This window comes from Salvelinus namaycush, chromosome 9 (genome assembly GCF_016432855.1).
Source record: "Salvelinus namaycush isolate Seneca chromosome 9, SaNama_1.0, whole genome shotgun sequence".
Taxonomy (NCBI): Eukaryota; Metazoa; Chordata; class Actinopteri; order Salmoniformes; family Salmonidae; genus Salvelinus; species Salvelinus namaycush.
This window is the reverse complement of record NC_052315.1, coordinates 35825704-35969882: the sequence shown is the minus strand read 5'-3', so window position 1 is coordinate 35969882 and position 144179 is coordinate 35825704. Positions and strand designations below refer to the sequence as shown.

At 43.5% G+C, this 144179-nt stretch overlaps 4 protein-coding genes across 4 annotated transcripts; 1 reads left to right on the top strand and 3 right to left on the bottom strand.

The window, feature by feature from the left end:
* Positions 1-43209: 43209 nt before the first annotated feature.
* LOC120053268 (achaete-scute homolog 1b-like) lies at positions 43210-43821 on the bottom strand. Its single transcript, XM_039000410.1, has one exon. The coding sequence runs from the start codon at positions 43819-43821 to the stop codon at positions 43210-43212; it is 612 nt and encodes a 203-aa protein (XP_038856338.1).
* Positions 43822-52802: 8981 nt separating this feature from the next.
* LOC120053484 (interferon regulatory factor 3-like) lies at positions 52803-65367 on the top strand. The gene is made up of 10 exons (XM_039000609.1): positions 52803-53045; positions 53381-53531; positions 53710-53878; positions 54031-54128; positions 54265-54325; positions 54449-54517; positions 54680-54885; positions 62120-62321; positions 64035-64150; positions 64486-65367. The coding sequence occupies exons 1-10, from the start codon at positions 53038-53040 to the stop codon at positions 64654-64656; spliced, it is 1251 nt and encodes a 416-aa protein (XP_038856537.1). The 5' UTR covers positions 52803-53037; the 3' UTR covers positions 64657-65367.
* Positions 65368-67076: 1709 nt separating this feature from the next.
* LOC120054022 (PHD and RING finger domain-containing protein 1-like) lies at positions 67077-86792 on the bottom strand. The gene is made up of 19 exons (XM_039001378.1): positions 86719-86792; positions 85583-85755; positions 85344-85463; positions 85012-85208; positions 84644-84727; positions 84222-84355; positions 83925-84016; positions 83604-83776; positions 83078-83213; positions 82864-82988; positions 82559-82752; positions 82210-82338; positions 81969-82114; positions 75644-77375; positions 74212-75506; positions 73823-73899; positions 71170-71358; positions 70626-70754; positions 67077-69548 (listed from the first exon to the last, which is right to left on the bottom strand). The coding sequence occupies exons 2-19, from the start codon at positions 85668-85670 to the stop codon at positions 69384-69386; spliced, it is 5205 nt and encodes a 1734-aa protein (XP_038857306.1). The 5' UTR covers positions 85671-85755; positions 86719-86792; the 3' UTR covers positions 67077-69383.
* Positions 86793-94756: 7964 nt separating this feature from the next.
* LOC120054021 (ras association domain-containing protein 8-like) lies at positions 94757-136735 on the bottom strand. Its single transcript, XM_039001376.1, has 6 exons — positions 136356-136735; positions 103029-103234; positions 101272-102275; positions 97072-97237; positions 96816-96923; positions 94757-95152 (listed from the first exon to the last, which is right to left on the bottom strand). The coding sequence occupies exons 2-6, from the start codon at positions 103129-103131 to the stop codon at positions 95121-95123; spliced, it is 1413 nt and encodes a 470-aa protein (XP_038857304.1). The 5' UTR covers positions 103132-103234; positions 136356-136735; the 3' UTR covers positions 94757-95120.
* Between the last annotated feature and the right edge of the window lie 7444 nt (positions 136736-144179).

The following is a 144179-nucleotide window of genomic DNA, read 5'->3' as shown; positions in this document are numbered from 1 at the left end:
ACCAGTTGGGATTGAAAGTGATTGATCTGGGAACAAGTCTGTCACATATTCTCCCTGCCCCCATTCACTGGACAGACTTCTGTCTGAAAGGCTAACTCAATTGGTTCCTGAGGCCCATTGCTCTGCCCCAGTTAACCTCTGATTGAGTGGATGGTAATAGTAGCAGTAGTAGTGGTGGTGGTGGTTCTCGTAATGGTGAGGCCTATCTGTACTGTGTCTGTAGATGTGTAGATCTATGGATGTGTGTCAGTGGTGTTTGAATGAAGAGGAGACCCCCCAGTAGAGAAGACAGCATTTCACACATTCCTCTGTCTACAACAAGATTAGATATCACTGCTGTGACTCTGTAAGGAGGACAGGGTTGCCCCACACTCACTTGCGCACACACAAGCACACACACGTGAACGCACACACACACACACACACACACACACACACACACACACACACCTATATCTACACCCCCTTACACCAAATAGAAACCAAAATATAAATGCAACATGCAACAATTTCAAAGATTTAATGAGTTACAGTTCACATTCACATGAGGAATTGAATTGATTCACATCAGTCAATTGAAACAAATGTATTAGTTATTCTATGGATTTCACATGACAGGGAATACAGATATGCATCTGTTGGTCACGATACCTTAACAAAAATGGGCCTCACAATGGGCCTCAGGATTTCATCACAGTATTTCTGTGCATTAAAATTGACATCGATAAAATGCAGTTGTGTTCGTTGTCCATAGCTTATGCTTGCTCATACCATAACCCCACCGCTACCATGGGGCACTCTGTTCACAACATTGACATCAGCAAGCCGCTCGCCCACACGACGCCATACACGTGGTCTGCGGTTGTGAGGCTTGTTCGAAGTACTGCCAAATTCTCTAAAACTACATCTTATGGTAAAGAAATTAACATTACATTCTCTGGTAACAGCTCTGGTGGACATTCCTACTGTCAGCGTGTCAATTGCACGCTCCATCAAAACTTGAGTCATCTGTGATATTGTGTTGTGTGGCAAAACTGCACATTTTAGAGTTGCTTTTTATTGCCCCAAGCACAAGGTGCACCTGTGTAATTATCATTCTGTTTAATCAGCTTCTTGATATGCCACACCTGTCAAGCCAATGGATTATCTTGGCAAAGGGGATATGCTCACTAACAGGGATGTAAACAAATTTAAGCACAACATTTGAGAGAATTACGCTTTTTGTGAGTATGGAACATTTCTGGGATCTTTTATTTCAGCTCATGAAGCATGGGACCCAACACTTTGCATGTTGCGTTTATATTTTTGTTCAGTCTATATATCTAATATGACGACATTTTCAAGAATTTGATAATATAATTGTCAAGCCCATTCAAAAGACCAGGGACATGAACACGTAAGGTACTTGCCACTTGCACATTGTATTAAAGGGGTTGAGGCATAGCGAGACGCCACACCATGCTAGCATAGTGATCTATAGCCCAGGAGCTGGGACCTGTTCCAGATAGACCCAGAGATGTAAATGCTGCTGAGTGATTTGGACGTGCTGAACACTCGGCTCAGTTAATGCCTCCACACGTTTTATGAGCTAAACCGGCTGAGGGGTGAGATATAGGTTAGGTAGAAACAGTTTAACAACTCTCATTGTCATCAACGTGGTCATATCCAGAAATGAACACTTGTCAGACACTGTAGGCCATGTCATAGTGGGAGTCACTGATGCGAATGTGTGTTAGGCTACTTGACCTCTGATACAAAAGAAAGATTGTTCCTGAACAATAATTCATGGGACTGAGTATAGAAAAATGAGGGCTGGGTGGATACACTGTAGTGGGTACAGTAGAATAACAAATTAGGATTCAAGGTTTCCTTTGATTTAGGCACTTCTTCAGGGGTTTACTTATCATAGAGGAACAAGGACTACTAAGGCTGTCTTCATAGTATTTCATGTGGCCTGAGGGTGTTGTGTTCCCTGTCCAACTTTTCATCTCAGCTGCCCCACAGATCAAGCCGCCTGGTCTCTGCCCAGGCCACAGGGGCAGAAATGGTGGAAAAGGAGGGCTTCATCCTTTATAACCCATAAAGAGCCAGGAGTGGAGACACTCGTCTGCAGTAAAAAGCGCTCAACACCTGCCGTATTGTTGACTTTAAATCCCAGCTCTCGTGAATATCTAATCACTCCAACCCCACACTCTGACAAATGGGCTAATGCTGGAATTTTTCCTCCAAGTACACAGCCATACTAAACACACAGGTGGTTATCCAGGGTGAAGGTGTGAGCGGGGGGGGGGGGGGGGGGGGGGGGTTGACAGGATGGGCAAACAGTGTGTGAGTGTGTGTGTGTGTGTGTGTGTGTGTGTGTGTGTGTGTGTGTGTGTGTGTGTGTGTGTGTGTGTGTGCGCAACCCTTCTATGTGACTGAGTGGGGAGAGGAGGGCTCGTGCCACAGCTAAAGAAGTCCAGCTATAACAGGCTGTTATCTAACTGGGTGATTAATACCAGATACATACAGCAGACCTGGCCTACTAACCTGCTGCAACACGCCACATAGGCAACCTGACATCCCAACACACGTACACACACACAAACTCTCTGTTTACACTCCTACTGTTGTACAGGACATTGATGGGACAAGGATGCATTGAAGGAGTTATTTTTAATTGTATTCTTTTTATCTTCTCTCCTTTTCTTTCTTACATCTTATTTTCTTTCTCGATTTCTTTCCTCTTGTGCTTGCTTTCCTTCTTTCAGTCATGTCTTACAATCGTGATAACATAATGAGAGGCTCAAGCACTGTCAGTTCGTCAAGACAAATGTAAATGATGTTTGTTCTGTACTGTGGTTGTTGCCATTGTCCAGTGAGACATTTTAGATTCCATCAACAGATCTGAACAGTTGAAACCAAAATGGAAGTCAAGTCTCTTTAGAACATAATGGACAAGGAGAGGGGTTATAGAAGGACAAATACAAATGGTATGATATAGGCAGAGAGGATGGAAAACCAATAGGGTTCAGTGACGGGACCATGTGACCTGACTGGAGGGGGTGGGGTCATCAGTACATGTATACACAGTGCCAGGAGTTATTTCCTGGTCAGGTGGTCAAGAACAACTCCTGGCCTTACCTATAAGATCTAGGAACTGCAGACACTTCAAAGTATTCAAATTCCACCCCTTGATTCTACTAATCTTGAGAGTCAGGTGACACAATCCATTGCGCTTCTTCTTCTGAGACGGAGCTCCATCCTGTTCTGTCATTCACCGCCCACGATTGGCCAACAACATGTAACCGCCGGAAACAAATAACAGAAAACACACAAAAAACAACCCTCTGCTGCTTGAAAACAAATACAACCACAGGGAACAAACATAAAACAAAACACACAAAAAACGTGTTCAGGTAACTTGACCAAATGACCCTGGTTATGTACCTGATTTCACCTGAGACTGTTCAGAGCCACCAGAGGGATTCAAAGGAAATGGGTTCAGAGGAGTTCTTAAATTCATCAATTATACACTAGAACCTTTTTACTAACACATTTGTCGTCACAATGAGCTAAACAGAACTAAGGCCTAGAGCTGCTTTCAATCCAGGTTTCAAACAAGCCTCAAACATACTGTATGTTTTCTCTAAAGAGGTCAGATGTGGGGAGTGACAGTAATTGTGATGGGTCGTAAAAGGGGACAGGCTAGGTACTGGAGGAACACGGCAGCAGGGGTAGAACAAACAGGACTACAGGTCTGGAGGGCTCACCTGACACACTGAGTGTGTTCAGTTTCTTCACATTGTGTTAGGAGAATTGTGTTGAGCCTGTTCATGTTGTGTTAGGGTTCACATTATGGTTGAGTTCATATTGTGTTAGTATTTCCAACTGCATAACTGTTCCTCTGTAGAGACGGGGGGATCAATCAGATAGACGTTAGTCTCACAAACAAAGCTTTATTGTACCTGAAATAAGTCACAATTTTACCACCGCAATCACAGTAATGACTGATAAGCCATTGGATAAACTACTATTTTCAATTCAAAATGACGTTATTGTATTCTTAATAGAGGCAATACAACTACTCACCCATGCGTGACCTACCTGTGCGTTGACTGAGATCAGACATTCACTTGGTTATCAGTGAGTAATACAGTAGGAACAGAATAGGAGGAGGAGGAAAGGAAAGAAGAGCCTATAAATCATGTGGCCCACCTACATGGTCTCTCTCTCTCTCTCTCTCTGTCTCTCTCTAACAGACTCCTCTGATACCTGGCAGATAGGAGCTGTCACTAAACAGCAATGCACCCACACACACACACGTTCACCCCAGTGGATATCAACCTGTGTGTTTAACATGGCTCTGTAGATGGAGGGGACAGAGGGGACCCAGATACAGACTGATAAAGATAGACAGAAAGAGAAAGTGAAGACGTCCTACCAGGGAGCACAGGCCACGCAGGACAACAATGTGTGTAACTAAGTGTGTGCAGTATTAGTACTAGTAGTTCTAACACTCTCTGCCTTGGTTCCAGTAGAGGTAGCTGTAGAAGACATAGGCTGTAGAAGACATAGGCTGTGTCCCAAATGGCAGACTATTCCCTATGTAGTGCACTGCTTTTTACCAAGTCCTATGGGGCTCTGATCAAAAGTAGCACACTATGCAAGGAACAGGGTGCGATTTGGGATGCACAATAGTCTCCATCTCTGTAATTGTCATCCATCTATCTCTAAAGTCCTTGTATTGTGGCCCCTCTCTCTCCACTCAGGCTTCTCTAAAGGCCTGTTGATGAGCAAGCCTGTCCCGGGCTCCTAGGGCAGCAATAATCTCTCTTTAGGGGGCTGAGAGAGTGAAGTGAGCCATAAGAACCCTCTCTGTCAGCTTTCGCTGTCAGAAAGAAAAAGTCATAATTATAGTGCTCTCTCTGTCGCCTAGACTCAAATAAAGCCTCCCGCCTCCGCCCATTCTCCCCTGCCTTGACATACACACACACACCCTTCAATAAAGAGGCACTAATCAATCAGGGGCTCCCCTGCCACGGCTTCTTCCTGCTCCCTGTCTGAAAGGCTGACTGACAGCCCTCAACCTCCCAGCATTATCAAGGGAGACTGATTAGGCTTCTGACTGGCTACCACCAGCTAGAAAAGCAGCAGGGTTAAAGGGTCCACATTTGAAATCGACGAACACTGAAACGTTCTGGACACCTGCTTTTAAAGCAATGCTTGTCTTTGCTGTTCTGTCCTCTCTTTTTTTGTTATTTGCAATTTGGGGTAGGTAGAGGGGAATGGGGTTGTTTGAGAGGGAGGAGGGAATCTGGTGTGTGTGAGGGCTGAAGTTTTGAAGGGGGAGCTTGGCTCTGGGCCGAAGGCTGGAACAAAGAGGGGACACTCTTTACATGCATAGCCAGCCAGACAGAGCAAACTGGCTGACCTAGCTGCCAGAAAATACGAGGCCAAAAAAAAGTGAAAAGAGAAAACTAAGGGAAAGCCAACCAAAGCAACAACTAATGCCATCCCTTCCACCCTTGCAGCATTTTAGCCGTTTGTTTAGTTAATATGAGAAATGTATTGGGTGGCATGCTTGTGAGGCATTAAATAGCACAAGCTGCTTAGATTTTATTGTGTTTGCGTTCAATATGGACTAATTGGCCATAGGTAAACGGAAGAGATCCCTTCGCAAACACCCACAGAGTGAACAAATACATGCAATTAGTTCAACAGAGCAGCAGAGAGACAGGTGGGTAGAGAGGAGAGGAGAAGATAAGAGAAGAGAAGAGAAGAGAAGAGAAGAGAAGAGAAGAGAAGAGAAGAGAAGAGAAGAGAAGAGAAGAGAAGAGAAGAGAAGAGAGGAGAGGAGAGGAGAGGAGAGGAGAGGAGAGGAGAGGAGAGGAGAGGAGAGGAGAGGAGAGGAGAGGAGAGGAGAGGAGAGGAGAGGAGAGGCTGCTTTGTCTGTTCTGTTTACATTGTCCTCATCAGTCCAGTCCTCTATGATGGATCTGTCACATATCAAAGGCCCACTGTATCTACTTTAACCTCTGAGCAGAGCACACAAACATGAACAATACCCACGTCCCATGAGGCTTTGCAAATTCAGACAAAACTTTCTAAAGCCTGAAGTTTTTCTTTTATTACATGCCTATTATATCTGAAGAGGAGGTGCGTGGATTCTTTTTTATTTTATTCTCTCTCTTTTCTCCCTGAAATCAGCTTAAAGCACTGCTACAATTTTGCCCTCCAAAAGAAGGGGGCCCCCACTCCATCAATGAAGAACAATACCATATTCTGACAAAAGTCTGAGGGCGTAACGCCACTCCTCCATCACCAGTTCCCCCTCCATACAGACTCCACCACCGGTGACTGGTAAATGCCACTTTTAATCTTTCTCTTTTCTCTTTCTCCCTCTCCTTCTCTTTTCATCCGTTCTCTTCTTTGGGGCCTTCAATGGGTGTGTTAAGTATTATGCGTCTCTTTGGTCAGTCTGGATCATTAAAAGTAGACCCAGCCTTTGGCCAGATCAAAATAATCTACTGGAGGGGTCACAAGCTAATGAAATGAAAAGGGGCCTCTAAATGGCTCTCACTAATCCTTTACCTTGTTTTAGGAAGAAGGGCCAAGGCCTCTATTGGCCATCTCTACTGATAATAGGTGGCGGTTGTAGGGGGATGTACTGTATGTGAAGGGGGTGGTGTGTGTGTGTGTCTGTCTCTGTCTGTCTGTCTGTCTGTCTGTCTGTCTGTCTGTCTGTCTGTCTGTCTGTCTGTCTGTCTGTCTGTCTGTCTGTCTGTCTGTCTGTCTGTCTGTCTGTCTGTCTGTCTGTCTGTCTGTCTGTCTGTCTGTCTGTCTGTCTGTCTGTCTGTCTGTCTGTCTGTCTGCGAGTACCACCTCCTTAGCTGGCAACAATGACAATCTCTTATCCATTTAAAAGACAAATGTACTTGTGACTGAAGTGATAAGCAAAACTATATTTCCAGTCTAATCCTGAGGCACCACCAGGAAGAATATGTACATTTTCTGAGAAGCGAGCACATAGATGTGGTCATTTTCACGTTTTCATACTTCGATAGAATGTTTAGGAATGACATACAGTAAGGCATTAGTGAAAATTCTATAGCAATATAGTGGGAAAGTGGCCGTGCATTTGGACAATTAATAGACACTGCTGTAAATAAAACCTAATCAAAACGTGTCAGTCTTGTCCAGGACCGGACTCTACACAGACCGGTGTGACATAGCCAATCAAAGCTACAGTAGGCCTATGCAAATAAGCCATTTGCCACATGGACCTGCCGTCATTCACTTTGAACTGGACTGTGTGTTTACAGGCAGTAGGAAAATTGCGACTTTAGATCATTAGAACGCATTCGCCAAAAGCCACAAAATACACTTGAATGGATTGTCTGTAGCCTGCAAGTAGAGAGAGAGAGAGAGATGGACAAAGAGAGAGGGACGAAGAGAGACAGACAGACAGACAGACAGACAGACAGACAGACAGACAGACAGACAGACAGACAGACAGACAGACAGACAGACAGACAGACAGACAGACAGACAGACAGACAGACAGACAGACAGACAGACAGACAGACAGACGATGAGAGTAGAAAGAGAAAGATGAAGAGAGAGAGAGAGAGAGAGAGAGAAAGATGAAGAGAGAGAGAGAGAGAGAGAGAAAGATGGAGAGAGAGAGAGAGAGAGAGAGAGAGAGAGAGAGAGAGAGAGAGAGAGAGAGAGAGAGAAAGATGAAGAGAGAGAGAGAGAGAGAGAGAGAGAGAGAGAGAGAGAGAGAGACACCGCATGCAGGATTCTGCAAAAATATCCTCTGTGTACAACCTAAAACACCAAATAATTCATGCATTATCAAAATCCAGAAAAGAGCCAATCAATTCTACAACCACCTAAAAGGAAGCGATTCCCAAACCTTCCATAACAAAGCAAAGCCATCACCTACAGAGAATTGAACCTGGAGAAGAGTCCCCTAAGCAAGCTGGTCCTGGGGCTCTGTTAACAAACACAAACACACCCCACAGAGCCCCAGGACAGCAACACATCTAGACCAAATCAAATTATGAGAAAACAAAAAGATAATTACTTGGCACATTAGAAAGACTATGTACAGACTCAGTGAGCATAGCCTCGCTATTGAGAAAGGCCGCCGTAGGCAGACCTGGCTCTCAAGACAAGACTGCCCACAAAATGGAAACTGAGCTGCACTTTCTAACCTGCTGCCGAATGTATGACCATATTAGAGACACATATTTCCCTCAGATTACACAGACAGATTCGAAAACAAATCAAATTTTGATAAACTCACATATTTATTGGGTGAAATACCACAGTGTGCAATCACAGCAGCAATATGTGTGGCCTGTTGTCAATAGAAAAGGGCAACCAGTGAAGAACAAACACCATTGTAAATACAACCCATTTTTATGTGAATTTATTTTCCCTTTTGTGCGTTAACTATTTACACATCGTTACAACACTGCATATATACTGTCACAACCTGATCTGTTTCACCTGTCTTTGTGCTTGTCTTCACCTCACACCAGGTGTCTCCCATCTCCCCTCATTATCCCTTGTGTATTTATACCTGTGTTCTCTGTTTCCAGTTCATTTTGTTTGTCAAGCCTACAAACTTTTTCCCCCTTGCTCCTGAATTTTCTAATGTTCCTGTTTTCTAGTTAACCCAGTTTTGATCATTCTGCCTGCCCTGACCCTGAGCCTGCCTGCCGTTCTGTGCCTTGTCACACTACCCTGGATTATTGACCGCTGCCTGCCCTGACCCTGAGACTGCCTGCCTTTCTGTACCTTTTGGACTCTGACCTGGATTACTGACCTCTGCCTGCCCTTGACCTGTCATTTTGCCTGCCCCCTGTTCTAGTAATAAACGTTTGTTACTTTGACACTGTCTGCATCTGGGACTTCCCTGAAACGTGATAGTACGAACTGGCCATGACTGACCGAGCAGACTCAGACAAGCTCCACAATGCTGTCTCCCTGCAAGGATCCACCATTGGACCACATGAGGAGTTACTTCAATGTCTTATGGAGAGACTCGATACCCTGGCAGAACGCCATGACCTCAAGACTTTGCTGGAACAATTCTGCGGATTCCCCACTGAGCAGCGGGTCACACCTGTAATCTTCCAGCCTACCCGAGAACCCAGCTTACCTCCGCCGGAGCGCTACGCTGAAGATTCCGGAACCTGCCTGGCTTCTCTCTCCCAGTGCTCCCTCATTTTTGAGCTACAGCCTTCTTCGTTCCCCTCGGACCGCTCGAGGATAGCGTACATCATAGCGCTGATGTCCGGTAGGGCACTCGCCTGGGCTACTGCGGTGTGGGAGCAACAGTCCGCCGTCTGCCTCAGTCTAGAGGAGTTTGTGGCGGAAGTTCGGAAGGTGTTTGGTTGTCCGGGAGAGAGGCTGCTCGTAAGCTGCTCCAGCTACGTCAAGACGCCCGTAGTGTGGCAGACTATACAGTGCATTTTCTCACGTTGGCGGCTGAGAGTGCCTGGAACCCTGAATCATTGTTCGACATGTTCCTTCATGGATTATCGGAGGTGGTCAAAGATAAGCGTGCAGCCCGGGAGCTGCCCATGGACCTTGACTCCCTCATAGCCTAGCAGCTTCATTAAATAGTACCCGCAAAACACCAGTCTCAACGTCAACAGTGAAGAGGCTACACCGGGATGCTGACCTTCTAGGCAGAGTTCCTCTGTCCAGTGTCTGTGTTCTTTTGCCCATCTTAATCTTTTCTTTTTATTGGCCAGTCTGAGATAAGGCTTTTTCTTTGCAACTCTGCCTAGAAGGCCAGCATCCCGGAGTCGCCTCTTCACTGTTGATGTTGAGACTGCTGTTTTGCGGGTACTATTTAATGAAGCTGCCAGTTGAGGACTTGTGAGGCATCTGTTTCTCAAACTAGACACTCTAATGTACTTGTCCTCTTGCTCAGTTGTGCACCGGGGCCTCCCACTCCTCGTTCTATTCTGGTTAGAGACAGTTTTCCCTGTTCTGTGACGGGAGTAGTACACAGCGTTGTACGAGATCTTCAGTTTCTTGGCAATTTCTCGCATGAAATAGCCTTCATTTCTCAGAACAAGAATAGACGTGCAAGTTTCAGAAGAAAGGTCTTTGTTTCTGGCCAATTTGAGCCTGTAATCGAACCCACAAATGCTGATGCTCCAGATACTCAACTAATCTAAAGAAGGCCAGTTTTATTGCTTCTTTAAATCAGAACAACAGTTTTCAGCTGTGCTAACATAATTGCTAAAGGGTTTTCTAATGATCAATTAGCCTTTTAAAATTATAAACTTGGATTAACTAACACAACGTGCCATTGGAACACAGGAGTGATGGTTGCTGATAATAGGCCTCTGTATGCCTACGTAGATATTGCATAAAAAATCTGCCGTTTCCAGCTACAATAGTCATTTACAACATTGACAATGTCTACATTGTAAAAAAACAAGGACATTTCTAAGTGACCGCAAACCTTTGAACGGTAGTGTATGTGTCACGTGTGCTCCCTCTCCGGCCTCTAGGTCACCGGGATGCTTGTTAGGGCACATACCTGTCACCAGCATTACATGCATAATGACACTCACCTGCACTCCATCACCTCCTTGATTACCTGCCCTTTATATGTCACTCCCTTTGGTTTCTTCCCCAGTCGTCATTGTTGCTTTTTCATGTCAGTGTGCTGTTTGTGTTTCTTGTTTTGTTCATTTAAATGTATTCACTCCCTGAACTTGCTTCCTGACTCTCAGCGTACATTGTTACAATGTTTCCCATGCCAATAAAGCCCTTAAATTGAAGTGAAATTGAATTGAGATGGAGAGGGGGAGAGGAGAGAGAGAGATAGTCCTGATGGTGACTGCATTGACATGTTCCCAGTTCAACAGAGATACAGGTTGACAGAGAAAACAGGATGTGGGGGAGAAACACAACAACACCATCACAATATATTGTATAGTCAAACAGACATAAACACAGCCGCACAAACACCTGGATAAGAACAATAGAGGGTTGAGATAGGATGGTATTCCTCTCTCTGTGTGTGTGTGTGTGTGTGTGTGTGTGTGTGTGTGTGTGTGTGTGTGTGTGTGTGTGTGTGTGTGTGTGTGTGTGTGTGTGTGTGTGTGTGTGTGTGTGTGTGTGTGTGTGTGTGTGTGTGTGTGTGTGTGTGTGTGTGTGTGTGTGTGTGTTTGTGAGTGCGTGCGTGTGTGCGTCCGTGCTTGCGTGCGTGGGGTGTTTGTACCACCTCCTTAGCTGGCAACAGGCTGTGGGGGAGCAGGATTGGGGAAACACACAGAAACACAACAACGCCATCATAAGATATTGTATAATCAAACAGACATAAACACAGCCTTACAAACACATGGATAAGAACAGTAGAGGGTGGAGGTAGGATGGTATTCCCATACACACACATCACTCCATACATTGAGCGAGCCCACACATGCCCCAGAAAACAGTAAACTAGGAGAGACAGTTAATGAGAGTACACTCACGTTAGGAGAGGTCAGGCCAGGGACACGTGGTTGATGTATCAATTCCTGATGGGCTGGCAGACAGGTCTATAGGGGTCAAGGACAACGTTAAAGCTGTCAAGAGAAGACCAACAGTAACTCCCAGCTCATGTTAACCAGGGGAGAGGGAAAGAATGTGTAACAGTAAAGAGGGTGTTGTCTGGGAATGAATGTGAGGCTGGAGCAGAGACAGAGGCAGGTGTTTCTGCAGCCCCCTATCCATAGCCCTTACCTCTGCCTCATCCTCTGCCCCAGCCCCTGCCCAAAGCCCCACCCCTGCCACAACCCCTGCCCCATATCTCTTCCAAACCCCTCTACTAAAGTGAGCAGGGCTTCTGAGGATCCTTCCAGTCATTAGGTAGCGGGCAGACATCAGCTGTGTATCCCAGGAGTCCAGCAGTAGCCACTTGAACCCAGACGCACAATTATCAGTTTGGCTGGAGTAGAATTACCCTGTAAACTGAGAACGCCTCGGACAAAAGCACAGAAGAGCAGAGCGTTGAAAAAAAGAGGATACGTGAGTGAGTGGGAGAAAGAGGGAGAGAGGTTGAGAGGGGGAGAGGAGAAATGGTTGTGGGGAGGAAGGAAAGGGAGAGATTACAATTTTTGAATTGAGTCCACGCTCACCCCATTCATTTGGTATTCTGCTTAAATCAGGGCTTTTGTTTGGCCTGGCGCAAAGTGGTGTCAATCATCTCGACCCGGTTTTGTGGGATGGGGGAATTTATTATGAATTTGCTCCTGCAAATAATGAAGACCATCACCCCCTCCCTCTCTCCCTCCCCCCTCTCTACTGCAAACCCCCACCCCTCCTCACCCCCCACTCCCGTATCAATGCTGGAGAATAAGCAATAGAGAGTGAAGTTAGCAATCTCAGTCCCACTCGCACTCTGGACCCACATCAAAGTGACAGAGACGTCCAATCAGATTTGTCTTACAGGCATTACATGATGAATATGGTGCGGCCGTAGCACAAAAGCGCCTTTGTGTCGGCCGGGAGCAGAGACTATTCACAGCCCGCCACAGCCATCCAGAGTAGAAGTAAATGTCCAAAAGGGCCCTCGCTGAAAAAAAGCCCCCAAACTTGTGCAGCACAATGGGCCATGCAAATGATGCCCCCCCCACCTCCAACATCCCCCCAACAGCACCCCCCACCATCCCCTCAGGGCTGTGGTTGGGTGCCTCCTCCTCCTCTGGGTCGTCTGAAGTTTAGGCCCTATTCAGCCACACACTGAAGTGTCAGTTAAGAGTGTTGGGCTGCGAGCATTCAAACTTGTTTTTTCCCCTTTCCTTTCCTCCATCTTGTTCGAAAAGAGAAAGATTCCTTTTTTATAAAAAAAGATAGAAGAAAAACAATGAGTCCAATGACTGACTTTATTGTCGGGGAATGAGGCGACTTGGTGGGGTGGTGCAATGGGAGGATGCCTATTGAAGACTTTTGCTGCGGGGGGAACGAGGGTTTCTAACACGGCGGAATGGCCTTCTGACATGAACTTGCATGAGGGAGAAAAGAGAAAATGAAATCTGATGGGCTCCATTTGGCATGGAGAAAGCCATTGTGTGTTTTGTGTGGAAGAGCCAGGTAGCCATTCCTAAGAAACACAGGAACAATGTGGCTCAGTGCATTGGGTGAGTGGACCACTGAATCCAATGGACCTTCATCACACTGTGGCCATAATCGTTCCAAATCCAGGCTAGCAGGGAAGGAAGTGTCCACACTTTCCTCAAGTTTGACCTTTAAAAATTAACTTTTAAATAATAAACCAACAAATATTGTTTTATTAATTATCCATCCATTAATTGTCTATCCAGTTTGGCCCCACCCACCTTTATAAGCAATTGAAATTCAATTAATGAATTTGATTCAAATGTAGTTACATCATTTATTGTTTGGCCCAGGCGGGTCACCAAGTTTGTCCTAGTCAAGTGAGGAAATTCTCCTGATGGTTTTGACCTTCACAACAGCCTCTTTACACTCATTACTCTTCCATTGGCACCTGCTCACTTGTCCAGCCATGTCCCTCTCTCTCTCTGCCTTCTCTTCCAGCCGTGTTTGTACAGAGCAGGCTAGACACGGAGCATGTGTTGCAATGCCATCCACACGTTACAAATGACCCAACTGCAAATTCATCCAACGCCTGTTTTCCTTTTATGTGGTGTCTGTCTGTATGCCTGCTTAAAAATTAACACCACTGTAAGCACTGCCCAAGGTTGTGCACCATCTCTCCATCTACAGTATCTTTCTCTATCTCCCACTCTGTCTCTTTATTTTGTTCTGTATGTGTCTCACACTATCTCTATTTCTCTCTTCAAATTAATCTTTAATGCAGAATACTTTAATGAACCTTGTCTAAGTACGCCTGTTACCACCTGCTGGAGCAGTGGTTAGCAGGTTTCCCTTCGGGCTTGGAGACCAGGGTTTGAGGCTTGCAAGGGGCGTTGCATGTCGCTGTTGGCTAAAATCGCTACAATGGTGGGATGGTACTTTGGGGGCCATCGGAGAAGTGTGCACATTATTCTCATGGTGTAACTTTCTTATCAACTAACTTTTGAAAACACAATTTTTGTAAACATTATTTTGAAAAGGAGAGAACAGACAAAGAATAGGCACATGTTACATGGTTAACAAATGATATAATTATAATAAGTAGTGTCAGGCAGTAATGACCCTAGTCCTTACCATCTAATCTAGAGGTCAAAGAAGCCGCTTGCCACTTGTCTCATTGTGCACGTTTTTAGAGTATCGGCAATCAAATATTGCTTGAAAGACCAAACACAGGCTGGTTAGTCTGCTGTCTGAGGAAAGTCCATCTTGCCAAGACAAAGTCCGCTTTCACCATTTTACAAGCACAGTGGCTGACTTATTACTATCAAGGGCTTACCTATAGACCTCAACACACCTCTCAACTGCACACAGGTGGAAAGCTGGGACGTGATTGGATGGAGGGCCTTGCTCTCTGACACTTATCCGATCCCTGCATTGACCTCTTACAGCTAGACCTGATGCTATTCAAATACTCACTTCACTTATCATAGGCTTCATTCAACAGGTGCCATTTAAAGTACTACGGGGCCGGAAGAGATTGTTGCCGTTTTACGGTTTCCTAACCAATTGTGCTACTGTGTTTTTTTGCTTTATTTGTACTTATTTTGTACATAATGTTTCTGCCATCATCTACTGTTATTTTACTGCTGCTCTTTAATTATTTTTTATTCATCTATTTTTGACTTAACACTTATTTATTGTCACGATCGTCATAAGGATTGGACCAAGATGTAGCGTGGTAGGCGTACATTTTATTTTATTTAAATGAACACCGAACAAAAACAACAAAATACTGAACGAAACGTGAAGCTACTGGTGTGCACACAGGCAACTATCTGTAGACAAGATCCCACAAAACACAAAGGGGAAATGGCTGCCTAAATATGATCCACAATCAGAGACAACGACAAACAGCTGTTTCTGATTGGGAAGCATACCAGGCCAACATAAACCATTAATCACCTAGATTACCCACCCTAGTCACTATCACGCCCCAACCAACATAAAGAATAAACAGCTCTCTATGGTCAGGGCGTGACAGTACCCCCCCAAAGGTGCGGACTCCGACCGCAAAACCTGACTCAATAGGGGAGGGTCCGGGTGGGCATCTATGATGAATGACACAGGACGTCGGGGGCGGCTCCGGTGCGGGGCGAAGTACCCACTCCGCTCGCAGATACTTTATCCTCCATGGCAGCTCTGGTGCGGGGATCGTCGCCGGAAGCTCCGGACCGTGGGTCGTCGCTGGAGGCACCGGACCGTGGATCATCGCCGGAGGCTCCGGACCGTAGATCGTCGCAGGAGCCTCTGGACTGAGAACCCCTGCTGAAGGCTCTGGATTGCCGACCGTCGCTGGAGGTTCTGGACCGCAGACCGTCTCAGGAGGTTCCGGACTGTAGACCGTCTCAGGAGGTTCCGGACTGTGGACCTTCGCTGGAGGTTCCGGACTGTGGCCCGTCGTTGGAGGTTCCGGACTGTGAAATGTCGCCGGAAGCTCTGGACTGGGAACTGTCGCCGGAAGCTCTGGACTGGGAACTGTCGCCGGGAGCTCTGGACTGGGAACTGTCGCCGGAAGCTCTGGACTGGGAACCGTCGCCGGAAGCTCTGGACTGTGGAGGCGCACTGGAGGCCTGATGCGTGGGACCGGTACAGGTGGCACCGGGCTGATGACACGCACCTCAGGGCGAGTGCGGGGAAGAGGCATAGGACATACTGGACTGTGGAGGTGCACTGGAGGCCTGATGCGTGGGACCGGTACAGGTGGCACCGGGCTGATGACACGCACCTCAGGGCGAATGCGGGGAAGAGGCACAGGACGTACTGGACTATGGAGGCACACTGGAGGCCTGATGCGTGGGACCGGTACAGGTGGCACCGGGCTGATGACACGCACCTCAGGGGGAGTGCGGGGAAGAGGCACAGGACGTACTGGACTGTGGAGGCGCACTGGAGACCTGATGCGTGGGACCGGTACAGGTGGCACCGGGCTGATGACACGCACCTCAGGGCGAGTGAGTGGAGGAGACACAGGACGCACCGGACTGGGGAGGCGCACCGGAGGCCAGATGTGTGAAACAGATGCACATGACACCGGACTGGTGTCATGCTCCTCAGCACGCCCACTCTACAGCGCTCTCAACGCCAGCACCTCTCTCCGGAATTTTGCGTCAAGCTCCTCACTCGACTCCCTGACTGGCTCTGGTTCACGCCTCGGCTCCGCTGACCACTCCGTGTGCCCCCCCCCCAAAAAAAAATGTTTTGGGACTGCCTCTCGGGCCTCCGTCGTGGTTGCGACTCCCGGAGTCGTCGTTGATCCTCCTTCGCTGCCTCCGCCTGCTTCCATGGCAGGGTCTTGTCCCCTGCCATAATCTCCTCCCATGTCCATGATGTCCTCCACTCACTTTTCTCCCGAGCCCAGGATCCCTGCTCCTCCTGGCCACGCTGCTTGGTCCTTTGGTGGTGGGATCTTCTGTCATGATCGTTGTAAGGATTGGACCAAGGTGCAGCGTGGTAGGCGTACATTTTATTTAATTTAAATGAACACCGAACAAAAACAACAAAATACTGAACGAAACGTGAAGCTACTGGTGTGCACACAGGCAACTATCTGTAGACAAGATTCCACAAAACACAAAGGGGAAATGGCTGCCTAAATATGATCCCCAATCAGAGACAACGATAAACAGGTGTCTCTGATTGGGAAGCAAACCAGGCCAACATAAACCATTAATCACCTAGATGACCCACCCTAGTCACTATCAACATAGAGAATAAACAGCTCTCTATGGTCAGGGCGTGACATTTATCTTAAAACTGCATTGTTTGTTAAGGGCTTGTAAGTAAGCATTTCACTGTAAGGTGGCGCATGTGCCAAATAAAAAATAAATAAATTATAAAATGTTTACTGCTGGGCTAAATAAGGGTCACACAGAGTGTTTCTTGGTAGTCTTAAACAAATCTACTTTGAAACAAAAGTATATACCGCGCACACATGGTTATTTTCACGCGGAGCCGAACAGGTGAACCCAAAAGCAGACTCAGACGAGGATACTGGAATGAGGTAATCAAAGGTATTTTTTGAAACACGGGGAAGATTGACTGCAGGCCACCGGAAAGCTCAGGCGGGTTGCCGGAAACCAGGTGCGGAGGCTGAGGCTGGAACGAGAGGTGGTGGGACAGGGTAAGCAGGTCTAGGAGGGAGTCCAAGTGAGCGTAGAGTGGGGAATCCAAGACAGAGTAGCAGGACTGACACGAAGACAGACTGGAGACAGGGACCAGAGTCAGAGCGGGAAGAATGAGCTGAGATTACAATCTGGCAGTGTGGAAGTGGCAGGACTGAGAATTTGTAGAGGTCTTGATTATGGAACAGATTGCAGCTGGTGGGGATCTGCTCTGACTCCAGCACACCTGTCTCCGCACACACAATCTCACACACACACACACGGAGAGAGAGAGAGAGAGGGAGAGGGAGAGAGCACTGGGGGAGTGGCGGCAGGTCAAGGAGACACAGGATGAGCACTAGAGTGCGTGGCAGGAGCAGATGTGACTGTTATGGGCTTTAGAAAAAGAAGACACCTTTACCACGTCAGATATAGAGTTGAAATGTATTCCATTTTGAGTTTGCATCCCAATATTACACTTTATGTACATTACAGAAGACTGAAATATAACAAAACCGTTTGACATAGAAACACAGGATTTTCAGCAGTTAAAAATAAAAAGTTTATTAATTATGAAATTATGAAAAATATGACTAACAATCCACCCACTAGAGGGCAATTTGGTAATTTGACTGCAGGAAAAGGCTATGAGTATTGGTTGATACAGAAATATATACATTTCACTACAAGGAAAATACTTGTAAATAATTTACACAACTCATAAGTGACCTGTTTCAATTTACTAATGTATAGATATTGCAGGATTTTCCACACATAGAGGGTGAGATTCTGAAATTCTGAACAAATGCAATGGCTAGAGTTATCTGTGAGAAAAATAAATGTGCCATAAAGACAAACTATTTCACTGATAGGCTACAATGACTGCAAAACTAAATTTAAGCTGAACTTTTAAAGCACATTATAAAAAATTATAATTTAGCCATCTCACTCATAAAAAGTAGGCTACAGCCAAAGCTCTTTCAGTGTTTTTTATATATTGTGAAATACAAATGTGTTGGCAACACGGTAAGCTACAGCTATGAATATACCGTTATTGCCTGCGGCTGCATGGCCAACACAAAAAAAGTTTAAAGAACAACACGACTGTTGGACAAGTTGAACAATACACCCCACTTTCTCTACCGCCTCTTTCGGTGATTAGTGTTCCCATTTAGGCTAGCCAAGCAGTGTTTGTAAGGAGATGAGAGGAGGAGAGAGCAGAGGAGAGGGCGAGCTGATCTCTTCTTATTGAGGGCAGCAGATTAACCTCCACCACCGGTGTCTCAGGGTTGTTGTATGGGCCAATTTAGCCTGATATTATGTTTATGGTAAATGTGCCGCCGGGAATGGAAATGTTTGAGGAATACATCAAAGGTTTGCCCATGGAACGCTCCTGCGTGAATGGGTTCTTCGTGATTGATTAGTCAGTATTCGATTACTCCAAAATGAATATTCCATTCCCTGGCTAGGTTTCCATCCAATTGGCGACAGATTTTCATGCAAATATTGTCAAATCCGCATAAAGAAAATATGCGCCTTTTCCCACCAGTGGTGTGTTTCCAACAAACTGACTTGCAGATAAAAATCAGTGCATGATGACCGAGTGCACACAAAATTAACTTTTTTGCTGAAGTTTTCATGTAGGCCTACCGAAAAGAAAAAAAAAAGTGTTTCAATCTCATTTTCATCTCTTACCGATAGTTTGGACACAGAAACTGTTGCGTCAATGTGCCTACTCTGGTGCATGCCTAGTCTGGCAAGTGTCCCTAATCTGGCACATGCACTCTACCCAACAGTTTAGACTGCGGACAAGTTTTATTTTATTTATTTTTTACATTTGGCTGTTTTCAATTAATTAAATGGCCTTTAAATAAAATTTAAAAAACTTTGGCTATTTTAAATTAATTTTATATGTCATGTTCATTATATGTCAAAAATAGTTGCTTAAAACTTCCAAATCGTCCACCCCATATGATTTTCATGAATACAACCAACTGTTATTGATGCAGCCCTCCATCTGATGCGGCCCTACATCCCTCTCCTTCTTGGTCAAATAGCCCTTACACAGCCTGGGGTGTGCTGGGTCATTGTCCTGTCGAAAAATAAATGATTGTCCCACTAAGCGCAAACCAGATGGTATGGTGTATCGCTGTAGAATGCTGTGGTAGTCATGCTGGTTAAGTGTGCCATGAATTCTAAATAAATCACTGACAGTCTCACAAGCAAAGCACCCCCACACCATCACACCTCCTCCTCCATTCTTCACGGTGGGAACTGCTCATGCAGAGATCATACGTTCACCTACTCTGTATCTCACAAGGACATGGCGGTTGGAACCAGAAATCTCATATGTGGACTCATCAGACCAAAGGACAGATTTCCACTGGTTTAATGTCCATTGCTCGTGTTTCTTGGCCCAAGAAAGTGGTGTCCTTTAGTAAGGTTTATTTTGCAGCATTTTGACCATGAAGGCTTATTCATGCAGTTTCCTCTGAACAGTTGATGTTGAGATATCTGTTACTTGAACTCTGTTAAGCATTTATTTTGGCTGCAATTTTTGAGGCTGGTAACTCTAATGAACTTATCCTCTGCAGCAGAGGTAACTCTGGGTCTTCCTTTCCTGTGGCGGTCCTCATGAGAGCCAGTTTTCATCATTGCACTTTATGGTTTTTGCGACTGCATTTGAAGAAACTTTCAAAGTTCTTGAAATTTTCCAGATTGACTACCACCCCTACCTTGTCACAACACCACTAATTGGCTCAAAAATGAAATAAATTCCAAAAATTAACTTTTAATAACAAGGGACACCTGTTAATTGAAATGCATTACAGGTGACTGCCTCATGAAGCTGGTTGAGAGAATGCCAAGAGTGTGCAAAGCTGTCATCAAGGCAAAGGGTGGCTACTTTGAAGAATCTAAAATCTAAAATATATTTAGATTTGTTTAAACCTTTTTTTGGTTTCTACATGATTCCATATGTGTTATTTCATAGTTTTGATGTCTACACTATTATTCTACAATGTAGAAAATAGTAAAAATAAAGAAAAACCCTGGAATGAGTAGGTGTGTCCAAACTTTTGACTGGTACTGTATATATATTTTTTTAAATACTTGCTTATAACATCAATAGTTTTCACCCCATAACACTTGCCTGGATTCAACCAACTGTTATTGGTTCATGGACCTCGTCTGTACAATGTATGACTGTGAATTGTATTTTATGACTTCGGCTATTTTAAATGAATGTGATTTCATTATATGTCAAAAATACTTCAATAGCTTTCATGAATACAAACAACTTATATTGCTTCAGGGATCTCGTCTTTACAATCTACAGCAATTACTTTTATAATTTTTAGCTTTTACTGTTTTGAATTAATTTAAATTGACATTACTTTAAAAATACTTTACTTTAAAGCTTCATAAGTTTTATCTCAATTTCTTCATTCAAAGACTCAATCATGGACAGTCTTACTGACAGTTGTGGCTGCTTTGCATGATGTATTGTTATCTCTACTGTCACGTTCCTGACCTTATTTCCTTTGTTTAGTCTTTGTTTAGTTGGTCAGGACGTGAGCTGGGTGGGTATATTCTATGTTTTGTGTTTCATTGGTTTAGGTGTGTCTTATTGGCCTGATATGATTCTCAATCAGAGGCAGGTGTTTTACGTTGTCTCTGATTGGGAACCATATTAAGGTAGGCTGTTTTCACTGTTTGTTTGTGGGTGATTGTTCCTGTTCGTGCGTTCATTGGTTTTTCTATGTTCACTAGTTCAGGATTGTAGCATCGTTGGTTTCGTTCTGTTTATTGTTTTGTTCGTATTGAAGAGTATTCAAATAAATTATGGATACATACCACGCTGCGATTTGGTCCTCCTCTCTTCCACATTACGACGATCGTTACATCTACCTTCTTGCCCTTTGTGCTGTTGTCTGTGCCCAATAATGTTTGTGCAATCTTTTGTGCTCCTACCATGTTGTGTTGCTACCATGTTGTTGTCATATTGTGTTGCTACCACGCTGTGCTGTCATGTGTTGCTGCCTTGCTATTTTGTTGTCTTAGGTCTCTCTTTATGTAGTGTTGTGTTGTCTCTCTTGTCGTGATGTGTTTTCTGTCCTATATTTCTTTTTATTTTATTTTTAGTCCCAGGCCCCGTCCCCACAGGAGGCCTTTTGCCTTTTGGTAGGCCGTCATTGTAAATAAGAATTTGTTCTTAACTGACTTGCCTAGTTAAATAAAGGTTAAATAAAAATAAATTAAGTAAAATAAGCATCCACCCCATACGACTTCTATGAATTCAAACATCTGTTATTGGTTCAGGGACCTTGTCTGTACAATCTACGGTAATTACTTCTTCATACTTGTTTGTCATTAGTTGGTAAACCCGAACAACGGCAGTTTGGTGTTTGTTCCCTCTACCTTGTTTGTGTTTAAAAGTATGTTTTGTTCATTGCTTTATGTCACCATCAGTGCTTTGTTTATTGTCAACATTCCTTATTTACATTTGTATCCCATATGCTTTGTTATTGGTCTTATTCACCAGTAAGCCATTCACTTATTATCTGTTTATATTTTACATTGATTTATTTTCAATTGCTTGACTCTATAAGCCATTCTCCTTTGTTTTGATTGAATCTCTCCTAGGCTGTACTACCTCACCTCCATTAAACTGTGTAATAGCCCTTTAAACTATTCTAAATGCTCATGTGTTCTTACCAACGCACTAATATGTAAAGCCACACCACACCAACAAGCTAGTCTAACCTACTGACTATTTATGTGAATTTATATATTTTATTTGTATTTCTGAGTACTTCACATTACCAAATGTTGTGGTTTCTGGGACCTTTAGATTACTTTGAAATAAATTGCACATTTCATAATATACATTTGCTGTGTTTAACTTCTTTCTATAAATAACTACAATGATTATATATATATATACACTCTATATACAAAAGTATGTGGACATCCCTTCAAATTAATGGATTCGGCTATTTCAGCCACACCCATTGCTGACAGGTGTATAAAATCGAGCACACAGCCATGCAATCTCCATAGACAAACATTGGCAGTAGAATGGCCTTACTGAAGAGCTCAGTGACTTTCAACGTGACATCGTCATAGGATGCCACCTTTCCAACAAGTCAGTTTGTCAGATTTCTGCCGTTAGAGCTGCCCTGGTCAACTGTAAGTGCGTTATTGTGAAGTGGAAACGTCTAGGAGCAACAACGGCTTCGCTGCAAAGTGGAAGGCCACACAAGCTCACAGAAAGGTACTGCCAAGTGTTGAAGCGCATAGCCCGTAAAAATCATCTGTTCTCAGTTGCAACACTCACTACTGAGTTACAAACTGCCTCTGGAAGCAACATCAGCACAAAAACTGTTCGTTGGGAGCTTCATGAAATGGGTTTCCATGGCCGAGAAGCTGCACACAAGCCTAAGTTCACCATGTGCAATGCCAAGCATCGGCTGGAGGGGTGTAAAGCTCGCCGCCATTGGACTCTGGAACAGTGGAATCGCGTTCTCTGGAGTGATGAATCACATTTTTACATTTACATTTTAGTCATTTAGCAGACGCTCTTATCCAGAGCGACTTACAGTAGAGTGCATACATTTTATTACATTTTACATTTTTACATATTACATATTACATTTTTACATACTGAGACAAGGATATCCCTACCGGCCAAACCCTCCCTAACCCGGACGACGCTATGCCAATTGTGCGTCGCCCCACGGACCTCCCGGTTGCGGCCGGCTGCGACAGAGCCTGGGCGCGAACCCAGCCCAGCCTGGGCGCGAACCCAGAGACTCTGGTGGCGCAGCTAGCACTGCGATGCAGTGCCCTAGACCACTGCGCCACCCGGGAGACCTATCACGCTTCACCATCTGGCAGTCCAAAGGACAAATCTGGGTTTGGCGGATGCCAGGAGAACGCTACCTGCCCTAATGCATAGTGCTAATTTTAAAGTTAGGTAGAGGAGGATAATGGTCTGGGGCTGTTTTTCATGGTTCGAGATAGGCCCCTTAGTTCCAATGAAGGGAAATCTTAACGCTACATCATACAATGACATTCTAGATGATTTTGTACTTCCAACTTTGAGGCAACAGTGTGGGGAAGGCCCTTTCCTGTTTCAGCATGACAATGTTCCCATGCACAAAGCAAGGTCCGTACAGAAATGGTTTGTCGAGATCAGTGTGGAAGAACTTGACTGGTCTGCACAGAGCCCATATTAAAGCCCATGATTTTGGAATGAGATGTTCGACGAGCAGGTGTCCACATACTTTTGTTCATGTAGTGTATATACACACACACACTCACACACACACACACACATACACACACATACACATTTTTCCTTGTGGGGACCGGCAAAATGTCTGAATTTTCCTTGTTTACCTATCCTTGTGAGGACTTCTGGTACCCACAACGATAGTTAAACACACACACACACACACACACACACACACACACACACACACACACACACACACACACACACACACACACACACACACACACACACACAGGGCTGGAAGTCGCAATGGGTCAATGTTCTTCATTGTGGTTAGGTAAAGTTATTAGACTCCTGAATTGCCTCTGTCAAATGGTGTTCTACTTCTTTGCTGTGGTGCTGCTTAGATTATGCAAGTCCAACTCTTGATCGTGTGTAAACGCAACCTTTGATCTGTGAAACAGAATTATCCCAGCTACATAAAAAGCATTTAAAGCTTGTTATGTTCAAATGCATACTTGAAAGAAAATGACTGAAAAATAGCCTACAGTGTTACTACTTTTTGTATAATTTCATTATATTTTTCTAATGAGTAATGTTGGATGGTTGTAGGTCTAGTACGATTGTTCCTTGTTTAATAAAAATGTCATAAACATATTATAATAACTATTGTTATTGCTCATTTCAAAAGTGGTTCCTAACTTGGTTTTGAAAAGATACATTATTTTCGTAATTTCCACATGGTGTCCCGACCACAAGTTAGGAACCACTGAGCTAAAAACATCTGGGTACTTGCATTGGATTCTGTCAATTCACTTAATAGTTAGTGTGCCAGTTGTTATGAAAAGTTCAGACTCCCACGAACAGGCAAGTTTCACCTGTTTTACTCTACGACTCCCACAAACCGCACAGGACTCATCAGAAGGAAAGGTCGTACTGGGCCCAAATGAGCAGAATAATACCTTGTGGCCTTAGGATCTCCCCTGACGTCAATGATTTGTGTGTTATTCAGTGTGTTTATTGAGATAAGGGCAGTAAGGCCAAATTCAACCGTTTCATTAAATAGCCTAATAAACATTTATTTCAGATACCCCCAGTTGTACTAAAATCTAAAATCAAATAGCTATTTGGTCCATTGTGATAACCCACAGAAAAGTAGGCTATTATGCATATGAGGAAGCAAGGGAGCTCTATTCATACACGTGGTTGCTTTATTGTAAAATGGCGACCATAGTAGGAACAGTCAGTTGCAGTTGAACAGTGTATTTGGGGTGCGTCTGGTCCTGATACTCAATGATACCCAAGGTACTCATTAACTGCTGCAACACCTGGTGGCGTAGATGTGTAATGACATTATGAAATCATTATCATGTTATTACTATCTTAAGTAAAAATTTCCAATTGTTGGGTTGTACATGTTATAGAAAAATAACATACTCACAGGGGTTAACTGAAAGTACTGAAAAGCAAACACTCCACAGAAAAATATTGTAGTTTTAGGGCCTCCTGAGTGGCGCAGCGGTCTAAGGCACTGCATCACCGTGCCTGATGCGTAACTACAGACCTGGGTTCCATCCCAAGCTGTGTCACAACCGGCCTTGACCAGGAGTCCCATAGGGCGGCGCACAATTGGCCCAGCATTGTCCGGGTTAGGGGAGGGTTTGTCACGGGGACTTTACTTGGCTCATCGTGCTCTAGTGACTCTTTGTGGCAGGTGGCTGCCTGCAGGCTGACTTCGGTCGTCAGTTGAACAGTGTTTTCCATTTACAGATGCTGTCTTAAATGGAGGATAGGATTCCTACTGTCAGTCTGTGCCTTTGTTCATTTTCCCTTAGATTCAGTTTCTTTATAGAGATTTTAGAGCGTTGTTACCTGCAGTAAGAAACACTGAACAAAAATATAAACGCAATATGTAAAGTGTTGGTCCCATAATTCATGAAAGTCCTATGGGGTGGATGCTTTTGAAGTTTTAATAAGGAAGTATTTTTTATGTAAAGTCAATTTAAATTTATAGAAATTAACCAAAGTCGAACAATGCCATGGAAATGTCTATAGATTGGGGTTGAAGCTAATTAAGTTTTATCCAAGTATTTGTTACATATAATGAAATAAAATGTGTTTAAAATAGCCAAAGTCAAAAATAGAAATGTAGTTGCCATAGACTGTACAGATGAAGTCCCTGAACCATTAACACTTGGTTGTATTCATTCAAGTGATATGGGGGTGGAAGCTATTAAAGTTAAGTATTTTTTTGCCTAAAAGCAAAAATACACACAGAATTGCAATAACAAAGCGTGTAACTTCTTCACTCTCATCAAATTATTCAGAATATATAATTTACATAATTATTGCACTTTCCTTTGAAGAGGTATTGACGAGCAAATTCTAAATATTTCATATAAAGCTAACTACACCGCAGTAGTGCTTAAATACAGTGTGGGTAGGCTGTGTGGGTAAGCAAGTCTCGGCTACATGATGAGAATATTATGGATTTGAGCAATATTTTTTTTTATTTGTCCAATGGCAGTCAAGTGTCGATCATTTAACAAGAATTAGACCCTCAATATTTATTGGAAAGGAGCATCAAACTCATCACCGTGCACTGTCGCCACCCTGTGAAGTTGATTACACCTTATTTCATCTGTAGCCTAACTGCATGGTTTCTCGAGTTGTAGTGGGAGGACCACACTCCATATCATTGCGTGACTCCAAGTTTACTTCGATATATTGGCAATTAAATCAATATTTGTGTATAAAGGCGTTTCCACAGCCATTTCTTGCATTATTAATTTTACAGACAAAAAAGATCCCACCATGTCGAACACACAAACTATGACAGCATTTTTTATTATAATTATTTCAATTTTTTGGGGGGGGGCTAGATCAGCTTTAATATTGCGGAGAGATTGTAGCTTCCATCAATGTAATTGTCTGTATCATTTCCAATCCCCCAAATATTTTTGGTGTAAATAGATATATTTAAATATATACAGTTGAAGTCGGAAGTTTACATACACTTAGGTTGGAGTCATTAAAACTAGTTTTTCAACCACTCCACACATTTCTTGTTAACAAACTATAGTTATGGCGAGTCGGTTTGGATATGTTTCCAACAATTGTTCACAGACAGATTATTTCACTTAAAATTCACTGTATCACAATTCCAGTGGGTCAGAAGTTCACATACACTAAGTTGACTGTGGCTTTAAACAGCTTGGAAAATTCCATAAAATGATGTCATGGCTTTAGAAGCTTCTGATAGGCTAATTGAAATCATTTGAGTCAATTCAAGGTGTACCTGTGGATGTATTTCAAGGCCTACCTTCAAACTCAGTGCCTCTTTGCTTGACATCATGGGAAAACCAAAAGAAATCATCCAAGATCTCAGAAAAATAATTGTAGACCTCCACAAATAAACTCAAACTCAAAAAAGGTTTGGCATACCAGTTGAGGTATACCAAACTCCAGGGCTGGATGGCATACCAGTTGAGGTATACCAAACTCCAGGGCTGGATGGCATACCAGTTGAGGTATACCAAACCTTTTTTGAGTTTGAGTTTGAGTCTATTTATTTTTACAGGGACAGTGCACATTAATCAATGGTTCAGTAAAAGTGCCGGTTTTAGCCAACCGGCTAATTTTCAACCACAGTCCCTGGGTAGGTTATTAAAACAATTACAATATAGACAATCATTGAGCAGTGAGCACACGCAGAGCAACATAGGACAAGCAAGACATAGCATGCAGACAGAGCAACATAGCACAAAAAGCAACAAGACAAACCCGTAAAAGCAACAAAGTGTTTCCACACCTCACAAGCTACAGACAACAGACAACATGGAAAGCGGCAATACACAGCTAGGGATTATGTTCACAAATCTGATTGATTTAGCCACGTCTTCATGTTTTTTTGTGAAAGTGTGATAGGTGGTGCAGTTATGTGTGTCTGATGGCAGTGTATTCCAGACATGGGAAGCTCTCACAGAGAAAGCAGATTGACTAAAGGTGCTTTTCCTTAAGGGAACTATACAGTCACCTCTCATGGCAGACCTTGTGGATCTGCTGCCATATGTTTGGGTTTTCTGTTTAACAAACGTACTGAGTGGAGGGGGAGCCAGGCCATTAAGGATCTTGAATACAAGACATGCACGGTGTATTGCACAAGATTTTCCCAACTCAGTGTAACAGGGTTGGTTATGTTTCCACTTGCCTCTAAAGAAATGTGTATTTGATGTTCAAGCATTCTTATTGGTTAGTTCAACTCTGATGACAATAAGGGGTGTTGTGATTGGCCCCGCTTGCAGATAGGGGGAGATCGCGAACGTCAGGTCTTCCCAGTAGGAAAATGTGATGCAAGGGGTAGGTCACGTTCTGAATACTGTTTTCTATTTTCTATTTTACAATGTGTACAAGTTTGCTGTACGTTACTGATTTTATACATGTGTGGGTATATGGTACCTGTTAGGGATTGAGGGGCTTTCTGGGATGTGCTTTGGCATATGATTGCTGTAAATAAGTGTGTTAGCTAGCATACACCGATGTCATGGTCACATAAGCCACGGCTAACACAGTTGTCTTCATGCTACAGATTTTGCCATCGACAGCCATCAATACTGTTAAGCCCTGCACAACTAACATGCTGTTTCCCATTTAACAACAGGTATTTACACATGTTATATTTTGTATTGTATTTTTGTATTTTGTTCGCCCAGTAGGAAAATGTGATGCAAGGGATTTTGCCATCGACAGCCATCAATACTGTTAAGCCCTGCACAACTAACGTGCTGTTTTCCATTTAACAACAGAAATAAATTATGCTCAACTGGGACCACTGGCCGAAGTGATTTATTATGAGAAAACACAACGCATGGAGAGTACATTATACATCTGTTACATCAGGAGCTCATGCTTTCTGAGGATGTAGCAGTGATGATGGCTATTGGGCACTTTGAGAGCCTGTTTGTAGAGAGACTGCATGGGTTTTAATGTTGTACAGCAAGCTTGGGCCCAACTAGTCAAGCAGTATGTTAAGTGGGGGAGTATCATACATTTGAAGTACAGTTTTGCTACCTGTGTAGTCAAACAATTTTGTGTAAATCGGAAATTAGCTAGGTTGAATTTGGTTATTTGAATGACCTTTTTCACCTGCTTTTTAAAAGAGAGGTTGGAATCAAGTATGAAGCCAAGGTACTTAAAATCAGATACTACCTGGAGCTTCTCCCCTGACACATAGACATCTGGCTCAGTAGCATCTGTTGCCCTCTTTGTGAAGAGCATGCAGACAGTTTTTTTCACATTTAGATGCAAACACGAGTCACTGAGCCACTTTGTAACCTGGACCATTACAGTAGTGAGTTCTTGTGCAGCTTGTTGTTTGCTCTTTGCATGCACATGTATCACTGTGTCATCTGCATACATTTGAACTTCAGACCCAGTACAGACACAAGGCAGATCATTAATGTACAGGCTGAACAGGAGGGGCCCCAGTATTGACCCTTGGGGCATGCCCACATCATAGCTAAGAGTGGGCGACAGCTCATTGCTCACTCTGACACTGAGTTCTGCCTTCGAGGTATAATTTCATCCGTCTCAAGGCATCGGGGGAAAAATTTTGATATACTCAGAGGACCATTATTAGCATGTTTTACCGACTCCTATATAAATGGTAGATTATCAGACACTCAACAAAAAGGTCGGATTTCATTATTACTAAAACAGGATCCAAGTGGTAAATATAAAGATCCAGTCCATTTAAACACTTCAGTGTTGTGATGAAAAAAATTCTAGCAAAATGCTTAGAGCATAGAATTAAAAAGGTATTGTCGGATATTATTCATCCTAATCAGACAGGTTTTTACATGGATGATACATTGGAGATAATATAAGACAAGTATTGGAAACAATAGAACGCTAGAAATATCTGGGAAATCAGGTTTTCATAGCTGCTTTGAAAAGGCCTTTGATACAGTACGACTGAAGTTTAAATATTTTAATTTTGGAGAATGTATAGTAACCCTAGTTGTAAAATAGTAAATAATGGCTACATCTCAGAAAGTTTTAAACTGTCAAGAGGAGTAAAACAAGGTTGTCCACTATCGGCATATCTATTTATTATTGTCATTGAAATGTTAGCTGTTGGTTTAAAAACAAAGGTGTCATTGTACACTGATGATTCATGTTTCCTTTTAAATCCACAATTAGAATCCCTCCACAGCCTCATAGAGGATCTAGATACTTTTTCTAACCTCTCTGGATTAAAACCAAGTTATGATAAGTGTACTATATTACATATTAGTTCACTAAAACAATACAGCTTTTACATTACCGTGTAGTTTACCAATAAAATGGTCTGGCGGGGATGTGGACATATTGGGTATACATATCCCGAAAGAAATGATCTCACTCCAATACATTTTAATATAATATAATATTAAGAAAATAGATAAGATCTTGCTGCCATGGAAAGGAAAATACCTGTCTATTTGTGGAAAAATCCCCCTGATTAACTCTTTAGTCATATCACAGTTTACCTATTTGCTTATGGTTTTGCCTACACCTAGCGACCTGTTTTTAAATTACAGCTGAAGTTGGAAGTTTACATACACCTTAGGCAAATACATTTAAACTCAGTTTTTCACAATTCCTGACATTTAATCCTAGTAAAACTTCCCTGTCTTAGGTCAGTTAGGATCACCAGTTTATTTTAAGAATGTGAAATGTCAGAATAATAGTAGAGAGAATGATTTAGTTCAGCTTATTTCTTTCATCACAGTTTACATACACTTAATTAGTATTTTGCAGCATTGCCTTTAAATTGCTTAACTTGGGTCAAACGTTTCGGGTAGCCTTCCATAAGCTTCCCACAAAAAGTTGGGTGAATTTTGGCCCATCCCTCCTGACAGAGCTGGTGTAACTGAGTCAGGTTTGTAGGCCTCCTTGCTCACACACGATTTTTCAGTTCTGCCCACACATGTTCTATGGGATTGAGGTCAGGGCGTTGTGATGGCCACTCCAATACCTTGACTTTGTTGTCCTTAAGGCATTTTGCCACAACTTTGGAAGTATGCTTGGGGTCATTGTCCATTTGGAAGACCCATTTACGACCAAGCTTTAACTTCCTGACTGATGTCTTGAGATGTTGCTTCAATATATCCACATAATTTTCCTGCCTCATGATGCCATCCCCACAACACCCCCACAACATGATGCTGCCACCCCCGTTCTTCACGGTTGGGATGGTGTTCTTCGGCTTGCAAGCATCCCCCTTTTTCCTCCAAACAGTTCTATTTTTGTTTCATCAGACCAGAGGACATTTCTCCAAAAAGTACGATCTTTGTGCAGTTGCAGTTGCAAACCGTAGTCTGGCTTTTTTATAGCGGTTTTGGAACAGTGGCGTCTTCCTTGCTGAGCGGCCTTTCAGGTTATGTTGATATAGGACTCGTTTTACTGTGGAAATAGATACTTTTGTACCTGTTTCCTCCAGCATCTTCACAAGGTCCTTTGCTGTTGTTCTGGGATTGATTTGCACTTTTCACACCACAGTACGTTCATCTCTAGGAGACAGAACGCGTCTCCTTCCTGAGCGGTATGACGGCTGCATGGTCCCATGGTGTTTATAGTTGCGTACTATTGTTTGTACAGATGAACGTGGTACCTTCAGGCGTTTGGAAATTGCTCCCAAGGATGAACCAGACTTGTGGAGGTCTACAATTTGTCTTGGATGATTTCTTTTGATTTTCCAATGTCAAGCAAAGAGTGTTTGAAGGTAGGCCTTGAAACATATCCACAGGTACACCTCCAATTGACTTAAAATATGTAAATTAGCATATCAGAAGCTTCTAAAGCCATGACATCATTTTATGGAATTTTCCAAGCTGTTTAAAGGCACAGTCAACTTAGTGTATGTAAACTTCTGACCCACTGGAATTGTGATACAGTGAAGTATAAGTGAAATAATCTGTCTGTAAACAATTGTTGGAAAAATGACTTGTGTCATGCACAAAGTAGATATCCTAACCGACTTGCCAAAACTATAGTTTGTTAACAAGAAATTTGTGGAGTGGTTGAAAAACGAGTTTTAATGACTCCAACCTAAGTGTATGTAAACTTCTGACTTCAACTGTAGCTGTACCATGATACCATTGCTACTAAGTAAACCTCCAATTGATCCCAACTATTCCACCCGCTAAAACCCCTCCCCAACCCAAGTTGGCTTGTCATCCCAGTGACCTGCAGACCATCCCTGTCCCCCCAGATTCCAGGACCCCCGAGAGACCGGGACCCATCCTTCGAAAAGAGCACTCAGTGCCACCCACAGAACAGAAGCAAATCAACCGCCAGAAGCATTTCCCTCACTCTCACCTCAATTTGCATTATGTATAGCTATACTTTTTTATATATATAAATAACAATTTCTGCTTTTCTTAATATCCATACTTTACTATTCATATTTGTAATAATGTAGGAAGTTCATGCAAAGGATTGTTACCTCTTACCAGGATTGCCATTACAAAAATTACATTTTGGCAAGCAATTAGTATTTTAGCAAACAATTGGGATTCATCCTATATTGTCCCTAACTATCTTTACTCCCTAGCAACACTTGTGGGATACATACACACACACACTTTCACGCCCTGACCTTAGAGATCCTTTTTATGTCTCTATTTTGGTTTGGTCAGGGCGTGAGTTGGGGTGGGCATTCTATGTTTTGTGTCCTATGTTTTCCTTTTCTGTGTGTTTGGCCGGGTGTGGTTCTCAATCAGAGGCAGCTGTCTATCGTTGTCTCTGATTGAGAACCATACTTAGGTAGCCTTTTCCCACCTGTGTTTTGTGGGTAGTTGTTTTCTGTTTTTTGTTGCTGCACCTGACAGGACTGTTTTGTTTTCGTTCATTCTCTTTGTTATTTTGTTTAGTGTTCTGTTTAAATAAAAATAACATGAACACTTACCACGCTGCGCTTTGGTCCACACCTAATTCAACAGACGATCGTTACACACACAAACATTCATACACACTCAACCCCTTTCTCCCACAAACAACCATATATACAGATGCTCAACAGATGTTCCATCCCAGAGCCCAACTCAAGAAAGGACTTGATTACGAATGCATATACAGTTGCAGCTGTATGAGAAGGCCTGCAAAATTGAGCAAAAATTGACAAAAATGGGGAGATTTGATTAACCAATGTCAAGTCCTAGGTGATGGAGATCAGAAACACCACCCTTCCCCTGAAACGCACACATGCTGGTCCCCCGTTGTGACCATATTCCCAAGCATGTCTGTGCAGTCAGACCTTTGATGATTTTGTGCCACCAGGGCCGCAATAATATGCCCCCTCTCTGAATGTCCGAGTGTGACCCCCTCCCCATGGGTTACTGCAGCTAGTGTTGCCAGCACTGCCACTGCCTGGGTGGGGGAACCCCACCGGATCCCCACCGGCTAGGTACAAGGTCGTCAAGGTTCTCATTAGCAGCTTTGAGAATATCCTTGTATATTATGCTCTCCCATCAGGGGGCTTTGGCTTTGTAGGACCAACCCTGCCAGGCAGGCTCAGAATCTTGAGGGGGCGGTGCTGCTTTAGTAGGTCTCTGACCACATTAATCTTTCTGATTCAGCTGCGTACAGGCTACTTACAGTAGGCCCATAAAACATATAAGGACTTCTCCTTAGTGTATGGGAAACTCAGGTAGGTGTCTAAGTTATAGGATTGGGGACCGTTCCATCATGATAGGACAGTAAATAAATAAACTATATTAATAATTTATTTTAAAATGTATATCCCATACCTGCACAAAATTGGAGCTCTCTCTCACAACCCCTGCTCACAAACACACGGGCTCAGGGATTTGCAACCCCTATGCTTTTTCACTCACTAAACTCCACACTTTTCCAAAACACAAAAACACACACCCCACCTTCCATCACAATACATCTGCACATAACCACATACTGTGTCTTCTATGTCCTCTGTTTGCTGTGTTGTATATCTACCATGTTGATTGAGTACTTTTGTGTTCCAGTTTGTTATATTTGAAGATGTATTTTATTATCCTTTCTTCTAAATGCTGTCTTATCAGATTATGAAATACTATAAATGGAACATCTAATACAAATGATTTCCCAATATTCCCTATCTAGAATGGTATAGTGTAGTAGTAGTATATTTCTTTAACAACTGTTGTATTTTATTGCTTTTCTATATATTTTTTTATTACAATCCCTACCATGGCTAGTATTGGGTGTTCCATTATCCGACTCCTCTATGGGAACTTAGTAATGTTTAGAATAGCCATGGAGTAGTCTGTGTCTTGGAACATTTGGTTATCAATATTCACTTTATCGACTACGAGAGCAACACGCTTCCCTTTAATCTATTCTCCTTGAAGTTTGGGTACAGAACTTTGCACCGTTCTGCAATTTCCTTCGGGAACTGATCATTCATGCCTATGTTCGTGCCAGCAAGTCTTTTACCTAGGCTTTAAACCATTGTTTAATCTTTAAAGAAAGCAAATTTGGCAACGATTGGGTTCTCATATTTCTGTCCTCTCTGTCCGAAACGGTGTACAAGTTCTAGTTGGATTTTGTCGACAGCGTCGCGTGGGATCTGAAGAGGCTTAATAAGGAAGAACTCTCTAACTACAGATTCAGGAACTTTTCCTTCTTTCTTGGATACCTGTAAGTACCAGATTCTCTCTCGTGGATCTAGTCTGTATGTCAAGTAAGGCTTCTCTCAGAAAGATGTTTTCCTTTTTAACTTCATTAACGTCGGTTTCAATCTTACTGACTGTATCTTTTAGCTTGTTGTTTATTTTTCCAATGTCGCAGCTCATCTCGAGGCTCGCCTTCAACTCCTTTATATCCTTACTGACTAATTTGAGTATGCCCAGTTTGTCATTTATTGATTTTAACAGCTCGGTGTCCACCCTTACCATTCCCGGTGGTGAAAAGCTTAAATCGTCTGTGTCCATTGAAGAGTCACGTTTTCTTTTCGGGATTGGTTCTCCTTTTTACTCTCCATTTTGTTTGGGTGTTGCTTGTTTTTGTACTTTTTGTCGATACATTCTTCTAGCCTTATGATTGGTTTTGTGTTGTTATCCAGATTGAAGGTTATTACCCATCAGTTTGTGAAGTGCTAATAATTAGTCTAACTTACCGATATTGAATATTGCGTTTTTATCTTGAGGTGATCTACACTGCTGTGTTCAGTCCGCCATCTTGCACCTTGCTTCTTGCTTATTTGTCAGCACTTATAAAATTGTACCGCAACTTCCTGTTTCCATCATAGCTGTTGTAAAAAAAAAATTATGGTATGACTTTAATAACATAAAATCTGTGGATGGAAAAGTGGTTACTGTGAGGGTGAAAATCACCCCACCGTTCAAATGACATGAATAAATCTATATATTTTTCTCTCCCTTTTCATGGACTTCGAGTAAATATCATGGCCGTCTTATGAGGAAATCAGACCTACTCAAGGAAATTGTATTTGTTATTGCGTGTCGTATGACAAGAATATACATTAAACATAGCATATCAATAGTGTGTTCAAGTTCAAGTTTTATTATCACTGGCTATAGAGAGGGTTTTTATTCTCTATTTTGGTTAGGCCAGGGTGTGACTAGGGTGGGCAGTCTATGTTCTTTTTTCTAGGTTATTGGTTTTCTATGTGTTTGGCCTGGTGTGGTTCCCAATCAGAGGCAGCTGTTGTCTCTGATTGGGAGCCATATTTAGGTAGCCTGTTTTCCATTGTGTGTGTTGTGGGTGATTAATTTCTGTTTAGTGTGTGTTGCACCTGACGGAGCTGTTTTCGGTTGTCACTTTGTTGTTTTGCTTTGTAGTGTTAAGTTTACCATTAAAATGAAGAACACTTACCACGCTGCGTTTTGGTCCTCTCCTTCCACCAATGAGAATCGTGACAATCACATGTACAAGCACAGTGAAATGCTTAATTTGCAAACGCTACACAACTGCAGTAATCACTATCAAAATAGTATAACTAATAACAAATTATGTATACTTTTTTATTATTTATACTATTTTGATATTTATTATTGCAGCTTACAAGTTAAGCATATACAGTGCATATTCAGACCCCTTGACTTTCTCCACATTTTGTTACATTACAGCCTTATTCAAAAATGGATTAAAAAAAACAATACCACATAATGACAAAGCAAAAACAGGTTTTAAGAAATGTTTGCAAATGTAGTAAAAATGAAAACTGAAATATCACATTTAAAAATAAGTATTCAGACCCTTTACTCAGTACTTTGTTGAAGCACCATTGCCAGTGATTACAGCCTCAAGTCTTCTTGGATAGGACGCTACAAGCTTGGCACACCTGTATTTAGGGGAGTTTCTCCCATTCTTCTCTGTAGATCCTCTCAAGCTCTGTCAGATTGGATGGGGGGGTGTCGCCGGACAGCTATTTTCAGGTCTCTCCAGAGATGTTCGATCGGGTTCAAGTCCAGACTCTGGTTGGGCCACTCAAAGACATTCAGAGACTTGTCCCGAATCCACTCCTGCATTGTCTTGGCTGTGTGCTTAGGGTCGTTGTCCTATTGGAAGGTGAACCTTCGCCCAGTCTGAAATTCCTGAGCGCTCTGGGGCAGGTTTTCATCAAGTATCTCTCTGTACTTTGCTCCGTTCATCTTTCCCTCGATCCTAACTAGTTTGCCAATCCCTGCCGCTGAAAAACATCCTCACAGTATGATGTTGCCATCCCCGCAGGGATGGTGCCAGGTTTCCTCCAGACATGACACTTGGCATTCATGCCAAAGAGTTCAATCTTGGTTTTATCAGACCAGAGAATATTGTTTCTCATGGTCTGAGAGTCCTTTAGGTGCCTTTTGGCAAATTCCAAGCAGGCTGTCATTTGTGTTTCACTAAGGAGTGGCTTCCGTCTGGCCACTTTACCATAAAGGCCTGATTGGTGGAGTGCTGCAGAGATGATTGTCCTTCTGGAAGGTTCTCCGACCTCTCCACAGAGGAAATGGACCTCTGTCAGAGTGACCATCAGGTTCTTGGTCACCTCCCCAGATCTGTTCCTCGACACAATCCTGTCTTGAAGCTCTACGAACAGTTCCTTCGACCTCATGGCTTGGTTTTTGCTCTGACATGCACTGTCAACTGTGGGACCTTATATAGACAGGTGTGTGCCTTTCCAAATCATGTCCAATCAATTGAATGGTGGAATCCAATCAAGTTGTAGAAACATCTAAAGGATGATCAATGAAAAGGATGCACTGGAGCTCAATGTTGAGTCTTATAGCAAAGGGTCTGAATACCTATGTAAATAATAATCATTTTTATGTTTAGTTTTTTACATTTGCAAATATTTCAAAATAATCTGTTTTTGCACTTTGTCACTATGGGGTATTGTGTGTAGATTGATGAGGAAATTGATTATTTAATCCAATTTAGAATAAGGCTGTAATGTAACAAAATGTGGAAAAAGTCAAGGGGTCTGAATTCTTTCTGAATACACTGTATACTGTATAATAAAGAAAACACAAGAAATAAGAAAAAAGAGTGGAGTATACAGGGTAAAATGTACAATGTGCAGGGATACTGGAGTATTTGAGATATACAGTTGAAGTTGGAAGTTTACATACACTTAGGTTGGAGTCATTAAAACTCGTTTTTCAACCACTCCACAAATTTCTTGTTAACAAACTATAGTTTTGGCAAGTCGGTTAGGACATCTACATTGTGCATGACACAAGTAATTTTTCCAACAATTGTTTACAGACAGATTATTTCACTTATACTTCACTGTATCACAATTCCAGTGGGTCAGAAGTTTACATACACTAAGTTGAATGTGCCTTTAAAACCTTTTCTCAATAGGGGGGCGCCATTTTCACTTTGTAAAAAATCGTTCCCAAATTAAACTGCCTCGTACTCAATTCTTGCTCGTACAATATTAATATTATTATTACTATTGGATAGAAAACACTCTCTAGTTTCTAAAACCGTTTGAATTATATCTGTGAGTAAAACAGAACTCATTTTGCAGCAAACTTCCTGTCAGGAAGTGAGAAATCTGAAATCGGGGGCTCTGTTCCAGGGTCAGCCTATTAATTTGCATGGAATCTATGGGTCTACATGCACTGCATACGCCTTCCCCTAGATGTCAGTAGGCAGTGAGAATTGGAATGGGGTGTATAGCTCTATCTGAGGCCGAACAAGACCTGTTGGAATGACGCGACCACTCTTTCCTTTCTTCACCATGGCGCGAAAGGGTCACCTGGATTGCGTTCTGAAAAGCTTTCGTTATCGACGTTAGATATCTCCGGCTCTGATTTTATTTGATATATGTGTTAAAAACATCATAAACTAGTTATATTAAACCGACTTATATCAGTTTATATCAGTTTATTGCGATTTTCGGTATTTTCTTTGTTATGCGTTCTGGTGAGTTGGACACTTCCGTGCCGCATGGCCAGCTTTGTTAGCTAAATCAACAGATGAAGACGACATTCTACAACCGAACAACGATTATTCTGGAAAAAGGACACCTTGTACAAGATTCTGATGGAAGCTCATCAAATAGTAGGAACCATTTATGATATTATTTCGTATTTCTGTCGAAAATGTTTAGACTATATTCCGCCCAGATTTCGGGCGCTGTCTCGCTATAACGTAAGCTGTATGTCGTACTAAGGTTATTTAAAAAAATCTAACACAGCGGTTGCATTAAGAACTAGTGTATCTTTCATTTGCTGTCCAACCTGTATTTTTTAGTAAAGTATATGATTAGTTATTTGATTAGATGATGTGAGTGTCAGAAATATATCTGGATTATTTTGTGCAGTTTGGCTACGTATTCACATTGTTCAACCACGAATTGTACCGCTAAATATGTTGCCGTACCAGGCAGTGATACAGCCCGACAGGATGCTCTCGATTGTGCATTGGTAAAAGTTTGTGAGGGTTTTTGGTGACAAGCCGAAACGAGTCCTATATCAACATAACCTGAAAGGCCACTCAGCAAGGAAGAAGCCACTGTTCCAAAACCGCCATAAAAAAGCCAGACTATGGTTTGCAACTGCACATGGGGACAAAGATCGTACTTTTTGGAGAAATGTCCTCTGGTCTGATGAAACAAAAATAGAACTGTTTGGCCATAATGACCATCGTTATGTTAGAAGGAAAAAGGATGAGGCTTGCAAGCCGAAGAACACCATCCCAACCGTGAAGCACGGGGTGGCAGCATCATGTTGTGGGGGTGCTTTGCTGCAGGAGGGACTGGTGCACTTCACAAAATAGATGGCATCATGAGGCAGGAAAATTATGTGGATATAGTGAAGCAACATCTCAAGACATCAGTCAGGAAGTTAAAGCTTGGTCGCAAATGGGTCTCCAAATGGACAATGATCCCAAGCATACTTCCAAAGTTGTGGCAATATGGCTTAAGGACAACAAAGTCAAGGTATTGGAGTGGCCATCACAAAGCCCTGACCTCAAAATCCCATAGAAAATTTGTGGGCAGAACTGAAAAAGCATGTGCGAGCAAGGAGGCCTACAAACCTGACTCAGTTACACCAGCTCTGTCAGGAGGAATGAGCCAAAATTCACCCAACTTATTGTGGGAAGCTTGTGGAAGGCTACCCGAAACATTTGACCAAAGTTAAACAATTTAAAGGCAAGGCTACCAAATACTAATTGAGTGTATGTAAACTTCTGACCCATTGGGAATGTGATGAAAGAAATAAAAGCTGAAATAAATAATTCTCTCTAGTATTATTCTGACATTTCACATTCTTAAAATAAAGTGGTGATCCTAACTGACCTAAGACAGGGCATTTTTACTAGGATTAAATGTCAGGAACTGTGAAAAACTGAGTATAAATGTATTTGGATAAGGTGTATGTAAACTTCCAACTTCAACTGCACTGATCAAAAATATAAACTCAACATATAAAGTGTTAGATCCAGAAATGTTCCATAAGCACCAAAAGCTTTTTTGTCTCAAATGTTGGGCACAAATTTGTTTACATCGCTGTTAGTTAGCATTTCTCCTTTGCCAAGATAATCCACCCACCTGACAGGTGTGGCATATCAAGAAGCTGATTAAACAGCATGATCATTACACAGGTGCATATTGTGCTAGGGACAATACAAGACCACTCTGAAATGTGGAGTTTTGTCACACAACACAACACCCCAGATGTCTCATGCTTTGAGGGAGAGTGCAATCGGCATACTGACTGCAGGAATGTCCACCAGAACTGTTGCAGAAAATGGAATGTTAATTTCTCTACCATAAGCCGCCTCCAGCTTTGTTTTAGAGAATTTGGCAGCACGTCCAACCGGCCTCACAACCGCAGACCACGTGTAACAAAGCCAGCCCAGGAACTCCACATCCGGCTTCTTCACCTGCGGTCTGCGACCAGCCACCCGGGCAGCTGATGAAAATGTGGATTTGCAAAACCAAAGAATTTCGGCAGAAACTGTCAGAAACCGTCTCAGGGAAGCTCATCTGCGTGCTCGCCGTCCTCAGCAGGATCTTGACCTGACTTCAGTCGTAACAGACTTCAGTAGACAAATGCTCACCTTTGATGGCCACTGGTACGCTGGAGAATTGTCTTCTTCACAGATTAATCCAGGTTTCAACTGTACACTCTTAGAAAAAAAGGGTTCCAAAAGGGTTCCACCTGGAACCAAAACTAGTTATTCAAAGGGTTCTCCTATGGGAACAACAAAGAACCCTTTCAGATTCTAGGTAGCACCTTTTTTTCTAAGAGTGTACCGGGCAGATGGCAGACGTCATGGCGTCATGTGGGCGAGCGGTTTGCTGATGTCTACATTGTGAACAGAGTGCCCCATGGTGGCGTTGGGGTTATGATATAGGCAGGCATAAGCTACGAACAACGAAAACAATTGCATTTTATCAATGGCCATTTGAATGCACACAGCTACCGTGATGAGATCCTGAGGCCCATTGTTGTGCCATTCATCCTCCGCCAACACCTCATGATAATACACGGCCCCATCTCGCAAGGATCTGTACACAATTCCTGGAAGCTGAAAATGTCCCAGTTCTTCCATGGCCTGCGTACACCAGACTTGTCACCCATTGAGCATGTTTGGGATGCTCTGGATCGAAGTGTACAACAGCATGTTCCAGTTCCCGCCAATATCCAGCATCTTTGAAGAGGAGTGGGACAACAGCCTGATCAACTCAATGTGAAGGAGATGTGTCTTGAGCTGCATGAAGCAAATGGTGGTCACACCAGATACTGACTGGTTTTCTGATCCACGCCCCAACCTATTTTTTAAAAGGTATTTGTGACCAACAGGTACTTGACTGTATTCCCAATCATGTGAAATCCATAGATTAGAGCCAAATGAATTTATTTCAATTGACTGATTTCTGTACATGAACTGTAACTCAGTAAAATCTTTAAGATTGTTGCATTTATGTTGCATTTATATTTTCGTTCAGTGTAGAACCTCTTTGTAGGGTTCTTTGAACAGAGGCCCAGGTGTTCTTGTTCAAAATTGTTTCCATATAGAACCCTTGGGTTCCATATAGGGTTCTATATGGAACAAATTTCCGTTCTATATAGAGCCTTAAGGGGTGCCATATATGAAGCATCCAGATGCTGTTATTCTAAGAGTGTAGACTCATTCCATTGCTTATCAAAATGTTGGTATCTGTTTTGTAAATCCTGAGTCAGCATGTTTTAGAATTCAACCCAAATTACGCAAAACATATTGGCCTTGCATATTATATCAGCCTCGATCCCAGCTCTTACAGTTGGGTTTTATTATGATTCCAAAGAGAGATAAAGTAGCCTATACCCGATGAAATTAAACGAGTTATTTCTCTTTCTGCCTCGTAGGTTCTGGCATCGATGTTTATTTACAATGGAGGCTCCCCCATAATACGCATAATGAGACGCAAAGGCAGACACAATAGTGCGCACAATGGGGTGTTGTGCTCTCCATTTCGCAGGAGATGGGCTTTTTGATTGGGTTGTGTGCGCCCTGAAAAACACAGTCGGGGATAAAAGTAGTCTACAAACCAAGGTTTTATTTAGACTGTTCTCAATCGGCCAATAAGAATTTTTGACCCGCTGCGTTGTCTTCCTGACTTTCGCTGAGCCATATTTCAAAGTGACTATAGGGCCTACCCCTTTGAAGAAAGTGAATAGTATATACCTCTCCCTCCCTCCCTCCCTCCATCTCTCTCTCTCTATCGCCCGCCCGCATACCCTCCCTCCCTCTGTAAAAAGTGACTACCCCTTTGAAGAAAGTTAATAGTATATACCTCTCCCTCCATCTCTATATCGCCCGCTCTCTCTATCTCGCTCTCTCTCTATATATATATATATCGCCTTCCCTCCCACCCTCCGCTCCAGGCCCTCCGTGTTATTGGGCGGAGAGAAAGCGAATGAAAAAGAAACAATGCAGTGCATGAAACGTAATATTAATCTCCCCGTTCTTTATACAGACAAAGCGCAAGGCATGGTGCACGTCTTTAAATGGTTATTGAGTGTTCACACAGCTGCGCAGTTCTCCCTTGTGTGCCAAAACAGCTTGGTAAATGGTCAGACTTGGTCTTTGAATAGAACCTCAGAAGAAGTCTCTGTTTGCTCAGTGCAGACCATCAGATATATTTGTAAATCTGATTCAAGTGTGTCTACATAATAATCAAATCATATAGCCTATTATTTGTGAGTATGCCTGTCAGGCATATACCTACTATTTGACAAGGCTGAGAAAATAAATTAAAAACTTTGTCCACATAATAATGCAACAACATCATATAATTTAATATAAATAGAGATATCTTTATTCATAAAAAAAACTGTTTACACAAAATATATCTGTTAAAATCGCATATGTACACTTTAGGAGGCTACGAAAAACGGAAAGCAAGTGCATACATTGATAAAGGTCTTCATACCACGTAAAACCCCTCAATCTTTCACGGGAGGATGTAAAAGATATTGTGACCAATCGCATGACGCAGACATATGTGCCAATTCAATTGTCCAGTTGTCCAGTCATACTTATCACATCTCATGAGCTCTCCCTGTCAGCAAAGTGCCAGTGTTCGTGGTTGCAGAACATTTGCTTTTATCTCAATTAACAAAAATAAGTCTTTATATTTAAAAAGAATAATTTCAATTTCAGACAATGTACACCAACAAAGTTTATTTCAGATGGCGGGTCATCTTCGATACAATCTCCCCATCAGATGCAGTCAGTTGAAGGAGTCTTGCCCTTATCTGAAACTGGTGTCAACAGCAAAGTCCTTGAGCCACAACCGTGTACCTCTTCTGGGCTACTGTGCGGACTGCACCGATGCTGTTTCATTTATTAATGCACTTATTCAAAGTCATCAATAAATAAATAATTCCAAGCGTCACCTTGCAGTCATTCGACGCTTTGTCCATGCGTGAGCGCACACAGTATCTCCCCTGTTGTTCCGAGGGGAACCAAAGGGCCGTTCGTTGTACTCCCTCCTCTCTTGTAGCATAGCAACGGTAACTCTGCTTTACTTTCCTCTTTCTTATTGCTTTCCACCTGCAAACGCTGCCTGGTGAGGGGAGAGAGAGTGTAAGTCGGTGCCAAGAGAGTGTTCACGGGTGCCTCGCCTTGCAGAGTGAATCGAATAACTTGACATTATTTTCAACTTCGAGTCACTTCTGTTAGAAGAAACCCCTGCCTATACACAGGTGCCCTGCCTATACACAGGTGCTGTGGGATGGTAACGACAATTAGGCTACCGGTGTCTCAGTATCTGTCGAACCAGGTGGTAAAGTCCAGCAGCTCCTGCTCCTCGGAGCTCAGGGGCTCATAGCTCCCCTCGTCGGAGGAACAGGTGGAGTGGGGTGACTCTGGCTCCGCCGAGTAGCTGTTGGAGATGGTAGGGGAAGGCACCCCGCACTGGAAGGCGGCTGACACAGCATCATGCTCGTCTAGTAGCTGCTGCAGAGCTCGAATATACTCCACGGCGGACCGCAGCGTCTCCACTTTGCTCATCTTCTTGTTGGCTGCCCCGTTGGGCACGTGCTGACGCAGCGTCTGAAAGCCCATGTTGACCTGCTTGACTCGGTTCCTCTCGCGCTCGTTTCGCCGAGCCACGGCAACGGGGAGCTGCTGAGGGATGGAGTAGCCGAGTCCGTTAAAACTGAGCCGCCGCTTGCAGCGCAGGAGCTCCGGGGAGCTGGAGCGCTGTCTTTTCAGCACGGTGGTCTTGCTTTGGTAGCCGGCTGCAGTGGTGTCATTGGGGAGTGCGCACTCCTGGGCTGGAGCGTGCAGGGTGATGGTGGTGCGTCTCTCCGTCAGTACAAATGGGCATGCGTTCTGCGCCAGTTGCGTGGTGGTGATGGTGGTAGTCTCCATCTTGGTCGGTGGTGAGACAGGCCTTCTGACAGATGGGATTTGCAACAGCGCACCCTCACTGACAGAGAAGAAGATAAGAAAATATAGACAGAGGTTGACAGTGCACTGCTCTCGTGTCCTTCGCGTGGGGACCGTGTGGCTATAGCTGAAGCGCTGTTGCTTTTTGGTGTCCAAGTCTTTCTTGACCGCGCTTGCTTACTCCACGAGCCGATCTGACCCAAAATTTGGCAGCACTCCTCTTTTCAACACGCGCCCCACACACCCCACCCCTTTGGAGATGCACGCTTCCCCGCGAGGCCCCGCCCCGCTGTGTGATTCTTCTGCTAGCCTACTCCGCGAGCCAGGCGCGTGGCTCCAGGAGCTCAATAAACAATCCCGAGCTTTCACTGCGCCAGGAGCACGCGCTGGGCTCATTTACATTCCAATGTCTCCAACTTGAAAGCCCAGTGGTGGATTCAAACGGCCTGCAACCGGGCAAAAGGAAAGCAAGACAGAGAGAAAGAAAAAAAATAGGAGAGAATGAAAAAAGTGAATGGTTTGGTGCTTTAAATGCCTTTTGAATTTGACAATGTACCCCTGGCACGTCTTCAAATTATCAGTCTCTCCCCTTCCACCCTTCTCCTCGCTCTTTAAAATCCCAAATACCAAGGACGCTCTCTCCGGTATCCAGGCTACAGCCATTAAGAAGAAAATAAAAAGGCAAGCGTGTCTCTGTGTAGAATTATAGACCTTGCATAGAAACACGATTCATTTAAGGTAATATGAGTTGTGGGTATGTCTGCCGTGCCCAATGACCGCACAACGAGTGCGCTACAGGTGCACATTGTCTGCATAGAGATTCAAGCATCTACTGCCTGGCAATATTGGCAGCTGACGATCGGTTGGATTCTGTGCCATTCCAACACTCAAATGCAAGCCTCAATTGTCATTCGTAAAACGTATATTCGCAAATATGGATTTGGGTGTTTAGGCTACAAATATGTTATAACTAGGCCTATTCAACGAGGCAGTTATTACGCACATTGGACGTATTAATAAATATACAACTTTAGGTACCACCCTGAACTTTGTGTTTTCGTTTGAGGCGATTTTCCCCTTGGTCAATGTTGGATTGTCGTTTTCAGCACCACATTCGACTGGACAGCACGTTGCAACAACAGTCCTTACGTTATTTATGGTCAAATGGCTGCACAAACCTAATCCTCCACATAATGTGTAAAAAGGACAATAGGCCTTTTGATTATTCCTCATTCCATTTGTTTATGGAATGCAACATTTTGTATGATAACTCGTAACATTCTTTCCGCTCTTACAAAAACGTTAGTGAACTGAGCGATTTTCAACAAATAGTCTCAAATTGAAATCAATGCTCTTCTCCGGCTCTCGTCGTGTATTGTAAACTAATATTACATTCAACGAGACATCTCGAATATCTTGTCAAGTCGCGTAAAAATAAACACGTAGTGACCTCTGGCGATGAAAACAAGACATCAAGCCGTACAATCGTTGTATCTTTCCATATCGCTATCGGCCAGTAGAGAGCAGCAGTGCATAAGCTTCAAGATTGGTGCTATGGCTTTTCAAAGGAACCGTATTTCAATAGGCCACTTTCCTATTATGCTATTGATTATTATTTTGTCTCCGAGTTAAAATGATGCACCAACAAGAACACAATAGACTACTACAGGGTTGATTTAAATGTGGCAATAGGGAATAGTGATGAGGTGTTTTCATCAGCTGTGCTTCATGAAGTAGGCCTATTTGTTTCTTAAATGTGCAGTAGGTCTACAACACAGAAGGTTGGTAACACCTTAATTGGGGAGAATGGGCTCGTGGTAATGACTGGAGCGGAATCAGTGGAATGGTATCAAATACATCAAACACATGGTTTCCAGGTGTTTAACACCATTCCATTTGCTCCGTTCAGGACATTATTATGAGCCGTTCTCCCCTCAGCAGCCTCCACTGGTTATACTGAGTTTACAAAACATTAAGAACACCTTCCTAATATTGAGAACAGCCTAAATTCACAGTTGTGTCAAGTTGGCAGGATGTCCTTTGCGTAGTGGGCCATTCTTGATACACACGGGTAACTGTTGAGCATGAAAAACTCAGCAGCGTTGCAGTTCTTGACACAAACAGGTGCGCCTGGCACCTAATACCATACCCCATTCAAAGGCACTAAAATATTTTGTCTTGCCCATTTACACTGAATGGCACACACACACAATCCATGTCCTAATTGTTTCAAGGCATATTATTTAACCTGTCTCCTCCACTTCATCTACATGGATTGAAGAGGATTTAACAAGTGACATCAATAAGGGATCATAGATTTCACCTGGATTCACCTAGTCAGTCTGTCATGGAAAGAACAAATGTTCTTAATGTTTTGTACACTCAGTGCATACAGCACGTGTCAAAAGTTTGGAACACCTACTCATTCAAGGGTTTTTCTTTATTTGTACTATTTTCTACATTGTAGAATAAAAGTGAAGCCATCAAAACTATGATATAACACTTATGGAAGCATGTAGTAACCAAAAAAGATTATTCAAAGTAGATACCCTTTGCCTTGATGACATCTTTGCACACTCTTGGCATTCTCTCAACCAGCTTCATGAGGAATAATTTTCCAACAGTCTTGAAGGAGTTGACTGCATTTCCTTCACTCTGCGGTCCAACTCATCCCAAACCATCTCAATTGGGTTGAGGTCAAGTGATTGTGGAGGCCAGGTTATCTGATGCAGCACTCCACCACACTCCTTCTTGGTCAAATAGCCCTTACACAGCCTGGAGGTGTGTTTTAGGTCATTGTCCTATTGAAAAACAAATGATAGTCCCACTTAGCGCAAACCAGATGGGATGGTGCATTACTGCAGAATTCTGTGGTAGCCATACTGGTTAAGTGTGCCTTGAATTCTAAATAAATTACAGACAGTGTCACCAGCAAAGCACCATCACACCTCCTCCTCCATGCTTCACGGTGGGAACCACAAATGCAGAGATAATCCGTTCACCTACTCTGCGTCTCACAAAGACATGGTGATTGGAACCAAAAAACTCAAACTTGGACTCATCGGACCAAAGGACAGATTTCCATGGTCTAATTTCCATTGCTCGTGTTTCTTGGCCCAAGAAAAAAGGCCTGATTCACGCAGTCTCCTCTGAACAGTTGATGTTGAGATGTGTCTGTTACTTGAATTCTAAGAAGCATTTATTTGGGCTGCAATCTGAGGTGCAGTTAACTGTAATTACCTTATCCTCTGCAGCATAGGTAACTCTGGGTCTTCCTTTCCTGTGACAGTCCTCATGAGAGCCTGTTTTCATCATAGCGCTTGATGGTTTTTGCGACTGCACTTTAAGAAATTTTCAAAGTGCTTCAAATGTTCTGCATTGACTGACCTTCATGTCTTAAAGTAATTATGGACTGTCATTTCTATTGGCTTATTTGAGCTGTTCTTGTCATAATATGGACTTGGTCTTTTACCAAATAGGGCTATCTTCTGTATACCAACCCTACCTTGTCACAACACAAATGATTGGCTCAAACGCATTAAGAAGTAAAGAAATTCCACAAAAGCACACCTGTTAATTGAAATGCATTCCAGGTGACTACCTCATGAAGCTGGTTGAGAGAATGCCAAGAGAGTGCAAAGCTGTCATCAAGGCAAAGGGTGGCTGCTTTGAAGCATCTCAAATATAATATATTTTTTGGGTTACTACATGATTCCATATGTGTTATTTCATAGATTTGATGTATTCACTATTATTCTACAATGTAGAAAATAGTACAAATAAAGAAAAACCCTTGAATGAGTAGGTGTGCCCAAACTTTTGACCGGTACTGTATATAAACAATATCAAATATACCCGACAGTTAGCTGTGTTGGTCTATTATCATTGGCAGGTCGGGAGCTGGTCAAACCTGGACCTGGGGATAAAACTAGTTTCAACTGGTGATGCAATACCCACCTTCACACAGATTAGAAAATAAACACCCACAGGAAGTCCAAAACCTTTAGATCAGTATTATGCCAATACAGGGACACGTGGGTGTGTACAGTACATCTCTTTATGATCCTTTTACAAGCACTCATAGTGATGAAACCAGCCTATACGTACAGTATACAGTATCAGACCTGACTATACTCTGGGGTACAGAGTTACAGTAGATATTAAACATACCAGTCTATTTAGATAGTGCTGATAATTGCAGACAATTGAGAGAGGATGGAGACAGGGAGAGACCGACAGAGACAGAAAATCAGAGACAGACTGATATAGAGAGAGGAAGGTATACATATAGACAGAATGGTGTGGAGGGAGACACAGACAGAAAAATAGAGAGAAATGGTTGTTTCTGATGGTCTCAATCTCCAAAGAGAAGCAGTTTGGATTTCCCCTCAAAACTCCCGGAAATACAGGATTCTGGGGGATCTTTGATACAGAACTCTCTCTCTTACTTGTCTGCTCAACAATACATGCTCTCCTCTCTGTGCTGCAAAATGCTGAATCATTTAGGTATACTGGTAAGAAACTGGTAAGAAAGTTTGGCCACAATCCAGTGTCTAAACTGTCTTACCGGTATGATGCATGTTTCTAGTATGACAAGTGCTAATCACAAAAGATTTTTTTCAAGAGATTTTCCTAAACATTTCTGAATTCATCCTTTGACCTTGACACACACTTGAGTAAATCTCTACCCACACTTCTCCATTCTCCACCAAAGGCCTGTGCAACACACCAACAGTGTGTGTGTGTTTGTGTGTGTGTGGCCGCGTGCGTGCATGTGTGTGTGAATAGGGATGTGAAAACTGCACTTTAGCATCTGAATGAGGGAGCTACATCCTTCCCCGAGCCGGTCCAGGGGCCTACACCCAGCCACAGAGCCACAGGGGCCTACACCCTGCCACAGAGCCACAGGGGCCTGCTCCTACAAAAAGACAAACCACCGATTAGGGCACAACAACTATTTCAATTATATGGAAGAGAGAAGTGTTCAGCTGGAGTGGATTTCACTTCCTCATTGTTGAGACAGACATGGTGGAGCATGTGTAGGTATAAGACTACATTGAGTCCATTTACCACACAGGTAAACCAGAGTGTGATGCCTTGATTAGGCTCACTGAGGCAGTGAAGATAGGTCAGACTATGCTAAATACAGGCTTCCTTGAGACAAATAGAGAGAGTACTAGACTGCCACAGTGGTTGTAGTGATAGTGACTGAAATAGTAATAGACAGTGATATGACTTTTGCTTTTTCATCACTGTGTGGCGGCCTACCATTGCTTCCTACTCATTACGTGTTGGTGGGAGGACACAGATCTAGGATAAGGAGGAAATATGATTATTATACATCCTGTATGTCAGTGTGGTTGTATTAAAAGAGAATGGTTGGAAAAAGGAACTGTTATTCTAGGCCCAGCTGAGAGACAATATTAGAGGTTCTCCCGTCAAGAAGAGGGCGTACCTACCCCCTCTCACTCAGCTCACTGTCACAGATGTGGGGTTGTAAATAGGAACAATGCGTAATCTTGTATTTACAGTGAAGTTTCATAAGTAACAATCTGTGGTGAGCCACCCTGGATCCTCTCGACCAATAGCACGTCACTCATAGCAGATGTTGTGGGTTATAGTTAGCCCACAAACCCTGGACTCCAACCCAATCCACTACTACTGTCCAGGCAAGTGGCCACATGGCTGAAGTAGAAGGGTGCCTTGTAGAATGAATGAATGAATGTATTAGGTCATGTTTGAATCGAACTCAAAGGGCTGTAGTGAAATGTATGCTTACTTATGACTAAATATATCTGCATTGTATAAACTTTGATATAAAATTAGAACGATTATATGATTTAAAGTCATTAGGCCTACAACATCTGTGGATTGCTGATGCAAGCACTCAAAGTTTCTGATTAAAACTTTTCTAGTTGCAGGGTTCTAGGGGCCTTTGTCTTCCTCTGTGTGCTTGAAATCCCCATAAGATCCCAGGAGGTATTGTTCAATGTGAATGCAATGAAAGGACCTTCAGAATTTACCATATGGACCACAGTTGGCATAGGGATAAAATGTTTGTTTGTTTGTGAATTTCCACTCCTGGAGATAACATGAGACACACTTCCTGCAATTAGAAATATTTAAGCAGTGGCACGTGCTTTCAGTGCCTTCTCGCTCACTAATAGCCTAGCATCCATCCACTAGCGTGATAGGGGTGTCGAAAACAAAACTAGCATGTCATTGAATTCCCATATGCATAAAATCCCTTTAGAACCAGTCAAATGGAATGTTACAGTTGTCACATACAGGTCTACCTCCCCTCCCAGAGGACCTGAGCCCTAGGATCATGCCTCAGGACTACCTGGCCTGATGACTCCTGGGTGTCCCCAATCTACCTGGTCGTGCTGCTGCTCCAGTTTCAACTGTTCTGCCTGCCGCTAGGGAACCCTGACCTGTTCACCGGACGTACTACTTTGTCCCGAACCTGCTGTTTTGACTCTCTCTCTCTACCGCACCTGCTCTTGACCTCTGAATTCTCAGCTATGAAAAGCCAACTGACATTTGCTCCCGAGGTACTGATCTGTTGCACCCTCTACAACCACTGATTATTATTTGACCCAACTGGTCATCTATGAATGTTTGAACATCTTGAAGAACAATCTGGCATTATAATGGCCATGTACTCTTATAATTTCCACCTGGCACAGCCAGAAGAGGACTGGCCACCCCTCAGAGCCTGGTTCCTCTCTAGGTTTCTTCCTAGGTTCCTGCCTTTCTAGGGAGTTTTTCCTAGCCACCGTGCTTCTACATCTGCATTGTTTGCTGTTTGGGGTTTTAGGCTGGGTTTCTGTATAGCACTTTGTGACATCTGCTGATGTAAAAAGGGCCTTATAAATACATTTGATTGATACAGAAGGATGGGAGTAAAATGCATGATGGGTCATTCAGTCTCCCTTAATCCAGTCTTACTGATGATTATGATGCATTACCATTACATGCTTTCCAAGACTCAATCCCAAATAAATTAATATCTCTATCTAATACCTAAAACAAAAACTCCAGAACAAGGTGCTGTATGACATTTTAACTTCCGCGAGATGCTCTACAGGCTATCAGCCTGCTGTCAAAATAGGAATAAATGCTGATCTCTCTGTATAAGAGTCAGATTGACATCCTAAATGTTTGTTATGATCAGTGGTGATTTTAGCATGAAAATCTTGGTGGGGGAAACTCCCCCCCCAATTATTTTTAGATGCATGTCAGCAAAGCCACTACACAACACAACACTAAACAATACATTAATTGCACTATAATGATGACAAGCGGTGCCCACAAACATTTAGGGCCTACATAAAGCTGTCCTAACAGTAGAGCTTCTTTCCAGCACAATGGAGTGAATCCTTACCACAGCTACACCTGGCTATCAGCGGAGTCTTGTCTGGCAGCCTCGTCTTGTCAGCCTCATTTACTGCCTTTTTAAAAAACATAGCTGATATGGCTGACCATATCTCCATGGCATATTACATAATTTATGCAGCAGCATATAAGATATTTTTGGACTCACCTTGTTGTGCGCGGCGGTCCTTCTTTGGTAAATTTTGTCATCAAAGAAAAATATTTACAATTCCGAGTTGGATGATAGTTCAAAACTTATTTTCCTAGTCTGACTTCCCAGTTGCAAAGCTTACGGTTAGCCAATGCCACCGATTCCTTCCAAACAACTCATTGTTGAATTCGCGATTTCCAACTTGTTGTGTAATGTTTATGTCCAATGGCAGATGAGCGCCGATACGTTTTATCTATATTTTCTCTTCATTATTTCTCTTCATATGACAAGGATTAAAAACAATTTGCCAGTAGACTTGTTTCATGATGATGACTGCTAGCTAAGATTGTGAAAGTATGATGTTGACATGATCAGTCCAATCAAACTACTGTACATATAACGTGATTTGACGTCATTTCTGTGACCAATGACCTTGAGCCTTCTTGAAAGGGCACTTGTAATATAACTATGGTAGGACCCAAAGGGCTGAAACTTTGGATGTCTACCATTACTAAAGGACTGAAGCTAGGCGATTGCAGAAGGTCCCCATAAGTGACAGATTTCTGAGCCAATCACGGTGCAATGCTCCTATTTTCTGCTGATCCGCCCCACCACCACAGAAAGCACTGAGCTAGGCTGAAACACCTGCATTTTGGAGCTGCCGTACTCAAGAAAACAAAAAAGAGACCGTGGTTGTATGCGGCTTTATTAACTCAATTATATATATATATTGTAATGAAACAGCAGGGAGCAGGTCTCGAACCCTCGACCTTCTAGCCCGAAGTCCGGCGCGCTATCGACTGTGCCGCAAAAGCATGCTCGTGTGGTAGAGTCGATTTCTACGCTTAAACCCAGGGTCATTACACTACTCCCTCCTTTCAAAGAGCGCGTCCTCGCGCTAGCTTGCGACTCTATGTCTTACAGGAACGCGCTCACCGGCCAAGCACACGCACTGTTGTGGATGCTAGGTCCGATCACTTCTGACACCAATGTAATGAAACAGGAGGGAGCAGGTCTCGAACCCTTGACCTTCTAGCCCGAGGTCCGGCGCGAAAAGCATGCTTGTGCGGTAGAGTCGATTTCCGAGCTTATAAACCCAGGGTCATTACAATATATATATATATATATATTTTTTTTTACATTGTAAAATAATATTTATATTTTTTTGGGGGGGTGGGGGCAAAAAATGTGGGTCTCAGAGCCCCACCTGCTCTGAATGAAGGGTCGCCACTGGTTATGATACAGCCTATTATGTGTTGTATATTAATGACCCTGACACAGTTTGATTGCAGCAAAATTGCCCATTTTGCTTGTTTCGTTATAATTTGTTGACTGAACAAGAAGATGATGCAATCAAGAATGTGCGATCTATCGTCTCAGCATAATTTTCACTTTCAGACCGACGTTTCTCAATGCTCAACACAATTTGTTACACTCAATCAATGAGTTGGATACACATAGGTGCAATAGATTAAGGTACACAACCAACTGTGAGAATACATAATACATTAATCTCGTCATCTCTGTTCAATGGGGAAGTCCAACTATATGACATCACGACGCCTATAAAACGTTTCTGCCCGGCATTGAACTGAAAACAATTAGAACACTTACATAGTAGTACACGTCCACAGTCAAACAGAAATAGCCGACGCGTTTCAGCATTAAAGATGCAAAGGTAAGTAACATTTTTCATATCTGTACGTCAGGTAAACAGAGATCATTTTCTAGTAATCTGCAGATTATAGTAGTTAAATTGATAAATGTAGAATAGAGTTCGATTGATATTTTCAAGAGCTCGGCTATGCTTAGTGAATGTACTGTGCTTTTATGCTACTGTTAAAAAAAACAATGTTACATATTTCATTGATTGTTGCGAGGTAGTGCAATGGTAGTCTCTCTCTGGAATAAAGACGTGCTCTTTCAATGACACTTCACTCACCAATGTTGCCGATATACTGCCCCTCTTTTTATAAGTATGTAGGCTATTTCCTTTCTCCCTGCATGTTTCAGCTACAAACCTCAGTTCGGTGACTGGCTGATAGAACAGGTGCGGACCGAGCAATACACCGGTTTGTTCTTTATTGACAACAATAAGTTCAGAGTCCCGTGGAAACACAATTCTAGGAAGGATTGCTCCGAGGACGACCGTAAAATATTCAGGGTAAGGAATATATTGTGGAAGGTGGCCAGAGCTCTACAGAAATTCCAGGCAATAGAGGCTGTGGCTTGATTGTGAACTGCAGTGCATGAATCATTACATGTTGTATGTATAATGATCTAATAAGTAACTTGTTATGATGACAGTTCAATTCTATGGCACATCAATTATCTGGTTACAGGCATGGGCAGTGGTCAGCGGGAAAATCAATGAGCATCGCAATGAGGAGGCAAAGTGGAAGACCAACTTCCGCTCTGCACTGAACAGCCTGTGCAGGCGTTTCAAGATGGTGGAAGACCACTCCAAGGACTCAAACGACCCCCATAAAGTCTACCTGGTCATCAATGAGTGTAAGATCACTATGGCTTGTGTAACTTAAGTGCCACAAGACTGTTTGCCTGCTGAACTAAAGCCTAGGCATTAGCTCAGGTAGCCAACTTGAGTCTCCTCTTGCCCCAATTGTTTTAATTGTTTGTTTTTTTGTTTTTGTTTTTTTTTACAGATAACTATGAGAGCCCGCACATAGAAGAAATCACTCTGGAGAACTATGGCATTGACTGTGCTCTCACCCCTACAGAAAACACTCCCCCAGGCATGGAGGTATAGTAACAGTACATCTATATTGAACCAGGAGCTGGCTATTTAACCCTGCCCTGATAGAAACCATGATTCTAGTCTTTTTTTTTTTAAAGACAAACTTGTTAAATCTGAATGTATTTTCCCCCCCTCCGAACAGCATGATATACTGAACTTTAGCAACCTAACCTTGAACCCCCTAGACCTGATCCAACACACAGGTACAGCACCTCCCCACCTGTAGAAAGTAACTCCTCACAATGGGTTGTTAATGACAAACATTTTAAATACAAATTCTGGAAAAAGCTTGATAATGACATATGACAACTCTTTTTCTTCTCAAGAGAACTCTATACCGGTACACACACACTACCCAGTGCCACCAGTCCTAGTACAGCAGCCATACTACCAAGGTATGCCAGGGCCATACAGCCACAAGTCAAGGAAAAATCCACACATCCAACTTGTTGTGTAAATAGCATTTTACCATGTCTTTTCTGTACTGGAAAATAAAGTGCATTTCACTCATGCAGTACAATGTGACTTATTTGATGACCTTTCCGATCTCCCAACAGTAAATCCGGATGCCCTGCTCAACCTGCCTGCCGCCCACTCATCCCTCTGGGACTTGGAGATCACCATCTCCTATAGGGGGAGCGAGATGCGAAAGACCCAGGTGTCAGGCCCCAGGGTTCAGCTCCACTACCAGTGTAATGCTCTCGAGCCCAACACCCAGCCCCTCTGCTTCCCCAGCACATACGGGCTGCCAGACCACAAACAGGTACAGTACAGAAGCCCACCTGGTGCTGCTACCATTCACCTGCACTACTATCTGTGGTTCTGTGTACATGCCTGTGGTTTTCCAATATGTGTCTTTATTAGGGATGTACGATATATCGGTGAACATATCGGAATCAGACGCTATTAGCTAAAAATGCCAACATCGGTATCGCCCGATGTCTAGTTTAACGGCGACGTGAAAAACCGACCTCAAAGCTGACGTGCATACATATGACGCACGTACAATTTTGCGCTAAACATGCAACACCGCATTCCTAACCTAGCCCACAATGTCTGCTGTGTGGATCGAGCAGTCAACAAGTCAGGCAGTCATTTAAAAGAGTAAGAACATTTCAGCGAAAACTCAAAGGCAAAATCCATTAACGCCAAGATAATGGATTCATTGCCCTTGACAATCAACCGTTCTGTCGCGGGTGATGTTGGCTTTCGCGACTGGCTGAGAACCGGTACACACTAACTACCAAGTGTGCTAATGTTCAGATGTTGCCCTAACGGAGTTCCACAGTAATAGCTTCACAACATACTATGGAACACAGTTTGAGTCTTTGTGTGTACAAAAAAATACATGTCAAATAACATTGTTCTATTATAGAATGTTGTGTGTTCTGAATTTGCACGTGTAAGCCAAGTACCACTATCAGTAGCACTGTCAAAGCTGTACAAAAAAAAGTCTGCAAACACCGGCCACGAGCTGTATTTACAATACCGCATTATTTGTTTGACTGCAACTTCTGGGCTAGCTAGCTTTAGCTTGGTACCTAGCTAACACCAATATGACCAGTAGAAACTGCAGTCATTTTCACTATTCTTAGAAATGATTTAGGAATCCTTGAGTAACTATTGTTCACCTATTGAACTTCAGTTCATGAAAATAAATGGCTAGCCAGCTACTTAACCCTGTTGCCCAAAGCTAACGTTATAAGCAGCCAGCTAGCTTCATCTGGCTAGTGACGCTCGACCTGACCGGGTTGTGTTGTGAAGCTAGCCACAATAAGGATTAGGCACAATAGTGGAATTTGCAGTATGTCTTCAAAATAAAAGTACCTAGTTGAAAGTGATGCAGAAGGTTACAATTGGTGGAATGATGCTATATTTGGACTAGATAATGTTAAAAAAGGTTGGAATGTGAAGCTATAAAATGGGGTGTCAGTCTACTCTGTGACACCCACAGAACACAACTTTGAAGAGTTAATGCAAATATTAGCATTGTAGCTCTTATCACGTGACTGAAATCACCTCCCCAGTCAGCCTATGGTGCGTATTGACATTCATATTGCACTGTACAGCTTTACCTAAGGATTGGGGATCAATGAAATGGTAACAGTCAACTCTGAGTACGATGTTGGGAATTGAGTAATCAGACACCAAAACATTTACGCGGTACATACTACCTCAATTGGCCCGACCAACCAGTGCTCCCGCACATTGGCTAACCCGGGCTATCTGCATTGTGTCCCACCACCCGCCAACCCCTCTTTTTACGCTACTGCTACTCTCTGTTCATCATATATGCATAGTCACTTTAACCATACCTACATGTACATACTGCCTGACTAACCGGTGTCTGTATATAGCTTTGCTACTCTTATTTTCAAATGTCTTTTTACTGTTTTATTTCTTTACTTACCCACACACACCTTTTTCGCACTATTGGTTGGAGCCTGTAAGTAAGCATGTCACTGTAAGGTCTACACCTGTTGTATTTGGCGCACGTGACAAATAAACTGATTTGATTCAGTATTGTTTTTCCTCTGGAATATTGTTCAATACACACAGGTTGACAAATGTGGCTTAATTCAGTTTCAGAGTCCTGCAATAAGAGCTACGATAATGTTCTCTGGGTGTCACTGAGTAGACTGATAGCCCATGTCATTGATCCACAATCCATAGGTAAGGCTGTACAGTGAAAAAGGTATGCCTCCAATGCAATTCTAAAGTGTATTACGTCCAGTGTGATTTCAACAGATTTGTCAAATTAACAACATTCCAACCTTGTTTAGCATGATCTATTCCATTATGGCATAAATCTACAATTTGCATCACTGTCAATGACAGCCTTCAAAATAAATGTAACGGAAAAGTCCACATTTTACTTAACCAGGTAGGCCAGTTGAGAACAAGTTCACATTTACAACTGCGACCTGGCCAAGATAAAGCAAAGCAGTGCGACCAAAAACAACAGTTACACATGGGATAAACAAATGTACAGTCAAGAACACAATAGAAAAAGCTGTATACAGTGTGTGCAAATGAGGTAAGGCAATAAATAGGCCAATAGTGGTGAAGTAATTACAATTGAGCAATTTAAACTGGCGTGATATGTGCAGATAAGGATGTGCAAGTAGAAATACTGGTGTGCAAAAGAGCAGAAAAACAAATATGGGGATTAGGTAGGTGGTTCGATGGGCTATTTACAGATGGGCTGTGTGCAGCGATCGGTAAGCTGCTCTGACAGTTGACGCTTAAACTTCAGTGAGGGAGATGTGTCTCCAACTTCAGTGATCTTTGCAATTCGTTACAGTCATTGGCAGCAGAGAACTGGAAGGAAAGGAGGTGTTGGCTTTGGGGATGGACCAGTGAAATATACCTGCTGGAGCACATGCTACGGGTGGGTGTTGCTATGGTGACCAGTGAGCTGAGAAGACGGAGCATTACCTAGCAAAGACTTTTAGATGACCTGGAGCCAGTGGGTTTGGCGACAAATATGTAGTGAGGGCCAGCCAATGAGAGCATACAGGTCGCAGTGGTGGGTAGTATATGGGGCTTTGGTGACAAAACGGATGGCACTGTGATAGACTGCATCCAATTTGCTGAGTAGAGTGTTGGAGACTATTTTGTAAATTACATCGCCGAAGTCGAGGATCGGTAGGATAGTCAGTTTTACGAGGGTATGTTAGGCAGCATGAGTGAAGGAGGCTTTGTTGTGAAATAGGAAGCCGACTCTAGATTTAATTTTGGATTTGGAGATGCTTAATGAGTCTAAGGAGAGTTTACAGTCTGGCCAGACACCTAGGTATTTATAGTTGTCGACATATTCTAAGTCAGAACCGTCCAGAGTAGTGATGCGGGTGCGGGCAGCGATCGGTTGAAGCGCGTGCATTTCGTTTTTACTAGCATTTTAAAAGCAGTTGGAGGCTATGGAAGGAGCGTTGTATGGCGTTGAAGCTCGTTTGTGTCCAAAGAAAGGCCTGATGTATACAGGATAGTGTCGTCTGCGTATAGGTGGATCAGAGAATCACCAGCAGCAAGAGTGACATCATTGAGAGAGCTATATATATCACAAAAGTGAGTACACCCCTCACATTTTTGTAAATATTTGAGTATATCTTTTCATGTGACAACACTGAAGAAATAACACTTTGCTACAATGTAAAGTAGTGAGTGTACAGCTTGTATAACAGTGTAAATGTGCTGTCCCCTCAAAATAACTCAACACACAGCCATTAATGTCTAAACCGCTGGCAACAAAAGTGAGTACACCCCTAAGTGAAAATGTCCAAATTGGGCCCAATTAGCCACTTTCCCTCCCCGGTGTCATGTGACTCGTTAGTGTTACAAGGTCTCAGGTGTGAATGGGGAGCAGGTGTGTTAAATTTGGTGTCATCGCTCTCACACTCCCTCATACTGACTGGTCACTGGAAGTTCAACATGGCACCTCATGGCAAAGAACTCTCTGAGGATCTGAAAAAAAGAATTGTTGCTCTACATAAATATGGCCTGGGCTATAAGAAGATTGCCAAGACCCTGAAACTGAGCTGCAGCACGGTGGCCAAGACCATACAGCGGTTTAACTGGACAGGTTCTACTCAGAACAGGCCTCGCCATGGTCGACCAAAGAAGTTGAGTGCACGTGCTCAGCGTCATATCCAGAGGTTGTCTTTGGGAAATAGACGTATGAGTGCTGCCAGCATTGCTGCAGAGGTTGAAGGGGTGGGGGGTCAGCCTGTCAGTGCTCAGACCGTACACTGCAACAAATTGGTCTGCATGGCTGTCGTCCCAGAAGGAAGCCTCTTCTAAAGATGATGCACAAGAAAGCCCGCAAACAGTTTGCTGAAGACAAGCAGACTAAGGACATGGATTACTGGAACCATGTCCTGTGGTCTGATGAGACCAAGAAACTTATTTGGTTCAGATGGTGTCAAGCGTGTGTGGCGGCAACCAGGTGAGGAGTACAAAGACAAGTGTGTCTTGCCTACAGTCAAGCATGGTGGTGGGAGTGTCATGGTCTGGGGCTGCATGAGTGCTGCCGGCACTGGGGAGCTACAGTTCATTGAGGGAACCATGAATACCAACATGTACTGTGACATACTGAAGCAGAGCATGATCCCCTCCCTTCGGAGACTGGGCCGCAGGGCAGTATTCCAACATAATAACGACCCCAAACACACCTCCAAGACGACCACTGCCTTGCTAAAGAAGCTGAGGGTAAAGGTGATGGACTGGCCAAGCATGTCTCCAGACCTAAACCCTATTGAGCATCTGTGGGGCATCCTCAAACGGAAAGTGGAGGAGTGCAAGGTCTCTAACATCCACCAGCTCCGTGATGTCGTCATGGAGGAGTGGAAAAGGACTCCAGTGGCAACCTGTGAAGCTCTGGTGAACTCCATGCCCAAGAGGGTTAAGGCAGTGCTGGAAAATGATGGTGGCCACACACAATATTGACACTTTGGGCCCAATTTGGACATTTTCACTTAGGGGTGTACTCACTTTTGTTGCCAGCGGTTTAGACATTAATGGCTGTGTGAGTTATTTTGAGGGGACAGCACATTTACACTGTTATACAAGCTGTACACTCACTACTTTACATTGTAGCAAAGTGTTATTTCTTCAGTGTTGTCACATGAAAAGATATACTCAAATATTTACAAAAATGTGAGGGGTGTACTCACTATATATACACACACAGCGACGAGTCGGCCCGAGTATTGAACCCTGTGGCACCCCCATAGACTGCCAGAGTTCCGGACAACAGGCCCTCCGATTTGACACACTGAACTCTGTCTGAGAAGTAGTTGGTGAACCAGGCTTGGCAGTCATTAGAGAAACCAAGGCTGTTGAGTCTGCCGATAAGAATGCGGTGATTGACAGTCTTAAGCCTTTGCCAGGTCGACGAAGACGGCTTGAAAACCAGATTGCATAGCGGAGAAGCTACTGTGGGATTTGAAATGGTCGGTGATCTGTTTGCTAACTTGGCTTTCGAAGATTTTAGAAAGGCAGGGCAGGATGGCTATAGGTCTGTAACAGTTTGGGTCTAGAGTGTCTCCCCCTTTGAAGAGGGGATGACCACGACCGCTTTCAATCTTTAGGAATCTCAGACGATACAAAAGAGGTTGAACAGACTAGTAATAGGGGTTGCAACAATGGCGGCGTATAATTTTAGGAAGAGGGTCCAGATTGTCTAGCCCAGCTGATTTGTATGGATCCAGATTTTGCAGCTCTTTCAGAACATCAGTTGTCTGGATTTGGGTGAAGAAGTGGGGGGATGGGGACTTGGGCCAGTTGCTGCGGGGTGTGCAGAGCTGTTGGCCGGGGTTGGAGTAGCCAGGTGGAAAGCATGGCCGGCCGTAGAGAAATGCTTATTGAAATTATCGTGGATTTCAGTGGTGAGTGTTTCCTAGTCTCAGTGCAGTGGGCAGCTGGGAGGAGGTACTCTTATTCTCCATGGACTTTAGTGTCCCAAAACTTTTTGGAATTAGTGCTGCAGCATGCCAATTTCTGTTAGGAAAGCAAAGGCTAGCTTTTTCAAACTGACTATGTATTGGTTCCTGACTTCCCTGAAAAGTTGCATATCGCGGAGACTATTCGAAGCTAGTGCAGTATGCCACAGGGTGTTTTTGTGCTGATCAAGGGCAGTCAGGTCTGGAGTGAACCAAGTGTAACAGTTCACCTTTAGACCGTCCCCTCGCACGGGCGCGAACCAGGGACCCTCTGCACACATCAACAACAGTCACCCACGAAGTATCGTTACCCATCGCTCCACAAAGGCCGCGGCCCTTGCAGAGCAAGAGGAACCACTACTTCAAGGTCTCAAAGCGAGTGACGTAACCGATTGAAACGCTATTAGCGTGCACCACCGCTAACTAGCTAGCCATTTCACATCCGTTACACAAGGACTATCTGTTTTTAGGGGGGGGGGGTTTAATTGAAAGGGGCATGCTTATTTAAGATGGCTAATTTATTGTGGCTAGCTTCACGTAGATGCGTCCGGCCACCATTAATCAAATAAGACCTATAAATTAGGGTTATTTTAGATGACACTTAGCTATATAGTTAGCTAGCTAACTAGCTACTGAAACAGATTGTTATTTTGCTATGTTTTTGGGGAAGAACATTGTTTGCATACATGAGCTAGTTTATTTTTATGACCAGCACTGTAGGTGCACGAGACAACTTTACCAGCAGCGTAGCATATGAATCGTTGTGACATATGAAATACGAGTGATAGTGTAATAACTACGTAAAAAAATGTATTAACTCGTTTAAATTATGTGACGTGCAGTCCTGATTGGTCAACAAGTTTGATTACATTTTAGGGTATCTGAGGAGTAAATAGAAACATATTTTGACTTGTTGAAACAAAGTTTAGGGGTAGATTTTCTGATTCCTTTCTCTGCAAATTGAATGAGTGGATTACTCAAATCGATGGCGCCAACTAAACAGACTTTTTGGGATATGATAAAGGATTTTATCTAACAAAACGACACGTTATAGCTGGGACCCTTTGTATGACAAATCAGAGGAAGATTTTCAAAAAGTGAATATTTAATTGTTGTATGAAACCTGTGCCGGTAGAAAAATATTTTGATGTGGGGCGCCGTCTTCAAACAATCGCATGGCATGTTTTCACTGTGATAGCTACTGTAAATCGGACAGAGTAGTTAGATTAACAAGAATTTAAGCGTTCAGCTGAAATAAGACACTTATGTACCTAAATGTTTAATATCCATAATTTTTATTGTTTGAATTACGTGCCCTCCAGTTTCACCAGAAGTTGTTCCGAATGCTTAAAAGGCTGCTAAAATGTAAATATCGGTATCAGGTTTTTTGGCAAGGAAAATATAGCTATCGGCCAAAAAAAATGTAATCGGTGCATCACTAGTCTTTATATGAAACTGACTGGTTAATTCCCTAGCAATATACATAGCAACAAGACGCACTGGAGACAAGCGAAATTTTATTCCAAGACTAACTTCTTTGTGCCTCAATTATACCAGATTGAATACACCAACTGCATCCTAGGAAGCGTTCAAAGGGGTCTTCTCCTCGAGGTACAAAACACTGGTATCTATGGTTACCGGCAGGACAAGTGCCACGTGTTCTCCAGTACTAGCGACCCCAGAGAGGCACACCCTGAACCCAGGAAGATGCCCCAAAATGAAATGGTACAACTGTTGAGCTTCCAGCAGTACAAAAATGGTAAATATGGCTCACTGTCCGACATTGTGTTAAACTCAGCAAAAAAAGAAGCGTCCCTTTTTCAGGACCCTGTCTTTCAAAGATAATTTTTAAAAATCCAAATAAATTCACAGATCTTCATTGTAAAGGGTTTAAAACTGTTTCCCATGCTTGTTCAATGAACCATAAACAGTTAACGACCGTTCCACCGGTGCATGTTCATTAAGACACTAACAGCTTACAGACGGTAGGCAATTAAGGTCACAGTTCTGAAAACTTAGGACACTGAAGGTGCCTTTCTACTGACTCTGAAATACACCATAAGAAAGATGCTCAGGGTCCCTGCTCATCTGTGTGAACATGCTGCAAGGAGGCATGAGGACTGCAGATGTGGCCAGGGCAATAAATTGCAATGTCCGTACTGTGAGACGCCTAAGACAGCACTACAGAGAGACAGGACGGACAGCTGATCGTCCTCAGTGGCAGACCACGTGTAACAAGACCTGCACAGGATCGGTACATCTGAACATCACGCCTGCGGGACAAGTACAGGATGGCAACAACAACTGCCCGAGTTACACCAGGAACGCACAATCCCTCATCAGTGCTCAGACTGTCCACAATAGGCTGAGAGAGGCTGGACTGAGGGCTTGTAGGCCTGTTGTAAGGCAGGTCCTCACCAGACATCACCGGGAACGTCACCTACGGGCACAAACCCACTGTCGCTGGACCAGACAGGACTGGCAAAAAGTGCTCTTCAATGACGAGTCACGGTTTTGTCTCACGAGGTGATGGTCGGATTTGAGTTTATCGTCAAAGGAATGAGATTTACACCGAGGCCTGTACTCTGGCGCGGGATCGATTTGGAGATGGAGGGTCCATCAGGGTCTGGGGCGGTGTGTCACAGCATCATCGGACTGCCTGCAATGACAAGCTCAATCTCAACGCTGTGCGTTACAGGGAAGACATCCTCTTCCCTCACGTGGTACCCTTCCTGCAGGCTCATCCTGATATGACCCTCCAGCATGACAATGCCACCAGCCATACTGATTGTTCTGTGTGGTTTTCTGCAAGACAGGAATGTCAGTGTTCTGCCATGGCCAGCGAAGAGCCCGGATCTCAATCCCATTGAGCACATCTGGGACCTGTTGGATTGGGGGGGTGAGGGCTAGGGCCCCCCCTCCCAGAAATATCTGGGAACTTGCAGGTGCCTTGGTGGAAGAGTGGGGTAACATCTCAAAGCAAGAACTGGCAAATCTGATGCAGTCCATGAGGAGATTCACTGCAGTACTTAATGCGCTGTCTTAAGCGTCTCACAGTACGGACATTGCAATTTATTGCCCTGGTCACATCTGCAGTCCTCCTTGCAGCATGCCTCCTTGCAGCATGCCTAAGGCATGTTCACGCAGATGAGCAGGGACACTGAGCATCTTTCTTTTGGTGTTTTTCAGAGTCTGAGGAAAGGCCTCTTCAGTGTCCTAAGTTTTCAGAACTGACTTAATTGCCTACTATCTGTAAGCTGTTAGTGTCCTCACGACTGTTCCACAGGTGCATGTTCATTGAACAAGCATGGGAAACAGTGTTTAAACCCTTTACAATGAAGATCTGTGAATTTATTTGGATTTTTAAAAATTATCTTTGAAAGACCGGGTCCTGAAAGGAACTTTTGCAGTTTATGTATACATTTCTCTAAGACTGTCTGTCAGCGCTTTGACAACCATCAACCTTTTTCAGAGCTGATAGCGTTTAAGGAGAACAAGCGAGGCTCTCCTGACTATACCATCCACATGTGCTTTGGCGAGAAGTTCCCTGACGGAAAACCCCTGGAGAAGAAACTCATTGTCGTCAAGGTAACCCTTTCATGAGCTTTAAATCAGTAAGGCAACAGGCAGAATACTAACATAACCAGACATGGCTCTCCAACTCTACCATCCTGTAGGTTTTTGCTCCAACCCTAATCTTGCACACCTGATTTGAATAATTAGCTGGTTGAAAAGCTGAATCGGCTTAGTTCCAACTGTAGGTTCACATCAACCCCAGGAGGGTCACTCTCCAGGAACTGGGTTGGAGAGCCCTGCCCTAGAACAAACCTATATACAGTGTACTGCATATCCTATTTTTGAAATGTCTTCTCTCCACCTCTTGTATCTCATTCCCTCTCTCTCCTATTCCCCTTCTCTTCCAGGTGGTTCCCCTGATCTGTCGTTACTTCCACGAGGTGGCCCAGGAGGAGGGGGCGTCGTCCCTTCAGAATGACAACATCAGCCTGCAGATCTCCCACCACAACAGCCTGATGGAGCTCATCAATGCCACCTGGCCCGATGGCCCACAGCACGCCATGGGGCAGTACTTCTAGACCACCAATTGTACCACATCACCAGCCCCTATCTAGAACCGGTACCGCACTACTGTATCACTTAATTTAATCTTCCAACAGGAAAGAAATGCTTAGCAGGTGGATATAATGCAACTGTGTACGACTCAAACTTGTAGATCTTTGAAAGTCAGACAAATGTTGGTGTTAGATCAGGGCTCTCCAACATTGTTCCTGGAGAGCTACAGTCCTATAGGTTTTCACTCAACCCTAATCTAGCGCACCAGACTTGAATAATTAGCTGGTTGATAAGCCGACTCAGGTTAGTTACAACTGGGGTTGGAGCGAAAACCTACAGGATGGTAGCTCTCCAGGAACAGGGTTGGAGAGCCCTGTGTTAGGTTATTCTGATCTGTATCATTTCTGTCGGTGTCATGCAGTAGTATAGGCCGTCCTTCTCTTGACAGGTTAACAGAATGTGATGTTTATATATTTTAAATATACATCAAATCACTATCGCTGCGTGTTTTAATGTGTTCATGTATCATTTAGTGGTATTTTCTCTTCTACTGAATTCCCTTCTGGCCCTATGGGCCACACTTTAAACCTGTCTAGGTCGCTCAACCCTTCTGTTCTCTTTTGTATTGAAAAATCTGTTTTATTGTACTGAAAGTGAGCAAACTTCACCCTGGCATTGAATCACATTATATAGTATTGCAAAACAAGATCAATAAACTTTGCCTTGTTTGTTTACTTTGGTTTACATGATTTTACCCAGTGATTTATGAAATGTTTACTTTAGTAATGTATGTCATCCCTCCTAGCTAGCGGCATCATAAACACCTTATGTTTCTATCAATCGAATATATTTTAAAGTAATTTTTACTTTAGACTGGGTAGCACTTAGACAACTGCTAAAACCCCAAAGGGCAAGCAATGCAGAAGCACAGTGGCTAGGAAAAACTCCCTAGAAAGGCAGAAACCTAGAGGAACTAGGCTCTGAGTGGTGGCCAAACCTCTTCTGCCTTTGCCGTCAGGAGATTCAGGCTACATGGCCAGATCTTCAAGACTTCTTAAAATGTTCAAACACCAACGGGGTCAAATAATAACCAGCGGTTATATAGAGTGCAGCTGTTTAACACCTCAGGAGTAAGTATTTGTATTTTTTTTTTTATCCATTACCAAGCATTGAGGTTGAGAAAGCAGGTCCAAGAGGGTCAACAGCAAGTCCCAGACAGTAACACCAATCAGGGTTCCATAGTAGCAGGCAGAACTGTATGACAGGGTGGCTTGGGGACAGCCAGGTAGTCTTGAGGCCCCTAGAGCAGTTACTTTGTCTAACACAAACGATATCATGTTCACCAGTGCTGTTGCAAACATGATGCAAGTCAAGTGGGTTCCTTTGGCTAAAAAAACATGCATAAAATGAACCAGTTGCTTTCATCTAGGAATGATTTTCACTGCTAGTAGTACTCATCAGGTTTATGAAGTCAAGTTGTCTTTTCAAAGTGATCATGCTTAACACTATGATAAAAGGGGGGGGGGGGGGGGGGGGGGGGGGGGTGTTTGGATAGATACTTAGGCCACTGAGTTTGGTAGGGTTGACTTTGTAGCCTTGAATAAACACTGAAGAGCTTTTAAATATATTTGATGAGACTCCTAATACCCTGGGATTTATCTTAATGTATTTATTTCAATGGTGAGAAATAAAATGAATACCAATCAAATTGTTTTATTAAATAGATTGTCCCAGATGTGTACAGTCGAGTGGGACCTCCAGGCCCAGTACGACAGTCAAGGCAGCAGTAAGAATAGCACAGAGCAGCCAGAGGGGCAGAGAACCCTCTCCACTGGCTCAGAGCAAACCATTACTCAGAAAACTACAGAGTGGGTGACAATTAGGCAGGGTTTCCACCTTCATTCCAGTCAATTCAGGCTTTAAAATGAATTCCTATGGAGAAGTGTAATGGCTGCTTTAAAGCTAGAATGCACAGTTGAAACAAAGGGGACACCCCACCTCTAAGTAAAAAGCTGAAGGAAGGGCCTGGAGAAATGTAACCTCAAATCCAGACGTGGAGAGCTATGGCTGCTTGGACTGACCATCCATATCATCAAAATTATAGTTTTAACCATGTTTTGAGGCTATACAGTGTTTGCTTATATTGGAGTAAAACAATCTTATCTTGGGTTCTAATGGGGTACAACAGCTCATGAGGCATTTAAGTTATATTCAAGAATCAATGGGTATATATATATTAATTTATAAGTCCAAAAATGGTTGTAGCAACTGAGGATTCTAGCTTTAACATTTGACGGGAATTGAACTGAAAATAATATAACCCCGACCCTTGGTGAAATATCCAGCCTTATATAATCAAATGTTGCCCATTCAGTAACAAAATATATCTTCACCCCACCCTTAAATTTAGCATGTTAGTAAAACATGAACACCACAAAAAAAGTAAATTGGGACAAAAATGTATTTTATTTTACTTAGTTATCATTTTGTGTTCCCTCTGAAGCACTTGCCCTATAAGATCAAGTAATGAAGGAGAAAAAACAAAATACATTTAACTCAAGCACCTCCTTTCCCCACTCCTCTCAAAAACAAAGTACGTAAGCTCAATTCCAATCAACCCCGAGACACTTCAAGTAGATCTGAAAGGATCAGATACTGCAGGTACAGTATACACAATTTGGTAGCAACTCCATCTGGCCCTCTGATACACCAATCCAATCCTTTTAGGTCTACAGAAGTGCCAAGCAGATATAATCTAGGGACCGATTTGAAATGTGAATATAGGTATAGGACAAGACAGGTGCCCAGTCCAAGGCAGGTCCACACACATCCATTCAACTACACACACAGAATGGGAACATGCCAACGACAAAATGGAAAAGATAGGGGGATATACTTTAACGCACCTTTCTACAAATAAACTTTTAGAAGAGATCTAGAGGAGTCTTTGAAAATAAGTAGAGAAGGTCAACCGTTTTCAGGTACAGTTGTAAGAAGTATTCATTAGCAGGAAGGAAGTGAACCACTTCCACCAATGAGAAACAGTGATTACGAATGGCATGAATTGAATACCGTATGACTAGGGCCAGGGGTTTCTCCCACCCACGACACCTGACTAGGAAATCCTTTGGCCCCTCGTTAAGAGTGTTTGTCAGGTCATGTCGTTATCAAAAACATCCTGGCCTTAACTAGGATTATGGATTATTACTTGATTAACAATTTCCAAGTTCGCAACTACAAGTGTGCCAATATTTGCAAGGACTAAAACAAATCTAGTTTGTTTGTGACAAAGAACAAACTCTGGCCGACCAGTGTCAAGAATAAGGGTTATTGCACATTATTCAAACTGGAAAATAAGCTTTTGGAATTGAACAGTCTTTCAGAAGAAATGTGAGCAACTAGTTGAGTTCATAACCAAGTGTGAATGTGTGAAGAAATGGGAAAAACATTGATTAGGCTGCAAGACAGGCATGATAAGCTTTGTCTTATGACTCGTTAGCCTGTTACAAATATACAACAGGACTAGCCAATTGATTCTAGACGAACGTTAAACTAAGAGAAAACACAGGTGAAGGTGCAGTATTCACAAAACGTATATAAACTCCAGTGTCTGCTGGTTTTCACTAATCATTGGCAAATGACTGGTCAATTGATAAATTAAAGCTGATGAATGCAGTCACCTCACCTGGTTTACTGTCTTAATCAAAACCTGATGAAAAGGTAGGATTAAAACCAGTAGACACTTTGGGCCTAGTCCAAACTTGAGAAAATTCACACAACTCAAACTTTCTCAACAACCATGCATTGATGATCAATGGGAGATTTTTTGAGGAAGTCTGAGTTGTGTGCCCTCATCTCAAGTTAGTATTCTGCCAATAGAGACCAGAGGAGCGTTGACAATCTGAGCACCACTGAAGAGGACAGACACTATGTGCAGAGCCACATACTGTATGGTCAACCAGCACTCCATCGGATCCACAGTTCCATAGCACTGAGACATTCACAAAAACAACAAACTTCATCCAGGACCATAAACAATATACATTTGTGAATTCCCGGTAGGCTGCTAACAACTGGAAGGGCGTACATAATGATCATTCAAAATCAATATTTACACCAAATCTAAAATCTGAAATAATTGTTTCTCCTTTTCCCAAAAAATTGCATACTGGTATTTTTCTGCATTGTGGCATTCTTTTAAAAATACCCCTCTACTGCCCAAAAGATACAAAATAAAAAGCCACCACTGCTTCTATTCAGACATTTTGCCAGTAGAAATAGCTGCTTCACATTATCCCTTAGCCTCTCTTGACTGAAAGGCTATCTGACTGAGAGCTGTCTCTTTAAGACAGAATCTCTGTGCTAGCCTCATACAGAGTAGACCAAGCTAGACCAACAAAGTACATCTACATGGTCTGGCCCCGGGTGAACCTGGAAACAAATTCAATTCAAAACAGATGCTTGGCAGTCAGTGGTAATCAAAGTGCCAGACAACATCGGGTGCAGTAAAAGTTACTTGCACATCTTCTTTCAACGAAACGGCTCTTCCATGATTTTGTGAAACTGTGAATTACTATGGACAGAACAAAACTTTATCGCACCTAAAAACTATGAAAGACAAATCAAATTTGGAGCCACTCTTTCTCTAAGCCCTTGCTTGAGTCCCCTAAAAACCTGTGACATGATAAGATAACAGAAATGATTAAATTAGTGAAAATGGCTGAATATGGCTGAGTGCTTGTGGATGATTTCATGGGGTCTCTGGATCGTTTGTTCTATCAGTTTCTGCCTCCTCTGTCTTCCCTCCATCCTCTCCTTTCCTGTGTTTCCTGTCATGTTTGTATTTGTCCACATATGCTTTGACCAGGATGGCCACTTTCACAGGGTTGATCTCTCCACTCTTACTGTGGCAGATCTGGAATCACAATGGAAAACAAATCATATACAAGTTAGAGAAGCAATTTACAAACAGTCAAATTATTTTCTTTTTAATCCACGGTGAAACACAAGGGCTGCATTCCAAACACTTAAAAGACACACCCTATCCCCTCGACCCTCAAATTAAGTGGACACTTCTGATGACGTATCATGACATCTGACGTGTTTACACCTGCAGGGCAAGGGGCGAGGGAGGGAGGGAGGAATGATTTTTAAAAGGACCCCCCCTTGCCCGGAAATTCGTCACTTGTTCATCCCTTGATGATTGTGTTTTCAGCCACCGGTAGCTTGTGGGTGCTTTATATGCGCTACAGTCAATTATGATTGCATGTCTACTTATATTAACTATATAATTATTAATCTACGCCTACTGTATGATAACTAGCAAATGAATTAGCTAACTAATGTTAGCCTGCCTAGCTGGAACTTCTGAAGAATTTTTTTTATTTCTACAATTTCCAAAAGATAACCAAACAAAAACATAATTACTTTTACTAGACGTGTTTGTGCCGTCATGTGCATTAGTAGCACAATTTCTAACCTTTTTACATCAGTTTTCACTTACACTTGTATGTTGACTTATCCATATTGACGTTGAGGTTTTAAGTTTTGGCTGACTTTTCTTAGCGGATGTACAATCATCGCGAATTGAATGATGGGGTGTTTCAGGCCCCGAAGTGAACACAATTGTACACTCACAAACTCGATCAAAAACGAGGGCTGAGGGGCTTACGTTCCAATCTTCCCAAAGGCATAAGGCGATGACGGTGTGTCTTTTATGAGTTTGAAACACAGCCACAGGCTGTCTTTCGTCATGTACTGCAAGAATTAGTGGAAGACTCAGTCGATTCTTGTAAATCTAAACTCTCATATTACACAGGTTGGGACAAGCCCCTACATCAACCAATGAAAGACACCTGATCTAAAGATTTACTCCCATGATAAACATCTTTGGTTTCATTATTATGTGCATGTTCTCCAGTTCCCGTAAAAAATCATTTTAATTTGGAATTGCAAACCACATGACAAATTTTGAGCCAATTATCAGGTATACCTTCTGGACAGCCTTGCGTACAATTTCCTTGTACTCTTCCTTCGTGATGTCTTTCTTCTGGTAGAAGGGCTTGATTGCCAGTTTCACCTCCTTTATGGCTCTCTCCTGCATGTGAAGCTTCTTTATGTACTGAGGATAGACACCGGTGATTAGTCAACATACACTACTACACTATGAAGAGGTCTGGTCATTTGTTGGCAAGAAGTATACAAGGACATATATACAGTGCATTCAGAAAGTATTCAGACCCCTTGACTTTTTCCACATTTTGTTACGTTACAGCCTTATTCTAAAATTTATTAAATTGTATTTTTTTCTTCATCAATCTACACACAATACCCCATAATGACAAAGCGAAAAACAATGGACATTGATGAGGGGGAAAAAACAATTTAATCAATTTTAGAATAAGGCTGTAACATAACAAAATGTGGAAAATGTAAATGGGTCTGAATACTTTCTGAATGCACTGTATACACATAGATATCACCCAAGTGTGCAATGATACATTTGAAGACCAATATTGTCTTTCTCTCAGACTCACATTATCGTTTCTGGAAGCATCATCCTCTCCTGGGGCTTCATTGGGTTCCCCCTGGACAGGTTTGGAGAGCCCTACTTGTGGTAGGCTGTTGGAGCTGGAGGGCACACTGGGGAGCACTACAGACACACTGGCCCTCTTGGTGCTCTGAACCTTGGGGTCAGGTGGTGACGTAGCACCCAAGGCGGCCTCCTATGGGTGGGAAGGTTTACTGACTATGTCCCAATTTGAGATGTGTGCGCAAGTTAAATGTTCACATAAATAGTGCATTTATGTTAATGGCGGAATTACACAAAAGATTTTAGGTGTTGGTAAATTACAGTACAATATTAACATTTTTATTTTAACAATTGTATTTCATGTTCTTAAATCACAACAGCAATATTACCTAACTAATAAAATAAACATTGGCATATATCTCAACCATCTATTGTCTCATCGAGACCTGGCAGGAATTGTGTTATTGTGTTATGGTATTCCCAGCACATAAAAGCCTCTGACGTGTAACATTCTTCCGTTCTACAGTTTATATTTCCCAAGAAAGGCTTGTACTTTCATTTCACTGTGAAACGCTGCTTTATCAGTTTCAGTTTCTGTCACATGATCTCTCTATAGACCCATGTGATCGGCAATGGCTTTACGCTGACAGCCACAATAACTGCTCTCCGGAAAAAAAAAAAAAAAGACAGACTGCCACTCTGTGGCCTTTCAGGAGAGATGCATGTTAATTACAGAAACATTTTGTGCTGAATGTTTTGGAGCACTAAATCACAGATATCTGTAAAGATCATCAGTACGTCTACTTTATATTATTGATATGACCGGCCAGCAGTATGATGCTGTGACTAGGTGCCATTTCATAGTGAATTCCATACTGATTGATCATAACCAAAGTTCCCTCTAAACTAGACCCGAGACTGCTACGCAGCTCCCCCAGACTAGCACACACGGAGAGAAGCACGATATTGAACTTCACTCAACTTTCTAGTTTCCCTTTACTGTTGAAATTGTGATCGAGTCAATGCAATATTAGCCATTTTCAATGCAACATATCGAAACAAAACGATTTATGCAAGAGATGTTGCTGTTCGCAGAACGCTTCGGGGTAGGTTTATATTGCGCACCACTCACCCTATTCTCTACAGTTTACACAGACCAGTGCGGCGGCATTACCAATCAGAGGTGCAGTAGGCCTATAGGCAAATAGGCCATTGCCATATATTGAGCTGTGCCATTTACATTGTACTGGACTGTTTTTACAGCTGTAGTCTTGAGTAGATGCGTTTGTTTTGAGATCAAAGCAAGAGCTGCATGTAGCCATGTATGCACATTTTGTTAATATATTTTGCCAGTTAGTGAGTTATTAGCCCAGTTATATATTGCTGACTACAAGAACACAAAACGTGTACATTTCTAGACTTCTTTGAAAAGCAAGAGCTTTTTTTGTCTTAAAGGGACAGTAGCCAATAGGCAGAGGGTAGCATAATGCGTCTGATTCTCTATAATAATGGTATGGAAATAATAATACATTTTATTTTGTAAAGTTGTTTCCTGCATCAAACAACAACATTTTCAGTCACCCCCTTGTCTGAAGGACAAGTGGATAAACAGGTTAGTGTCCAGCCATGCATGTTTTTTCTAAAGTCTCATGGAATGTAGGCCTACATTGAACACCACACATTGGCTGCTACTGTAGGCTGAATGATAGAACAGCTATTTCCATGTTAAAATGGGATACATTTTGTCCATTGTTTTTGATGGTAGGCCACTCTGGTAGACATACATTATCATCAAATAGCCACAGTAGCCTACTTGACCACCATTAAAACTAACTTAAAGAGGGTACAGCCGCAGTGTTCAGAGTAAACACGCGCTGGAAGTTGCACAGAATTTGAACTCAGCAGACCTGAAATTTGCTCAGTGTCAACAAAAAAAAAATGAGGGGGAACATTGATCATAACTATACAGAACAAAAATATAAATGCAACGTGCAACAATTTCAAAGAGTTTACTGAGTGACAGTTCATATAAGGAAATCAGTCAATTGAAATAAATACATTAGGCCCTAATCTATGGATTTCACATGACTGAGCAGGGGTGCAGCCATGGGCCCACCCACTTGGCAGCCAGGCCCACACACTGGGGAGCCAGGCCTAGCCAATCAGAATTTGAGACATCTGTGGCAAAACTGTGTGACAAAACAGCACATTTAAAGTGGCCTTTTATTGCCCCCCAGCACAAGGTGCACCTGTGTAATGAGCATGCTTTTTAAATCAGCTTCTTGATATGCCACACCTTGGATGGATTATCTTGGCAAAAGAGAAATGCTCACTAACAGGGATGTAAACAAATTTGTGCACAACATTTGAGAGGAATAAGCTTTTTGTGAGTATGGCAAATTTCTGGGATTTTTAGTTCAGCTCATGAAACCATGAAACTCATTTTTTGTTCAGCTCATGAAACACTTTACATGTTGTGTTTATATTTTTGTTCAGTGTACATATTAGCAGGAAAGAAAGGCAGCATACAGCAGTAGAGGCCTGAAGCACAAAATAGTTATCTAGGTAAGTAGGCAGGCCAACCTAATGCACGAATGCATCTATGTTTCTGAGAAGTAAGGAAGAGGTGTGTATGTGACGAGGTGGCTGAGCCATACCTGATTGGAAGCCTGGGTGGAGGAGGCAGGTCTGCGAGCTCCCTCCTGTTTGAGCTTCAGTTTGTAGAGGGCCAGCTCTGAGACAGAGAATACACACACGCTATGACCCTCTCTGTATTATGTGAATTAGAGGTAGTTTCTGAACCGGAGTCAAACAGCTGACTAGAAAAAGTTCTGTAATACAACATGTAAGGGCTCTGATTGGGTCAATCCTGATTGTGGTAGGCTTAAATTGTATACAAAATGAATTACGTGTCTTTGTCATATGCACAGGAACACTTGGTGTACACAGTACAATGACATGCTTACATGGAGGTTCACCTCTCAACAATGCAACAACAATAAGAATAGAAAATGTAGAATATTTGAAAATGTACAATAATACTCACTACTGCCAGTCTTCTCTGGCTGTGGTCCATCTGGTTCCTGTAGGTTCCAGGTGACTCTCTTCACCGAGGGTTTGGCTTTAACACCTGGCGTGACTGTCTTCACCTCTTCGTCCTCCCCTTCGCCCTCCTTCGCCTCTTTAACCCCAGCCTCCCCTTTCTCTCCTCCTGGCTCTGCTTTCTCACTCTTCACATAGTCCAGACTGTCCAGCATCATGTCCACGTCCATGTCATCAAGTTCATAGTCGGAATGCTCCTCTACCTCTTTTTTCACTGGGATGGTTTGGACAGATGGAGGGGTCTCTGTGAGGGTCTTTGGTACTAGAGGCAGGGATGGGGCCACCTGCTGGCAGGCTGTAGTCACTGCAGCCTGAGAAGGAGCAGGGACAGGGTTGGTGCGGAGTGTTGAGAAGCTGGGGCTGGGTTGGCCTGTGGGGGGAGCAGTGATGGAGGTCAGTTGTTGAGGCAGCTCAAGCCAGATGGGCTCAGTCTTGGTTTCCTTTAATACCTGGTCTTTTTGTTCGGTTATGTCTGAGGTGGGGAGGGCGCACGCCTCGTTTATGAGGGGGGGAGGTTTTTCCTTTTTGATCTCCTTGTGCTCTTGCAAGTCCTTGAACTCGCTGAACATTGACAGAGGTTTTTCTTCCTTGATTGGTTTACTATCCAGTGATTCTTCAAACATATCAAAGGCAGGCAGTATCTCTTTTTTGATTTCTTTGAGCAGCTTCGACTCCTTGAGCAGTTTTGCTGAGAGAGAGGCGTGCTTCTCTGTTCTAAATTCATTGCCGTCACTCTCCTTTTTCACCTGGTAGACAGAGAGGAGAGAGTGAGGTTTGAGTCCTGAAGAAGAGGAAGGCATCTCTTGTTTGATCTCTCGCTCTTTTCTCTCTTCTTCAGCCTCTCTCTCTTTCCGAGTAAGCGCTTTCTCTCTTTTCTTCTCTTCCTGTTCTTCTAGCTCTTTGGAGGAGGTGGTTGAGAAAGACCCTGGTCTGTGTGTGCCCTGTGACGACCCCTCTTCTTTTCTCCTCTCTCTGGACCGCGACCTGGACCTCGGCCTCTTCTTGTCTTTTGACCGCACATCAACCCTGTTTTTTGACCCAGAGGATGATGGTTGTGATCGTGAGTGGTCTTTCCTCCTCTCCCTGGACCGCGAGCGAGACTGCGAGCGACCTCGCTTCTTGGTCTTTGATGGCCGACCCTTCTCTCTCTCACTTCCTCTGCTGTCATTCCTCTCCCTGCTCCCCATCTTCTGCTTCCTACTCTGGTGCCGCTCTCTGCTGCTGGAGCCAGACCCCGACCTAAATCAAAATAATAATATGAGTTATTATAATAACAGTATATACTAGAATATATTTCATAATTTATTATATTATTATTAAAAGACCACAAAATCACTGCACACAGAATTGACATTATCACAGAATGACATTATTACCTGGAGCGCCTCCTGTCTTTGGAGAGCGAACATGACCGTGTCTTATTCTTGCGAGACCTCTCAGAGGCCTCAGAAGTGGAGCTGTCTGATGGAGAACGACGCAGTCTCCTCTCCCTCGATTCTGAACGCCTGGGCCTTCTCTCACCCCCCTCTTCTCCTCTCTTATCCTCGTCGTCTCCCCTCTTCCTCCCTTGCTGCTCCGGGGCCTTGTCTCCCCTTCTCCTGCCTGCCTCCGGGCTGTTTGAGGTGGACCGCCGTTCCGTGGAAGACCCCCCACCTTTGGATGTTTTCCTCCCATGGCCTGAGGGCCTGGAGTTTGATTTAGACCAGGACGGGGACTTGGGGGGGCTGTCCTGGGGCTCTGACTTGATCTCGGTCTTCACCATCTTGTTGACGTGGTGGCTGGAAGCTGAGCTGGATGAGAAATTATCAGTCTTCTGGCTCTGGGGCTCTCTACTCTTGCCCGTCTGCCCATTCTCACCCCCATGTTCTTTCCTCTTTCTCTTCCCAGGGACATGTCTCTGGGACAGGAGTGTGCTGGTGCCAGTCATCCCAGACCTGGGTGCGTTGTGTGGGCCGTGACAAGGCTTTGCCGTGTCTGCCTCGCTCTTCACATCCAGAACTTCTCCTGAGCCCTCATCCCTCTCCAGTGACACCCTATTTTCCATTGCCTCAGCTTTCACCTGGTAGATGGCACATTCCTTGTGCGCCATGGATGGTTTCCCCCCAGCATGGCCCTCTCCTTCACTTTCTGAGGCGTTGGAGTCTGAGCCTGTTGGGTGGAAGGGGTCGTATATATCCCCCTCCTCCTCTTTGACCTGTGTGTGTGAGGTGGCCGGGGGCCTCTGTTTGCTGCTGCGCTCCTCTCTTCTCCTCTTCGCCGCCTCTTCTTCTTCCGTGGACAGTGGTTCTTGACTGTTGCCAGCGGCAACCATTGCTGAGGCGTTGCTAAGCTGTCGGGCGTACCACGCATTCCCACTGGCATTGATCCGGAAGCACACCGTGGATGCCAATGCCGGGTTGGCTGGGGAATCAGAGGAAGAGGAAAAGGAGCTGGAGAAGGCAGACAAAGAGCCTGCTCGCTCTGGTCTCTGGGTCTGGCCCTCTGTCCTGCCCTGCTGCTGCTGGTCCACCCTTGGCTGCCTACCCCTGTTCCCACCCAGGCTGTTCACACAGGCCTCAGGGAAGCCATTACCATTAGCACAGCTACTACTACCCCCTCTACTGACACTGCCATTTGTTAGCCCACCCCTCTCCCGTTTTATCTTTGGTATCCTGGGAAGCACCGATACTGGTGCTTCCCATACTGGTTTAGGGGCAGCCTTCTTAGCCTGGGGCTGTGGTGGCACGGTCTCCCTCCCGCTTGACCGAGAGTCTGGGATAGGAGTGGAGGTGGCTTCCCTCTGGGTCCCATGGGGGAGTTGTACACCAGTGGCCCCCCAGTGGCTGTGTCCAGGACTAGGGCTGGGTCTGGGAGGCGGGGAAGTCTGGCTGTGGCTGGCCGGGCGGGGGGATGAGGGGGTGAGAGGGGATGAGCAGGGCCCTGGGGAGATGAGGGACGGCCTGTTCAGGGGGCTACAGGAGGGTCCCACCACCAGGTCTCCGTTAGTGGGGAGAGAGAGGGAGCTGACTGCTGCTGGGTTAGGGGACATCCCTGAGTGGTTCTGGGCTACTGATTCACCAGAGCTGCTGCTCCTACTGCTGCCCAGCCTGGACGAAGACGACACACCCACTACAATACAAACACAAGACAACCATTTATTAACCCTTATTGTGCTGTTTAACACAGAATCCAACAGACTTCAAATTCAATGATAGACAAGCAATAAAACTAGGGTTGTCCCCGACTATAAAAAAATCTTGGTCGACGAGTCGTCCTGTTCCTGTCAAAATGTTTAAACTTATTTTTCCATATATAGACAGAATCCCCCCATGTGTTTGAATAAAAACAACTACATATGCACTGAGCTTGTCTGATGCTTTAAGCACACTGTTTGATTAAATAATTAAGAAACACAAATGACTCAAGAAAGAGGCCAATGGTCACGTGGTTAAAACAAAAATGACAGTGTGCCTGTGTGACTGGCGCACGTTGTCTCGCTCTCCTCCCTACTGCAGCGAAAAGGCACCACAGCATTATAGTTTCTAACTGAAAAGTTCTGTTACCTACAGTTGAAGTCGGAAGCTTACATACTTAGGCTGGAGCCATTCAAACTCTTTTTCAACCACTCCGCAAATTTCTTGTTAACAAACTATAGGTTTTGGCAAGTCGGTTAGGATATCTACTTTGTGCATGATAAGTAATTTTTCCAACAATTGTTTACAGATATTATTTCACTTAATCACAATTCCAGTGGGTCAGAAGTTCACATACACTAAGTTGACTGATCCTTTAAACAGCTTGGAAAATTCCAGAAAATGATGTCATGGCTTTAGAAGCTTCTGATAGGCTAATTGACATCATTTGAGTCAATTGGAGGTGTACCTGTGGATGTATTTCAAGGCCTACCTTCAAACTCAGTGCCTCTTTGCTTGACATCATGGGAAAATCTAGAGAAATCAGCCAAGACATCAGACAAAAAAATTGTAGAACTCCACAAGTCTGGTTCATCCTTGGGAGCAGTTTTCAAACGCCTGAAGGTACCACGTTCATCTGTACAAACAATAGTACGCAAGTTTAAACACCACGGGACAAAGCCGTCATACTGCTTAGGAAGGAGACGCATTCTGTCTCCTAGAGATGAACGTATTTTGGTGCGAAAAGTGCAATCCCAGAACAGCAGCAAAGGACCTTGTGAAGATGCTGGAGGAAACAGGTACAAAAGTATTTATATCCACAGTAAAACGAGTCATATATCGACATAACCTGAAAGGCCACTCAGCAAGGAAGAAACCACTGCTCCAAAACCGCTATAAAAAAGCCAGACTATGGTTTGCAACTGCACATGAGGACAAAGATCGTACTTTTTGGAAAATGTCCTCTGGTCTAATGAAACAAAAATAGAACTGTTTTGCCATAATGACCATTGAGAGGAGGAAAAAGAGGAAAAAAGGTGACGCTTGCAAGCCGAAGAACACCATCCCAACCCTGAAGCACGGGGGAGGCAGCATCATGTTGTGGGGGTGCTTTGCTGCAGGAGGAACTGGTATACTTCACAAAATAGATGGCATCATGAGGCAGGAAAATTATGTGGATATATTGAAGCAACATCTCAAGACATCAGTCAGGAAGTTAAAGCTTGGTCGCAAACGGGTCTTCCAAATGGAAAATGACCAAGCATACTTCCAAAGTTGTGGCAAAATGGTTTAAGGACAACAAAGTCAAGATATTGGAGTGGCCATCACAAAGCCCTGACCTCAATCCTATAGAAAATGTGTGGGCAGAACTGAAAAAGCATGTGTGAGCAAGGAGGCCTACAAGCCTGACTCAGTTACACCAGCTCTGTCAGAAGGAATGGGCCAAAATTCACCCAACTTATTGTGGGAGGCTTGTGAAAAGCTACCCGAAACGTTTGACCCAAGTTAAACATTTTAAAGGCAATGCTACCAAAAACTAATTGAGTGTATGTAAACTTCTGACCCACTGGGAATGTGATGAAAGAAATAAAAGCTGAAATAAATAATTCTCTCTACTATTATTATGACATTTCACATTCTTAAAATAAAGTGGTGATCCTAACTGACCTAAGACAGCGAATTCTTACTAGGATTAAATGTCAGGAATTGTGAAAAACTGAGTTTAAATGTATTTGGCTAAGGTGTATGTAAACTTCCGACTTCAACTGTATACATACAAAAAATATATGGGGGATAGGAAATGATGCAGACAATTACATTGATGGAAGCAACAATCTATCCGCAATATTAAAGTTGGTCCACCCCCTAAAAAAAAAACTTTTAAAAAACTCAGCAAAGAAGTGCTAGGCCACACAAGCTCGCAGAACGGGACAAAAATCGTCTGTCCTCGGTTGCAACACTCACTACCGAGTTCCAAAATGCCTCTGGAAGCAACGTCAGCACAAGAACTGTTCGTCTGGAGGTTCATGAAATGGGTTTCCATGGCCGAGCAGCCGCACACCAGCCTAAGATCACCATGCGCAATGCCTAGTGTCGGCTAGAGTGGTGTAAAGCTCGCCGCCATTGGACTCTGGAGCAGTGGAAACGCGTTCTTTGGAGTGATGAATGCTTCACCATCTGGCAGTCCAACGGATGAATCTGGGTTTGGCGGATGCTAAGAGAGCGCTACCTGCCCCAATGCATAGTCATAACTATAAAGTTTGGTAGAGGAGGAATAATGGTCTGGGGCTGTTTTTCATGGTTCGGGCTAGGCCCCTTAGTTCCAGTGAAGGGAAATCTTAACGCTACAATGACATACTCAACAATTCTAACATTTTGGGGAAGGACCTTTTTCTGTTTCAGCATGACAATGTTACCGTGCACAAAGTAAGGCTCATACAGAAAGGGTTTGTGAGATCGGTGTGGAAGAACTTGAGTGGCCTGCACAGAGCCCTGACCTAAACCCCATCGAACACCTTTGTGATGAATTGGAACGCCGACTGCTAGCCAGGCCTAATCGCCCAACATCAGTGCCCGACCTCACTAATGCTCGTGGCTGAATGGAAGCAAGTCCCTGCATCAATGTTCCAACATCTAGTTGAAAGCCTTCCCAGAAGGGTGGAGGCTGTTATAGCAGCAAAGTTGGGACCAACTCCATATTAATGCCCATGATTTTGGAATGAGATGTTCGATGAGCAGGTGTCGACATACTTTTGGTCATGTAGTGTAAACATGGATGATTTATAAAGCCAGGCACATTTAACTGTTAGGCTATTGATTATAGACCTAATTAAGTTGGGGTTTGTCCTCTCCTCAATTTGCTTAGACAATCAGGCTAAGCCCTATTCGCAATGGGACTAGTATTACTAGAGAACGTTGGTTATGTAATTATTACCCCAGAATATCCGTTATTCCAGAGGAAGATTCGGACGGGATTTGTTTTTTCTAAACTGCCCCATGTAATTATGTTTTACTATAAAATGACAGTTATGACGGAAGCCTGGAGGTTTTTTTCTAGGTGTGAAGATATTTCAACAAGTCGAGACGATAACAGGGCTACACTGATAACTCGAGCTTGGTTCCCAAGTTTCTAAACCATACCAAACCATCTTTGGTATAGTGTTGCCATAATATTTTAATTGACGAAGTGTGAAAGTAGGATATTTCAGCGATCTACAGTAGACGTCCTAAAGGCCCCACAGCCTTCAGACGTGAGCTAAACAGTGCACTTGCACTTGAGATGCATTTTAAGGCTATGGATGCGAAAGTGAACTTTTAGGTCACGTTTAGGTCAGTTGTATGCTGCTTTGAGATCTGTTAACAGCAAGGGTTACATTGAATAGGTGTAATATTTTTTACTGGTGCATTTGGCAATATGCTATTCATGTGCACAAAACATATGAACAAAAGCAATCACTGTGAAAGTTGATGCATGTAGTCCCTTCATATATATATATGGCTATGCGCAGCACTTCGTTCAATTTATCGAATCAGTTATTGTTTTCTTGCTCAAACCGTGAGCAACACCTGTCAAACTCAGACATTGGAGTTCACCAAAAAAAATTAGATTATTCTGGCTGGAATTGTTACTCTCCTGCCATGTACAAATTACTGCCATGGCAGATTCAGACAGAACTAAAATGACAGATGTGGTGTTGTGCTTGTGCACATAATTACATTACCCGACCAGCCCCAGTAAAACTAATCCTGTCTGAATAGGGTTTAAGGCAAGGGCTGTTTCCTCGTCTCTGCTGCCTCCGCCGCATTGTTCTCAATCCCAATATGCTGGTTCATTTTGCTGTTATGCACAGAGCAACATAGGGAAAGGCGCCAGTTCTACGGCACACTGAAGATGATGTTTCAGTACTGTGGACAGCGACCATATCCATAAAATAATAAAATAATATTAGATTTATTAGTGTTGCACCATTCGTTTTACATAATATAACCATATTGAATTTCAGTATCATGTCTTAGAGTGATGGACTATACCATCCACGTGGCCTCCGCAATGGATTAGTCCATTGAGACAGGCACGAATCAGAGTGGAAAAATGAAAAAAAAATAATAATAATAATAAAAATTGTGACTGCTCGACTAAAGACATCTTGGGCGACCAAACAATCGACCAGTCAACTAAATGAGGTCAGCCCTAAATAAGACGTTCACTAGTTCTTGAATAGCCGATATTAGATACGGAAAACAAAAATATTAGCAGAAAGAGAAAGGACAAGAGATTGAACTAAAGGAAGAAACCCTAGCAGCCCACCTGGTTTGGTAGCCTTGAGGGATCCGTCTCTGTTGATGACCACATCTGAGCTGTCCATCAGCAGCATGCTCTGTCCTGATAGGATGCTGCCCAGAAGGTCAGGCACTGGGGCCAACGCCGCCACCTGGGGCAGGCTTGGGCCCCGCCTACAACACCATGGCAACCACAGGTCACACATGTGCCATATTGAAGGATGTGAGCTACGTAACAACATAACGTGGGAGGAGATGAGAAGGGGTACCTGGAGAGGCCAGCAGTGATTGGTCGGGCCACAGGCTGGTGCGAGCGGAGGGCAGAGCGAGATAAGCCATGCCTCTTAGCCTCCAGCAGTGATGTCATGGCCGAGGCATGCTCTTCCTCCTCTTCATTCCTGGTGTGGGATCAACAACCACTCAACATTCAGAAAAGGGTTTGGGTGCATTCCACAATTGCTTGTTATTTTCCGAGTTTCTTTTTCAATTCATGGTTTTGTTAAAAATGATTGTTGTCTATATGTTCAGTGTTGTTCTGGCATTAACTGGAGATTTCCACTTTCTGGTTGAATAAAGTACTATGTTATCTTATGATTGTGAGTTCTGCCTGAGACAGACCTGTCAGTGAAGGGGTCCAGGTCAAAGGGGTCTCCATAGACAGAGAGCGAAGCAGCTCCTATGTCAGCTCTCATACTGCCCAGAGTGGTTTCTGTAGGCCGGTACACAGAGGGAAGGGATGAGCCCCATTTGGGATTCCCTATCCCCAGGTTATGGGCTATACGACCACGAGACGTAGGCTCCTTCTTCACCACCTAGAAACACACACGCAAATACACACAGCCAGATTGAACATGAGCACTCCTATCAATCTGTTGTAGGTACTATACTTTCCTGCTATACGTGTTAAAAATGTAAAGTCTCACCATTTTCCTTCTGGACTTGGACCTCCTCACTCTCCGTTTCCTCCTCTTCACCCCAGTGCCTGCAGATTTGCCCTTCTCACCCGTGGCAGACGATGACCTCTTACTATTGCCTTTCCTGCGCTTTACTGTGGGCACAGAGCAAATGCATCTCTTTTAACAACCCAGATAGGCTGTGTGTGTGTGTGTGTGTGTGTGTGTGTGTGTGTGTGTTCACCTGTCCTGCGTCGTCGGCTGGATGGAGCACGGGGTGTGAGGTCCCGTATGTACACGGCTGTGTTGAGTCCTGCCACTACTGCGTTGATAGTGTCATCCAGCCAGGTGGACTGTGGCATCAGAAAACTGGGGGCAACCTGAGACCAGAGGAACACTGCATCACTCTACTGATTCTTGGTTGTCTATTTTGTCAAAAGACATGAACTTCACAGCCGTCTGATGAGAGGCAGCCTGCAGCGTCACTCTGAAGAGCCACCTCTCTCTGACTCTCTATTCTATTCCTGCATGTCAAATGTTACTTGGTGCAAGTAGCGCATTCAAACGAGACAAAATAACATAGATGGAAAACATAATTTTTAATTCTGTATGTACATTATCATGCTGCTCAATAAACAATCTTTGCTTACAGCGTTCATATCAATACTGCATATCGGTACTACAGAGTAAGGGATGCTGACACTAGTGGTGAGTAGCGAAGTGAAGGAGAACAAAGAAGCCAGTAGGAAGCAACACGCATCATGCCAAACCTGTGCAGTGCGTGCCTGGGTGATGCGGTGGCGGTTGACACTGGCGCGGACCCTCTCGCTTTGCTGGGTGCGGGCGATGGCCCGGGTGGGGCCCGTTGTGCGGGGGCGGGAGCGACTGGTTGTGGGACGGGCGCTGCTCAGACTCTCCACGTCGCTCTGCTCCTCTGAACCCCCTGAGGAGCAGGAGCATTGATGAGCTCTGGGATCTTGGTAAAAGGACTTACCTGTACTGTACAATACCTGTACTACTGCTGTATACAAAGAGTATTGTCCACTTTTTTTCTTCAGAGGAAGACGTAATGACTCAATAGTACTGATTACTTGAATGGCGGTTGTTGGCTTGACACTCTGGGCAGAACCATTCCTCCACAGGGACAGCGTCTAGCGGGGGGGTCAGACACTCCATGTGGTACCTTCCATGGAGCACAGACATGATGGGTTAGAAATTAGGGGTTAACATGGACATGATCAGATCATCATAAAAAAAACTGGGGAAAAAGGTAAAAGGGTTCATTTTAATGACCAGATGGATGTATTTTGATTTGCCGATGTCATACAATCAGGAATTCATCATGAAAAATCCAAGAAAGATCAGGTGGTGTGTAGCTTGTGTCTCACCCTGCATCACAGCCGTCACAGAGCAGCAGTCGGTCTTCACGGTCGCTCCCCCCACACACCTCACAGCTGGTCTGTTCTAGCTCCAGGTCTATCACCTCCTCCTGGCCCTCCTTCACTGGCTTCTGCACTGTGATCTGCACTCAACCATCACAACACGGACATAGAGCAATGAGAGGAAAGTGACTGTCTGCAGCTCCCATGCATGATCCATATTTGCACAATGTTTGGACCATAATGTTCTTTGCCACAAAATAAATCAAACACCCTTCATGAGGAATACACATGCCATCTGTAGTAGCTACTTCTCTACCTCTCAAAGACATCCCCACCCCACCCCAACACATTCACAACATGAAATCATGATCAAAGGCAAATAAAATACTTATATTCAACTACAGAAAGTCTGAACTTTTTTAACTCACCATTTTCTGCACTTTCCCACCGTAACATTTTCTCAGGTAGATGTTATTGAAGACTATTCTGTCCACAGGACAGGAGTTTGCATTCTGAGGGAAGAACAAAAACACGCTTGGAAGCACAACATTTGGACACACTTCAACATATCATGACTGTCTGTCTTAACAAAACCTCAGTTTATAGGATTGAAAGTGAAAGCTGAGGTGTGGTGACTCTTGTCCATAGTTTCAGTGATGATCATCAATTTGACAGGTTAGTGTCTTCTAGTTCTTACAACAATATCATAATTTTGAGTCTGTACGAAGACTGAAGTGGGTAAAAGGCTTTGACCCCTTGACCCGTCTTCTTGCCCCCTCTGATGTCACCCCCCTACCTTGGACCACTCAAGGATGCAGTCGAGGCAGAAGTAGTGTTTGCAGCTCTCTGGTGTGGCCACAGGCTGGCTGTGGAAAGAATTGAGGCAGATGGGACATTTCTCTGTGTCCTCGTCTGAGCTCAGACCTGCCAAGTCAGCAGACACTCCCCCCACCGCACCCTCCACCTCCTTCACAGCATCCTCCTCTTCATCATCTGAGGAACAAGTATGTTGTATGAGGTTATGAAACTCAAGTAGTAGGTCTATACCTTGGATACTAAAAGTGTATCATGAACCATTACCGATTATTTCCTATGAGTACAGTGGCCTACATCTCCATAACCTCTCACCATCACTATCATCCTCCTCTTCTCCCTCATCTTCCTCTCCATCGAGGTGTTCTTCCTCCTCCTCACCACTGTCAGAAGCTACCTCCTCAGATTCCTCCCCACCATCATCTGAGTCTTCATCTGGATGTTGACAAAGAAAAGTGGATGTACAGCCTTAAAGTTAGCTCCCGTATTCTTTCCAATAGTACTAAGATTCACTCATTAGGCTATTCATAAAATGTTGGGATATGAGCCCATACCTGAGATTGCCCACAATGCTGGCCTTTTCCCTTTTCCGTGGGTGGCATTCCGGTTGATCAGCTCATCCTGGCTGTCCTCTTCGTCCATGGCTGAACATCAGAGAGCCTCCAGCACCAATCTCTAGCTAAATTCCAAAGGCTCTGCTTAAGTGAGACTTATGAATTGTCAGTAGCTGGAAAATACATTACATTTAAATGAGTGCCACAGCTCTTCACCTGGTCCACCCGCAAACAACGCTTTCCTGTGTACTCAGTATTGACACCTGCTACAAACAAAGACGCTTGTAGAAATATCAGATTAGCACTTCATTAAATAGCGGTATGTGAAGGAGGTATATGAAAACCAGCTAGCATGTCACAAGTCAAGTGCCACTTGAAGTGGACAGCTAGTTAGTCCATTGACAAGAGATTTAACACAAAGGTTAAAGTCTGCCAGCCATAAATAACAAGCACAGACTGACAAACGAGGTAAAAATGTATACCAAGTTCTCTTTTTCAAGATTATAGAAGCTGTTTAGCTTAGCTAGCTAACAACTGCTGCTGCTGCTTCAGTTTCCTCAACAAACACGCTGCGCGACTGTGGTGGTGCGCTGCTGTGCATACATGCTGGCTAAAAGAGTTGCCTGTTGTTACTAGGTAAACTTAAATACGCTTCGTTACCTAGCTACTTACCTTCTTGCAAATAAAACGTGCAAGTTATGGAATATTCTTAGCTAGCTTTGCAACACTAGCTAGCAATGCATGTTAGCTAGATATCTGCATTGTTTTGGAGAATAGCCTGCTAGTTAGCTAACGTTACCATTTTTAGCTTGAGTCTAAATATAACTTGCAAGCTCGTTATCTTCGGTGCATGTGACATTCATATACTATAATGTTGATACATTAACAATTTCTCATTATTCAGGCATACGTTAATGTATACTTGGGGCGGCAGGTAGCCTAGTGGTTGGAGCGTTGGGTCAGTAACTGAAAGGTTGCTAGATCGAATCCCCGAGCAAACAAGGTACAAATCTGTCGTTCTGCAGTTAACCCACTGTTCCTAGGCCGTCATTGTAAATAAGAGTTTGTTCTTAACTGACTTTCCTAGTTAAATAAAATAAAAAGATTTCGAACATGCAAAGTGTGTTTACACCTACCCTCAGTTGTGAGTGACATGTTTGGCGTAATTTCTCAGTCCACGATTTTTCTTGAGTGACATCGCCGGCTGGAGTGACGGAAATGGCCGAACGCACTCTTCTTCTTCTTTGGGATTGGGTTGGCGGATCGCATACACCACCACCTACTGTACTGGAGCCTACCTACATTAAATTCTCTTCATTATTTCTGTTCCTCTAAGGAAGTGAAATAGAGCCCTAGACAACCCTTTCCTCCCCTCACTACACCACACAAACCCCTAACCCTTTCACATAATCTCTCCCTATCACACAGTTCACAAAATGTCAACACATGCTCCACCTTTTCCTCTGATAAACACTCATCACACAGACCTGTTTCATGTCACCCTACCATCCAGAACGTGGCATTCAAACCTGTGTGCCCAAACCCTAGTCTATTCCACACAACGTCCTCACTGCTACATCACACTTCTTCCTTTACTGACCGGTGCACGCAATACAATTGCCTCCTTTGACTACTAGAATCCCACTCCCTTTTCCAAAGATCGAGCCCTTTTGACCGGCTCAAGGACTTGAGTTCCCTGCGTACCAGGGGGACCTGAATATATACCCCCTCTCTCCTCACAGAACTCTTAACTACCACATCGTCTTGCTCGTACCTTCCGGGGCCTGGCGAAACTGCGCTATGCCACTGCCTATGCTCACCATTATGCTGCCTATTAGGCTAGCTAGTTTATAGGTTACCCATGCAAAGCCATCCAATCGTGCAACTTTACTGTAGGCTGTGTGTAGCCGGACTGATCATAAGACTAATAATGGGCATACCGGTTGCCTACATACTATGTGGCTCTGCCGCTCTCTGCTGGTTGATGTAAAAATGACGTATTACCAGGACGGGCCTGTTACATAATAGGCTAAAGCATAAGACATTCCTGCTTAATTGTTGCTTTGTATCTATCGTGTAATAATTTGTCCCTGTATCCGATTGTATCCAATCAAGTAAATGGTATGGTCTGGCATTTTCGACCAGACAATATTATGTTGATAGCTTTGGCTTCGACTTCAATCAGGTCACTTGGTAATGTTATTGAACCTGTGCGCCAGTATCAATAAAGCTTCAGACACACACAGCACTATTTAAATATGTTTTTATATACACCGAGGCGAAAAAAGGATTGTTTGACACCAGCCAATCCGTCGCGGTCAAAAGTTCAAATTTTGAACAGTTTTACGCATAGCACACCGTCGCTCAAGGCAAACTAGGCTATCTGCTATAGCAGGTTATTTTTTATATTTGAAGGGGACAATTATATGGTTGAATGAATAATGCAAATAGTGTCACGATTAAGAGAAAATTGTGTGAATGAAATGTATTCAGATGAACCCGCCTGAGTTGCCTCTCACCACCCCACTGACCTGGACCTGTGATCTGGTCGGACCAGACAGTACAGTAGTTAGAGGAAATGTGGGAGTATTCAAGCTAGAAATATGTGTAAAAGTATTATGATTATGAAGAGAATTGTCAACAGGGGACGGGAGTACTAAGAAAACGGTAATATAATATATTTATCAGCAAAATGTGAGTATCAATCTGTTTAAATCGTGTATTAAATAATGGTATTGAGTGTCGGGCAATTGTATCTGACATGGCACTTTGCGTCTTGCAGGGCATCTAAATAATTTGAGATGCTCCGTAACGCGCCTTGAATACTTCATGATTGCATTACCACATTAGTCTAGAATAGATCATACAGTCTGTGCCATTCGCGCTCTCTCGTTCTGGCTTCCACTGCTGTTCTGCAGCAGCATCCTTGGTACGTGCACAACCACACTCTCCTCATGGCAACACTGAACACAAGCGAACAGAGTTCAACCACTTTCAGTAGTAGAACGGGTAGAGCGCTTTTTCTCAAAATGGGTTAAATACACCTCCCTTGACTCAAGTGACCAATGTTGCATCACAGTTCGCCCGATTTTTTCACTGGGGGAATCTAGTCGTGAAAGCCTTTCTGATTAATGTTGCCGATTGCAGGAAATGTATGTCATGAAAATGGTTCATTCCTAATGTAAGACGTGCAGAAATGAACGCGCCGCAACCCAACTATAACTCAGGGAAATCCACCAAACCCATTGGTGGTGTTAAGCACACCCCTTGGAGCTGTAATTCGCTGGTTGTCTATTGGACGGCCTGAACATTAGGAATATGACTGCCCACTGGCTTTACGAGACGCCAATATCTGTATTATTTGCATATGCAGTTCAGGTTGCAGATGCAAGGGAGTGGGCATGGTTGGGGTAGCGCAAGTGGACTGAACTTCTGCGTTTGTCTAGCCAACACTGCTATTCTTTAAATGCACCTAACTTTAATGAAATATTGTACCTTCTTTTTCAGAAAACAGTTACAGTGTTTGCATGCATTAAAGTGTAGCACTCATCAGAGCTATTGGAGTTATTTTCTCTTACAAATGACCTGTTCAAAAATAAAACTTGGGAGATTGGTGAGTAGGCTATACTGTATATTTTTATCTGGTGTAATTTTGTATTCTGTTCAAAATGAGAATATTTTCCAAATGTTTTTGAAATAGCTAGATACAATGTTTCACAGGGTGTATGATGTGTTATAGGCCTATGTTGTAGAATTAATCACTAGTGTTGATCATATTTGTAATTTTGACTGATAAGATTAAAAGAGAACCATGCTAAATAGTTTACAACCGAAATGTATCGAGAATTCAGATGAAAATGCCAAAGATTAGCCTGCCAAACCAACTGAGATTGCCATATAGTTTTAAATCCAAAAGTTATTTTCAGCATTTGGATTCACACTATTTAGGCAACTGCTTTGCCAAATTCCTAAGGCCACAATTAAGTTTATATCTGCTTGCCATGTTGATATCAAATAAGATGTATGATAAGGATATTATTATTATTACTATGCTATTATTGTGTTATTACCCCCCCCAGCCACTCAAGTTAGCATTTAGTAGGATATCTTACAAATCTGAAATCAGGTAAGCCACTGACTAACGTACATTGCGCCTATCCCAATTCCACTGTGCGTGTGACAGCGGCTAACCTGGTTTTAGGGAGACTTCCCTGTCCCTCCTGCCGTCGTGGGAACGGCCCTGTCCAGACAGACTTTCTCTAAATGTAACGTATATCCGCAAGCTGTACATCTAGTGCTATCTGACACCTATTGGCTTTACTGCCCTCCTTGTGGCCTTTCTGAGTACTGTATTATATCCCAGTACACAATCTCTAGACAGACTGTCAGTCAGAGGCCTTTATCATTAGGCTTACTATGGACCTGCCCTCCTGTAGACCTTTCATGCCATCTACTGGGACTCTACTGGTGCTGAGTTTTTCTTTGACATTGCCTTAGTTGACTTTTATGTGTATTTCGTTAATTAGCATAGACACTTGTATCAATGTATATAACTATGTATACTCAGTTCCAAAACAATTAGCTTGACAATGTGTCCCTATGGGGGAAATAAACCTTTCTATTGAAATCATGTGGCCTCAAGTATATTTATTTCCTTCTTACTGTACAATTAAAAGCCTGTGTGTTGTTTCAGTATTGAGTTTATTGCCTCCTGGATGACTCAGAGTGACACCCAGTAGATACTGTAGATATGTAAAGTGATGTAAGTCAGACTCATTAACTGTGGCTTACTCAGCATGATGTGAACGTGCAAACGCTCACAGCACCACCCCATCAACAGGCAGTCATGCAGGCAGCAGGGCTATATCTAGAACATTCAGGACCGGCTACAAACAGCCTCTAGCCCCCTACCTCTTAGACCCAGGCACATGTGTACTGTACATTTGAAATGATTGGATAGGTATAAGCAGTATGGCAAAAGTGGAACTACCATCATAGGGCTTATACCTATCCAATCCTTTCAGATCTACACAAGTAAGTCTGTTTTTGTCAGGGCCCCCTTTCTTTCTAGTGATAACAACATTCAATGCCATGCCATGATTTCCAACCCACGTCCTGTCTAGATACATATTGATCTGTCTGGTTAAGGTCATTCTTTATAAAGTTTCTATATTTAAAAGGCAAAAGTTTCACCTGCCTCTTGCTGAAACATCCTAAACAGATTAGGTGAGAGAGGATCCATGTTGAGTGGTACTGTATCTGTGAGCAAACATAATGCCCTCATTAGGTTAGCACCCTGCCAACCCATCATAATCTGTTAATGTTCTACTGTTTCAGATTGCTGTCCTCGGGGTTAGATCTTGAGTGGGTGAGGTTGTGTGTGTTTGTGTGTGAGAGTGGTAGTGCCCTTGTGACTGTTCTGTCTGTACAGGCAACAAAGGGGATGTTTCCAAAGATTAGAGACTAACTGGATGTGATTAAACTGCTCCTGAACTGGAAGGCCTTCCTGTGTGATAATCCCTAATAGAAAAACATCAATTTTACTCAGTCTGTGTTTTGGTATTTGTTTTTTCCCACATCTCTCTCTTATCTTCCCATGAGACTATCACACAACATTAGCGTTTAGTGTTTCACTTCCACTGCATACTCATGTCAATGTGACCCTGCAACATCTCAGTGTGTGTGTGTGAGCTTCCCTTTCCCAGGTGTGGTTTAGTGAAGTCATACCAGATCAGAAAACTGTCCCCCTCTCTCTCCTTTCTTTTCCCACTTCTCTCGGTTTCTCTCCCTCCCTCTCCCCCTCTCTCTATGTCTCCCTCTCTCTCTCTCTCTAGACTATGGGAATTGTAGGGATTTGGGGCTTATCTATCCCCAGCCAAGCCAGACATGTCCTGATCTTATCACCATAATCCAATTCCACATAATTCATCTTAATATCATAACTGTTTTGCCCTTTCAAGTAGCTCTGACAAACATACAGTACCAGTCAAAAGTTTGGACACACCTGCTCATTCAAGGGTTTTTCTTTATTGTGTACTATTTTCTATATTGTAGCATAATAGTGAAGACATCAAAACTATGAAATAACACTTATGGAATCATGTGGTAACCAAAAAAGTGTTAAAGCAATAAAAATATATTTTATATTTTAGTTTCTTCAAAGTAGCCACCCTTTGCATTGATGACAGCTTTGCACAATCTTTGGATTCTCTCAACCAGCTTCACCTGGAATAACTTTCCAACAGTCTTGAAGGAGTTCCCACATATGCTGAGCACTTGTTGGCTGCTTTTCCTTCACTCTGCGGTCCAACTCATCCCAAACCATCTCAATTAGGTTGAGGTCGGGTGATTGTGGAGGCCAGGTCATCTGATGCAGCACTCCATCACTCTCCTTCTTGGTCAAATAGCCCTTACACAGCCTGGAGGTGTGTTGGGTCATTGTCCTGTTGAAAAACAAATGATTGTCCCACTAGGCGCAAACCAGATGGGACGGCGTATCGCTGCAGAATGCTGTGGTAGCCATACTGGTTGTGTGCCTTGAATTTAAAAAAAATCACAGACAGTGTCACCAGCAAAGCACCCCCACAACATCACACCTCCTCCTCCATGCTTCAAGGTGGGAACCACACATGCGAAGATCATCCGTTCACCTACTCTGTGTCTCACAAAGACACGGCAGTTGGGACCAAAAATCTCAAATTTGGACTCATCAGACCAAAGGACAGATTTCCACCGGTCTAATGTCCATTGCTTGTGTTTCTTGGCCCAAGCAAGTCTCTTCTTCTTATTGGTGTCCTTTAGTAGTGGTTTCTTTGCAGCAATTTGACCATGAAGGCCTGATTCATGCAGTCTCCTCTGAACAATTGATGCTGAGATGTGTCTGTTAATTGAACTCTGTGAAGCATTTATTTGGGCTGCAATTTCTGAAGCTGGTAACTCTAATGAACTTATCCTCTGCCGCAGAGGTAACTCTGGGTCTTCCTTTCCTGTGGCGGTCCTCACGAGAGCCAGTTACATCATGCTTTTTGCGACTGCACTTGAAGAAACTTTCAAAGTTCTTGAAATTGTCCTGATTGACTGACCTTCATGTCTTAAAGTAATGATGGACTGTCATTTCTCTTTGCTTATTTCAGCTGTTCTTGCCATAATATGGACTTGGTCTTTTACCAAATAGGGTTATGTTCTGTATACCACCCCTACCTTGTCACAACACAACTGATTGGCTCAAATGTATTAAAAAGGAAAGAAATTCCACAAATTAACTTTTAACAAGGCACACCTGGTAATTGAAAGGCATTCCATGTGACTACCTCATGAAGCTGGTTGAGATAATGCTAAGAGTGTGCAAAGCTGTCATCAAGGCAAAGGGTGGCTACTTGAAGAATCTCAAATATAAAATATATTTTGATTTGTTTAACACTTTTTTGGTTCCTACATGATTCCATGTGTTATTTCAGTTTTGATGTCTTCACTATTATTCCACATTGTAGAAAATAGCAAAAATAAAGAAAAACCCTGGAAAGAGTATGTGTCCAGACTTTTGACTGGTACTGTGTGTGCCCCAGCTACTCCCCCAACCTACAGAGGTAAGGGTTACAACAGGCATGTAGAGAAATGCCTGACATTGACAAAGTCATTAGACAACTACTGAAGTGTGGAAAAAGGTGTAAATATATGGGTGCACATACAGTATGTAAAGAGATGAGGAATCTGTTTATGTGCTTTTCTTGGGATTCCTAACAAGTGGTAGCAAGGACAAATATTTACAGAGCTGTGGAGCAGCTAAGCAGAGTTTGTTTCAGGACAGTGGGGGTTCATGTCAATCATTCCATCAGACAGCCACCATGTTTACACAGGTAAACACAGAGAGAGGGAGAACGGTGGGACTGAGTCATCTGACATGGGTCCAGAGAGACGTGGGTTTGATCACTGTTTATGATATCACTTACTGTAGTGGTGAAATCCCTAACAAGCTACATTACAGAGCAGAAAACTGTGAATAGACATTTTACTTTCAATGCTATCTAGTCTGCTAAATACACTATCAGGACCAGGGCTACTCATCATAAAGGGTTGGATAGATTTCATTTGCATTTTTGATCATTTGCATAGTCTGTTAAAACTAGATTGTACTGTCCTTGTTCCTAGTTATGCACTCGTGTCATGTTCCTTTTTATTTGTGAATAAGTTCCTTTTTATTTTCCATGGTCAATTACCAAAGCAAGTCACTGTGGTTGAGATGAGAGAAGAGATCTAGACTGGAGCCTGGGAAATGGCGAGTATATGGTATGAAGAAGCACTTGAATAGAGAATGAGTGTGCATTAAATGTGTATGTTCAGCCATTTTGTGAGGACATGTCAGCATAGCATAGTAATCTCCATAGCAGTCGGTGCTAGGTCACACATACTGTATGTCTACTGTATTATAATCACCACCACCTCCCCACAGCTGTAGGTGCCAGGATGTGTTCACTACTTCCCTCCCACACCAAGGGAGACATTTTTTGTAACAGACTGTGTGAGCCACCTATGTGTAATGAATTTATTGTGCTTTCTGTCACTCACAGTGCATTGGAAGACTTGCAGTAACCATTCAAAACAGCTCCTTATAGCAGCCATTATTCATCTATGAATACCTATAATAAATGTATAATGCATTAAACAAATGTGCCTCATAGAAAGAGCGACTTGAGTTTTGAGTCAGCTTTATGCACTAGCATGTGAAATATTCAGAGTTGGACATTCCCAACAACGGCCCATCCCAACAACGGCTATATCCTATTGTGTCACTAAACCAGGCCTGTATATGCAAGTACATCTGCAAATATGATGTGGTTTCTTCAATTCTTCAAAGATGTCTTTCAGAGGATTGAACGTTTTCATTCATTCAAAACACAACAACAGCCAGATTATCTAAAACATAATGCCTCATCTTTTATTATATTTAAATACACAGAAAAAGTAATCATTCTCTAGGTAAAAGGTTTCCTAAATTATTTTACATTTCATACATAGGTACTATGTATCGTACTTCATACGGTATACAGTAGCCAAATGCTGTAAATATATTTATGTAGTATATACAGTATGTATATAGTATATCAGTGGAGGCTGCTGAGGGGAGGACGACTCATAATAATGTCTGGAACGGAGTAAATGGAATGGTATCAACCATGGAAACCATGTGTTTGATGCCATTCCATTGACTCCATTACAGCCATTATTATGAGCCGTCTTCCCCTCAGCAGCATCCACTGTAGCATATGTGGTAATCTGGATAATAATAATGACAGACAGTAGTTATAAAGACAAACAGGGGTTAAATAGAATATGTGGTGGTGACATTAAAGGGATAGTTCACCCAAATCACAAAATTACATATTCGTTTCCTTACCCTGTAAGCAGTATAGACAATGCATGACAACAATCCATGCTTTGGATTAGTGTTCCTGGCACTGTTTCCTGTAATTTTGTAATTTGGGTGAACTATCTCTTTAACTGAACAGTGAACAACTCCTTGGCCCTGCTGTCCCTTGTTTTATCTCCATGACGATTCGCTGGATGTCACGACTGCAAGACACACAAAAATAAGTGTGGATGATGTCTCCATTCATTTGGTTTGGTTTGGAAAACACTTTTCTCGAAACCAATTTTATTTTTAAGGCGGAAGGAGAGCTTGCTAGATAGAGACAGTAAAGCATGCCCTGGTAGTGGGTAGAAGTTGGCCCGAACCATTGATTCAGAGTCTGATTCTGAGTTATTTAACCATCTAATGGATTGGGTCATAGGGACAACTGATCCTAGATCTGTGATGAGGGGCAACTTCTACCTCAAGCATGCTACTTCTATTTCCCCATTAAAGCCAGAGAAACAGTCCAAATACCTCAGCAACCTGGAGGGAGGAGGGAGAGCGCACACACACACACACACACACCGTGGAAACCCATTCCAACCAGTTAGGAGGAAACCCAACATCCCACATACTAGGCCATGGCTCTGTTTCAGTACTTCTGAAATGCATTGTTCCATTCTCTGTCCTTAGAAGTAATCACTCATCTGAAATATCATGGAAACTCTTACTTTACACTATCCAATCAAGTTGGATCAGAGATTACGTCACGGAAGGGAGGAAGGATGCATGTTTAAAGTATTCATACAGGGCCCGTGACCTCACACGGGAGAGAATGGACTGTGCAATACACCTTACAGAGTTCTGAGGTCAGGCTCTCTCTCTCTCTCTCTTTGGAAGTCAAAGGTCACCAACATACAAGACAATATAGAAGTAATCTCCCAAACAGAAACATAAAAGCCTCTCTGACACAATAATCAAAAATATATATTTTACACTACAGCCCGAATGGTCAGTCAATTGTAAGCAGCAAAAATGTGTATTTTTATTTATTTAAATGAGGCTCACTCTTTTATACAGAAATAGAGTGGTGACAGGGTAACAGTGTGGTTGTGTTTAAACACAGCTGTCTGTAGAGAATAGGCCTGTTGTTCTGAGGGTGGAGAGACACCCTGCATCGCTGGACTGACTGGGGCAGGGGACACAGCGACATACTGTGGGGAATCATGAAGCACTCACAGCTGCACCACCCGTCTGGATGTTACAGCACAGCTGGAGTGGAGGGAGCAGCAGGAGGCAGAGCTACTGGTAGTCCACAACATGCACAACACACACACACAGACACACACACGCACGCACGCACACACACACACACACACACACACACACACACACACACACACACACACACACACACACACACACACACACACACACACACACACACAAACAGAGAGAGAGCCTGACGGAAACAGCTAGAGAGAGTGGTGATCGAGAGAGAGAGACAGAAGTAAGGGAAAGAGAGCAGTTGGGACGAAACAGAAAGAGAAGAGGGAGGGGAGATGTGCAACTGAGTAAGATGTTAGCAAAGCAGAGTTGAATGCCATGATTGTAGACAGACCAATATAACATAACCAGAATGATCAGGAAATCAGATAGCATTAGAGGCGTAAAGGGGCAATCAGAGGACAGAAGAAGGTCGTTAAGGGAAACCTTCAGGGGCAGGGAGGGGGTTGGGGGCTCCATGCGGGGACCTCCACCCTTAGTAACAGAAAAGAGGGGTGTGGCCGCCAGGCATGGCCCAAAAAATCAAGCCGAGGCAGGGGGGCAGGGCGGAGTGAGACAGGGCGGGGTAGCGGCAGGTAGAGTGTCACACATACACACCCTCAGGGTTGAGGCTGGACACCAGCGGGTTCTGCAGGTTGCGGGGGTGTCCCAGGAACTGCTTGGCTGTGGGGCGGGGAGGCGACTCTGAGGGGAGCAGGCCCAGGCCTGGTGGAGAGAAAGATGGAGGTTTAAGGTGAGCAATCATCTGTGTGTGTGTGAGTGTGAGTGTGAGTGTGAGTGTGAGTGTGTGTGTGTGTGTGTGTGTGTGTGTGTGTGTGTGTGTGTGTGTGTGTGTGTGTGTGTGTATCTGTACCTCCATTCCTATATCCTTCCTGTAGCAGGTGAGCTAGTTCTAGCTGGTCGCTGAGATCTGTGCGTGAGTGTGTGTGTGTCGGCAGGACTCCCGCCTGCTGGATGAACTGCTGCAGGTTACACTGCCTCAACTCTTTGTTCAGCTCCTCCAACTCCTCCTGCTTCTCCTAGGGAGGGACACAGAGAGGGGGCCAGGACAGTCACACCTAATCCCAAATAGACCCCTAACCCCTACACTGACACACTTAATGATCCTATAGGCATAGGTGTTGGACCCAGGGAACAGTTGTTGGGGGTTAACTACCTTGCTCAAGGGCAGAACGACATATTTTTCCAACTTGCCGGCTCAGGGATTCAAACCAGCAACATTTCAGTTACTGGCCCCACGCTCTTAACCCGCTCTGAAATGTACATAGGACAGTTTCAGTCATGTTTGTATTTAGATACAGATCATTAAAGAAGTGGTGAGATGTTTCAACATGAAAATGTTGTTGCTATTGCATGAATCAACTCCTTTGTTTTCTGGGACTACCTCACAAATATCAAAATATTGTATATCTGAAATGCATAGTTGGAATATAAATCAATCACAAATATAGAGCTAACTGGCAGAGACATGAAATGTAATTTGCAAGATTACTTGGACTAGTTACATAATCATAGGAACAAACGCAGACTAACTGGCGCTGTTCTTTCAAAGGCTGTAATTCCTATTCTCACCACCAGAGTGCAGCAACAGCCACAGCATTCATCTCAGATGTCAGATGCTCATCATCATTAACGAACAGTCAGTCACCTGCTGCATAAAACTGCAGCTCGCCACTGCTGCCTGCAAAGGTGTAACATTCATGAACATACAGTTCATAAGCTTGTTGCAATCAGCAACGTATGTTTAAGTGTATAGATGCCCATCAATTTGAATTTAACTTTGAATTGAATTGAACTGGGTGAAAAAGAAGAAGAGAGAAGCCACTTGTCTTGCCAACGTCAACTGTAAAGTCACTCTCGGAACAGTGGGGAGAGAGAAAGGGAGAGGGGGGGGGGGGGGTAGATAGAGAGAGATGTGCTCTACACCCTGCCGGAATGGATTAGTTGTGGGAAACAATTGACACCTGCAGGCTCATCTCCATTCAGATTCAGAGTGTTTATAGTCACATGTACTGGGGTTGCAGGTGTGTTTGCAGTGTACAGTGAAAACCAGCAAGCTATGGTCCTGTACCAGGCAGCAAGTGGGTCCTTCCTCCTTGGAGGACCATTTATATAGGGCCAGGTAGCGGAGTGGTTAAGAGCGTTGGGCCAGTAACCAAAAAGTTATTGGTTTGAATCCCCAAGCCGACTAGGTGAAAAATCTGTTGATGTGCCCTTGAGCAAGGCACTTAACCCCAATTGCTCCTGTAAGTTGCTCTGGATAAGAAATGTTGTGACTCACTAAATGAGTCAGTCATCATGACGGTGTAGACCAAGTCACACTCCCACTTAGATGATCGACTGGACTTCTAATGTAGCACAGCCGTTACTTATGGATCCCCGGAGATGGGTTGTAATAGTCTAAGAGCGCCTATGGCCCTTTCTTAATGTGGGATGTAGCAAATGCACTCAATCCACATGAAATACATTAGAATATCATTAGCTACATAATAAAATAAGAGGGGGGGGGGGGGGGGGGGTTATTAGCACAATCAGTGTAGCCTTCTGTTTGTTTTCTTGGATAAACTTTCCAAAACCATTCCTCTACCTAAGCTGTTCTTCCTACTGAAACAGAATGTACAATTCTGGGTGTATCTGACCTGAACAGTAGCCCTGATCCACAAAGTGGCTCTGTTCGAGTATCAGGTTTCATGTGGATTATGATGAGGCTTGTGTTTCCCTCCAACTGGGTAAGGCCATTATTCACACTGCAGGCACAGCCTCGCCACAACAACAACATTAGAGCCTCACCAATATGTTTTTTGGGGTCCGATACCGTTTCTGATTTTTTGGGGGGCAAAACTTTCCGATACTGATATATCTGCCGATATACTGTTTTACAGCGGGGAAATAAAAAAATGGCCATCCAAAAGAGCAATTGTCCACTAACTATGCTACAAACTTTGTGACAATAATGACACATAAGAATGTCCACAAGTGTTCAGATAAGCATGAAATTCCTTTTTTTCATCCTATTTTTTGAATATCGGTTATTGTGGAGTTATCAGCCGATACCGATATAGCATTAAAAGGCCAATTCCGGCCGACAATATCAGTGAACCGATATATCAGTCCGGCTGTAAACAACATTACCGTCTCCAACTGTAAGCAAACTCTGACAGACCTGCTTGTGGCCAAGTCAAGCCAAGAAAATGCACTTGTGCAACTGAACAGTGGTGGAAAAAGTACTCTATTGTCATACTTGAGTAAAAGTAAAGATACCTTAATAGAAAATGACTCAAGTAAAAGTGAAAGTAACCCAGTAAGATACTACTTGAGTAAAAGTCTAAAAGTATTTGGTTTTAAATATACTTAAGTATCAAAAGTAAATATAAAAGTAAGAATTGAAAATTCCTTATATTAAGCAAACCAGACAGCACAATTTTCTTGTTTAAAAATTTACGGATAGCACAGTCCAACACAATCGTTTGACATGTTTCTACTGACTGTTACGGAACTTTTTGACATTTCGTCTGCTTTAGTGAACGTGCTTCCTGACTTTGGATTTGTTTACCAAACACGCTAACAAAAATAGCTATTTGGACATAAATGATGGACATTACCAAACAAAACAAACATTTCTTGTGGAAGTGGGAGTCCTGGGAGTGCATTCCAACGAAGTTCAGCAAAGGTAAGTGAAGATTTATAATGCTTTTTATGAGTTTTGTTGACTGCACAATTTGGCAGTAACTGTATGGCTTCCTTTTGTGGCTGAACGCTGTTCTCAGATTAATGAATAGTGTGCTTTTGCCGTAAAGCTTTTGAAATCTGACACAGCGGTTGCATTAAGAACAAGTGTATCTTTAATTCTATGTAAAACATGTATCTTTCATCAAAGTTTATGATGAGTATTTCTGTTATTTGACGTGGCTCTCTACAATTTCCCCCGGATATTTTGGAGGCATTTCTGAACATGGCGCCATCGTAAACTGAGGTTTTTGGATATAAATTTGAACTTTATCGAACAAAACATATATGTATTGTGTAACATGAAGTCCTATGAGTGTCATCTGATGAAGATCATCAAAGGTTAGTGATTCATTTTATCCCTATTTCTGCTTTTTGTGACTCCTGTCTTTGGCTGGAAAAATAACTGTTCTGTGATTTTTGCTGTGACCTAACATAATAGTTTGTGGTGCTTTCGCTGTAAAGCCTATTTGAAATCGGACACTTTGGTGGGATTAACAACAAGATTACCTTTAAAATGGTATAAGATACATGTATGTTTGAGGAGTTTTAATTATGAGATTTCTGTTGTTTGAATTTGGCGCCCTGCACTTTTCACTGGCTGTTGTCATATCATCCCGTTAACGGGATTGCAGCCATAAGAAGTTTTAAGATACAAGTATATAAGGAAGTAGAGGTACTGTCAATGTCATACGAATGAGAGTACAGATTCGTATATGGGAGAGTATATCCAATCGGTCCAGATGAGAACTAGGCTGTCACAGCCAATCATACCAGTCAAGCAAGTTCAGTCAGACACCCAACAGGGGTCACATTACAATTCATAGCAAACATTCTTCCAATTAGATACAAGTTGAATTTAAGTACAAAACATTGTTTAATTTTGAGACAGTTTTTTCCCCACAAAATATACTGTAGATTTCCCCATCACCATTGGAGTTAGAGATCATATTTACTTGTTGTTGAGTGTCATTGCACTGATAAGTGTATACGTGTGTGTTTGCTGCAGTGTGCTGGCAAGAGGGGGGGAGCGAGGGTAGCTACACCCGTGGTTCCCAAACATTTTTGATAAAGTTTTTCAAATGTTCTTGTGATCCACCAGATCACAACGTAAAATATCACTGCAGACCACCATTAATTGATTGATGTCATTGATTGGCTCACTTGCTTTCCCAGGTTTGAATCAGTTTGTCCCACACCATTGACCCCCCATTTGGGAACCACTGAGCTACAACCATTGAGCTTCTTGTGGGTACTGGGTAGGTGTGTGGGTGAAGGAGAGAGTGAGCTACACCCCTCTCTCCAGGGCCCTGCCCTCTCTCCTTACCTGCAGCAGTGATTCGGCCTTCCCCAGACCCTTGTCCGTCTCTGATAACGCCCCCTCCAGCTCCTCGCTGTGCCTCCCCTGGCTCTGTAACTCCGCCCTCATCGCCCCTAGGGACTCCTCACCCCCTGCCTGATTGGCCCTCCCAGGCGGGGCGCTGCCACCTAGGCTCTCCTGTTGGATCTGCTGCTCAAGCTGGGCGGAGCGAGACGAGAAGTCGTGGAGTCGCCGGCCGCAGTCGTCCATCTTGGAATGGAGCTCCCCCAGCCTCCTCCTCATCCCCCTCTCTCTCTCCACCTCCGCCTGCAGCTCTTCCTCCCAGAACGTCTCGTGGGCCAACTCGGCCTGGTTCCTCCTGGCTGCCTGCTCCAGAGCTTCCATCTCCTCCGGGAGACGAGCCTCTGGGACAGGGGAGGGGGCCGGGGAGGCCCTGTTCCAGGACCGAGAGTCTCTCTCCATGGCTTCCAGCTGGGCCTCAATGGCCCTCAGCCTCTCCTGCTGCTGAAGAACCTGCCGGAAAACCTCCTCTTTGGATGGGCCCACTGGAGGGGAGGGAGAGGAAGAGTGGGGGGAGGGAGAAGGGGAGTGTGAGGAGGGAGAGGGGGAGTGGGAGTGTGGGGAGGGAGCATAGTGGGGAGGGATGGGGCTGGGTGAGGCCCTCTTTTCGGGGGAGTCGCGGGGAGACTTTCTGATGAGCTGCTTGGCTTTGGTTCTGGGGGAGGTGGAGGGCCCCAGGTTGAAGGTAAGGGACTTCTTGGGCTGGTTGTGTTTGAGGGGTTCTGGGTTGGGGTGTTTGGGCAGGGGAAGAGGGGTGACCCGGTCCTGGCTGGAGCCAGAGCCAGACCCTGGTCCATCACTGCTACTGGGGCCGGTGCGGCGCAGGAAGAACTGGACATCGTTGCTGTGCTGGCCCAGCTTGGCCAGGGACTCCAGGGGCTTCTCATTGGCTAACAGTTGCCTCTCTGAGTCCCTCAGTCTCTGGATTAGCACGTAGCGACCCGTCTGACCTGTGGCAGGAAGAGAGCGGGAAAGAGATTGGGAGAGAGAGGGAGAGACAGAGAGCCACAAATCACCACACATACCAGACATCACCACACAAATGCACAGTAAGTGGGCATCATGTTGACACCCAAAGTTCCATAATCTATACAGTTAACTGCTAGTTGCCCTCTCTCTGGCTCTGGGCTATGGCTAATGGCTATACAAGACTCTAAACTCTAGGTCTGCAGTCCTTCACTCAACTCTCTCTCACTTCTCTTAGCAATGAAAAATATGAGTAGAAGACTGTTGTATAAGTCTTATACAACATATAAACATGTTCAAACAAACTGAAATCTCCATGAGGACTCTGAAATGAGGACAAGCTCTCCCTAATGACCTGGCAGCCGCTCACTCACAGAGGAAAGGAAACTGCTAAATATGGAGTTTAGTTTTTGGCACTGCAGTATGCGGCTTCAGTACAGCCTGAGAGTGTGGTGACAGAAGCTTGCTCCATACCAAGTCAACTCCTAGCCCCTTTCCCCCTTGGCACTTCTTTGAGGTCAGAAAGGATGGGATAGGTGGAAGACACCTTGCCCTATGATCAGTGGGATTCTCACCATATTGCTGAATCCTATCCAATCTTTTCAGATTGGTGACTATGGGGTAGGGGCCAGGTGACTATGGGGTAGGGGCCAGTCAGGGTTGGTTTGGAAAGAGCCTTAAGGATGTCGAGGGACAGAACTTGTACCCTAGAGAGGAAGAGGAACTGAGATACTGACCAATGGCCTGAGCCAGTGCGATGACCACATCCTGGCAGGAAGTCTCCTCTGATAGGCCACAGACAACGCGCACCACTCCATCCACCCACACCTTCAGCTCCATCTGAGACGCCACGCTACGAGATGTGACAAGGTTTCAGTTTAGATCCGCTTGGCTTGGCTCGGTTTGGCTCAGTTCAGCATTGCATGGTACTACCGACTCCTCTCTGCAAGGAAGAGAAACATGGATAAGATTAAACAACACCCTCACAACCAACCAACCGGCCGTACCAAAATACTATACGTGTTACAAGAAACATGTCGAACTTCCACAACGTTATCTAGCCAAAGGGGGTGAAAAAAAGTAATCCCTCAAGACACAGAGGCATATTATTGTTGCTAAATTTAACACACCCTGTAGGCATCTGTGTCACATACAAGTGGCCCATTTCCTTCTCCATCTGTTGATTATTGAGGCTATGGGTTTAGCATCTCTCCTGCAGGCTCTATACGTAACAGAGCCGTTTTGACGTCAGGCCCTGCGTATGTGTGACTGAGTCTACCAGTAGTGACTGAGGTTTACATTTCCAGTCCACTGCCCCTGGGGAGCTGAGCAGAGCCGAGTATTGCGTTCCTGAAGTTTCCTGTTGGTTAGTTAAAGCTCCGATGGTACCTCACGGACCCGAGAGCGTCAACACAGATCTGTAACCCAATTAATATCTCCACTTCCCTCCTTCAAAGACGTTAAGACAGCTTATTGCCAAGAGGAGTGGACAGGCAGAATGCACTGTAGCCACTCGGTGTGTGTGTGTGTTACACTTTGATGCCTCCCACCAGGAGCTGACCTGGCAGACCTGGCAGACTTGGCAGACTTGGAACTTCAGAGACTGTCTCTGGGAAGAGCAGCGCAGCCTAACACAGGATGAGATTTAAGCCTGAGTGTATTTCACAGTGACGAACAGGAGCAGCACTTACCACTTCCCTGTGTGCCGATTTATGACTATGCTTGATCTGTATTCCACTAATAACAAGGCGATAACATGTGTAGCCTGACTCAAAGTCAATAAAGCACACACAGAAACCTTTTTTTTTATGACAGTAGTAGTAGGCTAGGCCTATAAAGTGTCTCATTTGGCACATGATAACTCATTAAGGCCAAAGACACCAATATGGCAGCGTGATCCTTAGAAAGGTTCTGTCAACATGAGTAATAGATCATATGACCCACTTGCTGTGTAACTGGCACACAGCACAGCTAGTGTTCGAGTTCCCCCCCCTAGCCTAGCTCCTCCCCCTCCTCTCGCTGAGGTGTTTTTACCCAAATCCTCTATTATCTCCTCCCCATTGAGTGTTGACTGTGGTCCAGGCGCCACCTATACGGGAGCTGCCCAGCAGGAATGCACTGACTTCATCTCATGAGCACAAAAATTCCAGCTTTCTTAACAAACCGTCATTATTACGGTTTATATACCATTACTAGCTCCCCTCCCTGTGACCAAGCTACCCCCAACATTACTCATGATGTGGTATTTACAGGCCAAACACTGGATGAGCTGGGGAGCAACAGGGGAGCACACTTGGCAACAGGACACAGAACTATTCACAACACCACCACACAAAGGAGTCACAACTCAACATTGCCACATTTGTATCTATCTTCCGGTTACTCACACAGGCTGTTTTCATTTAGAATGCAAGTCAGGGAGGGAGGGTTAATCTGCTTATCAACCTCACCAAAAGAGCATTCTAGCACTATGGTGGAATTATCACGACTGCACATAAAAAACTCACACACAGACCAAAGTGAGTTCACTCTATTCGAGATGAGATTAAATGAGTCATCAATCTCTATCGCATTGCTTATCTCCTTCAATAACAGCCCTCTTTCCTTCCTCTGGTATCGGTCAGGCCGAGAGCAGTGGAATGCTACCTTACAGGCCTGTGTGAGAGAGAGGGAGAGAGACGCTGGAACAAACTCTCCTTTGTCTATGAGAAGACTAGGACTCTAAAAATACACTCAGTAACCCAGTAAATCAAACATGGCATCCAACACCAACCCATCATAGTGGCCTGAGAGAGACACCGCTCAACACACTCAGGTAGGAAACTGGAACAAACACTACACCTGAATTCTACAAAATGCCTTCCATTCCTTGTCACTTGTATTGATCCGGCAGAACTGGACGATAGGTGGAAGCAAGTGTAAACGTTGATATAGGCTTCCAAAGATTTCCTTTAATTTATCTAGTGTTTTCAGATGGTTGTAAAATCAGTTGGTGAGATAAGGTGAGGACATATTAGATAAGAAGAGGGTAACGCTTTGGATTAACAGAGGTATCTGTCCTCTGACCCCTATACATTAGCTCAATCTCATATAGCACCTCACCTGGCCAAGTCTTATTGTCCAAACGAGCCCTAGTGTGACAGGTTCTCACGCTGCCTATGACACCCTGTGACAGCTTAGGAGTTGAGTGTGCCATGACAAGCTGTCCTCCCACAAAAACACACCTCCTAGACAGTGAAATGTGATCAAGCACACCAACAGGAAATAAACCAACCACGTTACTGCCTGGCTATTCTCACTGTTTGTTTGTCACAGGAACAACGGTGGTATCTATGGGGCATTACCATGTAAAAAGCCCCATGAGCACTATCATGTGAAGTTTATAGGAGAACATACAATTTGGTATCAAATGGAAGCTAAGAGAAATAAGGCATATGTGTTTTTAAACCATTTTCCAGGAATAAGCAACGTTTTTTATTTACTGTACTCTACTGTGATGTCCAAACTTGTGGAACATAGACGTCTGTAATTGGTTCAGATTTTGTCTGGCCAGGGCGAACTGACCAAATTTCAACTACTTTCAACATCCAAGGACGTCCACAGTCGGTGCTTGATACAGTAAATCAAAAAAAGTGTAGGTGTCATGGCAGGTGTCAGTAAGAGCTGGGAGAAGTGACATTATATTGAGAGAGGAGAGCGAGAAAGGGGTAGAGTGAGAGGGAGGGGCTGTCAAGACTGTTTTCACAGTCTTGCCTTGACCACTAGAAGACAGAAAGAGAAAAAAAACATTATGAGCTCAACATAACAACATGTCAGTGGAAGGGAGGACAGTAGCAGGAGACCAGTGGAAGGGAGGACAGTAGCAGGAGACCAGTGGAAGGGAGGAGAGTAGCAGGAGACCAGTGGAAGGGAGGACAGTAGCAGGAGACCAGTGGAAAGGAGGACAGTAGCAGGAGACCAGTGGAAGGGAGGACAGTAGCAGGAGACCAGTGGAAGGGAGGACAGTAGCAGGAGACCAGTGGAAGGGAGGACAGTAGCAGGAGACCAGTTGAAGGGAGGACAGTAGCAGGAGACCAGTGGAAGGGAGGACAGCAGCAGGAGACCATTGGAAGGGAGGACAGTAGCAGGAGACCAGTGGAAGGGAGGACAGTAGCAGGAGACCAGTGGAAGGGAGGACAGTAGCAGGAGACCAGTGGAATGGAGGACAGTAGCAGGAGACCAGTGGAAGGGAGGACAGTAGCAGGAGACCAGTGGAAAGGATGACAGTAGCAGGAGACCAGTGGAAGGGAGGACAGTAGCATGAGACCAGTGGTAGGGAGGACAGTAGCAGGAGACCAGTGGAAAGGAGGACAGTAACAGAAGACCAGTGGAAGGGAGGACAGTAGCAGGAGACCAGTGGAAGGGACTCCGGTGCCGCTGGGAACATCATCGACCAGGCCCTCGCCTCCTCCCTGACCATAACCTCATACCCGCTCTCCTCTACTTTTCCTGTCCCAAGCCCCGGATACGCGACCATTGGGATCCGGCACAATTACGCACATCACAGCACCACTCAGTCTCACTGTGGGAGAGCCTTCATGGAGAAGCTAGGGGTCATGGTCAGTCTCACATCTGGATACTGGCCTCTGTCCCATGGGCAGGTGGAGAGGACCAACCAGGAGCTGGGGAGGTTCCTTAGAAGTCACTGTCAGGACCGGCAGGGGAAGTGGGCCTCTGAACTCACTTTGTCACTCCTCCACCGAGCTGTCTCCCTACCAGTGGGGTACCAGCCGGCCCTGGCCCCGTGTACACCGAGCTGTCTCCCTACCAGTGGGGTACCAGCCGGCCCTGGCCCCGTGCACACCGAGCTGTCTCCCTACCAGTGGGGTACCAGCCGGCCCTGGCCCCGTGCACACCGAGCTGTCTCCCTACCAGTGGGGTACCAGCCGGCCCTGGCCCCGTGCACACCGAGCCAGACCGAAGCCCCTGCGGTGGATGAGTGGTTCCGGCGTGCAGAGGAGGTTTGGAACGCTGCCCACGAGAGGCTCCAATGCGCCGTCAACCGACAGAAGGACCAGGCAGACCGCCACCGTAGTGAGGCTCCCGTGTTCCATCCTGGTGATCGCGTCTGGCTCTCCACCAGGAACCTCCTGCTCCGCTTGCGCTGTCGGAAGCTGAGTTTGTGGGGCATTTCAATGTCCTCCGGAGGGTCATTGAGTTAACATACCGATTACAGCTCCCCACTAACTACCGGATCCGACCCTATTTTCATGTTTCCCTCCTCAGGCCGATGGTTCCTGGTCCCCTGGCTGATGCTGTCTCCCACGACACCCCTCCACCTCCCCTGGATGTTGAGGGAAGCCCTGCCTATGCCGTCAGATCCCTCCTGGACTCCCAACGTCGTGGGGGTCGGCTTCAGTACCTGGTGGACTGTGTCCCATCATTAGGCACACCTGGACTTCATCACTACCCTGATTACTCCCCTTTCATTTAGCCCTCAGTTGTCATCAGTGCTTAGGTGTTATTGTTTTCTCCCACATTCAGTACTCTTCTCATGTCATCAGTTCATTATTCACTTCACCTTCTGCACCTGCTTTCTGACTCCCGGTGTGTTACGTTGAGCTCATTTTGGAGTCACTTTTATTGTATATTAGAATAGAATATGTTTCTAAACACTACTACATTAATGTGGATGCTACCGTGATTATGGATAATCCTGAATGAATTGTGAATAATGATGAGTGAGAAAGTTACAGAGGGTCAAAGATCATACCCCCAAGAAATGCTACTCTCTCGAAATTACCAAAAAACAGGGGATTTGACCCTCTGTAACTTGCTCACTCGTCATTATTCATGACCCCTACCTTCTGGAGAATTTTTTTTTATTATACAAACTCTTTCAGCAGATTTTTCACCTAGTTGGCTCAGTGATTCGAATCATCCACCTTTCGGTTACTGGCCCAATGCTCTTAACCGCTAGGCTACCTGCCGCCCTGTAACAGCATGCCAACATGCCACCAACAACAGCATGAAATATCATACGTAATTAATCGTGCACATCTATCCTGGGATAATGTAAGTATGTCAATGAGACGTCCAGCAGCCTCTGACAGCTTCTCCAACCCCAACTGTCTTCAGGTCGACTTCACCACATCCTTACAGTGGCATTTCAAGGCCTGACTAACACTCATCTATGTGGTTGTGTGAAAGGTGTGGAGGATCCACACAGACCACTGACACATGTTCAGAAACACATCCACCATCACTTTCCAGGTTTTCAAAAACACAAATATCCACCCAGGCCCTCCACACCCAAAAGTCTCAGAGAACAGACAAAAAGCAGCCCAGAAATATCCCCCGCCCGGACCCCATCCCCTCAACCCACCCTAAGTTGCTCAATGCTGCTCTGCTTTTGCTCCTTATCTCCTAGTTCACCCCAGATCCACCCAGAGAGACAGAACAGTGATTACAGACATGTGCCCTTCCCTTCTCTCACTTCCCTTCTCTTTTCATGCCTCTCATCATCATCATCATCATCATCATGAAGCCTCCAACATGGCTGCTTGCTACACACACTCATCATTATTCCAATGGAAGAAACCAACACTGACACACAGGTCTAGTCTGGTGCTCTGGAGGCTAAGGCTGACTCTTGCCACAACTTGTTCTAGGATTGAATAGGGTGAATAATCAGGTGTTCTTCCTCAGAAGAGAGAGCTCCTTGCCCTGATAACCTCTAACCATGGTAACCATAGACACATTCCTGTGGCTACTAACTCACTTGATAGATCACTCTAAACACACACACACACATTCACAAAGATTCACACACACATGCACGCTCACGCAAACGCACACAGATTCACACAAGTACGCAGTTTTTCAAAAGTATCTTTAATCTGATTACAATCTTTTTGCTGGTAGCATGACTGCTGACGCAAACGCACACAGATTCACACAAGCAAGCACACAGTGGTCCATGCCAACCAATTCTAAGTTTCCACCGTACAGTAGAGGTGATGGTCATTCATTGGTGACATTTGTCTAGTTTAATGTCAGCTAAGCTACTAGGGTCAGCTCTCAGGGGGACAGGAACACATATCTACACTCGACAGAGCACAACAGACTCAGTACAGGTTTTCCTCAAGTGATCAGCATCAAAGCCCACACCGACACACAGGCAGCATATATCTTTCCATCTGTGTGTAAAAGACTGTTTGTATCTGTATGAGTTACAGTGTCGGCCTGTATACAGCACAGGGCCCAAGACAAGCAGAGCATGAAGAGGCCTCCATATGTACTCCACAGCTGTTCATAGAGGGGAACACGCATACACACATTCACTTTCACAAAGACACACCTACTTACTGTACGTCAGACACACCTTAGAATAAAGGATATGGGAAAACTTTCCGCATGTGCTTCAGGATATGAATCCGATCCAACACCTGCCCCTTAGGCAGTGAAAAGCAAGGAGCGGTATGGGTGGATGTGTGCCCACACTAACTGTGCTACATGCTAATTCAAATCTATCCCCGCCCCTCAGAGAGAAAGCACTGTTGACACCGAGGCTCAAAACTATTATTGTACAATCAAAGAGCGAGAGAGCAAGAGAGAGAGAGAGATTGAGTATCCCTTGTCACTGAGTAGTCACATGGAAGAGAGGAGAACAATGAGGAACAAAGGCCAGTGTACAGCACACACACCCTCAAAGATGACGCACACACACACAGAGTTTCAAATACGTTCTCTTTCTCTATGAAACACAAACATTAAAACAAAATCTCTGTTCTCCCTTTTGTCCTCACTCACAGGCAAACACACACAGTCCTTGACACACCAACAGCCAGTACCAGTGTAAGTATCACCCCCAGCTCCCTGAAGTAAACAGTGTGATAATGAGTGTCATTCTGGCGGTCTGGACAGTAGGCAGTGCCCTAGCGACGGGCACGGCTCTGCCTGCTGTGCCACTCTCACCCCCGGGCAGAGACAGAGACAGTAAACAGCTGGCACCAACCACCCTGGTCCCATCTGCACTTTGGGGAGACTCATTGTTACAATGGTCACACATGTATTCCTCTGGGTTCCTCTTGCTTTGCACCCCAGAGACACTGATTGCTGCTCCTATCGGTAATGTACAACAACATAGTCTGTCACAATGGGCTCCACATATTTATGTCGTCCTCACGCTCGCTTTGTTTGTTCGGCTTGACACTCATTACCGGCTTTGTTGGTTCTGTCCGTCTTGTCAGGCCGTCTGTTTTATGACCATTCTGCCCCAGGTGGGACAGCGATAACGCTAGAATAAAACTGTTGATTAAACTTTCTTTTGTCCTCTAACATCCATTCCCTCTATTCTTCTTCTGTCCCTCCATCGTTCAGAGCAGCTCCACAAGTGAGACAGATAAGACTAATAAAACAGCCAATTAGGTCAAATCATCGTCATCTGCATCCAGCAGGGTTCTGACAACATAACCGCACCACCGGATGTCTCCACTACAGAGCATGTAGTGAAGACAAGATGACACACACGTCCAGTGGTTTGGAGCAGGTGCTAGAGGTCAAGGCTCAGGCTCAGCAAAAAATAAAAGAAGACTCAAGAGTCGAGAAACATTACAAAATGTTGTTTCAATAAACCACATGGGAGCGTACTGTAGATCTGAGTGTGCAGTCTTCTTGTACCTTTATTTAGCAACAGTCCAGAGCAAGCAGCCTAGCAGTTTCTAACTTCCTTGGATGTCTGAGGAGGAAAAAGACAAGAAGCTGTCACATTCTGACACTCTAACCACAGACTTAAAAAGCCCACAAAACTGCATCATGCAGTAGGCCATATCTAAGCATATGTGTTCACATGCAGAAGTGATTAGCAGTAGCTTTGTCCTCCTACAGAGCTGCACTGACTGACTGACTGACTGACTGACTGACTGACTGACTGACTGACTGACTGACTGACTGACTGACTGACTGACTGACGGACTGACGGACTGACTGACTGACTGACTGACTGACTGACTGACTGACTGACTGACTGACTGACTGACTGACTGACTGACTGACTGACTGACTGACTGACTGACTGACTGACTGACTGACTGACTGCAGTAGAGAACAGGGAGTGGTCACAGGCCCTGGAGGAAATAAGATCTGTGAACTCAAGCCTCCACATGCTGGCCTAAAAAGGACTTAATTCCTGGAGAACTTTTCAAACAGGACCACACCTCAGACTCGAGCGGATTAACCTTTACGGTCTGTGACAATGTAATAAAGAGGTTTGAACAACAACAAAACTTCAACGAAAGGTTTAGTTCATTAGGAGGTCTTAGCAAAACAAAAAAAGCAGAAAGGTCCCTGTGTGTGGAGGTAGAGGCAGGTTTTTTCTCCTGTCTCACAGTCTGTATAGCTGTGTGTGTGTGTGTGACGTTTTTTCTCTCACACAGAGGGGGCCAGGCTGCTCTGGCCTCTCTAGACAGCCTGGTCTCATAGACTAGGCGTAACATAGTAAAAGTACATTCGGGACACTCAAATTTGGTATGGTTACATAAGACAGAAGGTTACTTGAGTAAATAACGAAAGTAGGTTGGTTGGTCGGTCAGGTTGATGGGTGGAGGTATAACGCAAATGTCTAGCAACCCAAAGGTTACATATTCAAATCTCATCACGGACAACTTTATAATTTTGGGTAATTAGCAATTTTGCAACTACTTTCTACTTTTTAGCTACTTTGCAACTACTTAGCACGTTAGCTAACCATTCCCCTCACCTTAACCTTAACCCTGTAACCAACTCCTAAACTTAACTTTAACCCTAACCCTAATCTTTATCCCTAATCCTAACCCCTAGCCTAGCTAATGTTACCTACCTAGCTAACATTGGCGTTAGCCACCTAGCTAACGTTATTCGCAACAAATTGGAATTGGTAACATTTCATATGTTTTGCACATTTGTAACATATTGTACAAATCGCAATTCGTGACATATCATATAAATTGTAATACGTAACATATCATACCAAATGGATGACGGACATCCAAAATGAATACACACCATGCAAAATGTAACATATCATACTAATTGGCACGTCCCGGATTTACATTTAATATGTTACATCTACCCCTGAGTCCAGGTTGGACACAGCTTGCTAATTAGACTGAGTGGTTGCCTGGTTTTCCGGCGAATGGAGCGCCGAAACAACTCATGAATAATGCATTTCACAGCACATTAATTTGGCAAATATTTCTCTGAACAAATCCCAAACACATGTGACCGATCGGCAGAGCCTCTTTGAAAATATCCCCTCTGTCTGTCTGTGGTAGCACTATTCAGATGCTAATGATTTAGCAGGAGGCATCATGAACTGTGGTAATAAGTGGTTTCAGCCACTCATATAGAAGAACACTTCACTGCTACAGACATCAATATCAACTCATTATACTGATTGGCTTGCTGAAGCCTTATATCCTCCAGGTTTGTGGGTTTATTTGCTGCAAGAATGAAAACATATTTTATAATAAATATGTGTTCTCAAAACCTGTCAACAGTGTTTTAGTGGTTAGTTAATAATGTGGACACCTGTGTCTGTACGGCTCTGTGAAATGACAAGGCATATGCCAGCCAGGCATTGTTGAGCAACATCTCATTCAGTTTAAAAGATGCAGAGTAACCACCCAGTTGGATACATATAAACCAACAGTAGCAACATACAGTATAAACACCAACAACAATAAGGCTAACGGACAGACCGACAGAGACAGACACACAAGACATTCAGAGTGTCAGTCCTGCAGCCGAACAGCACAATATGAAAACCACAGTCTGGGTGAAATCCCAAAGATCATCAACTAGCTACCAAGCATGGCAATACTGACAAAGGAGTTGACTTCTCATCATCACCAGTCAGAGTCCGTCAGTGGGACAGTGACTTGATGACAGGTTCCTACTCTAAACCACAGAAAAACCACACATCTGGGCAAAACGGTTTATATAGTCATGCCCAATCAGAGGTTATGGTGTGGTTTAATCATACCAAGAGAAGAATATAGGTTTTGCTCACACTAATGACTCACCCCTACCTCACCCACTCACTGGCCTGACTAAATTCACTGTTTTTGGCTGATTTAACTAACTCAACAGTTATGTTCACTAGACCAGTGTTTTCCAAATGGTGGGTCAGGGACAACTGGTGGGTCACAGCTGATTCCTTTTCAATCGTTACATATCACTTATCCATACTATGTCATGTATTTCCTGTGAATCTAGTCATGTTTTATTCCCCTGTTCAGAAAAATATCTCTGTCACTTGCATTATTTACCAAACAGTACTGTGAAAGTAGCAGGTGGCCACTAGATTCCGTAGTTCCTGTTATACCGCCACACTCTTTTATCCATTATGCTGGTCAATTGTGTTTATTAAATAGATCACAGCATTTCCTTTGCAACTTTGGGTAGAAAACCAAAAGATTTGGCTCATTATGAAAATAAATTGTGTTGTCATCTTCACAATTCAAGCCAGTCCTCCTTGAAAGTAATTCAGTTTGTGCTTCTTTTAAACTTAATCACAACAATGGAGCCGGAGAAGAAGGCTGACGTTTTATGTGTCCCCAACCGATTGTGTTTTTGTTCGTTTCTTTGCGTTGTTTGTAACAATTTTTTAAACTTATTTTGTAAATAATGTTGCCGCTACCGTCTCTTATGACCGAAAATAACTTCTGGACATCAGGACTGCAATTACTCACCACGGACTGGCAGAATAATTGTTTTCCTTTAACGAGTCTGACGAGCCCGATGCGAACGATATATTGCTTTCTCGGGAACAGGCCCAGATCCCTGTGATTTGCGTGAAGAGGAGGCAGAGCAAAAGGGGCCAGAGGGCGGGCTGCCTTCTGAGAATTAGTAGGCGATCGAATAAACCCCCACTTCCTTCCATTCTGCTAGCAAACTTGCAATCTGTTGAGAATAAATCGATGACCTACGCGGAAGATCTTATGCTTCAAAGAGTTGTGGCTGAACGACTATCAACATACAGCTGGCTGGTTATACTATGTACTGGCAGGACAGAACAGCGGCGTCTGGTAAGACAAGGGGCTGTGGACTATGTATTTTTGTAAACAACAGCTGCTGCACGATATCTAAGGAAGTCTCAAGGTTTTGCTCATCTGAGGTAGAGTATCTCATGATAAAAGGAACACTATCTACCTAGAGAGTTTACATCTATATTCTTCGTAGCTGTCTATTTACCAACACAAACCGATGCTGGCACTAAGACCATACAGCCATAAACAAACAGGAAAACGGTTATCCAGAGGCGTCGCTTCTACTGGCCGGTGACTTTAATGCAAGGAAACTTAAATCTGTTTTAGCTCATTTCCACCAGCATGTTAAATGTGCAACCAGAGGGGAAAAAAGCACCAGTGACTAGATCAATAAAAAGGTGATCAGATGAAGCAGATGCTAAGCTACAGGACTATTTTGCTAGCACAGACTGAAATATGTTCCAGGATTCCTCCGATGGCATTTAGGAGCACACCACATCAGTCATTGGCTTCATCAATAAGTGCATCGATGATGTCGTCCCCACGGTGATCGTACGTACGTACCCCAACCAGAAGCCATGGATTACAGGCAACATCCGCACTGAGCGAAAAGCTAGAGCTGCTGCTTTCCAAGGAGCGGGACTCTAACCCGGAAGCTTATAAGAAATCCTGCTATGCCCTCCGACAAACCATCAAACAGGCAAAGCATCAATACAGGACTAAGATTGAATTGTACTACACCGGCTCTGACGCTCGTCGGATGTGGCAGGGCTTGCAAACCATTACAGACTACAAAGGGAAGCACAGCCGAGAGCTGCCCAGTGACACGAGCCTACCAGACAAGCTAAACTACTTCTATGCTCGCTTCGGGGCAAATAACACTGAAACATGCATGAGGGCACCAGGAGTTCCTTAAGACTGTGTGATCACGCTCTCCGCAGTTGATGTGAGTATGACCTTTAAACAGGTCAACATTCACAAGGCCACAGGGCCAGACGGATTACCAGGACGTGTACTGCGAGTATGCGCTGACCAACTGGCAAGTGTCTTCACTGACATATTCAACCTCTCTGTCTGAGTCTGTAATACCAACATGTTTTAAGCAGACCACCATAGTGCCTGTGCCCAAGAATACTAAGGTAACCTGCCTAAATAACTACCGACCCGTTGCACTCACGTCTGCAGCCATGAAGTGCTTTGAAAGGCTGGTCATGGCTCACATCAACACCATTATCCCAGAAACCCTAGACCCACTCCAATTTGCATACCACCCCAACAGAGTCACAGATGATGCAATCGCTATTACACTCCACACTGCCCTTTCCCACCTGGACAAAAGGAACACCTATGTGAGAATGCTATTCATTGACTACAGCTCAGCGTTCAACACCATAGTGCCCTCAAAGCTCATCAATAAGCTAAGGACCCTGGGACTAAATTCCTCCCTCTGAAATTGATCCTGGACTTCCTGATGGGCCACTCCAGGTGGTAAGGGTAGGTAACAACACATCCGCCACGCTGATCCTCAGCCCAGGGGCCCCTCCGGGGTGTGTGCTCAGTCCCCTCCTGTACTCCCTGTTCACTCATGACTACACGGCCAGGCACAACTCCAACACCATCATTAAGTTTGCTGATGACACAACAGTGGTAGGCCTAATCACCGACGACGATGAGACCACCTATAGGGAGGAGGTCAGAGACCTGGCCGTATTGTGCAATGTGATTAAGACAAAGGAGATGATTGTGGACTACAGGAAAAAGAGGACCGAGCACGCCCCCATTCTCATCAACGGGGCTGCAGTGGAGCAGGTTGAGAGCTTAAAGTTCCTTGGTGTCCACATCACCAACAAACTAACATGGTCCAAGCACACCAAGACAGTCGTGAAGAGGGCACGACAAAATCTATTCACCCTCAGGAGACTGAAAAGATTTGGCATGGGCCCTCAGATCCTCAAAAGATTCTACAGCTGCACCATCGAGAGCATCCTGACTGGTTTCATCCTGACTGGTTGCATCACTGCCTGGTATGGCAACAGCTCGGGCTCCGACCGCAAGGCACTACAGAGGGTAGTGTGAATGGCCTAGGACATCACTGGGGCCAAGCTTCCTGCCATCCAGGACCTCTATACCAGGCAGTGTCAGAGGAAGGCCCTAAAAATTGTCAAAGACTTCAGCCACCCTAGTCATAGACTTTTCCCTCTGCTGCCCCATGGCAAGCGGGACCGGAGAGCCAAGTCTAGGTCCAAGAGGCTGCTAAACAGCTTCTACCCCCAAGCCATAACATCTAATCAAATCACTACCCACACTACCCCCCCCCCCCCCCCCCCCCCCCCCCACACACACACCGCTGCTACTCTCTGTTGTTATCATCTATGCATAGTCAATTTAATAACTCTACCTACATGTACATATTACCTCAAATAACCGGTGCCCCCGCACATTGACTCTGTACCGGTACCCCCCTGTATATAGTCTCACTATTGTTATTTTACTGCTGCTCTTTAATTACTTGTTACTTTTATTTCTTATTCTTCTCCGTATTATTTTAAACTGCATTGGTGGTTAGGGGCTCATAAGTAAGTATTTCACTGTTGTATTCGGCACATGTGACTAATACAATTTGATTTGATTTGTGTCCAGGAAACGGATCCTTTGTGTGTGGTTTATTCCCTTCAGAAAAGGTCTGTGTTAGTTACTGCTAGAACATTCCTGAACAACCAAACAATTAGGCTACAGCAGTTCTAATGGTTTCAATGTTATGGTCTTTAAGGGTCTTCAATGGTAAAACTCCCAAACACACACTGTATAGTGTTTTGCTATTGTAATGGTATTGGGTTGCGTTGTGTTTACTGGTAAATATCACTAATCACAATACAAAGAGCTGTTTTTTGATAATTTTATTGAAAAACATAAGACTGCCATGCAATTAATAATTTTATTAGGATTGTAATGACTTTTTAGTCCTTAGCTCATTTCTCCATCAAAGTTTTGGGCTTTTAGGAAAAGTGTTCATTTGAGAATTGCATTTTATGTCAATTGCATAGATCGGCCACTTATTGGACTATTCAATGATAGTTGGGTTTAAGCATTAGGTTAGGACAAACTGAATTTCTTTCATGGAGGACTGGCTTGAAATGTGACAATGACGACACAATTTATTTTCATAATGAGCCAAATCTATTGGTTTTTGCACAAAGTTGCAAAGGGAATGGTGTGATCTATTTAATAAACACAAGATACCAGAAAAATGGATAAAAGAGTGTGGCAGTATAACATGAACAGCAGCATATAGGGATACTACTTTATGGTAAATAATGTAAGTGACTTCAATTATTAATTTCTCTGAACAGGGGAAAAAAACATCACAGAGAAAACATGACATAGTATGGAGAAGTAATACTCCAAGCCACAGCTTTATAATACTTGTAAAACATAGAGAGCTGATACTTGGTTGTTGGGGTGGGATTGGCATGGGGTGTGGGGGGGGTCTGTTGTGGCTTTTGACCATTTCTTTGGGATTCCTCATGTCTTACTCAATGGCAGGAAGAAGTTTGGTCCATACCAGATGTTGGTGCTATATTTATTGAATATCATCTGAATACTATAAATTAAAATGTCCAATTTGGGTGCGATCAAGTATCTTAATTTCTCAGTGATCAAATTATATTTCTATAATGCTAACCATATCTGTTACTAACTACAAAAAATGATTTCAGAACAATCTGAGATGGTGGGTGTCGAAATCCTCTTTCTTGTGCTTTTTGAGGTGGAACGACCCATTTGCTTCTGTTTAATTGGTGGGGCGGTAAAACTCTGTTTTAGGTGGGAGTTTGACAGACGTCAGCAGGAAATAAAGTTTGGGAAGAGCTGAACTATGTATCAGGCCCAGTTTTAGTGGCTAATAAAGACAACAATAGAGGCTTACTCATAGTTCCTCAGACCTACCTCATCCACAACTGACCTAACTGGATAAACACTTTATTCACTACTGTAAAGTATACAGCAGGCAACGTTTTTGTAAATAAATGAAGATGAAAAATAGAATGCTACTTATCGTGCCTCAGCCCTATAGAGCCCCTCCACTCATATGAGAAACGGAGAAAGTGAGGAGTGACTGGTGTGGCTATTGAGCTCTACAGAGTACAGGAGGCCTTATTGTTAGCAGAGCTACTAGGCTACAGCCATAGACTGCTGATGGGCACCTATATGTGTAATTATACACTCTCTACCTGACTCAGCACTACCGCAGGCCTGGAAGGGAGATCACACACACACACACACACACACACACACACACACACACACACACACACACACACACACACACACACACACACACACACACACACACACACACACACACACACACACACACACACACACACAGGATGAAACACATTCTGAAGTGGCTGAATTTGAATAACTGAAAAAAAAGGAATAAGAGAGTAGAGAAAGAATGTCAGACAGAGAAGAGAAGGAAATTAGCCTAGATCAGAGTTTCCCAACTGGCCCCCAAAGTTTTCTGAGCAAAAATTATTGTTGACATAAAAGACTGTAAAAACACCCGCAAATCAGCTCCAAGTAATTTTGGAAATCTGTTACAAAGTATTCCCACGCATAATATATGTGATCATAAACAAATGTAAGCAAGGTTTGAAATGATTATGTTTTAGTCAAATATTATATCTGTTTGGGCTGCTTACATGTCAATTTGCAGTCTACAAATTATTTGTAATTATGTTCCAGTCCCCTGACATCCGTTCAAGAAACAATTGTCTCGCTGCTGAATCTATTTGATGATCGCTGGCCTAGATCATATCATGTTGATGCTAGGTTTGTGCCCAAAATCTAGGACTTAAGAACGGAGAGTTCTTTATTCCTACCTTAAGGATAAAAAAAATGGTATCCTTAAATTGCACTGATGACAGCTATATTCATAGGCCCTGTTCTAGTCTCATCTGTGTGTGTGTGTGTGTGTGTGTGTGTGTGTGTGTGTGTGTGTGTGTGTGTGTGTGTGTGTGTGTGTGTGTGTGTGTGTGTGTGTGTGTGTGTGTCTCGGCCACCAGTACCAATGGGCTGGTCTCATTAGTAATTTAAGGCTCTTTCCATGTTTGCTTACATCAATAATTAAATACATTTTTTCTTTTCCTTTTGGGGATTTAATGTTCCAGCAGTATGCTCCAAAATGTTCCAAATGATACCCATTTAAAGTGTTACAATGATAAATCCCAAACACTAAGTTAAAAGTTGTCTATAGCCTAAAACCAAACAACAAATGGGAGAGACTTTTGGGATCCAGTCCAGACTAATGCAGGTGTGTATACTTTAACAGGGCTGGACAGACAGTAATAATATATGACTCCAAAACATGGAGTTGTCGGCTAGATGAATGTTTTAACAGATGAGCTCTGTTCTGCATTCCACCCAGTTAGGTTACCTCCCAAGTCACCCAACCTGGCTGGGGCCATGCAATGTTAACAATAGGGCATTTCCGTGTAAAAAGCCCCATGAGCGCTAGCATGTGAAGTTCATAGGAGAATATACAATTTGGTGTCAAATGATAGATAAGAGTAGATGTTTGTGAAATTAATGAATTTATACATTTTTTCAACCATTTTCTATCTTAAAAATTAAGAATAAGCAAAGGCTTTGATTTCAGGTAGAACAGACAGAAAAGGGGTCTTAGACAACATCTACCAGAAAAAGTCCTAAAAGATACTAGAAATACATCAAAAGACCGTGCCAAATAATATCAACATTTATATTTAGTTTTGCGGAAATTATTTACCATCTGTAAGTTTAAGAAATATTACCAAGTGTCTTGTCTTTCTTTAAGATATTTTCAAATTTCTCTCTCTCATGAGGAGGGAGGATAATGACAGTTCACAGAAGTAACAAGTAAAGGTAGACCTACCAATTAGTTATAGTGTTTTTGCTGATTGCAATTTGGTTTATGATTTATTAAGTGATTAAAACGTGCCGTTCTGTTACCAAATCGGAACTGAATTGGCTACAATAGGAATTCATAATAGTCAGACACTAACCACAGTTGGGTCACATGCTACTGTTCTCCCTTCCACTGGCACACTGTCAGCTCATAGCTGGTCAAAGCAAGTGTATGAAACCAGTCTGGACAACCCCCCCTCTTCTCTCTCCAGTTAACGTCACCTTGCTGACACCTACTAATGAACCCCCTCTCTTTCCATTTACTGTAACCAGTCCTCCCATTCACTGAGCACCGACCAACATTAGACATCCAAGGACGTTGAAAAGTAGTTGAAATTTGGTCAGTCCAAATCTGAACCAATCATAGACATCTGTTTCACACGTTTGGACAGCACAGTACAGTACAAGAAAAGAAAGAAAAGGTCAGTACAATACAGTACTGTACTGTAGAGTAGAGTACGGTTTAGTACAGTATAGTAAAGCACACTAGAGTAGAGTATAATTTACTGTACTGTATTCTACTGTACTGTAATGAACTATACTTTAATGCACTACTGTATTGTACTGAACTCTACTGTACTCTACTCTGATGTACAAACTTATGAGAGACGTCTATGATTGTTACAGATTTGGTCCGATTTGCCCAACAGCAATTCAACACTGGTTTCAATTAAACTGAACTCAGCTTAGTTTCTATGAGGACCTAGTTCCATTTCTTCTCCCTAACACGAGGGAAATATCTTTCAAAGTTCCTAACCTGGGGTCATGCAATGGATACTGTAGTCAACCAACAGCAAGCTCTATCCCATGACACTAAACACGTCTTAGTTTCCTACGGATCCATTTCTTCTCCTTCATTTAATCTCCTAAACACTAGTGAAACATTTATCAAAGTAATACACAGATTAGGTAATAAACAGGTAATATAGATTAACATGTAGCTCCATGGTTAACTTCTTGCGAATATAGGGGGTGCTGTTTCGACTTAGCATAAATTGGTCTCCAGCTTAAACTGCCTAGTACTCAATTCTTGCTCGTACAATATGCATATTATTATTATTATTGGATAGAAAACACTCTCTAGTTTCTATAACCGTTGGAATTATGTCTCTGAGTGGAACAGAACTCATTCTACAGCACTTTTCCTGACAGGGAGTGAGATTTCAGAAATCTTGGCCTCTGGTCCCAGGTCAGTTTTAATGTCCCTGTGAATGCTATGAGGATACAAACACTGCCTACGCCTTCCTCTAGATGTCAGTAAGTGGTGACAATTTGAATGGAGTCGATTGCGCAATCAGGGCCTGTATAAAAGGCCAAAGACCGGAAGCACCTTTCTTTTGTCCCCTGCGCTTGACGCATGATGGACGTCGGACTGGCCTCTTTCCAAGCTTTGGTTTAGCCAGTAATATATCGCCGGTCATGTTTTTACTCGTTATAGGTGTTAAAAACATCATAAGGTAGTTAATTTAAACCGTTTTATAGCAATTTATATCCGTTTAGTGCGATTTTCTGGCATTTCTTTGTGACGCACTTCCAAGAGCTGGGCACTTTTCTAGTACATGCCGAACGTTAGTGGCCATTTCGACGGGACAAGAGGACATCTTTCGACCAAAAGACGATTAGACCGGAGAAAGGATACATTGCCCAAGATTCTGATAGAAGATCAGCTCATAGTAAGAACTATTTATGATGATAAATCGTTGTTCTGTAGAAAAATGTTAAACGCATATTCCGCCATTTTCTTTGGGGTAGCTTCGCTTTGGCGCACCCGGTATTGCACAGTAAGGATAATTTAAAAAATGTAATTCAGCGATTGCATTAAGAACTAATTTGTCTTTCAATAGCTGTCCACCCTGTATTTTTTAGTCAAGTTTATGAATATTTATTCATTAGACTAGATCACTGTCCAATATGGCGCCCGACATTTTCAGGCCAGTTTTGCTACTATTCTCATTGTATAACCACGTTTTTTTGTGGCTAAATATGCACATTTTCGAACAAACTCTATATGTATGTTGTAATATGATGTTACAGGAGTGTCATCGGAAGAATTCTGAGAAGGTTAGTGAAAAAATTAATACATTTCGGTGGTGATAATGCTATCGCTCTATTTGCCTTGAATCAATGCTCGGGTAACGTTTGCACATGTGGTATGCTAATATAACGATTTATTGTGTTTTCGCTGTAAAACACTTAGAAAATCTGAAATATTGTCTGAATTCACAAGATCTGTGTCTTTCCATTGCTGTGAGCTGTGTATTTTTAAGAAATGTTTTATGATTAGTAATTAGGTAATACACGTTGCTCTCTGTATTTATTCTAGTCGAGTTGTGATGGTGGGTGCAATTGTAAACTATGATTTCTACCTGAAATATGCACATTTTTCTAACAAAACCTATCCTATACAATAAATATGTTATCAGACTGTCATCTGATGAGGTTTTTTCTTGGTTAGTGGCTATCAATATCTTTATTTGGCCGAATTGGTGATAGCTACTGGTGGAGAGAAAAAATGGTGGACAAAGAAAAATGGTGTCTTTTGCTAACGTGGTTAGCTAATAGATTTACATATTGTGTCTTCCCTGTAAAACATTTTACAAATCAGAAATGATTGCTGGATTCACAAGAAGTGGATCTTTCATCTGGTATCTTGGACTTGTGATTGAATGATATTTAGATGCTAGTATTTACTTGTGACGCTATGCTAGCTATGCTATTCAGCTTTTTTACTGGTGGGGGGGTGGGGGGTGCTCCCGGATCCGGGTTTCTGAGTCGGTAGAAGTTAAGTTCAGGGATATGCAAACCTCCTAACACGCACATCTAATAATGGCCCTGGGAGAGTGGGATAGGAGCTCACACAACACGGGAATGTGTGTGTGTGTGTGTGTGTGTGTGTGTGTGTGTGTGTGTGTGTGTGTGTGTGTGTGTGTGTGTGTGTGTGTGTGTGTGTGTGTGTGTGGACCTTCAGGTGAGGTCTGTACTTGAAACAGGATTCCTACACCCTGAGGAATGTGTGTTGTGAAAGCATGCGTTCAGGACAGAGGTAAGGTCACGGGGGGAGTAAGGTATGGGTTTAGGGGCAGAAGGGGTTTGGTGTGAGGGGAGCCGAGTACGTGGATGTTTATGGATGCTATGAAGGTATTATTAACATGAGTGTGGGTCATGCCGTGGGGATCTATAGGTGGGTGTAGGGCTAAGAAGGGCTAAGTGTCACGTCCATTGATGGAATGAGGAGACCAAGGTGCAGCGTGGTAAGCGTACATCTTACTTTATTAGATGAACATCAAAAAACAGCAAAATATAAACGAAAGTAACGTTCTGCAGGCTACACAGTAACTAACAAAATCAAGATCCCACAATCTAAGGTGGGAAAAAGGGCTGCCTAAGTATGATCCCCAATCAGAGACAACGATACACAGCTGCCTCTGATTGGGAACCATACTAGGCCAACAAAGAAATAGAAACATAGATTTGCCCACCCAAATCACACCCTGACCTAACCAAATAGAGAATAAAAAAGTATCTCTAAGGTCAGGGCGTGACACTAAGGCCACTCATTAGGACAGATTTATAGAGTGGTGCGGACGTGTCAGCCACAAATCTCTCTATCTCATTAAACTGGGGGACGAGTAACGATTATCGCTCTCCAAGTGGAGGGGTGAATGGATGGAGGGGAGGATGTAGATTTATGGTGGAATTCCTCGTATCCCAGACACCTCAATGGAACAGGGTTGTACATCTGCCTCGCTCTGTCCCAGCCCCAGAAACCTCACTTTCACCCCTCTTAACACACACAGACACAGACACACACACACACAGACATGCGTATGTGCACACAGATAACCCTGCAGTTTGGTTCACACACACAGTCAGGGATCCATAGTTGACACTGGCCAGGCTGTTGAGATTGATGTATTCTAGGGAAGATATCTCTACTCCCTGCGAACCAGGAGGGAGGTATGGGGGAGGGGTTAAGCTTTTTTTTGTTTATGCCTGGGATACATTTACAAAGTTAATTTCCACACACACAGCTCAGGCACTTTTCAATATTTCAAAGCTAAAGTGTCTATGGTGGTACAACCAGTCCACAGTCAACAGAGCAGGATGGAGATATAGCCAATTCTGACTCTGTGTCTGTGGAATCTAGTGGAAACCGCTTATCATCCGGTTTGACGGGATTGAAAATCACTGCACCATTTTAAGCACCGCCTTCACCAAATCCTGATTTGTCCAAATAATCAATAACGACAAACCCCAAACCAGGAACTACTGCTGTTTGTAATCACATAATTCTACATGATCCTTGACAGATTCTCGCCGTTACATCTGTCCAGGGTTTCCAGGTCTATTTAACCTTTCCAGCCCAATAAACACTCAAAACCCACCCAAAAGGCCTGAAAACTAGCTCAACATTTTTTTTCCACAGCAAGAGAGTTGCCACATTTATACAATAAACCTTTTTCCATAACGTTATCGAGCCAATTAAGAAGGAAGATTGACGTGATCTGTAATGACATTAGAAGCAAAATTTGGTTGCGAACTATGACATAATAAACTCATTTGAATATGTTGCAAGACATCAATGACTGCCGATTTAACTCATTTGACTGCTATGATTAAATGAGTTCATGTGTGGTTCCCACCGTGAAGCATTGAGGAGGAGGTGTGGTGGTGTGGGGGTGCTTTGCTGGTGACACTGTCAGTGATTTATTTAAAATTCAAGGCACAGTTAACTAGCATGGTTACCAAAGCATTCTGTAGTGATACGCCATCCCATCTGGTTTGCGCTTAGTGGGACTATCATTTGTTTTCAACAGGACAATGACCCAAAACACACCTCCAGGCTGTGTAAGGACTATTTGACCAAGAAGGAGAGTGGTGGAGTGCTGCATCAGATGACCTGGCCTCCACAATCACCCGACCTCAACCCAATTGAGATGGTTTGGGATGAGTTGGACCGCAGAGTGAAGGAAAAGCAGTCAACAAGTGCTCAGCATATGTGGGAACTCCTTCAAGAGTGTTGGTTGAGAGAATGCCAAGAGTGTGCAAAGCTGTCAGCAAGGCAAAGGGTGGCTACTTTGAAGAATGTATTGTTTACATTCTTAGTAAACAATTTGTTTAACACTTTTTAGGTTACTACATGATTCCAAATGTGTTATTTCATAATTTTTATGTTTTCACTATTATTATACAATGTAGAAAATAGTAAAAAATAAAGAAAAATCCTTGAATGAGTGGGCGTGTCCAAACTTTTGACTGGTACTGTATAAATGAATAGGCTACTTGATGGCCAAAAGATGCAAATTTATAATTCTCCACATTTAATGTTAGTTTCATTGAGGACTTTTCCCCATAACAGAAGCCCGCGAGGGAATTCCATAACTTCTGTTCCATAACTTTCATTTAAAATGTCCACTTGTGTTAAATAGCCTACCTACAACTGGTAAAAAGTTGTCATGATGTGACGTGACTCAGCCATTAATGGACTAAGCTGTATGCTGCAGTGCTCTCTCAACACACACACCTCCAGCCCTCCCACCACTCACTCAGCAACAGCCTGCCTCACTGCCTGATCGTCAGCAGCAGCAGGTCACACACATATCTATTTTTTTGTTTCAGAGAAATGCCATCTGCGGATTTTAGATGTGTTACCTGTTCTTGGAGGCAACTTTGACCTACTTCTATGATGTTCACAGATAATAAACCCCGGTTTAAAGGGGGGCTGAACTTTCTGATTTGGTCTTTTTTCTTTATTTTCCAGCTTGGTCATTAAGAAATGCAGCGGCCATGACTGAAGCCAAACGAGAGTTGTCTTGGGAGTGGGGTGGGGGGTGTTTTAATGTGGTTGTCTCTTGTGTGTGTATTCGCACGTGGTAAGTATTTGTACATTCACTTTGCCAAAACAGTACACAGTTGGGTCATTTCACCAATTTGGTGCCTTTTGAGAAGTGTAACTTGATCCAAAAACCGTTGATTTCACCTCATTTTAACATTGACATAAAGAGCACATGTTCAACTTCATAAAAAAAGACTTTTCCTATCTCAAGAGGTTAAATAAAAATATTACTATAGTAATGCCAAATAAAGAAACAGGGTTGACCGTAACAGGGTTGATGATTTCTTAAATCAGCCTTAAATTCCCTCGTGACAGGGGGAATAGACGCTTGTTCTGTGCAACAGGGAGTGGCAATTGAATGCAAGCTTCACAAAAAAAAAGAAATTTGCTAAAACAGTTCTAGCATTTCTATCTACGGGTAACAGACTCGATCCGCTCAGTTTTACACCAAAAAGAGTAGAACCAGCTCACCTGCTTTTTTACTATGATCTATTAGATGTTCCATGTTTATTCTGAATTTTTTAAATTTAAAATGGAATAGTTTCACCATATTAAAATGAGAGTTCAGTTCATGTTAAAATGATGGACAGACGTAAATGAATCACTAAACACATTACATAAATAATAATCTTCAGAAATGACTTTAAAAAGCAACAAAATAACTAGGACTTTACTATGATGGTGAAAACTTGGAGAAATGGTTAAGTGGGTTGAACTCTTCATTGAAGTGACACAGGGTTGATGGAGGGACATGTCAAAATGCAGAATTTTGGCACTTTAGCAAGCCTTTAGTCATAAAATTGAATTCTCCATGTGGTCTATATTAAAGGGTGTTTCATTTAATATTACAGACTTAAAATATCAAAGGCACTCTTTTCGTGGAACGACCCAGTTACACTCACTCACCCTTCTAGATAACCTAAACAGTTAACCAGGTCTTGTGTCTTGAAGTTACCTAGGCTAGCTAGTGCTAGCTAATTGCTTTCGCCAATTAGCTTCAGCCGGCTGGTGCGCAACCATGGGAAAATTGGTTTGACATTGGATGGCCTATGTCTGGGGCTAGTTTGGGACCGTCAATAAATTAGATTTTGTCTTATGAATTGTATATATCCCTTGTGAAAGAGACCCTGGTCTCAATGGTGACTCCATGTTTACATAAAGGCTAAAAAATAAAAAATAAAGTAAGGCAACGTCTTCAACTCTACTTAGAGGCAAGTTTCACTTAAAATGAACTTTACAAATAGCAATGTTGGGCGATTTGGACAGCCACAGTCAGTCAATAAATTATAGAATAATACTTGTAGGAAAGGTTTTCATCCTTGGCTCAAAACCTGTGGATACTATACGATTTGAAAGGTTCAAAATGTATGTAAAACATGACAGCACAATTAAAAAATATATGGCACATGGAAACCAAATGAGGATAGTCTACGGTGATAGATGGGATGTGATAAGAGTGGCTGAGGGGTGGGACTAAGGTGCTTGTGTTTAGTCATGTATTATTGTTATGTGATTGCTGTCTGTAAAATGTGTATGTAAAATGTATATGTAAAATGTATGTAAACAAAAGCTGTAAAAAAACAAAAAAGATGTGTCCTCCGAACAGGGGGGGTGGATGGGTTAATAATAATACAAATCATTTTTTACAATAATGACAAGTTTCTGCCTATACTCCTTTAAAATCATAGATTTAGTACCTTCACAGCTTGCCTTATGCTTGGCACCTAAACCCCCTTTCTCAGGCCTGTGTGTGTGTGTGTGTGTGTGTGTGTGTGTGTGTGTGTGTGTGTGTGTGTGTGTGTGTGTGTGTGTGTGTGTGTGTGTGTGTGTGTGTGTGTGTGTGTGTGTGTGTGTGTGTGTGTTTTCAGACCCTCCGCTGGCAAAGACTACATCTTTATTTACGGTCTTGTAAGATGCTGTGAGTCAATACGGCTCCTCAAATACAACACCCCATCGCCATGTCTCCGCCTGGCGTCACAAGACTCTCCCAGGGGATTGTGGGATGTTTGCGTTGCCACGGTAGCAAGACAGTGCTGAGGAGACAAAGCTGCGTCAAGATAAATATCACTCACTAGACGCACCACACACTGCAAAAAGGGAAATCTAAGCAAGCCTAAATATTTTATATTGAGTGATAATTCACTTCAAATATATATATTTTTCTTACCAAGTTAAATTATCTAACGTCATTGGCAAATATTAATTTATCTGATTTTAACACATTAAGGACAAATATCTTTAAGCCTTTTTTAGGTTAAAATAAGCAAAATGATCTGCCAATAATGTTAGATCACTTAGCTTGGCAAGAAAACAAATAATAATTATAAGTGAATTATCACTCAATATAAGATATTTAGGCTTGCTTAGATTTGTGCGCGCACACACACACAACCCGTGGTCTCTACATCCACAGGTGTCCACACACACACACACACACACAACCCGTGGTCTCTACATCCACAGGTGTCCGGAAGCTTGGCAACACTGCCAAGGACACTGACAGAAAACACACACACACACACACACACACACACACACACACACACACACACACACACACACACACACACACACACACACACACACACACACACACACACACACACACACACACACACACACACACACACACACACACACTTGTCTTCAGGTCAGGGTGGTGAAAGAGGTGAAGCAGTTAGAAACAGACAGGGCCAGCGGTGAAGCTGAGAGTGCAGTGGAAAAGCACACCACCTTCACCCAGGTAGACTGTTGTCAGTAGCAACAAATCCTGAGGTGTGTGTGTTATCAGGTTGTAGTCTGACAGTGAGGGAGTTTGTTGCTACTGGGGCACCAAGTTCTTGCTCTTTCACTGCCGGACTAAATGACCACAGCCTAACTGTCCAGGACTTTCCATTAGAAGTTCTCTCTAACTGGATGACTGAATGCAAACTTGCAGCAATTGGTATCAAACATTTCCCTCCAGAAACACAAACAGACTGAAAGGTATTGGTTCCTGCTACGCAGTTAGGGCCACGTTTACAAAGCAATGTAAACATGGCTTATTGAAAGGACTGATGAGGTAACATATGAAAGTCAAACTATTCATAGAGCATAAGAGAAAGAGAAAGAAGAGAAGAGATATTGAGTGAGTGAGAGAGTGAGAGAGTGAGAGAGTGAGAGAGTGAGAGAGTGAGAGAGTGAGAGAGTGAGAGAGTGAGAGAGTGAGAGAGTGAGAGAGTGAGAGAGTGAGAGAGTGAGAGAGTGAGAGAGTGAGAGAGTGAGAGAGTGAGAGAGTGAGAGAGTGAGAGAGTGAGAGCGTGAGAGCGTGAGAGCGTGAGAGCGTGAGAGCGTGAGTGAGTGAGTGAGTGAGTGAGTGAGTGAGTGAGTGAGTGAGTGAGTGAGTGAGTGAGTGAGTGAGTGAGTGAGTGAGTGAGTGAGTGAGTGAGTGAGTGAATGAATGAGTGAGTGAGTGAGTGAGTGAGTGAGGCAGAAGAGTGCATGTGAGGAGAGCAACACTGGATCAATTTTTTATCACCGCAGTGCGCTCTCCTTCCTGAGCCAAGCACAACTCACTCACTCACTCACTCACTAAATTACATAAGAAACAAGCAATACTTTCCATCATGCAAACATTCCTATACTGTTGCCTTGAGTTGAGTCCACTTTCAGTAGGTAGCCTAGGTCTCGTCGTGACAGGCAGAACCACTTCACAGCCTGAGGACAGTCACTATATACACCCACATCATGAGTTAGAGGGAACTGACTGCACTCACCAAGATTGCATTACATTCCAGCTAGACACACACACACACAATTCATAACAGAGGCAGAGAAAAGGGGTCATGCTTCTCCATTGATGTATACTGACGTAATAAAAGGCCATTAAAAATAACATCACAGCCATCCCTCAGAGGATGCTCCATTCTCTCCATGCAAAGCACACCCAGCCCAATGTAATGGGAAATTAACCATACTGCAGGATTAATCCGGTGTGTGTGTGTGTGTGTGTGTGTGTGTGTGTGTGTGTGTGTGTGTGTGCGTGCGTGCGTGCGTGCGTGCGTGCGTGCGTGCGTGCGTGCGTGCGTGCGTGCGTGCGTGCGTGCAGACAAGAACTAAACAACCAGGCTAAGATAAGAGGGGAACTTAGAGGTGATGTCACTGACTGAGGAGACAGCTGGATGATGTGCTTCATTTTAGAAAACACACACACCACAAACACACACATAGCCAATTTTAAGAGGATAACAAATGTGAGGCTCCTGTATTTAAACACAATCACGTTGTCATCGGGTGTATAAGAGGCGAAGTCAGGTGCAGGAGAGTAGCGTGATGTTAACAGGTGCACTTTTATTTTAGTTCCAAAACGAGAGCAATACATAACTCAAATGCGCTCAAAAAACACGGAACATAACAAAAGTAAAGCGGGTAATAAGACACCACAGTAACATGAAACAATTACACACAAAACATGATGGGAAACAGAGGGTTAAATACAAGTAGATTGATTGGGGAAATAAAAACCAGGTGTGTATGGAAACAAGACAAGACAAATGGATATATGAAAAATGGAGCGGCGATGGCTAGAAAGCCGGTGACGTCGATCGCCGAACGCCGTCCGTGACACACGTCTCTCCCTCCACAACCATCTATTACCACTGACACCATCTCACACACACTGACAGACAGACACACTGACAGACAGACAGACTCACATACTGGCACAGTCACACACTCTGAGAAACCAACATACACAAACAAATCCAATCAAATTTTATTTGTCACATGCGCCGAATACAACAGGTGTAGACCTTACAGTGAAATGCTTATTTACAAGCCCTTAACAAACAATGCTTTAAGACATTTTTATAAAAATTAAGTAAAAAATAGATAAGTAGAAAAATGGAAAAAAAAGGCACAAATAATTCAACAGCAGCAGTAAAATAACAACAGCGAGGCTATATACAGGGGATACCGGTACAGAGTCAATGTGCGGGGGCACCGGTTAGTCGAGGTAATTGGGGTAATATGTACATGTAGGTGGAGTTAAAGTGACTATGCATAGATAGTAAACAGAGAGTAGCAGCAGTGTAAAAGAGGGGTCTGGGTAGCCCTTTGATTAGCTGTTCAGGAGTCTTATGGCTTAGGGGTAGAAGCTGTTAAGAAGCCTTTTGGACCTAGACTTGACGCTCGGGCACCGCTTGCCGTGCGGCAGCAGAGAAAACAGTCTATGACTAGGGTGGCTGGAGTCTGACAACTTTTAGGGCCATCCTCTGACACCGCCTGGTATAGAGGTCCTGGATGGCAGGAAGCTTGGCCCCAGTGATGTACTGGGCTGTACGCACTACCCTCTGTAGTGACTTGCGGTCGGAGGCCGAGCAGTTGCCATACCAGGCAGTGATGCAACCAGTCAGGATGTTCTCGATGGTGTATAACCTTTTGAGGATCTGAGGAGCCATTTCAAATATTTTCAGTCTCCTTAGGGGGAATAGGTTTAGTCGTGCCCTCTTCACTCCTGCCTTGGTGTGCTTGGACCATGTTAGTTTGTTGGGGATGTGGACACCAAGGAACTTGAAGCTCTCAACCTGCTCCGATACAGCCCCGTCGATGAGAATGGAGGCGTGCTCGGTGCTCCTTTTCCTGTAGTCCACAATCATCTCCTTTGTCTTGATCACGTTGAGCACATTGAGGGAGAGGTTGTTGTCCTTGCACAACACGGCCAGGTCTCTGACCTCCTCCCTATATGCTGTCTCTCCATTGACGGTGATCAGGCCTACCACTGTTGTGTCATCAGCAAACTTAATGATGGTGTTGGAGTCGTGCCTGGCCATGCAGTCATGAGTGAACAGGGAGCACAGGAGGGGACTGAGCACGCACCCCTGAGGGGCCCCTGTGTCGAGGATCAGCGTGGCGGATATGTTGTTACCTACCCTTACCACCTGGGCGCGGCCCGTCAGGAAGTCCAGGATCCAGTTGCAGAGGGAGGTGTTGACTCCCAGGGTCCTTAGCTTAGTGATGAGCTGTGAGGGCACTGTGGTGTTGAACCCTGAGCAGTAGTCAATGAATAGCATTCTCACATAGGTGTTCCTTGTCCAGGTGGGAAAGGGCAGTGTGGAGTGCAATAGAGATTGCATCATCTGGGGATCTGTTAGGGCGGTATGCAAATTGGAGTGGGTCTAGGGTTTCTGGGAAAATGGTGTTGATGTCAGCCATAACCAGCCTTTCAAAGCACTTCATTGCTGCAGACGTGAGTGCTACGGGTCAGTAGTCATTTAGGCAGGTTACCCTTAGTGTTCTTGGGCACAGGGTCTGCTTGAAACATGTTGGTATTACAGACTCAGACAGGGAGAGTTTGAAAATGTCAGTGAAGACACTTGCCAGTTGGTCAGCGCATGCTCGCAGTACACATCCTGGTAATCAACCTGGCCCTGTGGTCTTGTGAATGTTGACCTGTTTAAAGGTCTTACTCACATCGACTGCGGAGAGCGTGATCACACAGTCGTCCGGAACAGCTGATGCTCTCATGCATGTTTCAGTGTTACTTGCCTCGAAGCGAACATAAAAGTAATTTAACTAATCTGGTAGGCTTGTGTCACTGGGCAGCTCTCGCCTGTGCTTCCGTTTGTAGTCTGTAATAGTTTGCAAGCCCTGCCACATCCAACGAGCGTCGGAGCCGGTGTAGTACGATTCGATCTTAGTCCTGTATTGAAGCTTTGCTTGTTTGATGGTTCGTCTGAGAGCATAGCGGGATTTCTTATAAGCTTCTAGGTTAGAGTCCAGCTCCTTGAAAGCGGCAGCTCTACCCTTTAGCTCAGTGCGGATGTTGCCTGTAATCCATGGCTTCCGGTTGGGGTATGTACGTACGGTCACTGTGGGGACGACGTCATCGATGCACTTATTAATGAAGCCAGTGACTGATGTGGTGTACTCCTCAATGCCATCCAGAGATGGTTGCACATTTAACATGCTGGTAGAGATTTGGTAAAATGTATTTAAGTTTCCCTGCATTAAAGTCCTCGGCCACTAGGAGCGCCGCCTCTGGATGAGTGTTTTCCTGTTTGCTTATGGCGGTATACAGCTCATTGAGTGCGGTCTTAGTGCCAACATCGGTCTGTGGTGGTATGTAGACAGCTACAAAAAATACATGACAATTCTCTTGGTAGATAGTGTGGTCTACAGCTTATCATGAGATACTCTACCTTAGGCGAGCAAAACCTTGAGACAGATATCGTGCACCAGCTGTTGTTTACAAATATACATCACCACCCCTTGTCTTACCAGAGGCTGCTGTTCTATCCTGCCAATACAGTGTAAAACCCGCCAGCTGTATGTTCTTCATGTCGTCGTTCAGCCACGACTCAGTAAAACATAAAACAGAACCCAAACCGGCTGTGCGAGTGCGCCATTGTGCATACATTTATTTTGTCCCCCAACACCAAACGCGATCACGACACGCAGGTTAAAATGTCAAAACAAACTCTGAACCAATTATATTAATTTGGGGACAGGTCGAAAAGCATTAAACATTTATGGCAATTTAGCAAGCTAGCTTGCACTTGCTAGCTAATTTGTTCTATTTAGCTAGCTTGCTGTTGCTAGCTAATTTGTCCTGGGATATAAACATTGAGTTGTTGTTTTACCTGAAATGCACAATGTCCTCTACTCCGCCAATTAAGCCACATATAAAACGGTCAACTGAATCATTTCTAGTCATCTCCTCCTTCCAGGCTTTTTCTTCTCTTGACTATATATTGCAATTGGCAATTTTCATAAATTAGGTGCATTACCGCAACTGACCTCGTTCGTCTTTCAGTCACCCACGTGGGTATAACCAATGAGGAGATGGCACGTGGATACCTGCTTCTATAAACCAATGAGGAGATAAAAGAGGCAGGACTTGCAGCGCGATCTGCGTCACAAATAGAACTGACTCCTATTTTAGCCCTTGGCAACGCAGACGCTCGTTGGCGCGCGCGAGCAGTGTGGGTGCAATAATTGAATAATATAGATTTCTACATTTATTTTGCAACGCTCACGCACGCGACGCGAGTGGTGTAGTCAGCCTGTAAGATAATACAGTTTTTAATGTCCCGTTGGTAGTTTAAACACACATGTACACACAGATAACACATGAAGAATGGCTGTTTACTCAAATCAAATCAATTTTATTAGTCGCATACACATATTTAGCAGATGTTATTGCGGATGTAGCGAAATGCTTGTCTCAGGGTAAGCCTGAAGGAAATAAAATCACCTCTCTTTTTCTCTCTGGCTCCCTAATCGATCCACAGAACAAGACAACAACTACAGACTCATAATAAGATGCTATCTCTAAACACACACACACATAGGCTAGGATAATGAGTTATGTTTTAGCATGTGTAGCCCTCCATTAATCGATCTTTAATCTGTGAGGGTAAAAAGAGCTTGGTGACGTGCAGGCTGTGGAAGAGACACCCATGGCTTTATCATGCCTTCTCTCACACACACACACACACACACACACACACACACACACACACACACACACACACACACACACACACACACACACACACACACACACACACCAATACACACACAAGTACACACACGGGTTGGACAGACAGTTCCAGGTTGTGCCATGTTACAGAGGAGGGGGCTTAGCACCAACAGGTACATTTAAGGACACAGTAGCCTGGTCAGGGACACTGAACACACACACACACACACACACACACACACACACACACACACACACACACACACACACACACACACACACACACACACACACACACACACACACACACACACAAGAAAGAGGATTTCGACACCCACCATCTCAGATTGTTCTGAAATCGTTTCTGGAGTAATTAACAGATATGATTAGCATTCCTGAAACATTATTTTGTTGAAATATAATTCGATTTTTGTGAAATTGATTGCACCCAAATTGCCCCTTTTTATTTATAGGATTCATGATATATAGTAAATATAGTACCCAGCATCTGATTTGGATCAAACTTATTCCCACCAATGAGTAAGACATGCCACACATGGACACCCCACACCCTATGCCAATCCAACATACAGTATCAGTTCTCTATGTTTGACAAGTAGTTTGAAGCTGAAGCTTGGAGTATTGCTTCTCCCTACTATGCAATGTATTCCTTGTGAATCTGTCGATTTTTTTTCAACCTTTATTTAACTAGGCAAGTCAGTTAAGAACAAATTCTTATTTACAATTACGGCCTAGGAACAATGGGTTAACTGACTTATTCAGAGGCAGAACGACAGATTTTTACCTTGTCAGCTCAGGGATTCAATCTAGCAACCTTTCGGTTACTGGCCCAACGCTCTAACCACTAAGCTACCTGCTGCTCCCGATTCTCCCCTGTTCAGAAAACACAACATTTCCTTTGCAACTTTGGGTAGAAAAACAATATATTTGGCTCATGATGAAAATAAATTGTGTGGTCATCCTCACAATTCATACCAGTCCTCCATGAAAGTAATTCAGTTTGTCCGTCTTTTAGCAACCTAATGCTTCAACCAAACTCTCCTTGAATAGTCCTGTATGGTCCAGTGTGGCTCAGTTGGTAGAACATGGCGTTTGTACCACCAGGGTTGTGGATTCAATTACCGGGTCCACCCATATGAAACATTTATTTTGGCATGACTGTAAGAGTAGCTTTGTATAAACGCGACTGCTAAATGGCATATATATTAGTCCAACTAGTGGCAGCTCTCTGAAGACTTTTCTTACAAGCCCAAAACGTTGATGGAGAAATGGGCTAGAGACTAAAATGTTGTGACAAAATAAAATAATGTAATTGCATGGCAATCTTATGTGTTTGGGTCTTTTACCATCGAAGACCACTAGAGACCATAACATTGAAACCATTAGAATTGAAGTAGCCTCATGGTTTCCTTGTTCACCAGGAATGTTCTAGCAGTAACTACTCTAGACATTTTTGAAGGGAATAAACCACACACAAGGGTCCGTTTCCTGGACACAGATCAAGTGAAAAGAAAGACAAACTGAATTACCTTCATGGAGGACTGGCTTGAATTTTGAGAATGACCACACTATTTATTTTCATCATGAGTCAAATCTTTTGGTTTTCTACCCAAACTTGCACTTCTGGGTAAGCTTTTACTCAAACACAATATGACGCACTTATAATTTAAACACAAACTTCCTCACAAACTACTGATGAACATTCAAACACATAAACTCCCTCATACAAACACACACACTCACGCAGAGAAACACACACGCTCTTTCCCAGAACAAAATGTGTCACACTCACCAGGTGTGGAAATGTCTTCCTTCTCAGCTCTCGCTCTCGTTCTAGCTTTTTCTCTCTCAGGTAGATTCCACTCGCTCCTCCGAGCTCTGGAGCGTGGGATCAGGAAGTGTAGTCCCAGCGAAAGAGGGAGGGAGTGAGTGAGTGTTTCAGGGGAGGTAAAGTCCAGCGGAGGTCAGAGTCAGACGAGGTGGCTGGAGATTAAACAGATCTGTCTGTCGGTACTCCTCTGTTTCTATCTTTCCTCTCCCTCTCGGTTTCTTTCTGTCTCCCTCACTCGTTCGCTGGCTGCTTCAGGAATGCAGCTCTCCTGGGTGTTCTTACCACAGCAAAGATCTGAGACTGCTAAGCCTCTCTCTCTCTCTCTCTCTCTCTCTCTCTCTCTCTCTCTCTCTCTCTATCTCTCTGCCCTGACACACTCTGCTGACAGGGCAGGCCCCTCCCCCTCTCCAGGTAGTGGTTAGTAGAGGAGTCTCTCTCTGCCTTTCTCTTCCACTCTTAATAACACATTCAGAATTTTATATATAGTGTGTGCGTGTGTATTTATGTGTGTGTGTTTGTGTACATACTACCTGAGGAAGTAGACTTCCTCCCGCTGGCCTCTGGTCACATGAACAGCTGACTATGCAAATGAGGCTCTCAGGTGATGTTCTCTTCCTGGAATGAGGTCACAGTCCCATGTCCAGGTGTGTGTGTATGTGTGTGTGTGTGTGTGTGTGTGTGTGTGTGTGTGTGTGTGTGTGTGTGTGTGTGTGTGTGTGTGTGTGTGTGTGTGTGTGTGTGTGTAAATGTGAGTGTGTGTGTGTGTAAATGTGAGTGTGTGTGTGTGTGTGTGTAAATGTGAGTGTGTGTTTAAACAGTGAGGGAGACTCTCCCAGAGAGTGCAGGGCAAACCTGCCAATTTGGGTTGGGAACACACACATACGTCCTGCCCTCCAGGACATCTATTGTACAGCACCCGGTGTTACAAGAAGATCATCAAGGACCTCAGCCACCTGAGCCATGGCCTGTTCACCCTTCTACCATCTTGTAGGCAGAGACAATAGAGGTAAATCAACGCTGAAACCGGGAGACTGAAAAACAACTTCTATCTCCAGGCCATCAGACTGTCAAATAGTCACTAGTAGCTGGTCTTCAGCCAGTACCCTGCCCTGAACTTTAGTCCCTGTTACTAGCCGGCTACCACCCAGTACTCAACCCTGCACCTTAGAGACCGTGTGTGTGTGTGCGTGTCATGTTCTGCTAAGCTACTTAGGCTGGGTTTGGAAGCATGCCAGACCAATTAGATTTTGTTGTGTTGAAATCAACAGACAGACTGAGCATTAGACTAATTTACAGACTAACCTGATATGATTCATAACCATCTTTAGCTAAACACATTCACAAACACAGACACATTGACACTAAAATGCAAAAGGATTGGTCTAGGTTTTTCTTGCAATAGCCCGTGTCCCAAATGTAATACCATTTAGATGAGGCTAGGCCCAGCTTTTTACTTCAGCCTGAACTATAGAATCCCTCAGAGTTTGCTCACATCTGAGACACAAGCTTTTGACACATTTAAGAGCTGAGATTCACAACAGATCCTGCCTGTAATTCTCTCTCACACAAACACACAGTAGGCCACTTCTGACTGGAACGAGAGTAAAGGGAGAGTACCCTAGAGGTTCAGCTGCTAGTGGCCAGGGTGAGAAAAGCAGAAGGTGTCAGAGGGAAGTAACTTTTTAAAGGGACAATTTCAAGAAGTCAGTCTTTTTCCTAACGATTAGGGCCAACCTAGTTGGGAAATCCCAAAAGTCAAACAGAGCCAACTGGACAGGGCAAGTTGGGTTAGTTGTGGGCCCTGTGATGTAATGAACCGTCTGAAGGCTTGGAGATTTCACTGTCACCTTCCAGGCATTCCTGAGGGTGCCTTCCTCCCTCTATATCTCCCTTTACCATCACCCCATCCCTCCCCCTCAACAAACCATACTTTCTATGACATTTAACATCCCGCCCCCCTTCTCCATCCCTCCAGTTTGCATCCAGCAAAAAGAAAGCAAGAACAGATGAGGTCTAAAAAAGCTTAATCTTCGCATTCAAACCCAATACAGATACATTTCCTCCCTCTCACTGTTCAGTCCCAGCACACAAAAGACTTAGAGAGCATTCCTAAATCCACAACCCGGATTGCCAGACAGCATCCCTAGCCACGTCCTCAGAGCATGTACAGACCAGCTGGCTGAGGTGTTTACGGACTTTTTCAATCTCTCCCTATCCCAGTCTGTTGTCCCCACTTGCTTCAATATGTCATCATTGTTCCTGTACCCAAGAAAGCAAAAGTAACTGAACTAAATGACTATCGCCCCGTAGCACTCACTTTTGTCATCATGAAGTGCATTGAGAGGCTAGTTAACTTTTTAAGGCTAGGGGGCAGTATTCGGAAGTTTGGATGACTGAGGTGGCCAAAGTAAACTGCCTGTTACTCAGGCCCAGAAGCTAGGATATGCATATGCATGGTAGTATTGGATAGAAAACACTCTTAAAGTTTTGAAAACTGTTAAAATAAGGTCTGTGAGTATAACAGAACTGATTTGGCAGGCGAAACCCCGAGGACAATCCATCCAGGATTTTTTTGTTGTTGAGGTCATTGGCCTTTTCAATGCTTTTCTATGGGAAAGTCTAATAATTAGGACCCAGATTGCAGTTCCCATGGCTTCCACTAGAAGTCAACAGTCTTTAGAAATTGGTTCATGCTTGTTTTTTGAAAAATGAAGAAGTATTCGTATTCTTTCTAAGTATCCCTCAGAAGGACTCTAGTCTTTTGGCACGCGTGAATGAGTGCGCACTCCTCGTTCTTTTTCTCCGGTATTGAACACAGTTTATTCTGTCTTAAATTTGATAGATTATTTACATATTAGGGTACCTGAAGTTGGATTAGAAACGTTGTTTGAATTGTTTGGACGAAGTTTACAGGTAACTTTTTAGATTCCTTTGTAGGCATCTTGGGCGAGTTGGAACAGGTGTATTTCTGAATCAAACGCACCAAATAAACGGAAATTTCTGGGATATAAAGAAGGACTTTATCGAACAAAACAACCATTCATTGTGTAACTGGGACCCTTTGGATTGCAAAAAGATGAAGATCTTCAGAGGTAAGTGATTTATTTTATCACTATTTTTGAGTTTTGTGACACCTGTGCAGGTTATGAATTCATGTTAATGCAGGAAGTGGCTGAGGAGCTGTCCTCAGACGATCAAATGCTTTGCTTTCGCCATAAGCCTATTGTAAATCGGACAAAGTGGTTCGATTACCAAGATTCTAAGCTAAAGAATTTTGTACAACACTTGTATTTTTATGAATGTTTAATATTACTACATTTTTTTTTTTGAATTTCACGCTCTGCAATTTCACCGGATGTTGTCGAGGTGGGACGCTGGCGTCCCAATGATCCGAAAGAAGTTTTAAGGATCATATCACCTCCACCTTACCCGACATCCTAGACCCACTACAATTTCTATACCACCCCAACAGATCCAAGGATGACGGAATTGCCATCCCACTGCACACTGCCCAATCCCATCTGGACAAGAGGATGACCCATGTAAGAATGCTGTTCATCGACTACAGCTCAGCCGTCAACACCTTATTGCTCTCCAAGCTCATCAATAAGCTTGGGGCCCTGGGTCTGAACCCAGCCCTGTGCAACTGGGTTCTGTGAAGGAGCTGATTGTGGACTTCAGGAGACAGCAGAGAGAGCACGCCCCATCCACATCGACGGGGCTGCAGTGGAGAGGGTGAAAAGCTTCAAGTTCCTCGGCTTGCACATCACTGACAACTTGAAATGGTCTATCCACACAGACAGTGTGGTGAAGAAGGCGCAACAGTACCTATTCAAACTCAGGAGGCTGAAGAAAGCACAACTCATCACCAGGAGCACACTGCCTGCCCTCCAAGACATCTACAGTACCCGGTGTCACACCCGGTGTCACAGGAACACCAAGAAAATCATCAAGGACTTCAGCCACCCGAGCCACTGCCTGTTCACCCAGCAACCATCAAGAAGGCAGAGACAGTACAGGTGCATCAAAGCTGGGACCGAGACTGAAAAACAGCTTCTATCTCCAGGCCATCAGACTCTTAAATAGTCACCACTAGCCAGTGGTAGAACAATTACCCAATTGTCATACTTGAGTAAAAGTAAAGATACCGTAATAGAAAATGACTCAAGTAAAAGTGAGTCACCCAGTAAAATCCTACTTTAGTAAAAGGCGAAAAGTATTTGGTTTTAAATATACTTAAGTATCAAAAGTAAATGGAATTCCTAAAATATACTTAAGTATCAAAAGTAAAATAATAAATCATTTCTAAAACCAGACAGCACCATTTTAATTTTTTATATTTTTTATTGACGGATAACCAGGGGCACAGTCCAACACTCAGACATAATTTACAAACAAAGCATGTGTTTAGTGAGCCCACCAGATCAGAGGCTGTAGGGATGACCAGGGATGTTTTCTTGATAAGTGTGTGAATTAGACCATTTTCCTGTCCTGCCAAACATTCAAAATGTACTTTTGCGTGTCAGGAAAAACGTATGGAGTAAAAAGTACATAATTTTCTTTAGGAATGTAGTAAAGTAAAAGTAAAGTACAGATACCCCCAAAAACTACTTAAGTAGTACTTTCAAGTATTTTAGCCGGCCTCTGCCCAGTACCCTGCCCTAAACTTTAGCCACGGTTACTAGCCGGCTACCACCCGGTACTCAACCCTGCACCTTAGACAATGCTGCCCTATGTACATAGTCATTGAACACTGGTCACTTTAATAATGTTTACATACTGTTTTACCCACTTCATATGTATTGTATATACTGTATTCTAGACAAGGATCAACCTATATAAGTACTGCTGTGCACACCTTTTCTAGTCATATATTGCCCATTGCTCGTTCTAATATTTCTATATTTCTTAATTCCTTTATTTGTATCTTCTGTATTGTTAGGTATTACTGCACTGTTGGAGCTAGGAACACAAGCATTTAGCTACACCCTCGATAACATCTGCTAAATATGTGTACGCAACCAATAACATTTGATTTGAGAATGATAAATAGACCGGTCTTTCCTGGGACTCTCTCAATTAGGTCCTGCGGAGGGTAGTGGGTGGAGTTTTTTTTTTTGTTGGCTGTTCTGCATCAGTCTTGAATAGCATTGTCTAAGGCTCAACTGTCTCCCCTCCCCCTCTTCAGAGATTAGACCTCCCTCTCTTGTTCCCCCGTTTCCCAGAAAACCTCATTCAACAGGTGGGAACAGGACAAATAGACACCGCACTGGTCAAAAACTGGTTGAATCATCATTGTTTCCACATCATTCCGACCCCCAAAAATCAACGATGGAAAATTTATTGGATTTGAAAAAAGTCATCAACGTCAGGGCATGTCGTCTTTTTTTCACCCAACTTTTAACCAAAATCCAATGACATGGTGAAAATGTTTGTTGATTTCACTGTGAATTCACGTTAGTTGACAACTCAACCAAACGTAAATCAAAACTGGACGTTGAACGGACGTCTGTGCCCAGTCGGACAGGTCTTTAAAACAAACAAGAAGTAGAATCAGGCAGGGTCATGTTCAATAGGAGCAAACATGAGAAAAAACATTAAACCTAAAAGGGACTACAGTCCAATAAGAATATTGATATTGTTTTTCCTTTTTTCCAATGTTTGTTTCATTGTTTGTCCAATTGAAGCCATCCCAGGATTGCAATGACACACTCTGAGTTTTGAACTTTTGTTGACATAGATTTTGTGTTCAGGGTAAGTAAGACCAAGGTAATAGTAATGTTTTGTTTTTCCTTCCTAGCAGAGCTATCATTATGGTCAGTGTCAAACTATTGCTCCTGCATTGTAGCTCTGCTCAGTGTATCATTAAGATGGGCTGGATGGCTTTCTCTTAGGTCTTTGCATGGTTTACTCTTAATTATAGGCAGAAAACCTGGCTCAATGCCCTGAAACCTGGCTCAATGCCTTGAAACCTGGCTCAATGCCCTGAAACCTGGCTCAATCAGGGAATAATGTAAGTCTATCTTTATGATCTCATTAGGAAATCGTAATAATTAGTGATGCATCGATATAACATTTTTGGCCCATTCCGATAGCCGATATTTTCCTTGTAAAAAAAAGGATACCGATTCTGATAACCGATATTTAAAATTTTAGCGGCCTTTAAGCATTCTAGTACAGTTAAATAGTTAACAGACGCAGTGGTCTAAGGCACTGCATCTCAGTGCAAGAGGTGTCACAACAGTTGTTGGTTCGAATTCAGGCTGTATCACATCTGGCCATGATTGGGAGTCCTATAGGGCGGCGCACAATTGGCCCAGCGTCATCCGGGCCATCATTGTAAATAAGAATTTATTCTTAACTGACTTGCCTAGTTAAAAAAAGGTTACACACACACCACACTAACCAAAAAGTTATTTTGTTGGCATTTACATACAGTTGAAGTCGGAAGTTTACATGCACCTTAGCCAAATACATTTAAACTCAGTTTTTCACAATTCCTGACATTTAATCCTAGTCAAAATTCCCTGTCTTAGGTCAGTTAGGATCACCACTTTATTTTAAGAATTTGAAATGGCAGAATAATAGTAGAGAGAATGATGTATTTTTGTATTTATTTCTTTCATCACATTCCAGTGGGTCAGAAGTTTACATACACTCAATTAGTATTTGGTAATATTGCCTTTAAATTGTTTAACTTGGGTCAAACGTTTCGGGTAGCCTTCCACAAGCTTCCAACAATAAGTTGGGTGAATTTTGGCCCATTCGTCCTGACAGAGCTGGTGTAACTGAGTCAGGTTTGTAGGCCTCCTTGCTCGCACACGCTTTTTCAGTTCTGCCCACACATTTTCTATAGGATTAAGGTCAGGGCTTTGTGATGACCACTCCAATACCTTGACTTTGTTGTCCTTAAGCCATTTTGCCACAACTTTGGAAGTATGCATTGTTCCTTTGGAAGACCCATTTGCGACCAAGCTTTAACTTCCTGACTGATGTCTTGAGATGTTGCTTCAATATATCCACATAATTTCCTACCTCATGATGCCATCTACTTTGTGAAGTGCACAAGGCCCTCCTGCAGCAAAGCACCCCCACAACATGATGCTGCCACCCCCGTGCTTCATGGTTGGGATGGTGTTCTTCGGCTTGCAAGCCTCCCACTTTTCCCTCCAAACATAATGATGGTCATTATGGCCAAACGGTTCTATTTTTGTTTCATCGGACCAGAGGACATTTCTCCAAAAAGTACGATCATAGTCCCCATGTCCAGTTGCAAACCTTAGTCTGGCTTTATTATGGCGGTTTTGGAGCAGTAGCTTCTTCCTTGCTGAGCGGCCTTTCAGGTTATGTCGATATAGGACTCGTTTTACTGTGGATATAGATACATTTGTACCTGTTTCCTCCAGCATCTTCACAAGGTCCTTTGCTGTTGTTCTGGGATTGATTTGCACTTTTCGCAGCAAAGTACGTTCATCTCTAGGAGACAGAATGCGTCTCCTTCCTGAGCGGTATGACGGCTGCGTGGTCCCATGGTGTTTATACTTGCGTACTATTGTTTGTACAGATGAACGTGGTACCTTCAGGTGTTTTGCTCCCAAGGATGAACCAGACTTGTGGAGGTCTACAATTTTTTTCTGAGGGCTTTTGATTTTCCCATGATGTCAAGCAAAGAGGCACTGAGTTTGAAGGTAGGCTTGAAATACATCTACAGGTACACATCCAATTGACTCAAATGCTGTCAGTTAACCTATCAGAAGCTTATAAAGCCATGACATAATTTTCTGG

Coding starts and splice junctions, on each gene's coding strand:
- LOC120053268 (XM_039000410.1), bottom strand. CDS start 43,821: ATGGAGACTACCACCATCACCACCACGCAACTGGCGCAGAACGCATGC.
- LOC120053484 (XM_039000609.1), top strand. Junction 53,879..54,030: donor CTACCTGGTCATCAATGAGT/GTAAGATCACTA, acceptor TTTTTTTTACAG/ATAACTATGAGAGCCCGCAC. Junction 64,151..64,485: donor AGAAACTCATTGTCGTCAAG/GTAACCCTTTCA, acceptor CTTCTCTTCCAG/GTGGTTCCCCTGATCTGTCG.
- LOC120054022 (XM_039001378.1), bottom strand. CDS start 85,670: ATGGACGAAGAGGACAGCCAGGATGAGCTGATCAACCGGAATGCCACC. Junction 85,209..85,343: donor AGAGGAGGATGATAGTGATG/GTGAGAGGTTAT, acceptor CTTGTTCCTCAG/ATGATGAAGAGGAGGATGCT. Junction 84,728..85,011: donor GCATCCTTGAGTGGTCCAAG/GTAGGGGGGTGA, acceptor TTCTTCCCTCAG/AATGCAAACTCCTGTCCTGT.
- LOC120054021 (XM_039001376.1), bottom strand. CDS start 103,131: ATGGAGCTGAAGGTGTGGGTGGATGGAGTGGTGCGCGTTGTCTGTGGC. Junction 96,924..97,071: donor GGAAGGATATAGGAATGGAG/GTACAGATACAC, acceptor TCTCTCCACCAG/GCCTGGGCCTGCTCCCCTCA. Junction 95,153..96,815: donor GTCCAGCCTCAACCCTGAGG/GTGTGTATGTGT, acceptor TGTGTCTTGCAG/TCGTGACATCCAGCGAATCG.